The 133,058-nt window shown below is 40.7% G+C and overlaps 4 protein-coding genes across 5 annotated transcripts; 2 read left to right on the top strand and 2 right to left on the bottom strand.

Moving 5' to 3' along the window:
- The first annotated feature begins 10,991 nt into the window (after positions 1-10,991).
- On the top strand, positions 10,992-21,174 carry LOC116050855 (probable G-protein coupled receptor 149). The gene is made up of 5 exons (XM_031301081.2): positions 10,992-12,265; positions 13,734-13,914; positions 14,062-14,564; positions 19,117-19,257; positions 20,175-21,174. The coding sequence occupies exons 1-5, from the start codon at positions 11,297-11,299 to the stop codon at positions 20,685-20,687; spliced, it is 2,307 nt and encodes a 768-aa protein (XP_031156941.1). The 5' UTR covers positions 10,992-11,296; the 3' UTR covers positions 20,688-21,174.
- Positions 21,175-26,143: 4,969 nt separating this feature from the next.
- dhx36 (DEAH (Asp-Glu-Ala-His) box polypeptide 36) lies at positions 26,144-56,394 on the top strand. Its single transcript, XM_031301027.2, has 26 exons — positions 26,144-26,723; positions 27,375-27,532; positions 27,692-27,805; positions 27,982-28,204; positions 28,702-28,740; positions 28,915-29,085; positions 30,321-30,400; positions 36,587-36,661; positions 38,403-38,569; positions 38,685-38,766; positions 38,909-39,049; positions 39,974-40,079; positions 46,364-46,451; positions 47,310-47,365; positions 47,491-47,555; positions 47,993-48,136; positions 48,596-48,713; positions 49,857-49,955; positions 50,391-50,564; positions 50,713-50,799; positions 50,887-50,970; positions 51,897-51,996; positions 52,144-52,234; positions 53,597-53,717; positions 55,547-55,699; positions 55,806-56,394. Exons 1-26 carry the CDS (start codon positions 26,463-26,465, stop codon positions 56,034-56,036), a joined length of 3,228 nt encoding a protein of 1,075 aa, XP_031156887.1. The 5' UTR covers positions 26,144-26,462; the 3' UTR covers positions 56,037-56,394.
- A 443-nt stretch (positions 56,395-56,837) lies between these two features.
- LOC116050817 (rho guanine nucleotide exchange factor 26) lies at positions 56,838-88,626 on the bottom strand. Of its 2 annotated transcripts, XM_036001047.1 has the most exons (16): positions 88,368-88,626; positions 86,242-87,824; positions 84,317-84,368; positions 84,005-84,147; positions 81,363-81,419; positions 80,766-80,926; positions 77,857-78,009; positions 77,534-77,663; positions 76,916-76,990; positions 76,470-76,559; positions 75,301-75,455; positions 70,006-70,215; positions 59,750-59,820; positions 59,002-59,106; positions 58,437-58,591; positions 56,838-58,398 (listed from the first exon to the last, which is right to left on the bottom strand). In XM_036001047.1, the coding sequence occupies exons 2-15, from the start codon at positions 87,724-87,726 to the stop codon at positions 58,449-58,451; spliced, it is 3,030 nt and encodes a 1,009-aa protein (XP_035856940.1). In that variant the 5' UTR covers positions 87,727-87,824; positions 88,368-88,626; the 3' UTR covers positions 56,838-58,398; positions 58,437-58,448. The 2 variants fall into 2 exon arrangements, with proteins under 2 accessions (XP_035856940.1, XP_031156888.1); XM_031301028.2 differs by having other exon boundaries at positions 56,838-58,591.
- A 34,460-nt stretch (positions 88,627-123,086) lies between these two features.
- On the bottom strand, positions 123,087-125,786 carry LOC116050818 (ras-related protein Rap-2b). Its single transcript, XM_031301029.2, has 2 exons — positions 124,832-125,786; positions 123,087-124,197 (listed from the first exon to the last, which is right to left on the bottom strand). Exon 1 carries the CDS (start codon positions 125,434-125,436, stop codon positions 124,885-124,887), a length of 552 nt encoding a protein of 183 aa, XP_031156889.1. The 5' UTR covers positions 125,437-125,786; the 3' UTR covers positions 123,087-124,197; positions 124,832-124,884.
- Between the last annotated feature and the right edge of the window lie 7,272 nt (positions 125,787-133,058).

Here is a 133,058-nt window from a genome sequence, read left to right on the forward strand (position 1 = left end):
ATCAACCGTTCACGTTCCACACACATACGTACTGTATGTGAACGGTGAAACACACAAACTTGTTTTTGTCACTTGGGGACACTGTATTTACTTCATTCTCTGGAGATTTACAATAACCAGTATATTTCTAGTCAAAACCTTTGCCCTAACAAAAAACCAAGCTTTAACCATTATATTTTATGTTTAGTTTACCAAACATTTTGGGAGGTGAGTCTCTGTATTGAGCAGCAAATACTTAGAATACCATACCCACAGTACTAGGAACATTAAATCTATCAAATCCTTCTCCAAATCCATAAAACATTGGCTAGTGACAAATCAAATATATATATATACAGGGCCCAGAATTTTGTGCTACACCCCTGTGTGACACACACACGCACACACACACACACACACATATCTATATAATTCTTTCTGATATGCATTATTTGTGCAGAGATTGCTTTTGTGATTAAGTTCTCAGGGTTTTTCCAATTTCATTTGAAATGCATAAGTGTGACAAATACCTCTTTTCTTTCTGGTTTTTCTGCATCTTACTTCATGTTCACCTGCGTCATTGCTTTTATGATAATCAGTTTACGTAGTTGCTGTCATGAACAAAACCACAATTGAAGAGACATTTCCTGTAACGAGTTACTATCCCTTTCACTTGCCCGCACTTGATTTGCCACGGTGAGTTGGTATCTTTAGGAATCTGCTGATGTGGAAAGGAATGACAAGTGGCTTTGATACCCCGTTTCAAAAACCTCCCATGTAGATCAGATAAACTCATATCACTAAAATAATTGTAATTCTGCTTTGATAAAAAGTCTGACGGACATATTTTTAGAACTCACTAAACACATCAATGAGTGGTAGTCCTGTGCCCTCATCATGTTAATTTTTCTGTCACACATTCTCTTGAAATGTCTTTGTTTCTTCTAACAATTCTCTCCACTGCCCTCTCCTTTCATCTTATGCATAGTAGTACATGTCAAATAAATTTAGATGCCAAGGACAATATATATATATATATATATATATATATATATATATATATATATACAAGATATATTTACTCAGCATTAAGTTTCCATGGCATGTGTAACCCCCCAGCAAGCAATGCAGATATGTGCGGTTGAACCCAGAATATGCATATTTTATTCTATCATATATTTAAAACTGCACTAATGGATGTTTTTAAACATCACATTTTGACTATGTGAAAGGGGTCACCTGAATTGATGAATGCATAGAGAATTATCACCCACACAACTCTACAGAGTGTTTTAGCATCTTTCAGTTTACTGTTTTAGTTCTATGGCTATTCGTCTTTTGGGTTCACTCTCAGCATTCTCATCTCATTTTCAGCCTCAGCAGGCAGCTGTTTCAAGATAAAAAAAAAAAAAAAAAAGCTCTATAAATCCTCTGCATGCTTCCTTCCCAGCACCAGCAGATAGACAAGGTTAGTGACTAGCAGGTAAACATAGTAAAGCATTTAGCAGCTAAAAAGACAGAGGTTGGTGAAGACCAGAACCAAATATTGGGCTTTAAGTTGCCAGAAACATGACTGACAAATATGTCATATATGTTTGCTAACAGATTAGCAATAACAACTTTATAAGGTGATGATATCTCAATATTGTTCTGCTGCCCCCAAGTAGCCAAAAACTCAAATAATGCAACTTTAAAGCCATGTTGTGTAAAATGTCTAAATGTTCTGCTTTGGCGCCCCCCAGTGGTAGGATAAAAAAAAAAGATGCTGTGGCAGACCAGTGCATGTCCGTACCCTTCAGCCCACCCATGGATCCAACCAAAGGAGGACTGAGAGGAATGGGCTGAATGCAACACATAGGATATTGCATCCATTTTCACCATGATTGTCTAATTTTTCTACAAGCAAAAACGTATCCCATTTCAATAATTACAATAGGACACAATAATTACATAATCTACAAGTCCAGTTGACCTGCAGTTGCTGCAGTACTGGAGTATTTCTCTCTCTCTCTCTCTCTCTCTCTCTCTCTCTCTCTCTCTCTCTCTCTCTCTCTCTCTCTCTCTCTCTCTCTCTCACTCACTCACTCACTCACTCACTCACTCACACACACACACACACACACACACACACACACACACACACACACACATTCACAGACACTTTACACACACTGACATACATACCCCTGTCCCTCCAAAGGCCCTCACATGCTAGCAGCTGGAGGTCAAGCTGGTCAAGTTGATTTTCTCATCTTTGATCACAGACTTAGAGTGATAATTTCTCCTGGACTGAGCTCCACTAGTTTTCACAGCCTAGGACAGTAAGTGCTGTTCTCTGTGCTTTGGGTCCCACACTGTACCAGGGACAAGACTGCTATGCTATGAAGAATTTGCCAGTTCCAGTTGCATGCATATGTGTAATCTGTCCCAAATCTGGCGCTGCCATACAGTATTTGTGCTGTAGCCTTAAACCTTCTGAATAGTTCTCTGGCTCTCTAGCTTCCCATAGAACACTTTACGTAAACAACTACATCTGCTCACAAATTAGTGTTCATTTGATTGTTTATTCGTCAATAACAATGTCTGTGCATCTTCTTGTGTGTTGTTGTGTTCATGCATGTGTACGCTGTTCTGAAATCAGAACAAGGAATGCAGTCTGATAGCTCTTGTCTATCAAGGCCACTTAGCATGCCTTCTCCTGAGTGTGTTCCCTTAGCCCGTGGCATCTTTGTGCCAGGCTCAAGTCTGATAAAGCCATATACTGTGTCCCACTACTGTACAATTTGTCTTTGTACACAAATGGCGTGACAAAGATTGGTGTATGTGTGTCTGTGAAAACAGTACTAGACTATCCTAAAAACTGCTTGTGTTTAAAAGTAGGAGTTTTGATATGGTACACACTGTAAATCATTTTTTTAAGTTGTAATTATTTAGGCTATTAATAAATGACTTAATAATGTTTTGTTAGAACAGTTATAAGCCATTAAAAATAACAACTTTTGGGTTGTTAAAAATCCCTTTCACTGATTGGAGTCTCTGGAATGTAATTTATCAATAACAGAAACCACATTTTTTGAAGGATTACCAACATTTATAATAGCATTATTACCAAAAAGAAAAGAACCAAACCTTGTAGTTACTCTATGTATTGTGAAAGGGCCCACATGACTTTCTGACTGTAATCATTTTATTATGAATTTCCTATATATCTTTCCAACTCAACGATGTCAAAAGTGATTACTGTGTTTTCCTTCCCTTCTTTTTCACCCTCCCTGACAAGGAAAGAGGATGGAAGCAAGAGGGCTTGCTACAACTTCCTGATTTCTAAATAACAGCATAGCATAACTATGCGCTACACTATAATTCTTGCCTTTTCAAGTATCACTGATTTTAGAATAAGATAAAAGTTTGTGAAAAATATCTTCAGTTACGCACTTGAGAATACTTAGCTGTTACTTCACACACAGGGTGTTTGTTCTGTTCAAGGTACCAATGAATGATCTCAACACAGGTACTGTTCTTTTGTACCTTTCATATTTGTTCTGTTATCACACTGCATGTTTCAGCAGGTATCTTGGTATGGCATACAACGGTGGGATTTGTCATCCTAATCCTGACACAGGATGGCTGTGACTAAAAGCAGCCACTGCTCAAAATGTAAGGCATGTCTAGATGGATTCCCAAGGCAGTTTTTTTTTTTTTCCACAGAGATCCACCATGAATCCTTGTAATGCTGAGGTATTTGGGTTTGGGCTGTGTGACTACCTACTGTTCTTTGTGACAAACGTCCTTGTGATCAACAGCATTGTCTGTGGTCACCTTTGTGTGGAGTTCTGTTTCCTGTGAGCGGATATCGTACTGTTTCAAGCAATATTTGTCTTAACACTCCAACACAATCTGTCTTCCACCGCTGACATTCCTACACCTCTATTTGGGTTTACACACTCTGTTTCCTCCCCCTCTCTTGTCTCCCTCTCTGTCCTAAATTCTCTGACAGGAAATGTTTTACTCAACTTGACTTTAAACAGTCAGCACAGACACAGACAATGTGTCCATCTCTCCTATTTTCTTTTCAATGCACCAGAGGATGACTGCTATTTGTATTTTCCATCTTCATCATAGTTTCAGCAGTAAGTGACATTGAGCATATGTTGAGTAGTGTAAATTATCCAGAAAATAAGGTTTGAGGCGGCATGAAGGTGAAACACACAGCAGGCTGCACAGAGAGACTTGTTACGGTAACACTAACTACTGAGTGCTGTCAACCTCTCCAATGTATTTTAAATGAGTTCTGGTTGATCTGGAAGCTGCTTTGGTGCTTTATTTAAAGCCACTGCCCTCTAATGTTCTGTGATAAAAGCACATCCAACATCCTCTGTAAGTTGTGAACCCCTGTGGTGAAACACGCTTGTTATTTTTAGTGATGTTCACAAATAAAAAAAAATGTATGCCAGCCAAGTTTTTCAAACTGTTCATCTCTGTCTCCGAAGTGCACTGGATTGGAAAGACCAAGATTGAAAACATAGTTCCCCAAGATACAAATCTGCTGCCAGTTGACTTGCTGGGGAGTTGCAACACTTCCACAGTGTTTTGAAGAGTGCTCTGGTTTGATAGCAGGCCTGCTTGAAAGGTTTTTAAAGGTTTGCCCAGCCGTGCCAGTCAGCAGTGTGTAGATGCCAAGCTAGTGCACATATGTCAGTTCAGGGAAAACGGGCTCAATCCCATATCTGTTTTGTTTTCGATAATGCAGATATTAAGCTTTCAACTTGAAAATGTCTAATGCACAAATGTTTATTTAATGAACATCATAGTTCATAATTTACTTCTCACCACTTTGCCTTTTCATCATTTCAAGCAGATGTCTTTCTCTAAAAAATACATTTGATGTTTGAGTTCAAAAGAGTCAGTTTATTTGAAAAGGAATGGCAAACATATTGCAGGTAACTGAATTCCTTTAACAGTAAGCCATGCCTGCTGCCACTCTCTGTCTGCCTCTTTATGGTTATTGCATCAGAGGAATGAATGAGAGAACAGTCGTGAGATGGGGCCCAGAGGGAAAAATAGGTACTAATGGGACCTTAATGAAAATCTCCAGTCTGCTCATTAATGTTGAAATATACACACATCACCCACAGCACACAGCCAGGGAGGGGAAACAAGATTCAAAGCTTGCACACACAGACACACACACACACACACACACACACACACACACACACACACACACACACACACACACACACACACACATAAAAAAACAGATGTGTTTGTCACATCTCCTCCTTATCCTGCTCTCCTTGTATCTCCTCTCTCTCCCTCTACTTAACGCTGTCTTTTGCTCCAATAACAAGGAAAACAAATAATAGTTTATCATCATCAGTTTCTCTGCATAAACACTCAGACAAGCAACGTAGGTTTGTCTTAATGTTCTCTCTGTAACCATCCAGGTAAATTACTCTGGGCTGCTTGAATTCTTACCAGATCTTTTCTTCTTTTGTGAGTAATTGATTCCATTAAGCCAGGCATGCTGGAGGAATTCATTATGCTGATTAGTGTGGTGGCAGGTTGTTGGGATGGAGGTTTGGAGAGCATGGAGAGAGACGGTCAAAAAACAGAGAGCCAATTAGTCACATTTCTTCACAGTCAGATGCTTTGAGCATTTCTGTCCCTTTAGGACTGTAGCTGTGACCCACCTGAAGCCACACCAGCTCCTCTGTGGTCAGAACTTGCAGAGCGGCACAAGCGTCCTCACATAACACTATCAGGGTTACAATCCTGCAGGAAAGCAGATATGGAAGACAAATACATTGTTGTCTGGCTCTGGTTTTGTTCAGCTTACAGTGGCTTTAGGCAATTCTTTGTTACACCTGCCTCATCCCGAGTGACCCATTATCCAGGATTATGTTTGACTTGTCCATCACATAGGCCAGCTTTTCCACAGAGCAATAGGTCCATCTGGTGGACATATCCAAAACTATGTGTGACCTGGTAATACTTACAGGATATGTTCACAATGTTTCCAGTCTGTCTTAGAACATTAGTCAGGTACAGCCCATATACCCCAAATATTTTTTTCTCGCTGTAATTATTTCTCCTGTTCATACAGGCCCTAAAGAGATCCCTCTCTAATACAATGCAAGTGATCAGGGACCAAATCCACGGTCCTCGTAAAATGTGTTTCAAAGTTTTTCTGAACCTAACATGGGGCTTCAGCAGTCTGACGTAGACAAATCAAGTGAATATCTTCCAGATTGACATTCTTTTTTGTAAGAAATATATTTCTTGTGTTTCTGTCCATCCATTGTGGCTTACCAAGGAAATACCGGCAAGGATAGAGGAAAGACGGAATTGTGAACTAAAAAGACTAATTTACTGTGAGCTACCCACTCATTCAGAATAAAGGTCCTGTGACATGCTGCTTTTTGGATGCTTTTATATAGGCCTTAGTGGTCCCCCAATACTGTATCTGAAGTCTCTTTCCCAGAATTCAGCCTTGGTGCATAATTACAGCCACTACGAGCCAGTCCCACAATGAGCTTTACTTAGGATGTGCCATTTCTGTGACTGTAGCTTTAAATGCTATTGAGGAGGCGGGCCACTTTCTCTGGGTGGGTAAAGCAGAGAAAGGGGAGGTAATATTTCCCCTTATGACGACATAAAGGGAAGATTCCAGATCGGCCCATCTGAGCTTTCATTTTCTCAAAGGCAGAGCAGGATACCCAGAGCTCGGCTTACACCGATCGCCATTTCTAATCACTGGGGGACCATAGGCAGGCTAGGGGAACTCACATTAATGTTAAAAACCTCATAAAGTGAAATTTTCATGCCATGGGACCTTTAACTACTGAGAGAGAACAAAGTTTGAATCACTTTGTGGAACTCTAGTAAGTAACAAGGCTATTCTCTTCACTTTAAACATCAGACGAAGGGATTCTTTTCTCTAATACAGACGATGCTGAGTCATTAATAAATTAGTCACGACAAAAAAAAAAAAATGTTTTCCATGAGTCCTCTATGTTAGCGATTATAACGTTAACTAGCTTGTTTGGTAGCATGTTTAAAAGCTTGTTGGATAGTTGATTAGCTAGCTTGTTAGTTCCACCCAACATGCTTTCACTGGTTACAGAAAATGAGCCGGCTGGCTAGTTATTTAGCCTGCTTACTAGAGGATCAGTTCTCAGTTCAGCATCATCTGCACACATCACAAATACACACATCCTATACAACTGTAACATTTTGGCAGTTGGCATTATTTGTGTCCCCTTCAAAAATTGCTCTTGAGAAATTTGTTGTTTATTGTGCCCCTCAACCCATAATGATAAATTACAAAAACGTATGCACAACAATTCGTATGATATCCTACGAAATACGACAACCACCTGCTGGTCACGTGACGACCGGCTACATGACAGTAAAGTTTAGATTTTACAGTTAAATTTTGCAGAGAAAAGGTGACTGTGAGCCTGGTACTGGTCATCATTAGTCGCCAGTCGGTTCAGAGGCCGTTGCAGTTGAGTTAAAGCAACACTAAAGCACTTTTCCTGCTTCTGTCCCCCTACAGGTTGGAAGCGGAATTGTCCATTACCGCTGTCGTAATGTCTCATTATGTCTGATTTGAACTACAGATCCGCTATCCGATCTGGCAAACTTGCATATGTAATGTAATGGACAATTCCGCTTCCAACCTGTAGGGGGACCGAAGCGGGAAAAGTGCTTTAGTGTTGCTTTAAGCCGACAAAAAGTGACAGTCATGTGACAACGACGAAGGTTTAGGCAGCAAAACAACTAGTAGCAGAGTTTAAGGGTGAGTCATTATGAATTCATAACTATTTATCCCTGTCCTCATTCAGTTTTACTTCTCTCTTTTATGCAAATTTAATCTTCCATTCGGTTTCTGTCTCTGTGTCTTTGTGTCAAGTGCCGCTTCATTAATATTTGATGTGACTTAGGATAATGATGCACTTAGACTCTGTGTGTGTGTGTGTGTGTGTGTGTGTGTGTGTGTGTGTGTGTGTGTGTGTGTGGGAGGGAGTAGGAGGCAGAGACACTCCAGCAGTTCTACAATTTGAAGTTACAAACTGCTGTGCTGAATTAGGATGCACCACCAGAGGCCAGTAAGCAACTGGGTAATGGCGGTGTGTTTTGTGCAGACAACACAGTACATTATTCATGATTTTGAAGGGTATTTATACAACATATCACTGCCATCTATCATTGATTAGCTGCTTCCATTTCATAATCTAGATGAATTGATGCAGACAAAATGAGGTTTCACGTCATAACATTCCCATGGTTTCATTTTCATTTCCGAGCCAATATTACGGATGAATGATTTATTAGATATTGTAAAATGGCTGTTATTCTCAAATTAAACTCTTGCTTCATTAGTTTTAATGTAATTTTGTTTGACTTCAAGAGATTTCATCACATGTTAATTGAAGTAGACCAACCTATGAAAGTAGGTGTTGTAATAAACACCTTTTTCTGTGTTAACTCAAGAACAATATTGGTCATAACAGGCCTCATTTAACAGATTAAATTTACCATAACTCTCCACAGTATAATAATAATGGAAGATTAAGTTTGTGGTTACTAAACAGGTTTGCACAGGATAGACTGCATCATGTGTCAGCAGGCAGGAACATCTGGATGATCATTCTGCAGTTGGAGAAATATGTCTTTGATCTAATTTTGTTCAGTAGAACGTGGATATTAAAGCTAGAAAACATGTGCTGCGGTGTTTCTGTTTCTGCTGTTGACAGGAGATCAATGTCTGGAATTTAAATCAGACAAATCTATTGAATGTCTAGAGGACTCAGATTTCCATTTTTGCATGAGGCATACAGCTATGGCAAAACATGGTAGCTATGGCAAATTTGCCATAACTAACTACATTAAGAGTACATTTTGTGTAATATTTTCATTTTATAACAGGAATGCCAAATCTACTTCACTGTTTATACTATGGGATATATGCTTGTATATCTTATCTAGAGTTAGGTGAGCCCATTATGCATCCATAATGCATGTTCTTTTGTTTTCACAGTGCACATCTAAACTGACACGTTATGCATGAATCTTGATTTTAGTGATAATTGCACATGTATTTTTCAGTGATGTTGTGTCTCTTCCTTTCCATCTCTTCATCTAACTACCTTGATATAACATTTGTTTTCAGTTTGCCCTGCATGAATAGATGATGGGATGTGTTTTGACAGAATGTTAGCTTGTCATATTTTCCAACAGATTCTGTTTAATTACACTTACTCTATTCCTCACCAATGCACTTATCCTATTCCTCACCAATGCACTTGTCGATGAAAGCCTTTACATAGTTACACTCTTACTTTGTGCCATTTCATGCATACATTAATACATCATAATAACGAACACAGTTACACATTCCTTTACAATAAAAACATGCAGTATGCACAAAACACACACACAAAGTAGGTCACCTTGATGTGTGACGCTGAGCTCAGCTGGTGCATCTGTGTGTATGTGTGTGTGTGTGTGTGTGTGTGGGGGGGGGAGTTTATGCACCCTTGTAGATTGTGTTTTTTCCTCTTGTGTTCCTCTCTGGGTCCATGGACCCAGAGAGTCTAGTCATTAGATTGGCTGTAAGTCACTTAGCCCCAACTCTAATGAAATTGCAAGACCTAAAGTCAGATGCACTTACACTCATGTATGCATTCACATCGATATATGTTGCACAAAACTGAAAGAGCTGAGCATCCACAGATACTGTGTAATGATATAATATAGTGAGTGAGAACATGATGGAGGGGTGTAAATAAAACATAACGGGCTGTCATCATGCACATCCATGTTTGCTTTTACATAAAGGGTGCAAGTGTACAAATCTATCACTAGTGATAAACTGAGCACTACACATGGAGAGTTATCTCTATCTTATTTATCTATCTATCTATCTATCTGTCTTATCAAGGGACCGCTGTGAGGATAAATGAACTCATCAACCATCTAAACAAACTGAGGAGTGCTTCAGCCTGAAAATCCTTGAACACTACAGGGATGAATGAGACAAGGACAACACACCAGGGTAAAGGATTCACACACACATAAAGACATGGACACACACACACACACACACACACACACACACACACACACACACACACACACAGGCTACACTTGCACACAAACTAATCTGCCTCTGTCCAGCCACATGGTCACTTATTGTTTAATTGGAGTTTTTCTAGTTGTTTGCATCTACCAAAGTGTTCCCTCTAACCTGCTTTAATGTTGCATCTAATAAAACTATCAGGTGGTTTAATTACAACTTAATCATTCCCTAAATCATCATTTAAAACACATGCCTCTAGTGACAACCAAGGCCAACATGTTAAACAGTGTCCATTTGGATGAGTCAAGCAAGGATAACTTGCTTTTAAAGTACTTCATTGCCATGATCGTGTGTCCTTAGCCCTCTTGTCTCATGAGGGGTGCTCCACTCTAACAGTTTATAACAGGATTAAATGCAGACACATGCACTTACAGTAAACTGGCCTTATTCTGTTTTCAGTGTGGCTCGGAGAGCATCCAGCCATACACAGTCAACCCAGCTCAGTCTCAAATCTTATCTAATTTATGTTTGCCTTCTAATTTTAGCCCTGGCATTTAGTTCCCTGACTACATTAAGCAAAAAAGGTTTTGAAAATGCAACACTGAAAGCCTGTCTGTATGGTCAGTTTGGTTTCCAAATGGAATTAACCACAAATGAATAGGCCCCTTACACACAAACACAAATCTGCATTGGCAGGAAAAAATCGTTTAAAGGTATTTTTTTTCACATTTGTATTCAGTTGTGGGTAAAAGTCCCTCAGAGGGGGTGGGGGTGGGTAGTATTTGGCATGACCCGAGGAGAGGGTCGAGCCAAGCCGCAAATGAAAACGCCGCCTGATGCATCGGACCAATTACAGACAATGTAGTAGTAGGCAGCGTTTGGCCCACCCCCAAATGACCGTGAGAGGAAATGATGATGACGACAGCGCGTAAGTCGGCAACTGGAAACGAGAGGTGCCCTGGTCGCGCGATTTGAACACAAGTGCCTGCCAGGAAGCTCCACATCCAAGGCACCGGGAAGCTTTGATTACGCGTGCGTTCTCTGTTGGAACGGAGAAGGATATTTCCTAATGTCTCTCTCACCATCTACACGGTGTGTTTTTTTTTTTAGAGATGCGACGCAAGTTGTGCCATCCTTACATCTTTGCACCGCGGTAAACTTTACAGGATACTGAGTGCGATTTGACCAATTAAAAGGGCCAAAAGAGACGGAGAAGTTAATTTACTGAAAATGTCCACGACGAACCTTAGCTCTCCGGCGCCCAACCAGAGCTACCTTTCCACCGCCACCTACGAGAAGACAGACCCCTCGGAGGTGAAGAGGCAAATTCGCCTGCTGCTATTCGGCTTGTGCGTAATCATCGCCGCTGCTACCTTTGTCGGAGGTGTGTATTCGCTGCTGTCGCTCATTCGGATGAGGAAAAAAACATCCCTATGTCTCATTGTGGCTTCCATGTCGGTGGACGACCTGCTCAGTGTGGTCCCTCTCTCCTTGTTCATGCTCCTACAGTGGGAGGCAGATGGAGGTGGAGGATCGGGCAGTCTGTGCACTTCATCTGGACTTCTGTACGTGTTCCAGGGTGTTTCTAGCAATATGAAGGCTTGTCTCATAGCAGCCTACACTTTTTATGTCACCAAGAGATTTGGAGTGCTTCAATCTGTCCGTCGGCCCCTAAGAGTGATATGGGCCATTGCCGGTGTGTGGGCGGTCAGCCTTGCCGTCAGTGTGTTACCTTTGTGCGGATGGGGCAGCTTTACGCCGGCCTCTCTCGGGTGTTTCCCAGAGAGCGACAGTTTTTACAGCATGCTGCTTTTTTCTTTATACTCCATGTGTTTCTGCGGCTTGTTATTTTTCTTCATCCCACTCACCTATCAGCTGCTGTGCTCCAGGGAGTCCCAGAGGACTTTACTGTACCCCAGCTATTTGGAGATGGCGAGGGGACTGAGTGGCTCCGTTCCCCTCTGTGATCTTCCTTCCTTTTCCCGGGACAGCATGGACAAAAGTTTCGGTGCCTACAACGAGCTGAGCCCTAGTTCATGCGGGACGGAGCTCAAAGAGAAAGAGGACAGCGGTCTGTCCCCAGTGTCTGTCAGAGGGCAGAGGACTGCTGCTGTCGGGGACACTCCAGTGGTGTTTGCGCAAAAGCGCTTCTCCATGATCCTGGCGGTTGTTCGAGTTATTTTATGGATGCCAATGATGGTAAGCAGCGTGATGCATGCAAATGACAGGATTTGAAGTCAAAAGCAACAACATACAGTAATAAGAAAATGCCCTGCAAACCATGTAATCTAGTAGGTTAAAAATTGATATTGTATTGTTTCGCAAACAAGATGTGCTATGGTTTGTACTTATTTCCAACTTGTTTCCAGTTTTCAGTGTTATATTTTTGGAATATGCCCTATTTTGCACTGACATAAAATCCATGAAACTACAATCCAAACAAGTGGAACTGTCTTATTATATTGGAACAACCTCTCACCTGTTTCAAGAAAAATAAGATTCCAAAACTAAATCTTAAAATAAAATCACTTTAACCTAAACCTCCTGTCTGCCCCAATTGAACTCACTCAATTGTTTCTGTTACTTTGGTGATTTAAGTTCTTAACGTGTAAGATGAGCAGAACTAAGCTCTTTGGGTCAACCAATTATACTACAGACTTGGGTGAAAAATACATGTAATACCTTTCACCCAAAAGAATAATAAAGGAGTACATTGTTTCCCTTTTGGGGGGAAACAAAGAGATGTTCAAGAAGTTTACATGTGGACACAAGTAACAAAATGTGGACTCTTACAGTAAGTCAGAAAAGTTGTACTCTCTTAAAATCCTTTCATGTGATGAAGAAAATACATTAAAATATTCCTCCTGTTTTGTTGGAGACCTATTATGAAACATTGAATGTCCCTCTAGGCAACTTTGGGAATCACTACAGTATTGTATTGAATTCATTAATAATCTGTTATTTTTACAGTTTTGAAAGCATTGATACATCTCATCATGGTTTGTGGTCTCATTCAAATAGTTAAAAACTGACATTTAAAACAACAAGCAGCAATTATTTAGTCACATCCAGTGTCCCATTCAATTAACATTCCTGAAAGGCCTTGAGAACAGTTGTGGCAGGTTTTAGTCAACACCTATAAAGGGCAGCATTCATTGAGTTGCATTGTGAAATACCTTACATGATTGCTACACAGTGAATGCTGCTGTTTCAACATTTGCTTTTGCTCATCACATTTTATTTTTTATTTTATGATAAATGCTGTGCAGCCAGCAGACAATGATGTGCAAACAGAAATGGCATAGCAAACTTGCAACACTGAAAATGACCAAAAGCCCTGGATATTATTAGCACAGACAATGTCACTGATCAGAAAATACAACCTAAAAATTCAAAATGAATTTTATTTCTGTGGGGGTGATTTATTTATTTATTATCTCTAAGAAACACACCTCTTTCCTAAGATGGTTTGTCTCTATTTATCTATTGTGTTTGCATTTAAAGATATATATTTTTGAATACAGAAACAAAAGAAAAGGAAAACGGAAAAAAAAGCCCAATATGGGCTTCATTTTCATTCATGTGTCTCCCCTTCCCACACTTCCTAATGCATATTGAATCACGGACTTCTCAGTGAATTAATTTCCCTCTTCCTCTTCATTCACAGACTTTGGTGCTGGTGCGCCATGCAGTGAATGCCCGCAGCTCATCCCTGGAGACGCTGAGCTTCTTTCTCACTCTGCTTGCCCCTGCGTTCACTCCATTATTCGTGCTGTCTGAGCGCTGGATCCACATGCCATGTGGCTGCTTCATTAACTGCAAACGGGATTCAATGCAGGAACCTTCAGGTAAACCATGAGGTTATACAAACTTACCAGCGATTCACCATCAAGTGTCTTTCTACATTATATACCCCTGAACAAGTTTCCCATTGTGATGTAGACGAAAGGGTTCTAAAGGTGTAATAAAGTGATTCTCAATTACTTTTTTCACAGTGATGAAAAGAAGATTTGAGTTCAGTCTTTCTTTCCAACAAGGCTATGGAGTCTACAAGTTGTCACATGCCGCCATGTCTCATAACAGTCCACCCCTTGAGAAGCCTGCCTATCACAACCTCTTTAACTGTGACTTCACTAATACGCGTCTGGATGCATTAGAAAGTGGCGGGCTCTCCAGCCTGGGGCCTGATTTTGTTTTCAGCACCACCTGCCCTGTGGACAGCTCCTCTCATGCAGACCTTTTGTTGGAAGCGGTGGCCGGTGGAGGAGAGGCACAGGCTGATTGTCTTTCACTCCCTCATGAGAACCACGGAGATGACGACAACTTCTGCTGTGTCCCTTCCATGCCTTCTCATCACCAGGAGCATGATCACAATCTCACTGATACGTCGTCTGTGTTCGAGGGCCCGGAGAGGAGGCTGTCACATGAGGAGTGTCGGAAAATCGAGCTGACAGACTGGGAGTGGTGCAGGAGTAAATCAGAGAGAACACCCAGACAGGTACACGAACGCCCAGAGTCCTCAGTTTATTAGTCTGATGTTGAACCATTGAATTTGTACCTGTCATTCTGTGGTTTATGGCTGGCATTAATTGATTTTCCACACTCACACTGTACTGCTTTGCTAACTTTTCAAACAACTGCTGCATTAGCATGCAACATATGGTGATGCACTCTAGAGAGGATCGTTTAGGAGTGATAATTACTGTTGGATGGATTTTCAATCTCCATATCGGTGTTTACATTTCGTTCAAAGGGAAATTAAATGTGTTCTTATTGCAGGGCACCTTTACTGAGCTACAGAGACACACAGCTGTTGGACTAGGATGCAGTCTTTACATAATCAGGCTTTAGAGAAATGTGTGCCTATTTGTCTGAATGCCTGTCTGACTTTCTGTTTCCTCTCCTCTCCTCTCCTCTCATCTCCTCTCTCTGCATCTTTGTTTGTGTTAAGCATAAATGGATTCGACTAATAGAGCAATTGATCAAGACACTATCAGCAGCATAACAAATGTCAGCCTGTCTTTCAAAACCAAATATTCTTTCATTGCTGCTCCACTCTAAAATCAGGCACAGCTCAGTTCATTGCTTTTAGTCTTGCAGTTTTTGGAGATCAGATCATTCAAGATCAGTATTACAGTAAAAATTAACCACTCATGGTAAGCTCCGTTATGTGTGTTTGTGAATGTTTTTTTGTGCAAGGTGATTCGGTATGCAAATTGAATATAAAAATTAAACACAATCCATTTTTGATTCATGTTTTAGTTACTGTAAATCAAACGCATGCTGTATATCTATGTATCTATAGTGCAGAGTTATCGCTCTGCTAAAACCCAAAGTTGTGCTTATGAATGTATTATTTGCTCTGTAGAAGTCAAAGACTACAAAATGCAAACAATGCAGCTCCAGACAGTTTGCTACAAGCACATGAATCACTTTCCACATCATTTGCCCTTGGTAATACCAGAAGCCTAATTCTCTCTTTGCTTTGTTGGACCCAGTTGAACTGTTAATCAAGGTAAAAACAGTAAGGCCTTAATGATGTATCCTGGCATTGGAGATACCAGACACAGATGAGAGAGCAGCCTCACTTTTCTCCAGAAAAACAGCAGAGCAGCCGCAGGCATTACCTAACATTACCACAGCATAGTAATTGTGACTTTTAGAGCAATGACAGTGTGAGCCTGTTTCAAAACTGGGACATGAACAGACGCAGAAACATGCGCGCATATACTGTATGTGCACACGGACAAACACACTGACTATCTCTGTGTCTTATCCTCTCTGTCTCTGCTCTACTTATAAGTCAGAAATGTTTTCGTTTGAAAATCACCAGAGGGTGAAATATCCATGGAGCATGTATCTAGAGCTTGGCTTTGGCACTCAGTTTGCATCATGTACAAGTCTGAGATGCTAAGGTGTGTGTGTGTGTGTGTGTGTGTGTGTGTGTGTGTGTGTGTGTGTGTGTGTGTGTGTGTGTGCTTGTCCTACTTCTCAGTTCTTAGAAGCAAACTCTGTATATCACGCTTCCTTAGGCTTTATTCATTGATTGTGGGGTCAGTATATAAGTACAGTATACAGTGTGCATGTGCAGTCACACACTGCATACAAAAAAATCAAAGACAAAAAAATAACAAAATTAAGCTACTCAGATCCAGCAACCTTCCCCCTTTCTTAGCTCACAAACACAGACACACACACACACACACACACACACACACACACACACACACAGACTGTATATGCACACAAAGCCAAGCAACACATAAAAGACAAGCCTGACTGTGTTTTGTTCCTTGTTAGCAGGCTAGATGTCATTACCAAGCGTCTGTCCTCCTTACTGTCAGCCCCTTTGGCCTTCAGCATCCACAGGGAAAGGTGGAATTAGAGCTTAAAGACATCTTTACCCTCTCTGTGACTTTATGCTCCCTGCTAGCAAGCACAGAGCTGGGGGTGCATTCACAAGCAAAGATCTCATTCTCATTCATTTCATTCCTTTAATTCATTCATTAAAATATAGGTACGAAAAAAATTTACACAGCCACGACAGAACCTCTGTGAGGCTGTATTCAGGCACAGCGGTGCTTTGAACTTATTGCCAAATTTAACATGCTAACATGCTCACAATGACGATGCTAACATGCTGATGTTTTGTTATAATGTTTACCATGCTTATCACCTTTGTTAGGTGTGTTAGCATGTTAACATTTGGTAATTAGCATTACCTAAACACAAAGTCCAGCTGAGGCTAATGGGAATGTCATTGGTTTTGCAGGTATATGGTCATAAATTAAAATGTTGACCGGATGATAAAAAATGGATATCACCAAAGTTATAACACTTCATCCTGAGGGGAACATGAATGTCTGTACAAAATGTTATACCAATCCATCAAATGCTTGTTGAGACATATTCATAACCCCAAATGTGACCATAACAGTGGCATTAGATGGAAAGTCAATAGATCACCAAAGTCATTACGATTAATTGTTTTTCCATGTTTCCATCACCAAAATTCATCCTTCGGGCAACATGAATGTCTGGAAATATAATGGCAATTCAAAGCCACTCAGCCATGCTGCAAAAGCAATACTTGTAATGCACAATGGAAATCTTTGCAAAAGAATTGCAAAATTAAATGTAATAAAAACAAGTCATGTGAATATACCCAGAATACACACACGCACGCACGCATGCACACACACACACACACACACACACACACACACACATCCATCAATGCACTTTCCACATTGATGGCTTCTGAGCATAACTCAATTGTATTTTCAGCTCAACATGATGGTCTCTCTCTCCCTTTGTGTCTCGCTCCATTCACAATGATGCAAAGACAGTGACAGGAAAACAGTCAGGGAGGACAAGAGATTGACATCCTCTTTGTTTTTATTGTGCGTCATAGTCACCATCAGATCATTACATTGAACTAATCTAAATAATTTAGAGGGTTTAATGAGACCTGCCACAGTCTCTCCACTGTCGAACCGCAGGATGCTTCTCCTTCCCCCTGCCAGCAATATGCATTTTCTCAAACACATCATATTGACAGAGGCTCACTTTAATGTGTGTCGAATTTCACTGAAAACAATATGAAAATATGGCTGAAGAATATGAAATATGATCAAAAATAGCGATATAAATGAGCCCTGTAATTGAAATGATGATGACAAAGTGATAAGAAACCCTGAACAAATTTGATGATTTATGAACAGAAATTGTATTATTCAGATTACATTAGTTGATAAAAATATTCTGATAACAGCTAAAGAGTTGATAGTTAACATGGATATTTTTGCTATGAGTCTGAAAGGTCTGTAGCTTATCAATGAAGCCCTAATTCTTTTTTTTACCAGCAGAGTGTTGTTGACAGGGCTCTTATATGTAAGCCTCATTAACTCTTGGGATAGAAATGGTTAGTCAACACATTCAAATCCCTGCTCTTAACATCATGTACATAATCTAAGCTCAATTAGTAGGTGTGCACGATTCAGAATATGTCAGGATTCGATTCAGTATCGATTTTTAGGCTCAAAATACGATTAAAAATCGATTTTCGATTCAAAAACGATTCTCGATTAAAAAAAAAAACAATTCACAGTATGTAAATGTAGTTCCTTTTCCCATATGATTGCAGTAGACATACAATTTAAAAGAAAAGAAACACAACACATTAAATGTAGTTTGATATTACTGTATATGTCTTCATACAAAAATAAAAACTTTTGCAACTAAAAACTGCAAAGTGCCAAGCTTTGGCCAGCTTTTAAATACATTTAATTCAAGTATAAAATAAAACTGTTAAATAAAAAGAGCTTTTCGTTCAGAGTTCGGTGGGAGTTTAGAGCATCTTTAGTGTTAATCTCTGGGTGATGGCGTACCATGTGAGTTCTCAAGTTTGTGGTGTTTCCAAAATACTTAACTTTCGCTTTGCAAAGCCAGCATATAGCATGATTCCAATCAAGTTCCGTCTCCGTTATAAAAGCCGAAATGTGCCCAAACTCTTGCCTTCAATGAGGATGGAGCAGGTTGAATAATTCTTTCTGTGAGGTTTGCCATTGTTTACGCCGACTAAACTACTTCTGCTGCACTCGTTCTTCTTTTGATTATAACAAGTGCCCAGGCGTCAGTGTGAATTCGACGCAGCGCCATCTATGGGAATGGCAAGCTAAACTCATTTCAGGACAATAGTATACATGCCATTACAAAACAAAAACAAAAAATATATATATGTATGAATCGATTTTTGGAATTCTATGAATCGATTTTGAAACGGTAGAGCTTGAATCGCGATACGAATGTGAATCGATTTTTTTGCACACTCCTATCAATTAGTTTGAACAAAGGGAACAAGATGCAAAAGGACCATTATGCTTTGTACTTCTTGTCAATAACATGATGAGCAGCCAAGATGGAATTTAGTAATATGCATAATAATATTCTCAAGTAATGAGACCTGCCAGGTAAATAGGTAAATAAAGATGTTGTGCTAGATGTTGACTGCACTTTATTTTGCTCTTTTCTTTGGTTTTCCTGTGCAGCGGTCATCAGGTGGTCTGGCAATCCCCCTGTGCGCCTTTCAGGGCACCGTATCTCTGCAATCACCCACTGGAAAGACCCTCTCTCTCTCCACCTATGAGGTCAGCGGTGACGGACTCAAAATCTCCAACAATGCCAAGAAGGTAATAGCCCTCTTTTAATTCTAAGCTTTTCATCAAAGGAATAGTTTGACATTTTTGGGAAATATGCTTATTGCTTTCTTGCTGAGACTAGAGACATGAGGTTTTAAAAGATTTGAAGCAGCAGGAAACAGCTAGCCTGCAAGTTGTGGTTTTTATGAGTTATGTGCTGTAACTTTTTGTTGGCCAGTGGTGCCCGTAAAATCACAACTTGGCAAAGATTAAAGGTGCTGTAGGTAGGATTGGGAAGATCCAGGACTTAGCCAACAAATTTGAACTTTTCAGTCCCTCCCCCTTTTCTGCTAAAGCCCAAAACGTTCTCCTAAGCCCCTCCCCCCACAAGGGAGAATGAATGCGTGTGCATGAGCAGTGATTGACACACAGTTAGATACCCCCCCCTGGCCCTGATTGGTGCATCTGAACAGGGAGCTGTGGATTTTTGCAAATCGCACTACAGGCTGTAGGTGGTGCCAGAGGAGTCAGATTTTTTTTAATTACCTGCTTCATGTAGTTCTACTTGAACATAGGGTCAGTTTCAGCAAATAGGACAGAAAGTTAGTTGTATAAGGCTTACCTACTGCATCTTTAATGGAAGATATAGTTGAGATGATTTTGGAGTAGAGAGAAATTTAATAGCCCTACAACGCGGGGTGATTTGATATGGGATATAGTAAAATAAGACATACTGTATACTATACTAAAGTAAAATAAGACATATACTATGCATCATACAGTGTATTCCAAGATAAAATAGGAAAATACATGAATGATCCCTGTGATGAAAATAACATAAATATTAAATAAGAAGAAAATAAGAAAATATTTTAGTTTCAGAACAAAATGAAACAAAAGTTGAATTACATTGTGACCCCATACTGTCTATGAATAACTTTAATTATAAATTTGCCTCTGCTTCAAAGGTGGAAGTGTATCGCTCCAAATCAGTTGGCCATGAGCCCAGTGCAGACGACCCAGCATCCGGAGGCCAGGCTGGAGACGTGAATGTCAGCAGAGTAGGGATGGGCATGGAGATCGGAATGGAGTTGGGCATGGGAGCTGGGGTTGGTGACACCAACGTCAAGATCCACCTTGAGGTTCTGGAGATATGTGACAACGAGGAGGCCATGGACAGTGTGTCCATCATCTCCAACATCAGCCAGTCCTCCACCCACACCCGCTCGCCGTCGCTGCGTTACTCACGAAGGGAGAACCGCTTTGTCTCCTGCGACCTGGGTGAGACGGCTTCCTACTCTCTGCTCATCCCCAACAGTGGCAACCAAGAGGCAGAGACCATCAATATCACTATACCTGACACTGTGGAGGCTCACCGGCAGAACAGCCGACGGCAGACGCAGGAGAGCTCAGGGTATCGTGAGGAGATACAGCTGCTCAACGAGGCCTACAGAAAGCAAGCTGGGGAGAAGGAAGAGTGACATACAGTACATACAGGGTGACAAGAAGGTCTCTCTTAGGAGGAGGTTGAAGGAGCACTTCTGACGGCAAAGGATGAAAGACAAATTTCCTAATCATTCTATATTTACTTCTTTCTGATCACCACTCTAATAAAACTGAGAGGTGACCCAAATAGAGACTAAAGACCTATAGAATTGTTTGTTTGCCTACGCTTGTACTTCCTCTACAGATAGCATCACAAGAGTACATGTCTGCATAGCACGTAGAGTTAGATGAGCCTGGAAAGGAAGAGAGATGATTGTAAATTGAGGAAAAGGAGAGAGAGAGAGAGAGAGAGAGAGAGAGAGAGAGAGAGAGAGAGAGAGAGAGAGAGAGAGAGAGAGAGAGAGAGAGATATAACGGAAGGGAAAGGTAGGAGAGCGAAAACAGTATTCCAGCAGAGCATCTATATTCCTTGCAAGAGTTTCAACCATATGGCAGCCTGTCACATGTATAAAGTAGATACAGCGAAAGATGCATTCACTTAGAAGTGGAAAAGGAGGACCCCAGGTCTAGTCACAAGCTGCTCCTGTAGACTACGTCACGGGTGACTCAGCTACGAGGGGAGGGGTCACCCGGTCCACGTGTCTGACTCATCCCAGTGTGTGTTGTTGTGCATTTATTTTGTGTGAGAAGTAGCCTTGCCCGTAAGGATGAGGGTATGTATACATATGAGAGTAATTGTTTGTGATGTCAGCTACCAAAAGTATTCACGTGTTTCTGCAAATATGTGTTTTAACTGTGGTGTATTTTCCTTTGCGTCCAGCTGCTATGTGTCCATCATGCATTTACACAATTAATCTTGCTTCTATCAAATGAGAAGGAGGAGGCGAGAGATAGGAAAGGAGAGGCCAAGCATTTGAGGGACAGTGCAATGCATTATTGAAGAAGAGGTCGAGGGGATACTTTTGCAGAGCAGTGTTCTGCCTCATGCACATTTGGTGCAATTTAAATGAGTGACAGTGTGCATATTTTACTATAGTAAGCAGCATATGAATGTACATTTCAGAGCCACTTTGGGGGATCATCTCTCTGCCTGCTCAGTTCACTGCCCATCCAATCACTTTCTGTATTGAATACATGCATAAATTCAGGACTGGAATAAATTTTTCATAGATAGTATTATGTATTTCAGTACTGTTTTTGAATGGTAACATAGACTGTGAACATCTATCAGAAGCATATACATCTTTATTCTCTTTCACAGATAATATATCTGTTACCTATATGTACATTTACATGTACATGTGTGTGTGTATACATTGCAGTAACATAATAAAAATAAGCATTTCAGAGTAACTCTAGAATATATATATATATATATATATATATATATATATATATATATATATATATATATATATATATATATTTATATTTATATTTATATTTATATTTGTTTTACGATGGTGTCTTTTATCTATCAGCGTTTTGGTTGCTTGATCTTCAACAACAACACCGGTACCTTGTGGACTTCATTTGCAGGCTTTTAAATTGTCTTTTAGCGAGTCCACTTCATCAGCTGCAGCATGTTCCATCCTCCTGAAGATTGTTGTCATTAAAGATTCATACCAGAAAACTGCCTCCAACTGGATTGCAATGCATTTCTATGTTGAGTGCTCCCGGGCAACATGTAAAAGAAAATTATCATAATGAATGTATAGTTGTATTTAATGTCAACCATTTTAGCTGTTAATGGTGCCAAAGGTTTTCAGCTGAGCACAGCTTCATCTCCGCAGCCTAACGGAATGGAAGTAATTGGATCATCTGCTTATTCTCACTTCTAAACAGGACAACAGTTCAGCTACTGGTCAACCATTGTGATCAATAAATTGTTATTTGCTTTGTGAGAAATTGGGAGTTGCACATTAGCTGTACAAATGTGTGTTTACTCAGTCATTTTAACCATCTGGACTGATTCGGTAACACACAATCTACTCAAATGGGATCTTTATTACAGAATAAAAGCAAATAAAGTGCATTAGCTACCATCATTGGTTGTTGTGCCCCTTAGATGACAGCAATATGACTAATCCAAGAGCTGCATGATATTTTTTATAATGCTTTTATCATTGTTTGAGCTGACATAAAATCAGTAGTAAAGACATTACATTTTCTTGTGTTTTAGGGAGGTTTCGCAAATTCTGTTTAATCTGTGCAGTTTGTGCAGGCATTTAGAGATGTAGCCTTTGTGGAAGGAGAGTAGAGGTAGAGACTGGAAAGCAAATAGTAGGAAAGCAAAATAATATAAAACATCAACAGCTATTCCTAATGTTTTATCATTTCTCTCTTATTCAAGGACTTCCACCTCCCACTCACAACCTCTGATTATACTGCAGCAATAAGGTGGAGGTAAGCCGGCATCAAAATGTAGCATCAATAGCACTGTTTGAGACCTTGAGAATAAGCCTAAGTTAGAAGAAGGGAAAAAAACAACCAATGTTAAAATGTGATGCTTTATCTGAGGTCTTTTTTAATGATTCATTAGGGTCAGAGATCATTTGTATGCATCACAGGTAGACCCGAGGGTATGAAAACCATGTGTGCAGAAGAATCATACATTCGTAACAGTACTGAGGGGAGTGGGGGGAGGGGGGGCTCAGGGCATACAAAACAAACAATTTTCCCTAGGATCCTTTTCACAACCCCTCCACTACTCAAAGGGCTTTGTCATATTTCTCCTCACACCGCACACATCTCAGCTTCATCCTCAACATGTTCCTTTATTATTTCCTTTCCTATTTGTCACTATTTTCGTGCAATATTTACAATCTGATTCCACCTGGCCCCCTCCCGCTGAGATATTGATTGTGCTCACATACATTATTTCAAAAGTATTTGCAGTCAATCCTAATTCAAACTAGCAAAGTTGAGCTATTCACAGTTTATTTATTTTTATTACTAACTGAGTCCTGCTGAAAGACAATACTGAATATATTTCTATCAAATCTTAAAATTGAAAAACATAGGCAGCTATGGATTTAATGTGAGACAGCTGATGAAACCAAGATCCTCAAGATAGAGGTTGAAGCAAAAAAAATCATATAAACCAGGCTTATTTTTCACACTAAGTGACAATGGTTAATTTCATCCGGAAATGATCTACTTCCACTGTGTCTGTGCGTGGTTGTCTGTGTGGGCAGCTGCATTTCCTTAATTTTAAAAAGGTGATGACACCCTAAATATGGACAGGCACCGCAAATTTTCATTTCAGTTTATATAATGGAACATTTCACATGCTCGAATGTATCATTGCTATGATGACGACAGAACAGGAGAGTGAGTGTGTGAAGAGCAGAAGTTGATTTTAAAGTGGCGATGCATGCTATTTCATGACGCAGAGCTCGAGGGTGCGATGCACTCTCATGGGCATCATGCATACACCCCATAAATGGGGTCGCACCTTTAATTCCTCTTTCGATTTCTTTTGTCTCTGACTTAATGATGTGCTTCATGGCACTAATTTGGTGTTTATATTTGTTCATTTTACAAGACGCATCCAGAAGAGAGAGGAGGGATAGAGGGAGAAGAGGAAAAAACACATATATAACTCAATATTCCAGCTAATTTAAAAACTACAGAATGTTGCGTACAGTCCAATTAGATAATATAAGTGTGAACATTTAAAAACAATCAGCCAGTTAAGCGTGAAGAACAGAAACGAGTAAACAGTGTAATTGCTAACGACCGCAAAATCAAAAATAACAATGCAGAACCAATTATTGATTGAATGGAGTGTTGCCTGCCCACCGTGTTTCACTGACTTTAGTATTGCCATGTTGTTTTCAGATGGTTTATCAAAAACAATAATGCAGTGCCAAAGTTACAACCAGAGGCAGTCTTTTTAATGTCATTAATCCAGCGCATTGTTTGTTTTGCTGTTGTTTATTCAACTTTATTTGAGTAGATCAAATTTTAAAAAAAATCACGTTTTAGAAGGGACTACTGAAAAGCTGCAGACATTTTATGAATATGAGGTTAAGGCTTTGAATCTGCTGATGATATTCATCACAATGCCCACAATACAGCAGAGCCAGAACCCTTAAGGTGATACAGTCTAGAGCAGTCATGGTAGATCTTTTTCATTTGGCTTTAACCTTTAAGGCCCAGACAACAGGTCATTCCCGATGTTCTGTTGAGCTGGGAGCAGGATGACCCGGTTACAGCACAGACTGTCTCTGTCTGCGCATTCATATTCCCTGGTGTGGATTTTCAGAGCTTGAGGACGTGGTTTAAAAAGTAATATAAATGTATCTTTTCCACGAATCATTGCTTCTTCAGTGATTCAAATGTGACTTGCCTAACTATTGATTATTAACATAAGAAGGACAAATAGAAATGTCAGGGGTTAGAGTCTGCATGGGAATGAATAGCCAGTTTCTTTTTTGGTCTGATGATTTGTGTACAGAAGTCAAACAGGCATCACAATACAGCGGCATAATACAATACACGAGATAAACATGCTGATAGAAAATCCATGTTAAATTAGAAGAAAATAAAATAGGAAAATAATACATAATAAATTGGGTGTACTAATTTTCACAATAGGACATCACTTTAAATGCAGGAGATGACTTATAAAAAGCATATTTTAGTAAACAATATTTTGAGACCAAGACTTAATTGTTTACAAGATATTCAACCTTCCGTCCTGCATGAAGAATAAAGACTCTACAAAGCATATGATACATATGACCAATTTTCAGTTTGTTTGTTGGTATGGGGTAAAAAACAAAACAACTAAAGATCTAGCCCAAAAAATGTTTCCCAAAAATATACAGTACCAGTCAAAAGTTTGGACACACTTTCTCATTCAAGTGAGTGTGTCCAAACCTTTGACTGGTACTGGATATGTATATCTTTTGTTGACAGTGATCAATGATGTAAAACCTCTGATTTAAGGACTCGGTATGACTACATCAGTATAGTGTCAACTCTTTTAAAATGGAGATCTTTTACTTTTGAAGGAAAAGGCAATAATAAACATTTAGCTCTAATTTGGATCACGCCTATATCAACTACTGTCCACTTGATAATCACAGCAGCTCTAATGATCTTGTTATTACATTATCTGTCATCGAGGTTTACATTAGTATACATTTTTTTTTAAAGAGTACAAATACAACAACTGAAGCAAAGGATTTGGGACTGTCCTGTTAAAGGCTATTACAGAATATTGCTAATCAAATTATAAATGTTTTATTATTATTATTAAGCCTACAGTAGGCCAATAGACTACAAACAGTCTAAAGTTGTGCTTCTAGATACGCTTTTAATATAGCCATATTTGCTTGTGGGTTATCAAAATGATATGTCTAAGAAAAAAGTACCACCACATCTACTGAAGACTGTACAGAGGATTTTTACCCAAACAATTTTGAGAAAAGTGACTGGAGGGAGGATAACCAATCACAGAGCGCTACGACAATATCATGCCGCAAAACATTCTGACGTCGTTTCTGTGCGACATGTTGGACGGAAACAAGAAAGCCCGAAGTGCTATATTTTGACGAGTGAACCCAGATTTAAATTACACATGTAGCTAGCTATCAAGAATTTCACTGTCAGTAGCTACGTAGGTGTAGCCTCTTATGTTTAATTTAAGTCTCTGGCCCAAAAGTCCATCCAGTACATCTAGCTAAGCAACGTTAGCATTAGCGAGTAGCTAACGTTACTTACTAGTTAACGTAACGTTAACTGATATCCTGACAGCGTCGTAGCATCTGGTGCTACCACCGCTTGTTTCTGACGGCGGCATGAGTTGTGGATATGGCGGTGGAGGAGGGAGAAGAGGCAGAAGAGGAGGTCGAGGGAACCGAGATGGAAGCAGAGAAAGATGGGACAGAGGAGGCGGAGGAGGTTCAAGAGGACACAGCTCCGACTTTGACCAGGACCGAGGTGGTGGAGGGAGAGGCGGACAACGGGACCGTCCTCCTCCACACCTGAAGGGACGAGAGATTGGTCTGTGGTACGCAAGATACGGAGCCGTGAGGAGGAAACAGGCTGACCGCAGATCGGTATGGATTGTGTTTGGTTGTAACGTTATGCTATTGCGCATTGTGTTGAACAGGGCAGGTTGTTAGTGTGAACAGAAGCAGGAGCTTCAGCACAGATAACTAAAATTACAGAGAAGGTGACAGTTCCTTCTTCAATGCGCTTTAACCTCTGCTAGAAAGTAGGTCTGGACTCAGGTGTTAACTGCAAAGAGTGGGGCATAAGGCTGATTTCATTTGGTTCAAAACACAAAGTTCACTGCATGTGCAGAATTGTGCACACTGATCTGTGGGCAAAACCCTGCAGATAGGTGGTATGCCAGCCAGATCCTGACACATCTTGTCTCTTTATCAGTTTAGTGGGTAGACCTAAACAAAGGCACACTTGCATTTGTTGATTTCATTTACTGCTGTTGAATGGGTGACAGAATTTGTTTAAATTTATATAGCACAGAAGTTGCATTAAAAGTAAATGATTGAGCTGTCACTGAAAGGCCAAAATAACTAACACAGATTTCACAGTTTTAGAGGGATTCAGTGGGATTTTTCAATGGGATAAAAAGAAATGTGCTTAAACACTAATAAAAGTGCTTAAAACCAAGCCCTGGAGTCACATTTGGTTTGGCTAACTGCAAGGTTACGGCTGAACTTTCCCCTTTCCATGTCTGTGTGCAGCGGGCAGTGGTCCAGATGGATGAGGCCAGAGAGCAGCACATTACCAAGCTGCTTAACTCTGTGCAAAATGATCAGCCTGGTCCTTGGAGAGACGGCAGGGATGCAAGAGCCTCTACGTCTGACAGCTGGCGGACAGCTGCCAATAGCAGTGGTCATTGGTAAGAACAGCTTGCGTAGCTTTTCCATTTGAGACTTGGAGTGTAATTTCAAGCTTCCAATAAAGAACATGGGAAATCTAGATACGATCAAAGAGTCTGAAGTTATTTTCTCAGCTGTGACTGCTGACACAAGTATGTCTCATCATTTTTTGCATGCAGTTACTTTGATGGGGATGTGTCTGAAGAGGAAAAGCAGAAGATTGAGTTAAAATCTGAGGAAGAGGAGGAAGAAGTTACTCCAGGCCAGAAAAAAGCTACTCACAAATCACAACGGTAACTTTGCAAGCAAATCGGATGCATGCTAAAGAGAGAGAGAGAGAGAGAGATGTGACTTGCTCCAAAAATAAAGTTTAATATTTGATGATACTCTGTGCCACAATGACAGAACTACCAATACTGCCTGGTGATCCCTAAATTGTGAATATTTACACCGTAATGTTTTTGTTTAGTTACTTCTCTCCAGCAGTTGTTAAAGATGAGCCTCCAGAGGCGTGGGATGAAGAAGAGCAGCAGCAGGAGGAGGAGGAGGAGGAGGAGAAAGAGAAACTAAGAAGGGAAGACAAGGACCTGGAGTTCTTATTTCAGGAAGTAGCCAGAAACAGTTCACTGGATGACAGCTTAAAGAGGGATCTGCAGAGCAAGGAATCGGATCCAAAGTACAAAGAAATGCTGGTTAGCATGAAGATTAGTATCAAGTTTAAATACACACACACACACACACACACACACACACACATTCTCTCTCTCTCTCTCTCTCTCTCTCTCTCTCTCTCTCTCTCTCTCTCTCTCACACACACCTACACCTACTTGCCTACAGATTAAAAAAAATGTCCACGGTTGCCTCTGCCGGAGATAACTATATCTCAGTAATTACAGGATTATCATCGTAATATTCGTTATGCAAAAAAATGCTGAATGTTTTTAAAATGAATTTACAGAGCAGGTTAATCACGGTATCACAATATTGTAATGTGTTATTCCATTGAGTCACTAAGGACTTACTGAATTACATAGAATCTGTGATTATCTATGGTTATAAGACTTAAATAAGAAATGTTTCAGTTTGTAAAAACTGTTCCCATGATCACGTTATAAAGTTATGCGGCTGGTCTTCATTTTATTGATTTTATTCAATGTTAACAAATGTTTGCTAATTTCTTTGTCTTCAGAAATTCAGGGAAAAACTACCATCCTATGGGAAAAAAGAGGTACGTTCTTCATTTTTTACTAAGATGAGTTAGTTAACTAGCAAATACGCTCATCCTCTTCACAAATCACATTTCTGCTAGAAGGATTTTTTTCTCTTAAATGTGAAATGCCATCACCCTTTTACTCGTCTTATTAATCCTTCCTCTCACCTGCTTCCATCTTTCCGTCCTCAGGAGCTGGTGCAACTGATCAACTCGAACCGCGTCCTGGTGGTGAGCGGGGAAACGGGGTGCGGAAAGACAACTCAGGTCACCCAGTTCATCCTGGATGACTACATCAACAGAGGCGTGGGCTCAATGTGTCGTGTGGTCTGCACGCAGCCGCGTCGCATCAGCGCCATCTCGGTATGTAATGTCTTTGTGTTGTCGTGTCTGACTTTGTTGGATTGCCTGTTGCTGCATGCATTAGGGCTGCAACTAACGATTATTTTAATAATCGATTAATCTGTCGATTATTTTTTCGATTAATCGATGAATCGGATAAAAAAAACAAAAAAGCATTAATTTACATCAACTCAATACATACTTACATACATACTTGTTGTTTTAGTTAATAGTTGTGTACACAACTTTTGTTCACTTGAAGCTTATTCATTAAATTATTACCATCATTGTAGTAAGTGCGAGTTAAGTTCATTTGTACACCACACTTAAACACAGCTTAAGATGACCAAGTGCTATAAAAGAACTTAAAAATGAAATTAAAAAGTACAACACACACAAATATATTTGTCAACAATAACTGATATGGGACAAAGCACAGAAAATATACATGATGAAAATTAATGGGCCAAAAAAGGCGAGTGAAAAAAAACGTGTCTTTAGTCCTGCTTTACTACTGTTATTAACGAGCTAACGCTAGCTTGTCAAGCTGGATAACGAGTAAACACCACACCAGCACCACTGGAGGGACGTTACGTTCCTCACTTCAAAACGGAACAAAAGTAGGATTGTGTAGTGACTTTACCCTGCTGTTGAACTCCCTTCCTCCTCATCAAGGACTCCAACATGTTTACGTTTTAGGTTCTGAATCATCACCGTGGTGCGCCCGTGCCATGCCGTGTCGCTTTTGCTTATCTTGCAATTAACATGTTTTCGATTTATTTAGTGTGAAATGCTCCCACACCTTGGATGACTTAGGTCGTACTGATTTCTCTGCCTCCGCCATGTGTTTCAGAACAACGTTAAGGGTCTCTCCGGTCTTTCTCCGTATTTCCTCTACCCCCGCTCTGCTCTTTTTTTCTTTTCTTTCGCTCCGCGCTGCTCCGCACGGCTCTGCACGGCACTCAACTCAATTGCTTTTATCTCCGCGACTGAGTGGCGTGTCGCGCGACACAACGAATCGATAATGAAATTCGTTGCCAACTTTTTTAATAATCGAATTTTATCGATTTTATCGATTCGTTGTTTCAGCCCTAGTGTGCATCCTGAAGGGTAGATGTGGTTGCCAATGTGTGTGATATGATGTTTGTGCACTGCATACGTCATTTTCTTGCATCTGTCATGCAAATCAGATGTCTATTTTTTCACGATGCTAATTGTGTTCCTAAAGGTTTTAGTATGGGTGTGCTTCCTCTCAGGTAGCAGAGCGTGTAGCAGCAGAGAGGGCAGAAAGTGTTGGGAATGGAAATTCTTGTGGTTACCAGATTCGCCTGCAGAGGTGAGAAAGTTTCTTCAAACATATGTTGCACTGAAATGAATGTGCTGTGTCTCAGCAATTGGTTTATTGCTTAAGGAACCAACAGAAATGCTCCATTATTTTAAATAACAGGCAAGCATCATGTTTGATTCATTGTCTTTAGAAAAAAAAGCTGATGTACCTATAAATGTATATTTGTTTGTGTGTCCATACATCTGCAATTATTTATGCATGAAGACTGTGGATAGTCTAATTTTCTTTATGAATGGGCAAAATTAAGATCGATAAGGGAAAAATATGAGATGAGTTAATACCACAGGAAATGTTTTTTTTTTTTTCAAAGATTTTTGGGGGGCTTTTCCCTTTATTAAGTAGTGACAGTGGATAGACATGAAAGGGGGAAAGAGATGGGGGATGACACGCAGCAAAGGGCAGCAGGTCGGATTTGAACCCACGCCGCTGCAGGACTCAGCCAACATGGGGCGAACGCTCTTACTGGGTGAGCTAGAGGCCGCCCCTTTTTTTGCTTTTTTTGAAGGACAGGAAATATATTAGATGGGAATTCTCATCTGAGGCCAGGCATGCACATTGAAAGAAATGGATAAAGCTGGGGAGACAGACACTTGAGCGATATGCAGACCGTTACAGGAGATGAGAGGGTGCAGCGATCTAAAGTGAATTATATACAATCGAGTATAAGAGAGAATGGGATGGATGCAGTAAGAGGGGAGGAAAAGAGGCAATCCAGCCGTGATACGAATTGAGACTGAAACAGATGAGAAGTAAAAAGATGGACAGAAAAATGGGGCAAATAACAAGGTGCTCACTGTAAATGTTTTAAATCTTTTAACGTGGTGCTATTATTTTCTTTAGTTGCATCAAGTTACTGCAGTTGTGATTTGTAGGTCTCCTTAACAGAGAAAAACAGTTACTATTGCACTGTTTTGTATCAAAGAACGTTGAGTCTATGCAGTTTAAAAAAAAAAGCTTCTCTTTAAGCTCGCCGCTCTGCTGCCATTGCCCACTGTCATTGTCACCAATGTAGACCATGGGTGTCTCATAGTGGGTATATGCAAAAGCTTAATTTGTATCTCAAGCTTGGTTAAATTTCAATTGATGCACCAGCTCCCCCACATAGCAACTCCTATAAAAAGTACACACTTCTACACTTCTACTTCTACACCTCTTATGTTGGTCTCTCAGTGGGTAATCAACTTCTTAAAAAGCTGAATACAAATAGGCCAGAAGACATTTAATCTAGTCTTTGAAAACTTCAGTTGCATTTGCAGGGAAGCAGTGCATTTGTCTACACAGCTCAATCAGTGCAGACAGTCACGGAATGAAATGGGTTCTCTCTGGGGCTGGTATAGTGCAGCAAATGATGGGGGGTTATTATAAAAATAAAGTAGGAAACTGTTTAGAGTAAATATGATTGATCTGACTCATAATAATCTTACTCAGCTATGAGTTTTCCAAACAGTCACTGTCATGAACAGCCAGAGACAGTGTAGAACCTGTTTGGATGTTTGGAGAACATCACTTTAGAGATTAGATTATTATTATTAGATTAGAGATTAGAGACAGTAGCCCATTTTTAAGCTTCTCTACTCTGAATTTCAGAATGTACTGTATGTCGTTTCACTGATCACTGATAATTATTGTGCTAAATAAACACCTACCTACATGTTTTAGTCTCTTATGAACAAACACAGCCTGAGATTATAAGCCGCAATCCATTCAGTTGTTCCACTATCTACTTAAATGGACTGGACCTTCTTAATATGGGCGAGGTTGGCTTCCCAACCAGGCAAAGCACTCTGCCGCCACGGTATCAGAAATAGGGCAGACGCTCAACAGGGTTTCCACTATGTACACCGCGCACTGCCGCGCCTTCAGCTGTTTATGAAAAGTCATAAAGTCGTAATTACACGACTCTGCAGAGCCGTCTGCTCTACTGAACTCAAGCGATCTGTCATCCGCTCTCTCTCCCCTTTTTAGGGTGAGCAACTGGAACAGTAACAGGACGTCATCACTCGCGAAGTCATGGCAACCAAATAAACAACAGGGCGAGTACTACTTGTCACTCAATCTTAGGCAAAGTGACAAACAGCGACGAAAGCCGCGACATGAAATCTGCACTCACGCGGGTCCCGTGAAATATGACAGCCACAATTTATTGGAAAATAGCATTGTGGACACTGAAGTTGATGAATTTACTGTTTATCAGACCCCAGATGAGACAAGAAGCTAACGTTAGCGAACGCTGCGGTGACTGTCCCTCTGCCTCTGACTCCCGCTGCAGGAGAACGCTGTATTCCTCCGACACGCTCTATTAACGTTACTGTTTTAAAACCGTTTTCCAGGTTAGTGGGGGTGCATACCGCTCAAAACCAACATGAAAAACGTAATGTTCACTCAGCGTTTTGTTTTGTTGTTAAACTGTGTGTAAAATGAGCGGTGAGGTTAAATCACCGGTTTCAGGTAACGGCACCTTAGGGTACCGACTATTTGCTGGATAGTTTCAAGCTAACGGTCGGTAGCTAACATTAGCAGATAAGCCTGTTGACAGCGACGTTATTGTTCATATTTTGGCACAATTTTTCTGGCCGTAGTAGTGGTCATAGTGACTGAAAGTGTGATATGAGCTGCTAAAAAGATACTACACGCTGTTTTCAGGCAACATTAACGTTTTGATTGTTTGGTTTTTATTCCAGTGCATTTTTCGTTAACAGAGACTGAGAGTACATTTTATTTATTGTTTTTGGTTGTTTTGTTCATTTATTGTGGATATTTAAAATATCTTCCAGTCCAAATGTTAAATATTCTTTAGAAATAAAAGTTTATTGAGCTTTGAAAAGGTGTACCTGCATTATTATGCCATTATCATTATATTTGATGAAAACAGTCTCTCAACGACAATTTGTTATTGTGACAGGCCTAGATACGCACCATTAAAGTACAATAACAACTGCAAACCTCCGCCACGTGGTATTGCAGTATAGAAAACTGTACTGTGAGAGTGTGAGGAATAGGGGGTTAATTGAGGCCGAGCAGCTTCTATTTGCCATTTATAATAAATATGCTTAAGTACTAGGGCTGGGACGATATGCTTTTGTCCCGATTCGATTCTCTCACGATACATGGGTGCCGATTCGATTTTTGTATTGCGATTTTCATTTAGTACAATTCTAGAAGTATTGCGATTCGATAGTATTGAGTATTGCGATTTTCTTTAACAAAAACAAAAGTTGAATAGGGACAGATGCTTCGACATAGAGATTTGTTCATCAAATCTCCAATGTACAGCATCACAGCATTTATAGCTATTGCTGGTTTCCAATGCCCTTCCCTATAAGGGCTTTTAAACGGCCATAAAAACAAACATTAAACATTGCCACATTAAAATACATAAAGCACATAAACATACAAGAAGACACACTCATCAATTATGCAATAAAGCCTTTAAAGTGGTTCAGTTGTCAGTGAAATGAAGTGTCGCGTTAGTTCATGCAGGACACGGAAGTCATACACCCGCTGATTGAATTATCATTTCTATCAGTCACACCCTAATCACAGCCCATTCTCACAAGCCCATTTAAATATGACTTTCACTTACTGATGCCTGCTACATCAATGCTGCATCATGCCAGAGTCCTAACATGAGTCAAAAGTTAAAATGGCTTCAATGCTAGGAGAGCATGGCAGGGGGTTCAGGCAATCACAGGATACAAACCTAAGAAACATCTCATGGCAGTGGAAAACAAACTTGAAATGGCCAATGATTTGAGTGATTTTTATTGTAGATTTGATATCCATGGTTTTATAGCTGAACAGGAATTGGTTTATGAAGAAATCAGTAGTATGAAGTGTGGGGACATTGACATTTCTATAGATGATGTTAAGTCTTACTTTAGACACGTTAATCCCAGTAAAGCTAGTGGGCCTGATGGTATTAACAGCAGGACATTAAGGGTGTGTGCAGATCAGTTGGCACAGCCCTTTCAAAGGCTGTTCCAGTTGTCAATAGACACTGGTGTAGTTCCTTGTGTATGGAAAAAATCTTTGATCGTGCCCATACCCAAAAACAATAAACCTAGGGAACTTAATGACCTGCGCCCTGTTGCCCTAACATCCACAGCAATGAAATGTAAAAAAATAATCCTGAAACATCTTTTATGTGAGGTCACACCATCCTTAGACCCAAACCAATTTGCATATTGTGCAGACAGAGGGGTTGAAGATGCACTGCTGACCCTGACAAACAACATATATGAGCACCTTAAACAGGCAAAGAGTCTTGTCAAGATTGTGTTCATAGACTTCAGCACTGCCTTCAAAACAATCCAACCCCACCTGATGGTAAAAAAAACTGGTACACCTCGGGGTTAACCCAAGATTAGTTTTGTGGATTTTTGACTTTTTGACGAACCGTAATCAACAAGCCAAATTTCAACTTGTCTCAATATCAACTTGTGTGTCTCATCGTTAAAAGCCATAAATACAGGGGCACCACAAAGGTGCGTTCTGTCCCCTATTCTATACACCTTATACACCATAACTGCCAAGCAACCTCCTCAGACCACACCTATTTTAAATACGCTGATGATACAGCATTAGTGGGTTTTGTAAAGTCTAATATTGCATCCCTAGAGGGTTTTGAGAGGGAGGTGCAGGGCTTTACTAAATGGTGTACAGATAATTTCCTTGTGGTTAATGCGAAGAAAACAAAGGAGATGACCATAGATTTTAATAAAAAGGGAATTCTAGTTCCACCTTCAACTATAAATGGTGTAGTGGTAGAGCGGGTTACAACATACACATATTTGGGTGTTGAAATAGACAATAAACTGACATTTAATGAATGTGCACAAGTCCAAAACATTACAGAAGAGGATGTTTTTTCTAAGGAAACTCAATAATTTTAGAATAGACAGCTGTATTCTTCAGATGTTTTACAACGCTCTCTTGCAGAGTGTCTTATCATTTGGACTTATTTGTGCCTTTGGTAACATGTATATTAAGGACCAGAAAAAAAACTGCAACGAATAGTCAAAACAGCCAGTAAGATCATTGGAGTTGATCAGGTATCTGTAGCTCAACTGTACAATGACCGTAGTTTAAAAAAGACAGAACAAATTCTAAATGATTCAACCCACCCTCTTCATCAGAATTTTTTAAGAAGCAACAGGTCAAGTGGCCGACTCCTGCGAAGGAAAATTAGGACTACAAGGTACATCAAGTCTTTTGTGCCTACAGCAATTAGACTGCACAATAATAAACTTATAAGTTCTTAGGCATCTTAAACTATGAGCATATTGTATATATCAACACTCAACTTTTAAATACATGCTTGTCATGTTTCCTCAATGTTTTTACTGCCTTGTCTGTCTTGTCCTTGTTTTCCTGTCTTTTAATGTTTTGTATTTATGTTTTTAATGTTATGCTGTAGGCTGTATAACGATGGAGCGTGTATTGGTGACCACATGAATTTCCTACTTGTGGATAATAAAGTTTACCTTGACCTTGATGTCTTCCTCATGTGAAGGGCTCATTGCATGAGTGGAAGCTGATCTCAATTCCAAAATTCGTAAACATGCATGTCTCCTTCAAAAACCTTTTTAATGTGGAATTAATGATGTTCAGTGTGATCTTGTAGTTAATCTATTCCTGACGTCATGAACTGGAAAGTGCAGACCAGTCTATATATTCATTTACTGTGTGTGTACACAAAAAAAGGTCCAACTTGATAGTTTGTGTCCCTTTTTTAAGGTTCACCCCTCCCCCCCCTTCCCTCTCCTCTTTTCCCTCCCTCTCCTCTTTTTCTATTGATATGCCACTTCCTTTTTATTTATGAGTGCAAAAGTGCCTATTTCAACCAATTACATTCCTGTATCGGCAACATTTTATAGCAACATCAATCTCAGCTTTATGTGCACTTCTGTGTACAGGCTGAGCATCAAGATATTGCTGCTATGAAATAATCTTTGAGCAACCAACTTAAAAAAAATAAAGAAAATCAAGTGTGTAGAATCCTGTGGAAAAGGAGGGTGGAAATATATACGAAAGATAATGTAGTCTCAGTCACAGTCACATAGACAAATGTAGGGAAATAATCTGAGACTCATTCTGGTAACCTTTGTCTTCCCTTTATACTTGTCTTAATTTGTGTCATTTTGGAAATGTCAAGTATTTGTTTCTCTTTCTCAGCCGGTTACCACGGAGACAAGGTTCGGTCCTGTACTGTACAACGGGCATTATTCTTCAGTGGCTTCGCTCAGACCCGTAAGTTTCCCCCACCCCCCCAGCCCTGCTTCCTCATCCTCATCACATCTTCTCCAAGCCTTTCCTCTTCTCTGCTTTCCTCCTTTGTGTCTCGCTTCCAGCTGCCCTTCCTCCACTCTCGTATTCCCTCTGTGTCACTCTGTTTTATCCCCATTGATTTGTGGTTGACTCTACTGTCTGTGGATGGAACATTAGTATGGGCCCCCATTCTCATGAAGACACACATACACACACAGCTTCTGTTGACTCATCCCTGCATGCTCATCCTTGCATTCTGAGTGTCCTCAGACAAACCACAGAGACTAAGTGAGGGTGCCAGCTTTTCTTGTTGTCTTGCTTCATGGTCTTTCAGAATTGGCACTACTTTAGTAAGTTATTTTAGGACTACAATCGTCTGACAAAATGCTGCAACTTTTTGGCACGCTGACAGTCTGTATGGACTGCAGCAATGTTCACACTTGTCAGTTTTGGTGTGACTGTAGAAGTCAATTTTAAATGTCCGCGGCCCAAGGCCAGATAACGGCGCGGACTCCAACGCTCGCTGTAACTTCGCATTTACTCTTCTTTTTTGTTCAAAATACAACAAGATTAAAAGTCGTGAAAGAGTGAACACAGAAGTTGAGGGAGTCAGATGAACAAAAAGAGCTTCAATGTGCACGAAAGTAAATCAACACACAGGAAAGCCCGAGCAAGGTCCGGACATATCTTGCTAACGGGTCCTTTGTCTAACATCGCCTGATATCGTTTTAGAAGGAAGACCCTCCTCCTGTGGAATGCTCCAATGATCACCTTCAGAGCATGCGTGTTAATCTTCAATTGGCTATTTTCGAGGTTAAGACCACCTCTTTTGGGATTTTTCCACTAGTCCACTACTACAAGTCATTTAGCTGATCTTGCGTTTCGAGCGCCTACGCTTAAGGCATTTGGGCTTGGTGCCCGCCATATCTTTTTTGTGGCTACAGCGGCGGCCATTCTACTGCGGCTGTAACAATGGTAAGCCATCTGTGGCTGTTTGCAGCTGCACAGCGACAACTGAAGGTGATCCAAGGAGGGAGAAGGTCTCTTCCTTACACAAACTAAAATACATATCATCTTTTATCTAGTATCATATTTGTTGTACACTGTATATTTCCCATAACTCAATTAAAACAGATTTTATCACATTTTCCCACAACATGACTATTTGTCTCCAGCCATCACATTAGTGATGCATTAATGTTTTCAGTCCCACAGACCCTTTTTGACTCATCATTACAGACTACTGCTGTACAGATAAGCACAGAGCCCGTTTCTAGTTTAGATCACAAAGATATCACATATGTCAGACTTACTACAGGGAAAGGTTTATGCAAAATGTATAATGTGTAAAGTTGCGTAAACTTTTTTTACTATGCTAATTATTATCTAATATACCAACTTTATATAGCGAAAGATTAGATGACATCTCTCGAAAAGTGAGGAAAAACGGCATCTAGTTATAGCTCCCGTCTTAAACCAAAGAATGTAAAAATAAATGAAATGTGCATCTACGCTTCATGGTTCAAGAATTATGCAGCAAAATGTGAAAAAAAAGGAACCAATTCGACAATGCAAACTAAAAACATGATCTTCTTGGCAGAGGTATCAAATACAGACATAATAGACACAGAATTGCTATTTTTCACACCAAATAAGGACATACTAAAGACACCTAAAATCAACCACAGATTTAAACCATTTCCCTTGTCTTTTTGTGTGTCAGATTGTTGTCAAGTATCAGCCACCTGGTGTTGGACGAGATCCACGAGAGGAACCTGCAATCGGACGTTTTGCTCGTCATTGTGAAGAACCTACTCAACTTTCGAGACGACCTCAAGATCATCCTCATGAGTGCCACGCTCAACGCAGAGAAGTTTTCTAAATATTTTGGTATGCAGCCCACCAAAAGACATACCAAAGTTTGTTCAGCATCAATCTTGCAGTTTCAATGTTTTGGATATCTCCTCCTTCTCATCTACCCATTTCCCTGTGTTCAAACCTTTAGACAACTGTCAAATAATCCACATCCCTGGTTTGACGTTCCCAGTAAGGGAGTTCTTACTTGAGGACATTGTGGAGATGACCAGGTAGAACAACACTGCTGCCAAACACACACATACAAAGTCACACGCATGCACAGACACAAATAAAAAAAAAAATACAAATGGAACCACTTCACCTCTTTTGTTTGAATGGGGTCTTGTATAAACTGGTTGATGTGTCTGCCAGGTATCGGTCCCAGAATCGTGACCGTCGCCCCTCATGGAAGAAAGGCTTTTGGCAGGGGCGCCACACCAGACCAGAGAAGGAGGAGAAAGAGGCTGAATACAAGGAGAGCTGGCCTAGTTATGCACGGACACTGCAGGACAGGTGAGTTGGTGAGAACAGCAGGGTAGTTAGATTGGTTGATAGATGTGTTGTTTAGGTGGGGAATGGGAAGATTTGGCTTTGGGACATTCACATTTTAAAATGAATAACTCCTTTTCTTTGTGAATTTAAACTTCAAGTTTACCTGAGTATGTTAAAGCTGAATACAGAGCAGAGTGAGTGCTTTGGACCACTTGACCCTTTGTTAGGGTACACACTGATTTATCTGCATTGAAGTGTACCTACGCCTTAAGTTGCTGCAGTGTCTCCTGAAGTGTGAAAAATGGCAGTGTTGTCGCTTATTTGCTCCTCTTCAAACATGTAACTACATGTCAATGTATAGGTAACATGGGCTTTACAAACACTGCAAATACTGTGATTTACTACTGAATCTTTGTGGTGCGGTTTTCCCTCCTGCAACTGCCCCAACATTTTTGAGGGGACCAGCTCCACTTAAGATGTCATCCTCTTCTCCATAACACTCAACAAACATTCTTCTTCATTTAGTACACCTAACTGCAGCGCAGTCCCTTTTTCTTTCCCTTTGTCACCATTATTACTGCTCAGTATCACAAGGTTAATGGAAGAAAATGTAAACATGATTACTTGTAGTGTACTGCACTGTCTGAACATTCATGTTACACTATATATTACTTCCTACACTGTATGCAGTACAGTAAGTCCTTGATGCCCAAGTGTAATTTAGGCTTAAGGGGCAAATTAAGTTTAGGGCCTCTTTATCACTTCATTGCTGTGACTTAAAAAAATGAAGAATTTTCAAGTTTGTCTTCAAACAGTAGTCAGGTGCCCATATGAACATTGAAACTGTTTTTCTTCCTTGTTTGTTCGGGATTGGAGCAATCACTTAAATTGAAATTTGATGTTTACTTATTTATTTATTTATTGTCTGTGTCCCATGTTTTACAGATACTCTGACAACACCATTGAGGCACTGGAGATGTTGGACAACGATGAGAAGATTGACCTGGAGCTGATTGTGGCACTGATTCGCCATATTGTGCTCAATGAGGAGGCGAGTTTAACTTTTTTGGGTCTGGTTTCAGGGCAGCCATCTGAAAGTGGCTTAATTCTGGTGTCTTAAATTATATTTTTGATGAAGTACATTTGCACTTTGTGTGAATGGGATTTCAGGGAGTTTGTTCTGTGGGTCTGAGCAGTCTGAGTGCTTGTGTCATGGAAACCTTTTTTGTAGATTTTAAGATGTGTCTTGGACTTGAAAATCTTCCACCACTGATCATAGACAGGCCAACAGAGCAGTGGTCTATTGGGAAAATGGTTTCAGATCAAATAAAAGTGAATAGCTGACACAGAAACTGACAAAAAAAGAAGAGTACATTACATTTCTAGGTAGAGCAGATGGAAGGAACAGGAGGGCTATCTTCCAAACACTGAGCGACATTAGATCAGAGGAAATAACACACGTCCTGGCAGCAGATCTGTGCTAATGAGTGATTAAACAGATGCTCTCCCAACCATTCCCTTGTTTCTCTTTCCAGTTCTTGTTAAATTTTCTCTTTTTATGTCATTTCAGTGTTCAGTTCAGCCTTTGGTAATGTGGAGTATACTGTCAACTAAGTCAGATCAAACATTTCTCTCTCTTTTTTAATGTTTTACTTTTTCAGTAGACCCAGTCCTACTGTGGCCATATCAGGAGAGTTCGTGCAGCTGTAATGAAAGCAGAGCAAAAACTTTTGAAAAATAGTCGCTATTTCAGTAAATGCAGTCAAATTTGTATTTGCTGCATGTTTCTTGTATTCTTCAACTGTTTGTAGTCAGAGTCGCTTAGGCCAGTGCCAACGTGTGAAAACAGAGCTGCACAATGGAATAGATTTTCACAATCAATACCATTCAGCGTAGCCTTTTTGTCACTATTTAAAAAGAGAACGAAGGGAGGACAACTTAAGAAATGAAGTGCTAGAATTGAAGGAAGAGGGAAAAATGACAAGCGTCTGCTCTAATTTTCCCTGTATTCTTTTTTTTTTTTTCCAAGTGAAGTGGTACTACTTTAACTTATTTGTTAGTTTGTGGCTGTGTAAGACAGAAGAACAGGAAAAAAGCAGACAGGCCCAGAATGAGGAGTGACTAACGCATACAGACAGAATAATTATCCCTTCCCATATAAGCCATATCTCTATCAGTCACGGCCACCCTGAGCCAGGCGACCAGCTGATTCACCGTGGCAATGTCAAAAGGCCGAGAGGGAACTGGCTGATTCGCCGTGACGGCGTTCTGAACCGAGGGTTACGGGCCAAATGCCAGGCTTTGGACTTTGATGATTGGTTAATTATGGTGCAGGAGTCTGTGATTAGACACCTAGGGGGTTGACAGGCATTAATGAACGCCTGGTGTGTGTGTGTGTGTGTGTGTGTGTGTGTGTGTGTGTGTGTGTGTGTTTGTTTTACTATATTCGTGAGGTCCAAAAACCGGGGAATACAGTATACTTGTGGGGTCTGCACAGCCTTGTGGGGCCCAAAATGCTGGACCCCACAAGGTTAAAGGGCTGTTTAAAGGGGTGATAGAATGATTATATAGGGTATTTTACACTGTTCCTTAAGGTCTCCTAATAGGGTATGTAACATTGGTTGGGCTGAAAATTGCCCGAATGCTATTTTATTAGGCCCTTAACTACCCTGTGAATATGGCTCTATTTGGAACAAGCGCTTTTCTTCCGAATATGGTATGCTCTTGAATATTTAGATGAGCTGCACACTGATTGGTTTGAGCGAACCCCATAGAAACACATTGGAGATGAGACAGCAGGTCTCATATTTCAGACACTGCAAAGTTATACATTGTTTGTCGGGCTATTTCGTTATTAAATTCACTTCTGAGACTTTTTTAAGCGAGAAATCAACTATATAAAGCTCAAATATGGGCCGGGCTGTTTTACGAAAACTGATGGCTAATTGCAAATTTGGTAAGACGTGTCGGACTTTAGCTAGGAGCTCCACACAGTCTGACGAGAAAGCGGCAACCTCCATACCCAGTGAAAGTCACCGGTTCCCTGGGTACTGGACTACTGGAATACTCGGGGCTACGCTGAGCTCTGTGGGACTACTTAGCCATCAATTTTCGTAAAACGGCCCATATTTGACTTCTACATAGTTGATTTCTTGCATAAAAAAAGTCTCAGAAGTGAATTTAGTAATTAAATAGCGGACCTCTGGAGATCTGCATGACCTAGCTAGATTCAGAAGACTAAGCTGACCTCAGGTCAGTGGTGTAGCCTATGCAAATTTTGGGGCGTGACAAAGACTAGGAGTTGGGATGCTTACGTCAGCTTCCAGCTTTGTTGAGATTCGCCCGTTTTCAGGCAGCTTCAAAATGTGAGATTTGCAGAGGATAGGGGTATCAATGGGATTTTGAGCTTCTATGTATGTCCTATTTACCCACCGAACTGTCGTTATTCAACTACGACAAGGTAAAATCGGTTTTGAAATCTATCACCCCTTTAAGGGTTAAGACTTGGTTTTAGGATTAGGGTTAGAATTAGGTTATGGTTAGGGTGAGGGTAAGGTTTAAGGTTAGGCATTTAGTTGTGATGGTTAAGGTTAGGGTAAGGGGCTAGGGCAGCCATCGTCAACTGGCGGCCCGCGGGCCAGATCCGGCTCGCCAAAGCTTTATGTCTGGCCCGCAGAATAATCACGAATTCAGAAATGTAAAGAGGAAAAAATGCGTTCTGTTATTTACCATTTCAAGCATTTACAGCAGGTAACATTACACAGGTAGAGCACAAACCCAGCCCCTGTATTTGCATCTCTATTCACATGCCGGGGTTCTGTTCAGCGATGCCTGCGCTCCACACACACAGCTGAGCCGAGATGTGTGTGCGTTAAAACACGCAGTACCTGACTGGGAATGATACAAAGAGGATAACCAATGGCCGCTGGGGCAGATCAACTCTCGCTAGTCTCATTACTGTAAGTAGGCTAGAATAAAACCTTTGTGAGTAAAAAGTCAATACTTATCAATGCACTCACCTGTGTAGACAGGCATAAACATGTAGAAAGCGATATTTCAATCTGCTCTGTCTGCTCAGTCCACTTAGTTTGCCGGGAATCTTGAAATTTGGACAAATTCTTATGAACTTAACTGCTGGCTGAGCGAACCATCCTCTCCGCTGGAGCGGTAAACCTATGGATGTATCATAAGACCAAAACAGATACATGTGGCTACTTAATATGCACGTGAATGACGCTGATGATGCTGGTTGTATTATTTTGCAACAACATCGTTTCATTGCAAATGAGGCATACATGACTAATGCATAGCCTGCTTATCAGTCCGTTCATCATTAAAGCTGGGCTTTTCCACATCAACTTTTCGCTTCAGCCTCTTTGACACTGACATTCTTACCTGACTACAGCCGTTTCTTTCTGCAAGCATTTTCCACCAATCAGGACGCTGCATACTACAACCATGTTTCCTAATCACAGACTTTAACCATCACTCCTCAGTGAACTGCCTCCTAGTCTGAGATATTTTTCTACTTAAAGAGACAGTTTTCACTATGGAGTTTCCATGTATTTTTGGAGTTTGCTCACACTAATACATGTAAAAAAAAAAAAAATAGCATTAATTCAGCAAGAAAGTGAACATTTTGAACAAGAATAGGCGTATTACGTATAAATTCATTTTATTTTCTTTATTTGAAAGTCCGGCCCCCGGAGTGTCTGCTTAGAAAAATTCTGGCCCTTGGAAAAATGTAGTTATTATGTAGTTACATTATGTCAGTGACGGGTCCCCACAAAGATAGTGAAACAAATGTGTGTGTGTGTGCGCTAAATAGTTGGCCAACACTACAGAGCTTACCGTGCTGTTACTTGATTTTTAGTTGGAATTAATCAGAACCTCTTTCTGTACTGCATGTGTGTGAACATGTGGTTCTGTCAGGCTGGAACTCGGCACACTACCTGCATCACTCTCTTCCTCCTCTCTCTTTCACATGCACACACGCACAGACATTAACTCACACATGCAGTCCCATGTGGGTGCCAGTGGTTGAGCACTGGTAATAATAATTTGCTTTAATTAAAAGGCAGGGGTGCTCACGGCCCAGAAGCTACGTTTCATGTCTGTTCTTCATACCCCCTTCATTCCTCAGGAAATAAATAGTCCTTTTTAACGAGTGGGTTATTTTGTACCAGCTTAATATTATCTGGAGTTTTGTTTAAATTTAGGTCTTTGATGTGGCAAAATAGCATTTCCAGAATTTTTTTCCCATTGATGATAACATAAAAGTTGTATTTTGCTTAGTTATATTATTGTTTGGTTGATATCTGTGCCTCTAAAAACATTATTTATCTCTGACATTTTCAGCATGGTGCATACAGCATTGTCTTTAGAAGTTGCTCTGGTTTGCTTTGTACAATCTGATCTGCATGTGAATGTCATAAATTGCAGCTAGGGCTGGGCGATATGGAGAAAATCAAATATCCAAATCAAATAAAATAAATAAAAATAAATTTTTTAAACGATATTTTTGACCAAATACCTCGATATCGATACTGCAACGATATTGTAGCGTTGACTATTGGTGCTTTCACAAAATATTTACACAATAAGATTTTTGATAAATAATCATCAGTAATGTGGATATAATGACTTAGTGGGTAAAGGCAAATAATAGAACAGTTACAACAGTCTGGTAAGTTCAGAAAATGACATCACTTTACTGTAATGCAGCCTCTAAAACCAGGAAAAGACAACACTTATGTCATATTACGATATCCAAAATCTAAGACGATATCTAGTCTCATGTCACGATATCGATATAATATTGCCCAGCTCTAATTGCAGCCCTTATATTTGTTGTCAAAGATTAGGTAACATAACACCTTTGAGCACACCCTGCTTTTGTTTATAACTCATATGATGTGATTCCAGAGCTGAGCATCAAACAATACTACATTTTGAGTACTGGCTGAAATTAGTTTGTAGCAACTGATTACAATCCTGGTTTCAATCCAAGTTCTGTTTACTTATTCTTTAATCAGATATTCCCTACCCTATATTAGGAAATAGGGAAATGTAGCTAATTTAAGAGATTATGTTATTTATGGAAATATCTTAGTGTTAAGACACTCATGCATTGAGAAGTTTGCCATTGTATTAGGAAGGCATTGACAGCTTTATTTATATAGCATATTTCAACAACAAGAAATTCAAAGTGCTTTACATAAAACATTAAAAATCTTTTAAAAACAATTAAGGAGAATATTGAAAACAGCTAAAATAGAATGAGAAAAGTATGAAATACAAGAATAAAAGTAACAATGCTGCAAGAAATGAGCAATTGTTTTTTATTTACTAAAAAAAGGTTTATAGAAAAACATGTTCATATTCCTCAAAAGTAGGTATTGGAAAAAATATTAGTATTGGTACAAAAAATGAGAAATTGTATTGGCACCAGTATCAAAAACTTTCAAATAGTACCCAGCCCTAAATGGTTTTCATTTGCTCTGTTCTATGTATCTCATATGTGTGATATGTATATATCATGTGGATGTCTGCTATAATTAAAAAAAAACTGCAACTAGACTGTTGTAACCAGTCTATGGTTGTTGTAACCAGTCTATGGTTGTTGTAACCAGTCTATGGTTGTTGTAACCAGTCTATGGTTGTTGTAACCAGTCTTGCAAGCTTGATTGATTGTATTATTCTCTGTCCTATTCTTTGCTGCTCCAATAACATAATTGCTCCACATCAATCATTTAAGGTATCCTTACCCATTGTAGCATTATGAGATATTGTTTTCATGTTTGAGGGGATGACATCTACTTTACGTTAAGTGGCCATCTATTCCATTGTCAGACAGCTCAATGTGCAGAGATTTGCACGCACTGGCATACCTCCAACTCTATGAGCCACCACCATCTGCTGTCTTGCTGAAGTTTGTGTGCCTCTGTATTTTCCAGGTGACTAATTGGTTTTCTTTTTTCACTGCTTTGAGAGAGTCTATCCGTGTGGTAATGTGAAGCCGAGGCTATGCTGTTGGGAAGGTGTTGTTGTCATAATGATGTTGGCAGGCAATGTCAGGGCCTATTGTGTGGCTGAATGTGCAGGTTTGAAACTCAGGGCAAGTCATCTCCATGTGCCTCGGCTTAGCTCCACCGAGGACACGGGCACCTTGTTCCCTTGGCTCAGTTGTTGCCGAGGCTCCTCTAGCTAATGGCTTTTTGTTTCCGTTGGCAGTTTGTTTCTTGTCGGGGGTTTTTTTTTTTTCTCCTCTGAAGCCGCGCTGGGTTTTGTGTGTCATTCAACTGCTAAGTGTTGTGTCACGTCTTTGTCTGACAGGAAGGAGCGATCTTGATCTTCCTGCCTGGCTGGGCCGAAATCAGCAGTCTCAATGACCTGCTCACTGCTCAGAAGATGTTCCAATCAGGTATAGCTGCACTAATTGTAAGCTGTAATAATTCCAAATTTTACTGTACAATGAATTGGCTCAGAAATAATTGCGATTAACAATGCAATTGTCTCTTTCAGTCCAGTTTAAAAATATTTATTTATGAATTACTTTTGCAATCAAATTAAAGTTTTGAATGAATCCCAAGATACATCTTTTGGTTATATCACTGTTATGTGACCCAGATAATGTTATAACACAATTATACAGCCTGTGAAGTAAACCACGCCTGTTTATTATCATAAAACGTGTTTTTTTTCTTAAATGAACATAAAACTGACAGTTACCATCAACAGTCATACCCCTTAGGACCTTAGCTAATAATGAATTGATTGCAGTTAGACAAAGAAATGGCGATTATGTAAAAACAATTGCGATTAGACAATTATTTAATAATTGTTACAGGCCTAGCTGCACGCACAGCAACACACACATGTGACATGGAAGTGCATACCAGTGATTTGCAGGTTAATAAAAGGTAGAGGAGAGATCATTATTCACTGAGGGTTGTGCTTTTTTATGATATTAAAGTCCTCCTCCACTCAAACTAGTTTTGCTTATTGTTACTTCACTTGGATGTTTGACCCTAACTTTTTTTAATATTTTGGAAAGAGAAAATTATTAATCGTATGTTTTTCTGTCCATATTAAATAATAATATACTCCTATTTGTTGCCAAAGATTAACAAATAATAATTAGTTGCATTCTCGATGTTTACCAGGATATTTAAGGTTATATTTTTTAACATAATAGTTCAGCCCCACGCACAAACTATTATCTTATGTTGGCAAATGGGGCTTCGTATGAGTTTTTCTTTTGTGTCCTGTTGTGTTTCAGACCGGTTCGTTATCATCCCTTTGCACTCCCTCATGCCAACCGTTAATCAGACGCAGGTCAGCATTCTTCTTTGCCTGTCTCTCTCTGACTGTGTCTGTCTCTGCGTGTCTGCCCATTGTCCTGCTTTACTCCCGCTTCAATATCAGAAAAGTCCAATCTCTTTCTCCCTCACTGTTCTCAGGTGTTCAAAAAGCCTCCACCTGGAATTAGAAAGATTGTGATTGCTACCAATATAGCTGAGACCAGGTATGTGTGTGTGTGTGTGTGTGTGTGTATACAAGTGTAATGCTGTAGGTCCCAGTAATTAATAGAAACAGTGGATTTGGGGATAATTTGCATACATTTCTTTGGTGGAGCACACTGAGTCTCTGTGAGGCAATTTGTTAATGCATTCAAAGAACCTCGTGCACACACAAACTGACCAAATTAAGAAGCTGCCTGCACTCCTCACATCACTCCACTAAATATAGAGTCTAAACCCACCAAAGGGCTACATTTTTATTTTTACTTCAGAATGAATGTGTGTGTGTGTGTGTGTGTGTGTGTGTATGTATGTGAGAGAGTGTCTTTGTTAAGTATTCTTGACAGACTGCTTTGAAGGTTTATTTTCTCTCTGATCTGGTCTTCATTCCAACCTTTTTCTTTCTCTCCCTCTTTTTTTCTCTCTCCACTCTTCCTCACAGCATCACCATAGATGACGTCGTTTACGTGATAGATGGAGGCAAGATTAAGGAGACCCACTTTGACACCAACAACAACATCAGCACTATGACAGCAGAGTGGGTTAGCCTGGCCAATGCCAAACAGAGGAAAGGACGTGCCGGCAGGTGTGTGTGTGTGTGTGTGTGTGCGTGTGTGTGTGTGTGTGTGTGTTTGTCATGGGTATTTGTGGATATCTTCATAACGAGGGCACGGTGTATATTAGTGCCTCTGGGTATGCAATGCTAATCTGGAAGGATTATTTTTCCTTCCAATTTTCTGAGCTCTCTGTCAGTCTTCTCCAGCAGCCCACTCACTTCTTCCTGCCTTCCCATCTGTAATCACTGAGAAAGGCAAAGTGTAGTCGCTCCCAGGTTGTTTCCAGTCTGTGACTCGAGACGTCTGTTCTGTTAGCTAGCTCTGACATCAAAGTGGAGCAAAGCACAATTAGCAGGAGCTGCTTACTGAGTGAAGATTCATCCCACTGATTTCAAATGAAGCATTTGTCACAGGACTGATGTAACACATAACCCCCCCCCCCCCCCTCCCCTCTCTGTCCCACTTTCTTCTTCTGTTCATATATTCAGAGTGTGTCCAGGGCAGTGCTATCATCTGTACAACGGTCTCAGGGCCAGCCTGCTGGATGCCTATCAATTACCTGAAATCATGAGGACACCACTGGAGGAGCTCTGCCTGCAGATCAAGGTTGTGTATGTGGAGAGAAAGAGCGAGACAGACTGACAGAGAGAGACAAATAAGTGTTGGCTGGGCAGTTGAGATGAGGACAAGATTGCTGTGAATGAGTTTTGTGAGTGCAGGGGACGGACGAGGACAGCACTGCTGTTTTTTTGATTTACAGCCTATCCTGACTAATGAGAACTAGGGATGAACATTCTGGGCTGACTCATGCACATAATCGCTCTTTTTCTGGGCCTCGTTCTCTCATCGTCAACAGTCACTTTTTTTATGTTTGGTTGCTCACTATTTTTTTTTTTTTCCTCCTTTTTTTAAATCCTCATACCCATGCTAATGGAACATTAAGCCAAAGTTCACTCAGATCTAGTGTTTTCTATGATTGTTCTCACCAGTGGCTTTATTGGAAATGTGTTTGAGTGTGTGTCTTCTGCTACTTCAGTTGGATGTATTGGAGTGTGTGTGGGTGAGAGGCGGACTAATGCATCAGTCTGTCCTTAATATGAGAGAAACCGTGACAACATGCTAACCATAAGCATAAGCTCTCTAATGCACAAGCACTGCCAACACCAACCTGTTAGTCAGACATAGAAATATGGTTGCTTGCTTACTCTTCAGTTTGTCACAGGTACATGTTTGGTGTATTTAAAAATCTCTTTTTGATTTGAAAGTGAATACATATTTAGAGAATGTGGATTTTCATAGTAAGAAATAACTGGCCTTTAAAAATAAAAATCTGCCTTCCTCTATGGGAATTTAACATAGGGGTATGTATAATTATGGCCCCTGTATTTTAAGGAAGAACATTTATTTATTTACAATACATTATTCATTCACAAAAAATTGGTGTCCTTAAAAGGTTGGATTTTTCCTCATTTTTTTAATTAAGGCATTAAGATTAATTTCCAAAAGATGATTTTTTTATTCCTCTTTTTAGTCAACTTGACCATGGGTATGAATACTTATGAGCAGCACTGTGTATATATATATATATATATATATATATATATATATATATATATATATATACACATCCCACAATCCAGTGTTTGCCACTAATGACAAGCACTGAAATAAAAAGAGAGGAATTTGATTTAAAAATAATACACGCTTTTGCTGATCAATGTGTGATGTGATGTGTGCTGCCCTCTGTAGATACTGAAGCTTGGGTCTATAGCTCAGTTCCTGGAGAAAGCCCTGGACCCTCCAACTGAAAAGGCCGTCAACCTAGCCATCAAGAACCTCATAGACCTGGTAAGAAAGAATAAAGATCATTAAAAAAAATAAAGGACGGAAAAGATGAATTGCTTTTCAAAATAGTTGAGTATTAATTTTCTGCCCATCACGTAATTTTTTTATTGACTTATTGTTTCAGCTTTATTTAACAGTTTTCAGCAGCAGAACTACAATAGCCAATAGGGAAACAGTAGCATTTTAGAAAGAGAGGCTATCTCTTCACCAGAGCATGTGGTTTTAAAGTCTCCTGTCTGGAAGCATTATTTACAAATCTGCTCTGACGGTAGATGTTTCTGAAAGCCTTAAAAAACCTTAATTAACATGCTATGTTAACAAAGGCTATCCATTCCCTGTTTTGTGGCTATCTTTTAAAAAAAAAAACTGTAGATGCTGTAGCTGTAGATGACTAAAGATGTGTGGTTTTGTGACTAACTATATTGTTGTTGTTGTTAGAACGCCCTGGACCGTTCAGAGAATCTGACGGCGCTGGGTTTCCACCTGGCTCGTCTGCCTGTGGAGCCTCACATTGGCAAACTCATCCTGTTTGGAGCTCTGTTGGGCTGCCTCGACCCCGTACTCACCATTGCTGCTTCACTCAGCTTCAAAGACCCTTTCTTCATCCCCCTGGTAGGGCACTGAGTTCACAGACATGAAAGCTTTTGTCGGCAGCGACACACAGACACACTTCAACACATTACTGCACTCTACCTCCCGACTTATTTCATTTTGAAGGAGCTCTTAAAAGAATATTCTTTAATGCATCTGTCTCTCTCAGGGTAAAGAGAAGATGGCAGACATGAGGAGAAAGACCCTGTCCAGAAACTCCAAGAGTGACCACCTCACTATTGTCAACGCCTTCCAGGTAAGACAGCCGACATCTGTCTGTGTTCTTTCATCTCTGTCCGCTGTATAAATTGATCCTTTCCTAATTGATCCATTGATTGACCAGGGCTGGGTGGAAGCGAAACAGCGTGGCGCCAGGTATGAGAGGGAGTACTGCTGGGACAACTTCCTGTCTGCCAATACACTCCAGGTGAGCCAGGCTGATTGTGGGTGCTGTGCTGGCCTCTTTACTGATGTACTTTGAAAATAAAACAACATTACATGTTTAAAGGACAATTCCGGCGCAAAATGAACCTAGGGGTTAATAATATATGTGTACCGAGTCGACCGCTCTCTGGAATATGTTTTCATGCTAATCGAATGTGTATGTAGCTAGAAACAAGCTAGCGCAAACCGCTGATTAGCTTGTAACGCTAGCTTTCGGGGCAGTGGGTAAATCGCTATTTTATACCACTAACAAGGCTCAAAATAGCACCACACTTAAACAGTAGCATAATGAGGGTCCCTACATATAAACCGAAGCATTGATAACTTGGTTAAGTTTACAGACAGTTTATTAAAAAGATAGATTATAAAGACAGTAGCGTTCATGTTTACATGTGGGCGCCATCTTGGAAAACAGTCATGACTAGTCACACGAACACTATGTTTGAGCTATGTTACTGGTTACTGGTAGCACTGCGTTCGTCGTTCGACTGGTCATGACTGTTTTCCAAGATGGCACCTGCATGTAAACATGCTACTGTCTTTATAATCTATCTTTGTAATAAACTGTCTGTACACTTACCAAGTTCTCAATGCTTCGGTTTACATGTAGGGACCCTCGTTATGCTACCGTTGACGTGTGGTGCTATTTTGAGCCTTGTTAGTGGTATAAAATAGCGATTTACCCTCTGCCCCGAAAGCTAGCGTTACAAGCTAATCACAGGTTGCGCTAGCTTGTTTCTAGCTACATACACATTCGATTAGCATGAAAACATATTCGAGAGAACGGTCGCATATGTTATTAACCCCTAGGTTCATTTTGTGCCAGAATTGTCCTTTAAGTTGACTTCTGTCTGAGCAGATGAAGAACATGCAGCCTTCTATGAAGTACTTTGTCCTTTCAACATTCAGATGCTGCACAACATGAAGGGTCAGTTTGCTGAGCATCTAATGCGTACAGGCTTTGTCAGCAGCAGGGACCCCAAAGACCCTACATCTAATGTCAACTCAGGTAACTAAGAGGAGTTTTTTGGCTGCAATTCAGAAAATACAGTTTCTTAGGACTCTTAAAACCAGGCTGTGGCACAGTAATGGAATATCGCATGTAAATGTAACCGTGCTCATTTGTTCTTTCTCTAACTCTCACTTCCTTCCCTAGACAATGAGAAGTTAATCAAGGCGGTAATTGTAGCTGGTCTGTACCCGAAGGTGGCCATGATAAGACCAACTAACAGCAAAAAGAGGCCGGGGTGAGTCTGCCAATTCAAAGAGGGAGATGAACAAAGATAGGCAGGGAAGGGCCTGATAGGGAAGATAGATAAGCACACATTCATTCTTATTGATCTTTAGATAGCCTTCACACTGCAATATCTCATCAGACCTCTCAGGTAAGAGTTCTGTAAGAGCCCTGTGACAATTACCGGAGGCTGTGCAGAAACCATGCTAGGTAAATTGTCAAAAACAGAGGAGCTTTTTGCAGCTGAAGATCAATGCAGTCATCATCAAACTGCCCTCAGGCAGCTGTCATGGGCAACGGCTGTGACCTGTGTGCAATAGACAGACACACACAACAGGGAGACGGACACATACTCTCCCTATAGGGCTGTCACTTTTGTTTGTCTGTCTCAGTGACAGGTTTAGACCCAGTAGTGCAGGGCCATTTATTCTGCATAAGTAATTCTCAACACTTGATGCTAAGCCAGTTTAAAGTTTTCACATCCATCCGCACCACATCTCTGCAGTATTTTAATGGATTCATTGCTCGATGAAGCGCTTGTTGTTTGTTTTGCTGCTAAATCCGACTGCTGTCTGGTACAAGCAGCTTTGTACCCAGCAGTCAGGTTTTGTCCAGCTGACACATAGGAGTTAGAAACACTGCGTTGCTTTCATGTTAGAGATGATTGGCCGACTGCATCTCAACTTTTCTTTGGTACACTCCATGCTAAAATGGCAGGAGGCATTCTTTGGGCATCGTATAAACAAGCCAAAAGCACCTAATGGGTTGTTTAGGACTACTTTCTGATTTATTTTAACAAAATTGGTTCTGGGGATGAGAAATTCACACAATCTGGGCAACATGTGCATACAAAAACACATACATAGTAGGCATGTGTAGATATGAAATCTGTAGAATTATTTGACCAAAATTATACAATACAGTAATATCTGTTATTACTGAAATTGGATGAAAATCTCTGTACAGCATTGAAACATAAAAGAGTACTAGAAAGCTTCTTCAACTTGATCCAATTGACTTTAAACATTCAGGTGTATTGGTTATACACCTGGCATTTGAGGCAATGTATGTTGGGGGCTGAAGACTACAAGTAAAAACAAAAAAAAAATGAAAACAATCTGGAGGGGTGGAGTTAGACAGAAGTGATGTGTAAAATCTGTATGGTTCCCCTTTAATGAATATAAATCTTTTTCCACCTTTTGCAATGGTAAATGTTTCCTCTTCTGTTCTTTCGTCAGTTATCGCGATAATGATGGTAACAAAAACTATGTTTAAACGTTTTAAATGTTTCTTTTTGTCATGCGTTGGGGATGTGAGTTTCTTTTACCAGTATACCTACAGGCAAACACGCACTCTAACATCTTTTCTTTCTCAGGGTCAAGGTGTACACCCAGGCTGATGGAAAGGTGTGCATCCACCCTAAATCAGTCAATGCTGAAGAGACTAAGTTCAACTACACATGGCTCATCTACCACCTCAAGATGAGAACGAGCAGTGTGAGTAGGCGAAGGGACATGGGAACGCATTATGCTGTGGTTCAACACTGCTGTATTAATGCTGTGTGTTTTTACATGTGAGTGTGTGTTGCTGTGTCTCTTTGGTTTTGTATGCGTCCGTCTGAAGGGTGCATGTGAGTGGGAAGAAGGACCAGTGGTTGAAGGTTGTCAGTTGTGCCAAGCCAGCTTTGCACTGAATGAATATTTGATTAAAACACTGCCTTTCAACTCTCTGTCTCTCAAAGGCTGTCGTGCTTCAAAGCTTTCAGACACAATGTAAGAGGTGGGGTGGGGGGGTGGCAAAACAGTCAATACAGCTCCCTGACTGCCGCCCTCTCTCCTCTCCCTCACTCACTTCTCTTACTCCTCCCAGCGAGGATGTGAGAGAGATGCGAGGAAGAGACTGAGGACAGACCATCGCAGCTGCCAAATAAGAAACATTTGGCTCCTTAGCGTCCGTCTTAAGCGACGTCAGTTACTTATGAAGTGCTGCACTGCTGTCTGTCATGTGAAGGTGCTGCAATCACCCAGTGAAATATTTATTACAAAAGTTCACAAGTAACATCGATGTAAATTGCTCTTTCTGTGAATTACATTTAATTTGATCTGAAACACTTTCCTACAAGCTGTGGAAAGATAATAATTCTATAGTTGGCAACATTTTTTAAGATTTTAGCCTATCGTTTATTGTATAAGGCATTGGACGATCGAGGACGAGGGGGAAAGATTTGCGCGTCCCAGGAGGGGAGAGGACGCGAGGAAGCATAAGTTAGTGTAATGAAATGCACCCTTTCCCCCCCCTTTTTTTTGCCCCTCTTTAAACTCCCATTTTCCCTTCCATCTGTCTGTATTTGTTCTTTCTGTGCTGTCTCTTTATGAATGAATGACTGGATGGTAAAAAGACCTTTTATGTCCTCTCTGATTGCTTACTGTGCCTTTTTGTCTCTCAAGTTGCTGCCTTGGTCTTTGCTGCATTTCACCAGTATTATTGCCATCATGCCATGTTTCTTTTCTTGTAGTGTGGTTTTGTGCACAATGCTATGTATTTGTGACCTATTATAAAAGGTATTCTGAGATTGTCAAGGGCATTTGTGTACTGAGAGAGAGAAGGAAGTAGAAGACCAGGGAAAGTGAGGAGGGATGACGTTAAACTTTATCTCCTGTGACGCACTTGCCCCTGGTGGTCCATTACATTACACATTCATGGGGCAAATGCAGTTGTCCCTGCTCTCTTGTTGCTTCTTTTCTCCTCCTTGTTTCCTACCCACTCCCTCCACCTTTCTCTACCTCTCTCCGATGCTAATTTTCAACACTCCTGTCAGTTACCTTCAAAGCTGAAATAGGTTTTGTTTGACCTTAGTCTTTTGCTCATGTAGTCTCCGTAGCTTCTGTGAGTGTGTGCATACAGACCAGTGCATTGCATAGAGTATTACTTCTATTTTCTATCTGAATTTTCAATAATTGTTTTACTTACTTTGTTAATTTGTTTTAAGAAAACTGGTATTTTCCATGGTGGGTTTCCATCAAGCTACTTTACATAAGCAGCTGTCAGTTTAGCACAGGGAGGAAAACGGATGGAAAGAGTGTAACACATTTGCAAGATTCACAGACAGGGCAAGATGACATTTGTCTCAACACGGGAGGCACTGAAACACATTTCAAATTCGCACAGCGTCTCTTCACTAAATGGGACACTTTCAGCTCACACCACAGAGCTGTCTGGCTCGGTGTGTCATAATGATCCCGCTCCCTGTCACTGACTGTGTTATTGGGTTTGGTGTAAAGCTCCTGTCGTTGTGTGTTAGCGACATCTCTCTGCGTGTCCTCAGATCTTCCTGTACGATTGCACTGAGGTGTCCCCGTTCTCACTGCTGTTCTTCGGAGGAGACATCACAATCCAGAAAGACGAGGGCCAGGAGACCATCGCCGTGGACCAGTGGATCGTCTTCAGATCCCCGGCACGCATCGCTCACCTCGTCAAGGTAAGCGAGGGACGCATGCATGCACGCACTCACTCACAACGAAGCTCATGATGAGATACATTTTTTTTTTTTTTTTACTGACCTTTATGTTCTGTCTTTTCTACAGAGTTTAAAGAAAGAGCTGGATTCTCTGCTGGAGGAGAAAGTTCGTAACCCTGCTCCTGTAAACTGGCAAAACCGTCAGTCCAAAGACTGTGCTGTCATCACAGCCATCATAGACCTCATCACCACCCAGGAGAAGCCTACAGGCAGCACTAAAGGCTATGACAGAACGTGGGCGCCTGCCCCTAGAGGACAACACATGCATTTCAATGACGATGACGACGACGATGATTAAAAGTGGCAGGGTTTTTGGCTGGCTATGAAGAGAAGAGCCTTGTTAATAACTGACTGCATCCTTAGACAGAGAGTTAGTTGGGATATTTATGCTAACCAGCTGGCCTTTGCTGGTGCTCCTGAAGGCCAAACCCAGGACGCAAGAATACTGGAAAATGTTATGCACTTGAATGGCTCCCAATATTCTTTTGTTGCCTGTTCTGTCATTATTTAGCAAGGACCAATCCATATTCCAAGACACTGTGGCTATTGTGTTTGTTGTTTAGTCTGTGCATTTCTGGTTTGGATAATTCATGCTCTTATTTTGAAAGCAATGTCACTTAATGGACTGTACAATAAAGAAAAGGATGTACAAAAAAAACTGCCTGGCTTAGGTTCATCTGCCTTACAAGGCTGAAATTTAGGAATTCAAACGTAACCATTACCCTGAAATATTGCTGGCTTTATGATGTGAAACCACAATCTGTTCTATGATGGGAGAACACCATTTGTTTTAGAGCTTTGAGAGAGCAATCACTAAAATCACATATTTGGTTGGAATAAACACCTGCATAGCTGTTAACCTTCAGCAGCACACAGTTGCGTACCCCTGATTTAACAGCCGAGGTCATAAATATCTAGGAAAAGTGCTGCTGGCTGGAGGATTTATGCACATTTCTGATTAATCTGCACTGAATGCCCAAAGAGCACATGGCTAATTTATTGCTCCAAATATTACTGGAGTAATTTTGTTTGGGTCTGTCTAGCAGTGGTCCTCAGGGAAAAGAGATGTCCTATTGATCATTGAGAGAACATGACAAGCTCCAAGCAATTTGGCTTTTATTTATAGTGGCTGATTGAAATATATAAAGTTGACTGAAGAAGTTTCTGCAATATAAATCTGTATTTTGGAAAACATACAAGTCAGGCTGTTTTACATATTTACATGTACACAAATGATTTACAATAGTTACAAGTACAGGAAGTGATTGAAATAAAGATCAATTCATGCTTAGATGTGTGGTAACAGTTACTTTTCCCTGAGTGCAAATGCAAAGCTTCGTCTGCGTACTCGTGTCCTTCCTGCTGGGTGCTCTGCACGCTACCGTCATAGCTCGTTTCATGCAGCTCAACATTTGTGGTTGTCATTTGAGCTGGGGCCAGAGCAGTGGGCTTGATAGATGGGGTTATCACCACCCTCTGACCAAGCCATTCATTTCCTTTGGCCGGGCATGGAAACACTAAAAAGATGACTCACACGGGACAATCGCATTAAAAGCAGGGCTGGGTAGGGCCGCTCTTCTCTTCCGGTCTCACCATCAGCACACACAAATTCATTTCAGCTTGCCTCTGTATACCGGTATAAATCCTAAGGGGGATATTTATATATACACACCTGGCTGGCATCTAGTGTGTGTGATATTTCAGGCTGTCCAAATCACTGTGTGGATGGAGAGAGAAATTGAGTCTGATTGATGGTTGTGACATTAACCGGTTACAAACAGCAAGGTGGAGAACAGATACTTGGCCCTCGTGCTTAACCTGCGGATGATATGAGATTAAACCTCCCAGAGGACTGTAATTCTTCTTATCCAATTCATTAGGAATTATTCTATTTACACAAAGTGCCATGGGCTTCAGACAAACTGCATTCGTGTTTTTCTTGTAAATATAATTGTAATAGTTTTACTTGCCATCAGATGCTTCTGAAACAAGATTTTCTACACTAACCCACACACTGTAAAGAAGCTGCCAATCCCACCGTCTTGCCTTATTATCACTTTCACAATCAACATTTTCATAGTTACATTATTACTGGCAAAGCTCCTAATTACATGGCCTGATTCTCAGTAACAGAGCACACATCAGGCTGCTGTCACACTTTTTGGTCTACTTTACCTCCTATAGTGGTACTGTCATCTCAAGTATTGCATTGCACATCACTTACACTCAAAAAAATATATGAGTATATGTTTGGGAGAGAAATCAGATTTACAAACGTCACTCCACCAATTTATTATGGAGCAGGGTGTTGAAAGCAGTGACTCTGGCAGTGGGTGTGAAGTTTTCCAACCAACCTGCGAATTAGTAAATATGACAGATCCCCCTGTCGAGCCATCCCTCCCACAAGGGCCGATCAGCCATTAAGGAAATCTACGTTTTTGTGCTGCGTTTGTTCTGAACACTCTGCTTCGAAACTCGGACAGTATGCCTGATTTTTAGTGGACACTAAGCAGAAAGCTAAGAATTATGGCTTCATGTTTAATGTTATCCCACTGTAAAGAGTCCATCAGCCTGGTCCACGTAGTCCCTGAAGGCAGGTCACTGAACTCATTTGTCTGGGTTCACTTAAACAGAAAGGTCACTGGTGAGTCAAAGGATCACTACCAGCTGAGAGAAGCCCTCGGTGGTTAAAGCACAGGGCTCATCCTGCTCACACATTAGTCTCCAACCCTTGCAGGCGGTCCATCCTCTGCATGTTGCGCTCGATGGTGGCCTGGCACGTGATTGGTTCGGCACACTCGGCGAGGAACCACCCCCTTTCTCCGTCGCGCAGTCGCTCGCCTTCATACCAGCCTAAGAGGAGAAATTGCATATGACAACTGAAACGTGTTGCGTTTCCTGCGTTTTAGTGTCTCCGTGTCTTTGATGCTCAAAGCTTTCTGTTCTTTAACATGAAAGTCAGTTGCCATGGCCACCAAAAGGGAAATAACCTTCGGGCTTGTGTGTTTAAAGATGTGGTTTTAAACCTACAGTACACAACCAGGTGTAAGGCCTATTATAAGAGACAGATAGGATTTGAAAAGGAGAAGGAGAGAGCGTATAAAAGTGCATGATGAAAGGGTGCAGGTGAAACAGAAAGGCGGAAAATGAGATGAATACTAAAGAGGGAAAGCTATAGAAAGAGCTAGAGAAAAATACAGAGCGATAAAGTCGAGAGAGAGAGAGAGAGAGAGAGAGAGAGAGAACGAGAGCGCTGAACATACCGTCTTCTACAGTCTGCGAGACCAGCACCACATCAGCCACCTGCAGAGACAACTCATCTGGCTGCTTGGCTGTGTAAGTTCTGATCACCTCCACCTGCATGACATCTAAACCAACACATAAAACACAAGTCCATGACTCACTGCAGATCAGTTACACTTTCCTTATTTGAATATATCTGAATTAAAAAGCCAATTGTTTTGAAATCAATCTAAAACAAACTAGTTCGTCTTATGACCACAAGGTGGTGCAGCAGGCTAAAAGGAGAGGTGTGTGTATGTATGTATGTATGTATGTATGTATGTATGTATGTATGTATGTATATATATATATATATATATATATATATGTATATGTATGTATGTATGTATATATATGTGTATGTATATGTGTGTATGTGTGTGTGTGTGTGTGTGTGTGTGCTTGTTTTACTATATTCGTGGGGTCCAAAAACCGGGGAATACAGTATACTTGTGGGGTCTGCATAGCCTTGTGGGGCCCAAAATGCTGGACCCCACAAGGTTAAAGGGCTGTTTGAGGGTTAAGACTTGGTTTTAGTATTAGGGTTAGAATTAGGTTATAGTTAGGGTGAGGGTAAGGGTTAAGGTTAGGCATTTAGTTGTGATGGTTAAGGTTAGGGTAAGGGGCTAGGGAATGCATTATGTCAATGATGGGTCCCCACAAAGATAGTGAAACAAGCGTGTGTGTGTGTGTGTGTGTGTGTGTAAATAAATGTTTGTGGCAACTTACTGGTTCTGTCCTGACTCTTGTTGTTATTGACATTCTGGCCCAGAGCGCTGATCCACCGAGCACGCTCATTCCTACAAGAACACATAACAACACATAAATAAGTTATTATACTGTTTTGACATTAAAAGAGTTCTGGACACTGTGGAGAGTTGTATTAAGTCTTTTGAATGTGTATTACCGATCTTATCCCACAGCTGTTGCATATGCGAACATACACAGATTTAAAGGACGGTCAGAATCGACTTAAACTACGCAACAGCAAATATAAGCAGGCTTGCATGCACACAAGCGAACCGGCAAATAGATAAATTAGTTGCCCAGCAAGTTTTGCCTTCCCTCCCTTCTCCGACCCCTCTCAATGAGAGAACAGAGGTGTGTTTTCAGTCGCAGGGAACTGAGAACAAGCACAAGGCTGATTCCCAGGAGGGAAAAGACCTGCTTCTGCTTTCCCTCTCTCTTGTGTGTTTCTTGGGGGAGGGGGGGGTGGAACTGGGTGGAATCGCACAGGTCAGATTCCACGAAACAATCTCCAATTTCACCTGCTCTCATTTACTACTGAAGGATTTAGAAAGAGCAAGAGAGGGAGCAATAAAAGGGGTTCAGGAAATGAACCAGAGTGGGTACTTGAGGCCCCCTATGACTCAGCACCGTTGGCTTGAATCATGCAGATAAGTACAGACAGAGCGGTATTTGTGTGGACGCTCTTCACAACAACCTCAATAGCTTTGAACAGGCATGTTCCATGAGTCAGAGCTCATTATTGTATTTCCATTGTACACATGCTGCTTTGATCCTTTTCAGGACACATAAGCTGTAAAAACACAGGGTCATGTCATTCTTCCTCAACTAAATGGACTGTATGAAATCACCATAAACCATTATTACAATCACTTCCAATAAAATCATTAAACTCAGAGGCCATCAATGTGCACCCACAATGCAATATTATGACTGATAAAGTGTGACCTTTGGAATCAAACGATATATGTTATTGTCTCAAAGCAATCAACACCTATCAAGTCAACCACCTCTCTTTTTTTACCTTCCAATATGTTCAATTATTTCATGCAATCTTGACACTTGTCTAATAGATGTGAGGCCACTTGTGTCATCACCCAGATTATTAGCTCCCTGAGATCAACAGCTGCCTACAGCATTAAAGGTTCTGAGTTCAAACCCCTGGTGTTGCAAGATGATCAACATATATCTAATCAGGCATTGTGCTGTGGACAACTGCCCTGTGTATTTTAAATGTGTGCCTGAATTAACACACCTGATTCAGTCCAGTTTAGGAAAGGCATGTAGGAGATGGAAAATAAATTACAGGCATCTACTGTATATGTTGTCTAGACAAAAAACTACTTTTTTCGACATACTATACTATGACTTTTTTAAACATTTTTTTCAAAATATTATACCATGACTTTTTATCACTTTTTTCGACATACCATACTATGACTTTTTTCTACATATATTTGACATTTTTATCAATTTTTTCGACATACTATACAATGACTTTTTTTCAACATACTATACTATGGCTTTTTTCGACATACTATACTATGACTATCATTTTTTTCGACATTACTTTTTATGCCTAATTGGTCTAATGTCCAATTCTTGTGTTCCTTGGCCCAAGCAATTCTCTTCTTTTTGTTGATATGAATTAAAACAGTAGTTGAATAGGGCTTTTTACTGTTTATCGCTGTGTACCAACCCTACCTCTGCACAACACAACTGATGGTCTCAAACACATTAAAAAGGCAAGCAATTCCACAAATTAACTCTGACAATGCACAACTGTTAATTGAAAACCATTCCTGGTGACTACCTCATGAAGCTGATTGAGAGAATGCCAAGAGTGTGCAAAGCTGTCATCAAAGCAAAAGGTGGCTACTTTGAAGAATCTAAAATATAAAACATATTCTGGTTTGTGGTTGACTTTTTCCTACTACATAATTCCATTGGTGTTTTTTCATAGTTTGATGTATGATGTATTAATCCACAATGTAGAAAATAATAATAAAAAATAAAAACACTGAATCAGAAGGTGTGTCCAAACTTTTGACTGGTATTGTACTATACTATGACTTTTTGATCACTTTTTTCGACATACTATACTAAGACTTTTTAATCACTTTTTTCGATATACTATAAGGTGATAAGATTATGATTGGAAGACAGAAGGTGGAGTGTTCAAATCTTATATGTTTAAGGAAGTTTTGAGGGTCAAATATAATAATTGAAAGAGACGAATATGCCAAAATCATAAACTCTTCGTCAGGTCAGATAGCATAGAGTAATAAGAGAATGACTGGAAGACAGAAGGTTGAGTGTTCACATCCTGTATGGTGCAAATGGATTCAAGTCCCACATAGGGGTACAGGAATGGAGAATACAAATAGATGAAGAAAAAAAGCTGTGTTACTGTTATTTATGACTTCGTTATCCTTTTTTCAACATGCTATACTATGACTATCACTTTTCAACATATACTATGACTTTTTTCTCACTTTTTTCGACATACTATACAATAACTTTTTCGATATACTATACTATGACTTTTTCTCTCACTTTTTTGGACATAAAATACTATGACTTTATCACTTTTTTTCAAAATACTATATTATGACTTTTTTCACATAATGTATAATGACTTTTTATCACTTTTTTCAACATACTATACTATGACGTTTTTAATCACTTTTTTCAACATACTATAATATTACTTTTTTTAATCACTTTTTTGACATACTATACTATCACTTTTTTCAACATACCATACTATCACTTTTATCACTTTTTTTCGACATAATGACTTTTTTCGACATACTATACTATGACTTTTTTAACACTTTTTTCAACATACCATACTATCACTTTTATCACTTTTTTTCGACATGACTTTTTTCGACATACTATACTATGACTTTTTATCACTTTTTTCAACATAATATACTATGACTTTATCGACATGACTTTTTTTATCCCTTTTTGACATGCAATACTATAACTTATTTATGACTTCTTTATCCCTTTTTCAACATGATATACTATGACTATCACTAGTCACTTTGACATAGACTATGACTTTTTATCACTTTTTTCGACATATGAGATAACTTTTTTTGACATACTATACTATGACTTTTTTGGACATACAATACTATGACTTTATCACTTTTTTCGAAATACTATACTATGACTTTTTTCGACATACTGTACTATGACTTTTTTCAACATACTATACTATGACTTTTAAATCACTTTTTTCGACATACTATCATGTGACTTTTTTATCACTTTTTTCGATATACTATAGTATGACTTTTTATTACTTTTTTCAACATACTATGACTTTTTCCGCTTTTTTTGATATACTATGCTATGACTTTTTTATCACTTCATTCAACATACTATGCTATGACTTTTTACCTCTTTTTTTCGACATACTATACAATGACTATCACTTTTTTCAACAAACTATACTATGACTTTTATATCACTCTTTTCAACATACTATACTATGACCTTTTTATCACTTTATTCAACATACTGTACCATGCTATGACTTTTTTCGCCATACTATACTATGACTTTTTAATCACTTTTTTCGACATTCTATACTATGACTTTTTTCGACATACTGTATTATACTTTGACCTTTTATCACTTTATTCAACATACTATGCTATCACTTTTTTCGTCATACTATACTATGACTTTTTTACAATTGTTCCACCGTACTATACTATGACTTTTAATCACTTTTTTCGACATACTATCATATGACTTTTTCATTACTTTTTTCGACATACTATACTATGACTTATTATCACATTTTTCGACATACTATACTTTGGTGACTGTTTTCACCTTTCTCTATTTGTTGTCATAATGGCTCAGTTAACACCGCTCCAAATTGCACCAGCAAGTAGGAACTGCAAACTCTGACCCAGGTTCGATTCCCGATATGACTTTTTTCGACATACTATACCATGGCCTTTTTCGACACGCTATATTATGGCTTGATATCACTTTTTCCACATTCTATACTATGGCTTTTTTATAACTTTTTTGGACATACTATAGTATGGCTTTTTTATCACTTTTTGTGCCATACTATAGTATGGCTTTTTTTGATTACTTTTTTCCACATACTATAAACTTTTCCACATACTATATTAGGACTTTTTCTTTATAATTTTTTTCCACATTCTATACTATGGCTTTTTTATAACTTTTTTGGACATACTATAGTATGGCTTTTTTATCACTTTTTGTGCCATACTATAGTATGGCTTTTTTTGATTACTTTTTTCCACATACTATAAACTTTTCCACATACTATATTAGGACTTTTTCTTTATAATTTTTTTCCACATACTATGACTATGGCTTTTTTCAGCATACTATAATATGACTTTTTTCTCACTTTTTTCTACATACTATACTATGACTTTTTTGACATACTATACTACGCATTTTTTCTAACTTTTTTTTTACATACTATACTATGGCTTTTTTATCACTTTTTCCGACATACTATACTATGACTTTTTTTCGATATACTATACTATGACTTTTTAATGTCTTTTTTGACATACTATGCTAACTGTTTTCAATATTCTCTATTTGGTGTCACAACGGCTCAGTGGTCAACACCACTCCAAATAGCAACAGCAAGTAGGAACTGCATACTCTGATCCAGGGTGGTTTCCCAGTATGACTTTTTTCGACATACTTTACCATCACTTTTTCGACATACTGTACTATGACTATTTTGACACATTACACTTTTTTCGACATATAATACTATTACTTTTTTATTACTTTTTTCAACATACATAACTATGGCTTTATTACTTTTTTGACCTATACTATTACTTTTTTTCGATACACTATACTGTGACTTTTTTTAATCACTTTTTTCGCCATACTATACAATTACTTTTTATCACTTTTTTTAGACCTATTATATTATGACTTCTTCTTACAACATACTATACTATGATTTTTTTACATACTATACTATGAATTGTTTTATCACTTTATTTAACATACTATACTATGACTTATTTGATATACCATATTATCACTTTTTCATCACTTTTTTCGACGTACTATACTGACTTTTTTTACAACTTTTTTTATATACAATTACTTTTTTTTTTTAACATACTATACTATGTTTTTCATAAATTTTTCCCACAAACTACACTGTGACTTTTTTCGAAAACCATTCCCAATTTTCCAACTAGTCTCACTACTTTAACTTCTTCTTATGCAGTTATTCCAGCAATGCAGTTTAGCTTTGGCAATTTAGCTTTTCAGCATTCACAAGCATTTTCTGCAGGAAATGCATTTTCTAATTTTCACATACTGTTTGTCTAAAATATACCTGTATGCAGGCTATCTAAAACGTTTAGCGCCTGTCTCTTTGAGGCCCCATCCCAAAAAAGTGTTTCTGGGTATCAGCACCTTTCCTCTCAGAGTCTGCACCATCATTGCAGCCGGGGAATGACTTAAACAGCAATGTACGGCACTTTAAACCTATCTACTGTATACTACAGTTGTCACATCACAACCTTACGGAAGTCCTGGCGGCTCGTTTAAAGGCACAGTTTCTGAATAAGGGCTGTGTGCATTCCTCTGTGGATTGACCATTTTAATACTATCACAGTATTTATATAGCACCTTGACATGCTTTATAATCAAACAAGACATACAATCTCATTTTTTACAATATGGGACCTTTAATTTAGCAAGTATTTGGTCTTTAACTGTATGAGTATTGGAGAAACTTTGACCTGATGATGGGATGAGATTGAACACAGAACATGGATGTACGTACCAAATTTCATGGCAATACATCCAATAGTTGTTGAGATATTTTACTCTCACCCCAACTGTGAACCTGCTGGTGGCGCTAGAGTAAAGGGCTTTGATAAAAGGGCCTGGTTACTTCTCTGTACTGAATGCGCAGTTCTTCGAACATCCGAGCTGCTCTGTGGGAACAGCATCTGTTAGTCGTTGCTTTTGACAGCTGGACACATGCCGACAGATTCATGTGCACATACGCAACACACCACCATGACAGGTCGCTTTCTCATGCTTAAACAGCTGAAATACTTAATGTATTCAATATATCGAGCACAGGAGCAAACAGCCAACCACATGTGTTCGAAAGGCACTTCATGGTTATCTGTGAAATGTAAGGCACATACCAAGAGGTTCAGATAAAAAAAACAGCCTTCGATCTGTGACTGTTTGTATGTGTTTACATGCATGCATGTGAATACTGCAAAGGTACAAACAGCAGGTACTTGCCCTCTTCCTTTCTACATGACTACAAGCCTGTGCAGGATCAGTCTATTCAAGAAGTAGAGGTAGCAAAGCACCTTCTGCCTTGAACCATTCATCCCAAGGTGCAAGAGAATGCCAAGAATCATAAATCTATTGTCAAAGGTTGTTGTTTCACCTCTGAAAAGAGAGGCCTCGCTACTGCCCTGTAAAACCTCTTTCTCACAAGCAGATAAAAAGTGATGACAGCCTCTTTCTAACCTGCCTTCCCCTGCCAACTTCAAATCACCACCAGACCACTGTTTTCCATCTTTACCTCTCCTCCTAACCCTTTCCGCTCAGTTCTCTCAATTTGTTTACTCCTCACCAAATCCCTCCCTTGTTTTTACTCAACCACAGGTCAGAACAGTATTTGGGTACAATTCCACTAATCTGACAAAAACATGACATCTCTCTTGCCGCAGTTGACCAGCCAGGGAAACTCCCAGGCAGAGGAAAGATTCCCATCAGCAAGTTTCTCGTTATCATATAAACGACAGCAGACATAGTAAGATAATCAAAAACAATAACATGACCGAAAGCATACGGAGTAAGACAAATTTAAAACAATGCCAAAGTGCAACAGACTACCGTCTCCGTAACCAGTGCTGCCTTGTGTTATAGCTGCATTTCTGACTAATAGAACTGTTTTGCTGCAGACTTCTGTAGCTGCTCTGTTCCATTAATAGAGAAGCACTATTCACCGACTCTGGACAGGACACAACATCAGGGTCATGGGGAAGATGTGCTGACATGTGCAGACCAAACAAAAGGGTACAGAGAAAAATGGAAGAGGACACAGACAGAAAAGAAGAGAATCACAAACGGCACACAGGCGCCCTTGTGCCAGCTCCGATCCAGCTGTCCTGTCTGGATTCCTGACGTATTACGTTACTGCTGCAGTCAAAGATCAGTCCATTGTATGCATGTTTCTTAGACCTCACACAGTGATACACAGACACAGGTATGGCATAAGCATAAAGGGTCAGCAGGTAGAGAACAAATGGAAGTGAAAGCAGAAACTCCCACACTGACCAACATGAGAAGAAGTCCATTTTTACGGTTTCATTTCCACAAAAAAAAAAACACACAGACCCGCCTTTGGTCAGAATGTGTGGAATTTCACATTGTAACCTGACTTGAGTTGCTGTAACATTCAGTGGTAAAGTGAACAATATAGGGAAGTGGATGCAATACAGACACTTTTCCAAGCAAAATAATGCATATACCTGCTCTAACACTGAACACACTTAGCAGAGAAATCATGCACTAAGTAGGCTTGCATTTTGGGCTTTCCTTTCTGAACTGCCTCACTACAAGAACAAATCAGCTGGCTCTCCTATCCTTTTCTATTATTGCAAGTTTCATACGTTTGGGTTTTGGACTGTTTGAATTTTACACCTACAGCTCTGGAAAACTGGGCATGTTTTATACGTTTCTGGCATTTTATTGACACACAATCCATTTATAGTAAAAAACTATGAACAGATTAATATATAATGAAAATATAATCTGTTCATATATATACTGTACGTTAGTTGTAGCCCTGCAAGGATGATATTCCATCAAAATAAGCACTTGAGGACATCATCCTGGCCATTTTGTTATATTTTCTGACATTTTATAGACTTAACGAGTAATGAAAATAATAAGTAGTTTCATCTGTAATGAAAATCATTAGTTGCAGGGCTACTCTCCACTCTTATAGCAATCTAATAGCCTCACTCTCAGCCATACTCCTTATTGTCCTCTCTGCTTCATTTAACTCTGACAGAAGATCAAAATAGGCTGGCCAATGTAACCCCACTTCCACGTGTCATGTTGGGTTAGATCACTAAATTGGGATGAATGGCCGGAGGAAGAGGAAGTTATTCTCTTGTCATCAAAAACAAACAGCAGACACTGGCTGCTGTCTGAAAGATGAGACACAGGACTGTGAAGAAGAGTCGGGGAGAGTGAGCAAACAGGCGGGGAGAAAGATAGTCGTGGGAAACAGCCCACTTAACAATGGGCCGCTGCTAGGCAACAGCTTAAACAATGCCTAGCAACCACTGTAACAATGGATAGTTGCCAGGGATTTCTCTGCTCAGCTCATTCAGTACTACAGTGAGTGGAGCGCTGCAGCCTTTACACTCTTAGCTGATGGCCCCAAACCCTATCAAAGGAGGGAGTCTAGGGGCTTTCCACACACACACACACACACACACACACACACACACACACACACACACACACACACACACACACACACACACACACACACACACACACACACACGACAGAGTGGGCAGTTAGACGAGGAGACCCCTCATGTATACATGGGCAGTACATAAGGCTCAGCGGGCAGTACATTTAAGTCATGTCACAAAGATTCCCTCCTACACAGGCCGATAGCAGTCACACTTAACACTATTACTGCAGACACTTTGTCGGGTTTCACTTAGTAACAGCATGGGGGCTAATACCAGTGGCCCGCTGCTGTGCTATTCGACAAGGAAACTGGTTTAATTTCCAATAAGGAAAAAAAACTTTGCATTGGAGATGTGGTGTGATGTGGTTTAGTGGTTCCCAACCTTGGAGTCACAATAATTACCTGAGTACAAAATAATAAAAAAATAACAATGACACACAACCTTTTATGAGTGGTCACAAGAAGACATAGCCTGGATAAATGGATCACAGGCAAAAAAAAAAAAAAAAAAAAGGTTGGGAACCACTGCAGTAGGTGATGCTAAAGGGTGTTAAAAAATAGCAGTTGCATCTTGCTGCAAATTTGAAGTTGAAAAGATGCATCACATTACTCCACTGTTATCACATTAAGGTGTTTATAATTTAAAATGCCAGCTGTTGCCTCCCATGCACCTGCACCAGAAGGCTTAGTATTACTACCTATCTGTGGAACATTTGGCTGATGCCAAAAAAAGCTAGAAAAATGCTTTAAAAGAGACAGTGTTTTGTACAGTGAAGCTGAAAACCACACCTTCTGTAATGACATTATAGAGGGAGGAATGAGGAGGAACAGGCCCAGTGCATATGAAAACACTGCATAACAAAGCCCTGAACTACAGAAAATAATTACAGTGAAAATTGAGTGTGTACTTGAACATTTGTGTATGTGTGTGCACATGGACTGCAATTCCTTTTCGCTAACTAGAATAAAATAAACCCCGTAGTAAGCCCAATATATGACAGATCCCCTTTGTTTGTGTGGGTTATATAATCTACTCTAAACAACCTCACTTTCACTCAGAGGGGTCTTGTATGAACGTTACCAACATGCACAGGCATGAATATCAAGGAAGCTCAAACCAGCTGACTGTATTTCTAGGTCGGATGTATGAGTAATCACTTACGCTGCACATGCAAAACATGCCAGCTACAACCAGCAGACTTTAAACAAAAAGATTTGCCTTGTCCCAGAATAGATGGTTGGGTTACAAGGCGCTCAGTCAACAAAACAATTATCTAGTACAGCCGGTCTGCGTCAGGACGACTGCAGACAGTACGACTGTATAACAGACTAATAAACTTCCCTTTCCTATGTCACATAAACAACAAGCAGTGAGGCTCAGGTTGTGGCTTGAGAATAGATGTAACAAAATATCCCTGTGACCTGTAATGCTCCAACAAGAGACTACGAAATAGGAGCTTAGGAGAGAGGGATAATGGGATTTTCTTACTTCAAGTTAAAAAGCATATTAGAGCATATAGAGGAAACATAAGGGAATACCAAAATATCAAATCTTATGAGTACCTTGCCCTATTCATATGTATGTAAAAGATCCACGGGTAATATTGTGTCAGAGGAAAAAATTATTCATCACATGCAGATGTCGTAAATCTGTAGATGAAAAGCAAGTGAAACCAAAACTGCAAAATGAAGTGGGACAAAGGTTGCAAAACAAAGCACTCACAGCAACTCCGTCCCCAGGATCATGGGCACCTTTTCACCGGAGTGGTTGCTACGGAAACGCAGACGGAAAAGATGGTTGGCGCCGGCTTGCCGTGAGCTCAGCATGCTGGCGGTGCTTCTGACCGGTGACAGGTTGAGATCCTCGGGCTGGCAGGAACTCACCCAGATCTGGTCCCTCAGAGCGTAGTCGATCACAGTGTAACTGTCCTCGCTGAAAGAGACAGAAAGCTTTAATAACATTTCACTTACTGCACTTTATTCAGGGGCATTATCCTAATTCAGTCAAGTGGGATTTACTTGAGTGTGACAGATGTTTTGGTGATGGAGGCCTTGATGTATGAGACAACAACCTCCATTAAAGTGCTACTGAACAAGCTAGTTAACAAGCGGATTCATATAGAGATAAAACAACAGTTCTAAATATGGAAATGCAAGTCCAACACATACAGACAGAGCTGTACGGTCACATCAGTGTAGTTACTGTATGCATTAAGAAACAGACTTAATGTTATCTTACATACACAAATACATAACCATGCACATATTGTTGTGTCAGTGGAAAACTGATTTGAACCAAATTTGAAAAATTAAGAAATTTAGACCAGTAGATCTTTCATCTTGTAATTTTAAGATAAAACTGTAACTAGGCTCACAGTGAGTTAGATATAAAGATCATGAAGGCAGACTGTCAATACTCTTTTGGCATAAATGTGGATTCAGCTACTTTTTCCCCTTTTTCCAACTTTTCTAAACAACCTTTCAGACACATTAGTAGCTTTTAACAGAAGTTTGTTCCTCATTTTGAATTTTTGGAATAACTTATTTGTGCTTTTTGGGTTCCCAAATGGTTCCTGTTGTAGACTGTTGAAAGCCCCAAATGTAACAATCTGCATTCCTGTTTCTGCCCCCACATGGACATGATTCACCAGTCACCAACTGTAGAATTATTGTCTGTCAGTAACGCATTTCTATCTTATTGCCTAATTAATTTACAGCAAAAGAATTCAGTAATTACAAATGACAAACATGTCAAATAAAGCAAGTGAATAATACTGTTGCAATAATAATAATAACGGAGTGCAAAATATGTGTTAAATACACAATATTAGCTAATTATTGTGTACTCACTACACCATCCACCCACTTCCCCTCACGTTAAATTTAGGCTCATTGTTTTCAGTAGAGATTAGGTTTCATGGTACCTCAGCTATTCAACCCCTGAGAGGATAAAGGCTGTGCAGTTAATCAAATTCACCTGGATTAATAAATCAACTGTCACATTATGGCTCAGATTCTGTGCCAGTCAAAAGTCTCGACATTCAGCTCAGTCTACGTATCCTTACTCTAAGTCAGCTGCCCCCTGGTTTCTTTGGTATATGCCTACATTTCCCATGAGAACCTTAACCTGAGCACGACCCTGTGTCTAGCAGTACACACTGTTAGTTAGAAACATCTGGAGCCGATTGTGAAACATTATACCTCTAATGCGGCACTGAACCTGTAGAAAAAGTCTGTGTTTTCATAGTGCTCTGAAGAACAGGAGCTTGGGTCCAGCTCACATAGGTTTTTATCAACCTGAGACAGCAGCAAAGCTGAGAGGCTTCTGGACAGGAACTAGCTTCTTGTAAACACACAAACTCAAGCATGGGCAAGGGTAGTGGTTAAACAAGATGTAGTGAACAGTGTATCTGTCCATGTCTTACTGTCTCTCTCACACTCACACTCACACACACACACACACACACACACACACACACACACACACACACACACACACACACACACACACACACACCCACACACACACACACCCACACCCACACCCACACCCACACCCACACCTCTGGGGTCTGGTATGAAGATGACTGGTTGAAGAATCCAGTCACGGTCTGGAGGTTATCAACAAGGTTCAACTGTTACCCATCAGCCCCTTGTCCACCAATCAATCAAGTTAAACTCTGTCAACCACAACCAGTTAGACATCTTGGAAGAGGAGAATGAGAGTACTGGGAAAGACGGATCAGAAAAAAAGTAGAAGCCGTGGATGTGAAAGAGAGCACTTCACGCTAAAACTGCATCCAACTGTGACCACAAGCTGCTCTCTGCATCACCACACACGGACCTGGAGTTTCACGGAAGAGTTTGACATTTTGGACAATAAGCTTATTTTCCGTCTTGTCAAGAGTTGGATGAGAAGGTTCATACCATTCTCATATAGCTCATACTCCTATTTCCAATAATCTGTACTAATCTATAGATTTATCACAGTGTATTTCTGTAAAAAGCTTTCATGGGAGTGGCAAACTTTAAATTCATCTATATGTACCACTGGACCACCTTGCACTATGACCCTTAAAATGTGCGTATTAAAATTGGCCAAACAAAAGAACATGCTCTTAATTTATACCGTAAAAATTCAAGGTTGGTTTGTATCGATTTTTGGTCCAATTGTAAGGTATTTTACCCCTTAAAAGCCACTTAAGCCATGCATATAATCAATTGAAAACACCTTTAAATATTACAATCAATGAATTCATCTCCATGTTTACGGTCATTCATTTTCACCTGAAAACATTTCAGAGCGTCAGGTAAACCAAAATCCTAATGATCCCTAATTGAGTTCCTAAAATAAGATGTAGAATACTGTTGGGTATACAGTGTTGGATTATTGCTAAATAGAGGAATGAAGGTGGACATAGTATAAATCTCATATGTCGAAATGTGGGAGAGAGGTGTTAAAAACTGAAATAATAGGGGGAAAATCTACTGTTTGGCCTCCTCACACTACGCTACTTACAAAGAAACAAACACACAACCTTGCTGGAATGAAAATCAATCTGCTGTTAGAGATAGTGCAGGCATCTATTACAGGTCATCACAGCGTTGCCAGCTACCATCTCACAACCAGTTCTTCAACTCAAACTCAAACAAATCCTTGCAGAGATGTTGAGATAGGACTCCAAGTCAAGCATGCATGGACACACACACACACACACACACACACACACACACACACACACACACACACACACACACACACACACACACACACACAAAGTAAGAGCATAATGTTCTGGTGTAAGTGCAGTGGGAGTGTTGAGACTATGGCATAGTCAAACAAACAAAGGGAGGAGAAGAAAAAAACTAGAACAGAAAGTGTTGGAATTGCAGGCACACACACACACACACACACACACACACACACACACACACACACACACACACACGCTACAAGGTCATGACTAACAAAAAGAAAAGGGAAAGAAAAGAAAGAAAAAAAGAAGAGAGAGATGAAAACTCAACCTCAACAATACTGAATGTTTAGCTGATGCCCAGCATCACACAGGAAAAAGGGGGGAAGTGAAGATGAGAGAGGAGCCAGCTGGTGTGGACTCAGTGTTATGTAAGTGTTCCTGTGAGCCAGAGAGCAGCAGATCAAAACTTTCCCCACTGCGTGACAATAGCCCAGTCTGACACGGGCTTGGTTTCCAATAGTCGATTCCATTGTGGATTCAGTTCAAAGTTAATAAAATAGTCAGATTTGAGAGTCTAACGAATCCCTTACAGAGACATTGTCTCATTGGTGTAGCTCGTCTCCTTTTATGATTAGCAAAGGGTAGAAAACAATACCAAATAAGTAAACTAACAAACCCAGAGTTTCAGAAATATGAATTTCAAACTTTGATTTCATGATTAATTTCACAGTTATTTGGCCTCCTAAACATCTGAAAAAAAACTTTCCATCACGGTTCCCCAGAGTCAATGTCTAAAGTCCTCCAATGTCTTGTTTTATCTGATCAACACTCCAAACCCCAACTATATTGGATTTACAGTGATATAAAAAACAGAGAATAGCAGCAAATCCCCACATTGGAGAAATTGGAACTAGAGAATGTTTGGCATTTGTGCCTAAAAAATGACTTCAACTATTAGCAGATTAGCAAAATAGTTGCCAATTAATTTTGTCGATCGACTGATTGTTGCAGCTCAGACCTTTATGACTTAAAATCATAAAAGCTGAACCAATACAGATTTGATAAGAGATTTGAAATAAGATACATTTTCAGTTAAATGCTAACCCCATTGAACCCCAACCAAAGACACCACACTAACCTTTAGGATTCCCACACAACTAATACAGGCTAACACACGTCGTTGTGCTCTCTTTCCTCTAAATATTAAGATATATAGTCCTATAAAACCCCCCCCCCCCCCCACACACACACACACACACACACCTAAGGGAAATAGCCATTACACCATTTTGTCTAGGAGGGTTTGTGACCTGGCTGTGCCTGGCTAGCCCTGTGTACCCCTGGTGTGTTTTTGTTTGAGTAGCGTGCCACAGCAGGGCTCCAGCACTCACCCGCAGTACAAACCAATATTATAACAGCGTCTCCCATTCAAACACACACACACGCACAAAAACACACCGTGATTCCGGAGCACACCCTTCCCCAAATCCCTCTTCCAAACACAGGCCTGACACCACACACTGCTGGAGTCTAGCGGCCTGGATCAGATTCCCAGAAAAATATCACATGGAATGTTTCTTTTCCTTTTTTTTTAAATGATTCTTAGGAATTCTTAGTTTTTGTGAGTAGCGGGACAATCAGTTCCAGACTCAGAGGGAGATGGACGGGAAGGGATTTTTTTTTTGGCAAAAATAGACACACTTGTGAATGCACTGCACACCCACACTACACACACGCAAATGGAAACCACATCATTTCAAGGAAGTCCTCTTTATGACTTGTTTCATGGTGTAGCCTAAAACTAGAGGAAACAGAGGAGGGGAAAGCAGACTCGCTGACATGTTGGAACCTTGACAACATTCCGAAAAACAGGCTCAGATTCATGATGCCAAGTTGCAGCAGGTTCAGGTAACTGCACCTGTTCAGCTTAATAAAGCAGGGGGGCAACGTCCCAGTCTGATTGCACAGTGTCAGTCCCACTGGACTTTTTAAAAATCTTCCTCGCCCCTGCTGATAATGACTTTACCCTGTGACTGTGAAGCATTTGTTTTTGTTTCCTTCCCTTCATTTCAATTGGTTTGCTTTCATTTTAGTATGGACCTCAATAATTGTTTTTCATCTGAACAGGCTAATTTCCCAGAACAAGTTAAAACATGAGGACGGAGAGGACAACATGACACGCCCTGCATTCGGGTACAGGCCAAAAGCGGTTCATACACTCTCCCCCACTGGAAGCCAAGGGCTTATGGTTACACAGACACCCTCAACATGTCAGAACAGGTGAGAAACGAGCAAAGCCTGCACACCGAGGCCACACTCACCTCTTCTTCCTGGTGACGATGAAGACGTCATTGAAGAGGAAGAAATAGACCTGTTGCCGTGACGTCCGCTTGAGGAAGATGCCGTTGTCCTCCACAAACGCAGTCAGCTCTCCTCTTTTTACCATCCACCTGGAGGAGGAGACCAGGGGGAAAGGCTGGAGGGAAAGGAGAAAGAGAATGTGATGAACGTAAAATGGCAATGAATCTAAGGCCACGTACACACGTACCAAAACTATCTTTTTTTTCCTCCGTCTTCCCTAGCATCGTTTCAAGAATATTTGCGTCCAAACGGATCCATTTGTAAATGACTCAACACGTTACTTCATATTCCAGGCCTATTATGTGGCGCTGTTTCTGCTACAGAAATTCACCAAAAACGGAGAAGAAGAGGCGGAGCATGCACATAAAGCTTGCGCGCTGTATACAGACAGTAGAAGAACATGACGAAAATGGCTGGTGCAAGGAAACCAGAATCGTTTGTGTGGACCGATAGTGAAGTCGAACTTGCTGCTGCGACTCACACTCGTCGCGGGATAAGAGGTCGAAGGCTAGAGGTCGAGGGGTGTGGCGATGACATCATCGATACGCAAGTATGCGGCTTCGCCGTCCAAACGAAGACACAAGGGCGGCGTTTTTGAATTTTTTCACCCTGGGACCAGGTTTCAAGAAAGTGCGTCTTCAGGCAGTGCGTTTACAGGATTCGTTTGGACGATCGGCCAAAATGATGCAAAACATGTGCGTTTACACCAAAAAGTGTTTCCGTGTGGATGGCCCCTGAAGTATTTTTAAAATGCATGCAATGCTGGTGCTGTTATGAAATTCCTAAATCAAAATGTGTGTGTGCTCGTGTGAAAAGCTGTCTATGCGGACTGAGCATGTGTTCCCCAGACATCTGTGAATCCCAAATGTGCCAACAGCTATTTCCCACACTACTTCGACACACTTGAGCCTGCCAAGCCTTGTGTGCATTACGTGTATAGATAGCCAAGTGAGTGACGTGGGTGTGTCTGCATGTGTGTGCACGTCTGTGCATGACTGCATTGGCCCATCTTTTTACACACTTAATAAACATTTGCCGAGACAAAGAAAGCAAAATATGAGATATACTATATATATAAAAAAATACTACCCAGGATGCAACAATTTCACGTGTTATGCCACGCTCATACCTTGATCTTAAACTCCAGCTGAGAGTTGATAGTATACATCATCTCTGTTCTCTCCATTGTGCGAGCTCCTTCATTACACTTTCTTACCACCTACACACACACACACACACACACACACACACACACACACACACACACACACACACACACACACACACACACACACACACACAGTTGAAAATGCTGGGCATTCCTTGATCGATGCACTCATATTTATCAAGTACATGAAGTGCTTGCTTTAGCAGAACATTCTTCACTAAAATACAACATTAACTAGCACGTGATTGTCTCCCAGCCTAAACCTAGTCTCCTGTGTCTAAGGCAAGTCTCCCAAAGGCATAACAACATGTAGAAAAATAATATGTATAGATATGCAGTTGGAAATGTATGAAAATGTAGAAACATAAAACCCAAACTGAGGTGTATAACATTTGTGACCCACACACCTTGCTGACTGCTTGTAAAGCCTTCTTGCAGTCTTCATATTGTGCAGAGTCTTTAGGTGTCTTCTGACAAATTGTCTGCAACACAGATAGGCAGGGTTGAAATAATTTGCACTAATATATAACATACAAACACATTCATGCACTAAAACCCACAACAATTCCTTGCACCCATGCACACCACACTATCAAAAGCCTGATTAAATATTGACGGATAAAGAAAGCTGTGGGAAGCAATGAATTGAAACCAAACTTTCTCAGGATCCAAAAGCCTCTAAGTGCACAAGCATAAACCCCTGAGTCCCCAGGGAGACACTGATGGAGGACGGGAGAGAGGGGAAAGAAAGTAGACCAAGGAAGAGGAAGAGAGGGAGGCACAGTAGGGAGAGAATAATGTGGTGCCAAAGGAACCATGAAACTGAAGAAGAAAAAACATTAAAAGGAAGAAAGAGGAAAGGGTGAATCAGTTCATCAGATTATCAAGGAATGATGTAAACTCACACAAGCATCTTTGAGGTTAGAACATATCCCATGTTGAATTTAGTCAGGCCAGTATGAATAAACAAACTATTGTTGCGTAAGAGTCAAAGTCATGCTACTTTATGTCATCGGTGCACTCACATCCATGAGCAGGGGCAGGCGAGTGATCCTCTGCATGGGCAGGATGAGGAAGGAGATCATGGGGAGGTTCCTGCAGTCTGGGTGGCTCTCTATCTTGGTCAGGACCTCCTTAAAAACTGGATTCTTGGACCTGCAAGAGAGGTTGGAGGGAGATTGGGTGTTCAGAAAGAGGATTAACTGATACACAGAGAGAAAGCGGGAAAAAAAATGAGCGGGGAGGAAGAGCAAACTCCCTGGTTCAAAGTGTCACAAGAGTAATGTTGGATCAAAGCCATGAGAGATATGATAAGAACATGCGTTTGTGTGTCTGCTCGGTCACTCACACCAGCCTCTGAAGGGTTCTCTGCTGGTAGACCTCGTTGGAGCAGTACGTGACGAAGGGGTCAAAGTTGGACTGAGCATGCTTGTCAACGATGTCGCTGATGTCATCGATCACGATGTTCTGTTGGTGTCTTTCCTCCAATTCCTTAAAGAACCTGAGTACAGGATTACAGGATGAATAAGGGTTAGTATGTTAGAGACATGGCGACAGCTTGAGTCAGAAGCATCACACCACAAGTCATCCAACACTGGGGAAAATATAGGACACACTGACAGATACAAAGTCAGGAAGCCAACACCTTTCTTCTTAACCGGCTGGAAGATCACAAAAGAGGAACTCCCCCACCTCTTAAAATAGACATAGCCTACCATTAACCATAACACAGAGGCTTTTCCTCTTCCTGAGCTCCACCAGATGGCCGGTTTAACGGCATGTCACATGGCCAACTTCAAGAGAATAAGTGTTTTTGCATGCGCGATCCAAGGTGACAAACAGGAAGCTGTCGCACAGACACAGGACGCTGACCTCAACCCATTGGAGCGAGTTAGAGCTCATCTGCAAAAGCACCTCTGTGCCCGATCCATCCCTACCTACTTCACACACACACACACACACACACACACACACACACACACACACACACACACACACACACACACACACACACACACACACACACACACACACACACACACACACACACACACACACACACACACACACACAGTGCTATAGTATGACTATTACATTTTCGAAGTAAACTCTTACTGTGTCTTCTTGTGTTCTGAATGAAAAAAAATGTAAATGGGAAAAGTATTAAGGGAAATTCACAGATCTAGGTGTATTTTTACCTGTTGATTTGTTTAACTTTTTCACTGATTTTTTAGGTTCAATAATCACAACATCTTTCCAAAGTCAATTAGTAATCGTGTTAAATAATCGTGATTTTAATATTGGCCATAATAATCGTCATTATGATTTTTTTCCATAAATCGAGCAGCCCTGGTGCATTTATGGTAACGAATAAGGTAACACAGCTGCATTTAAAATACTCAAGAGCCTTGAGCTCCACTCACTATCACACACAGTGATGTTTCTTATTTTCTTTGAGAGGTGAAAGTCAAAGCATGACTATGTGTTCCAAGTAAAACATCTTGTTTAACCAGTGCTACAGGCCAATTTATATCTTACGAGCTGCTGTCTAGGGCTGCACGATATGAGGAAAATGTCAAATTGCGATTATTTTGACTGATGTTGCGATTGCGATACGATTCACGAAATTGGAGGGAATGATCCATTTTTTGGATCATCATTCTCATTTTTATTGAAACACAAATAAAAATGTACTATAGTCATGTAGTGTGATTTTTGCATTAATCTGTACCAAACAAAGATTTTTTCTTTTAGTCTGTAGGATAGGATTTGAAGGCCCAGGACGTCTCTGCAGCCCCACAATACTTCATTCAGAATGGTTAGACACATATTTTGCCTTTAACAAATATTGTGACCCGCCCCTACTGCTGTCCCTGCGTCTCCATCCAAGTATTTAAGTGGAGAGGGTATTGCATCGCACTGATGTGTGTGGCCTGTGTATAGGAATGAGAAAGGGGAGATGGGCTGCAGCACATCTGAACACAGGGAGGAATTGTTGAGGAATTTACAGATACCACCATTCATGCAAAGTGGGAACGAGCTGCAAATGTACTAATACTGTCTCTCTGAGGAGGGAGCTGCAATCCTGACATGGAATCCTTGAGCAAATGTCACGACCAATTGCACAAGGGAGGCAGGGTGAATTTACAACCTTAGGCAACAGAAAGACGAGGGCTAGCTTAACCCCATGTAATTTATTAACCCGTATTATGAACACTGGCTTTTAAGAATAACCGAAAACTTGTTAACAGAGTAGGTTCAGTAAAGTTGTGGCTAAGGGAGGGAAAGTGTGAAAATATTGGACTAATTGTGGAGTCTTTAGTCCCTATAGTGGGCTTGGAGGCTGACATCACTGCAGCGCTAACTTCACAGAAAGACACGAGACTGCTGCAATGGTGAACAGTGAATTCAGACCAGCACATAAGGCTGTTATCATAATGAATACTGACCTGATAATAACACATTACACAATTATATCATACAGTAGTTGCAGTTGAGGCCAATCACCGAAACATGGTAACCTAACAAAGAACATATGGGCTCTGAAATTATTTTGTCAATCATTTGTAGAAATAACGGAGCCCCGTACAACACAGTAATTGCTGAGGCAGCACAGTTTATCAGTCTCAACTTTCATGGCCTCTCATGCACGAGTGTTTCGGTGCGTTTATGGGATAATTAGACGTTCATGGTTACCTGGCCATGAATGTCATTAAACAGTCCACACGCATGCACTATAAACCATGATGGACGGGTAGACTCAGAGGGCTCATAGCAGCAAATTTTGGCTATTGCATTTTTTGTACATTTAACCTATATAAAAAAAAAAGCTACATTGTTTTTTTGTTCTTTCACTCAATTTGACCCTTATCATGTGACCACACATACACACAGAAATCCCTTACACAAAACTGAAAACAACTCTAATCGAAGCTAGAGGCTGAAAGAATGGGAACACCATACAGTAAACAGTGTTTACAGACACACCCCACATGGAATGAGTGTGGTCTACCAATGTTTAAATGCTGTTAAATAAGAAAATCATCTAGCTCATTAGCCAAAACCAGAAACCACAAACACTGATGAACAGCCTAAAAATACCAACCAGCATGTAAGAACCAACACTTATCATAAGTCCTCGACACCAAAAAAGATTTACAAATATACTATGAGAGTAGCAAACATGGAAACTCATAGCAATATACATCTGATAATAACTCTGTCTACAAAAGCTACACATTACAACCGTGCACTTACTTTTTGCTAGCCTCACAGACGTCGGTGATGTTAGAGAAGAGGTGGTGGTGTTCGGTCTTGGTCATGGCCTCGCTGAGGTCTGCAGAATTCTTGAACATGCGGATCAGGATCTCCAGACTGTGGAGGTAAGAGTGCTCCGACGAGATCACCTCAAAAATGGCCTATTGAGGGGCATGAGAGAGCAACAGGAACAGGAACAGGAACAGTTTAGTCACTAAATATCCATTATTGACTTTGCGTGCCTCAGTTACTCAGATGGGCTCTGTCATGAATGTGCTTGACATACCTGTGCTCTACAAATCATGTTTGGAATGCTACTGAACCATGCCAATCTAAGCACCAATCCGTCAATCAATTTTAATGTTTCTACTCATCTGTGTCTTGCTTTAAATATATATAATAGTCTATGATGCAGGTTTCCTGCTGAGCTCCTTTAATGGCTTTTTTATTGGTCTGGAGTTCACAGAGACCAAATGGACAGACTTACTCCCCCCAGTACTTGGTAACTCTTAACTTAGCATGCATGTAGCCCAAAATTGGATTTTCCCACTCTGAATTGAACATAAAAAGTATAAAAGTATAAAATATGATTCCTACCTCTTGTCTTTTGCGTTCCTCCTGACTCATCCGGTCAGAAAGACCCCTTTTCTTGACCTAAAGAGAAAACAAAATCAGAATAAAACAACATTTAAAATACAAAGTTATACTTGTTTGACTATGCTGTTTTTTTTTTGTTTTTTTTTTAAGCCAAGGGCCCTTTGCATTTGTAGCACGGGTGTGTAAGTGTGTGTGTGTGTGTGTGTGTGTGTGTGTTTGCATGCCACTCTTGTCCTCATATACAAAGAAAGAAGCACTTTGCATACCACAGTGAATAGAGAGCCAATGAGGTTGTTGTACCAAATGGGAAAAGAAAGTTCTTTACTGAATAAAAAAGTACAAGGCGAGTGTAGAAATAGGACATTTGTTGTAACCAAAAAAAAACTCTTAAAAAGGTAAAATGCCTTTTGGCCGAAAGCATACTATACAGATAAAAGGAAAGTGTATGTGCGTGTTGGTATGTGGCTGGTCCACAGATAGTTGAATAACATTGAAACAAAGCAATCTTTTGGAATGTGTGCTACATAATTAATCACCATTTGGCTTTGTCAACCTGAAGGTATAAGTGAATAAAAAGCATGCCTCCCTCTCATGTCTCACCAGATATTACCAATATGATATGGGGCACATTCACATTTACCAAATCACACATGCAAGCAGGAATCCAGAGAGGCTGTATTTCCCTACTTCCACTAGCTTCTGATCCTGTTTTGGTGTAAAGGCACAAGGAAGTGATACTGCTCTTGGAGGAGCCTTCCTTCTTTATAGTATCTGCCCTGCAGCCCTAAGCAAACACTGAGAACAAACCAACCTGCAGAACAAACACCTCTTGTGGTTCTTTCGTTGTATTTCTTTCACACATATATCTGTTTAATTATTTATTTTGCTCCTACTTTCCTTTCTACCAAACCCTTAACACCATATCAGCAAAACCAGCTATCAATATAAGACTGCAAGGTTTTTATTGTGTGTGTGCAAAACCATGCACATTATCATGCCAACTGAACTTCACCTTGTTTTGCAGTTTCACTGGGTGTGACTGAAACACAATCAATTCGGTCTTATTATTCAAAAGCTAATTGTACGTTTAAATCAGAGCAAATCAAACCAATCTTCAGGCAACATAAGCACCATGGGAGGGAGGAGGTTCTGTAGCTTGTGGGAAGCTGCACCTTCTGAAACTACCGGTGGTAATTCCTAAAAAATGTGAAAATTCTGGGATGTTACATTTCAATAAAACCTTGAATGGCGAGAGCTGCCAGGGGGCCAATAAGAGGAGGGCGGAGCTGAGTAAGAGGAGACTTCTCGGAAATGCAAGAATATCTGGCTAGGCTTCACTGGAACAGGACAATGAACTTAGCATGCCAGCGTTTCCTACTAAATTCGAGGGAGAGTCTATATCGATGATGTTTAATTTACAGGAATTATCCGGTGCCGCCGGAAGATCGGCCGGATGTCCCTTATTTTCGGCCGGATGTCCATCACCTTCCGCTTCCTTTGTGTTGGCATTTTAAACTCTGGTCGTTAATGTGGACTATGTTTAACTGCTCCTCAGATCTCTGCAGGGTAAATCCAGACAGCTAGCTAAACTATCTATCCAATCTGAGTTTTCTGCACGACTAAAACAACTTTTAAACGAGCACGTTCCACCAAAACAAGTTCATTCCCGAGACTATTTTGCAGAGGCACCGCGGCTCCGTCCGGTACTTAGCACCGCCCAAGACGATTGTGATTGGTTTAAAGAAATGCCAATAAACCAGAGCACGTTTTTCTACAATCCCAGAATACTGTGTGGACTAGTAAGACCCTCCTCCGCAGCATTGTGGAGGTAGGTCTGGCAATGCGAGACTACATTCTCAGTAACAGATCCACAGCTGTAAAGCAGCTGCGTTGGAAGAAGACAGTCCTGGTCAGCAGGGTAATGTCGGACTCAGCTCTATTCACCTCCTGTGTCTTGCTGGTATACCCAAGAATAAAAGCAACTCAAGACATTTTCTGAATGTTGTCTACTTTGAATCCAATGTCCCAGTTATTTGAGTGTGCGTGCATATCATTTTCTGCTCAGCAATTTCAGAACTAATCCTAATTGCCTCCATCTATGCCCTCGCCTGTTTTTCCTCCCGTGCTTTTCCTCCTCAACAAGTAAACAAACAGATGGGAATGCCTAAATAGAAAACTAAATTAGCCATTCCGCTCCTCTGTTTTCCTCTATCCATCCGTTAAAATCCCTAACTATATTATGTAATACAGAGCCATCGCACTTCTCTGTAGAGGAAACATTTTAAGCATATTTGCAGTCTGACGATTATGTAGAGTTTGCCAACACACTGGCATTAGGCACAGGAGTGCTTGCAAGAATTCCTGTGGGTCTGGCTGACTGTCTGCCTTCCTCCCTTCCCACCCGAGTCCTAGAAGAAACGCTCCTGCACTCCCTGCTAAACAGAGTGAGGGTGGCAGAAACAGTGGGAGGATGGCAATTGACTGTTGCCAAACTGGATACGATAGCATTCTTCAGAGCACTAGCATTCCAAGACTCCACAGCCACAGCAGTGAGTACATACTGTACGTTCGTCTGTGTACTGGATGTAGAGAACGAGTGAGAAAGATATAAGAAGAAGAACAGAAGCTGTGTTATGTCTGACCACACTGAGCTGGCTCCAGGAGATGCGTATAGGTCTGTACTGCAACACGATGCCGTTATCAGGTTTGTCTTCTCTGGAATCGGCATCCTCATCTGAGTCATTATGTAAGGCCTTCTCCTGATAGTTCTGGTACAGCTCCTCCTCTGGAACACACATTTTTTTTTGATAGAAAGATTCATCGTGTTGGAAGTTTAAAAAAAAAGAAGATGTTTGATTGAGAGAGAGAGAGACAAAGACAAAAAAGAGCAGACACTAATTGAGAAAAATGAAGGGGAAAGGGTAGTGGAAACAAAACAGATGGGGGTTTCTCACCCTCACTGTCAAACGTCCGTTGACTGGTCAAAGCTTTCTTCTTATCTGGACACTGAAATAGAAACGTAACACTTTTGTAATGACTTGGACAAACCCTGAGGGGCCAAGCAAGCAGACACACACACACACACACACACACACACACACACACACACACACACTGCGTTTCACTATCTTTGTGGGGACCTGTCATTGACATAATGCATTCCCTAGCCCCTTACCCTAACCTTAACCATCAAAACTAAATGCCTAACCGTAACCCTTACCCTCACCCTAACCATAACCTAATTCTAACCCTAATCCTAAAACCAAGTCTTAACCCTCAAACAGCCCTTTAAAGTTGTGGGGTCCAGCATTTTGACCCCACAAAGCTACCCGGATCCCACATGTATACTGTATTCACGGTTTTTGGACCCCACGTATATAGTTAAACAAGAACACACACACACACACACACACACACACACACACACACACACACTTTAAATGAAAGGCCTCTGAACCTCTGTCACCTGTCCATGACCTGCCTGTGCCCTTACAGGAGACCTCAACCATTAACCCCCGTCTAATTACGGAGCCCTTGTGTATAAAAGTGTGTATTTGTGGGCATGGTGTCACATTACGTCATGTCTCCCAACAACCACATTTATTGTTTCCTTGTCTGACCTTTTGCTTCTGCTTCTGCTGCTGAGTTTGTCCCACAATACTCAGCCTGTTTTGTCATTTTACAATTTGGACTTCACCCCAATACTAAAAAGTCCATGTTGAAGCTATCTTTGTGCGCAGTCAAATATAAACCCATCAGATGGATTATGATTAACCCTTGTGTTGTCTTTCCGTCGACCATGCAACTTTTTGTTTTTTTGGGTCATAAAATTAAAATCTTTGATGCTTTTCCTGACATTTTTGTCACTTTTTCCAAAGTTTTTGTTGCTGTTTTCCACTTTTTTTAAACATTTTCTTTGCCTTTATTTTTTTAGATGTTTTTGAAGCATTTATAGACCTTTTTCTCAATATTTTCAACGTTCCTATACCATGTTTGTTTTTTCAAATGCAATAAATTTGAATGAAACACCCAAATCGATGAAAATAGTGAACTGATTATTTGTTTTACTTATGAAGAGCATGGTATGAAACCACCCACATTATTATTTTGACAATTTGGTTGAAAGAAACCCATATTTCTGATATAGAAACTTTCAAAATGGGTCAAATTTGACCCGGGGACAACAGGAGGGTTAACCAATACAAGAAATCTTAATCTGTTACAGTAAATGCCAAAGTGTACAGCGTATTTACAGGGCTGTACGTGTGCATTGATAGTTCAGCAACAGGCATTCTCGAGGGATTTGCTTTGCAAATGAATGCTAAAATTGATTTTGGTATTCATTTCTCTAAAACTTGTTGTGTAAAGCCAATCGGGTATGTTAGTAACATATTCAGCAACAGAAACATGTACTAAATAGCAAACTTCAAACCTTAAACCACATTAAGTTTAAAAGTCTTTTAGTTTTCAATCGCTAACGAAAAAGCCATGAAACTAATTTTTATTGGGATGCATCAATCCCACACTGACTCAACAAAAATTAAGTAAATGTATATCTATGTACTTATTTTTTACATTTTGTTTTACCAAGTTAAGAAAAGCAATGTTTAGGTCAAACCTGATGTTGCCTCACACACAGAAGATCCCAGTCACTTTCACACAGTGAAGCATAAAGCTTTTTATTTAAACACTGGTATCGGATAGGTATATTCGCTATCGGCCGATACCCAAAGCCCAGATATTGGCATCGGAGCTGAAAAGTCGAATCTGTGCATCCCTAGCTTTATACGATTACCTCCAAATTGCTCCTACTACCATTTTTTAAAAAATTTTTATGTATTGTGGGAGATTTTAACCCTGTTTTCTTGAATGTACCCACCGTGTTTTTCCCAGTGTTGGTAGGCTTTTTTGTCCCGGGGCTGGCAGGCTTTGAAATCCTGGGGCTGGCCAGTTTGGGTGTCCCAGGACTGGCAATTTTGGGTGTGCCAGGACTCGCAGGCTTGGCAGTTCCAGGGCTAGTGAGACTTACAGTGCCGGGACTTGCTGGACTGATTGGTGAATCTGGCTTATCCTCATCCGGCCATTTGATGACAGACTGTGACAACCAATGGGCCTTGGGATCTACTGATGGGACCTCCAAGTCTACTCCACTCACAACTGCCTTCCTATAGGACGTACTCCTCAGGCCTCTTCTTAGTGTCCCCGGGCTCTCACTTTCCCCATCTGTTCCTTCGATGTGGCCCCCTCCGGTAGAAAAGTAGGTTCCCGTTTCTACCATGCTGAGGGCTTTCAACGCTCGCTTGGAATGATCCAACCCCAGCAGCCCTGTCAAACCTTGAACTTGCGGCTCAGAGGCAGGCGCCTTGCACTGCCGAACATCAGATGCTAAACCCTTGGGAATGAGCTGCTGGGTGCCCATCTTCAGGGCAGCAGGGCTGTGGGTGCTGAGGACGATTGAGGGAGAGGGAGAGATACATGGGGAAAGTGAGGGAGAGGGTGATGTAGAGGAGGTGGAGGAAGAGAAAGAGGCATGCCTGGCGTCCTGTGAGGAGGCAGGCGAGAATAAGGACGGTCTAAGGAGTGCTTGTCCTCTGTCCGCTGGCGACGGGGAGCGTGGGGTCGAGGGGTCTGAGGAGGTAAGGGAAGAGAGGGAGGGGATGCTGGAGGTGGAGCTGTGGGATGGCGTGGGGGTACGCAGGGCTGGAGGAGAGGGACTGGATGCGGACGAAAGAGAGGACAGCTCATGGTGGTTGTATGTGTTGTTGTTGTTGTTGTTAGGAGAGCGTGAGGACAGGACAGGAGAGGAGTTCAGAGGCACAGCTTCAGATGAGGGGGAACTCATCCCAAACGCTTTCTGGTCTTTCTGTGAGATCACACTGAACAGGCTCGGCATGTGTTTCTGGGAGTCCTGGAGATGCTTTTCCTGCCATACTGTCACGCCATTACTGGTTTTCCTCCTGTCACCGTCTCCAGTTCGCACTCTGTTGTCCAGTGAGGTGGATCTGTTATCCTCAGACCTAAATTTGGACAGTGAGAAGAGTCCGTTGGAGAAGTGCCCGATGCTGATGCTTCGGACAACTCTGGATTTCTTGGAGGGTTTGTGCAGAATGTGCTTCAAAACCACAGTGTTCTTGCCCCAAGTTGGGGGTGAGACCACCAGCCTCTCGGCAGGTTGGCTCAAGGTGAAGGAGCACTTGTTGTCTTCCACAGGGAAGTCCGTCGTCATGACACCATTCGCGTGGTAACTGAAGGGTCGCGGTTTGGGGTTGCTTGAGTCCTGTTTTTTCTTAGAATTGTCCGTGCAGCGTTTCCACAGTGGGGTGATGTTTTCATTGGACAGATCCACATCATTGCCGATATCCATGGTGCTAGATTGTCTGTGTCCTCTTCACTATCTGTGTCCACACCTACAGGTCACAGATAGTGCAAACACTGCACCACTGTAGAACACAGATCTCTCCCCTGAGGGTAAACAAAAAAGGAACTCAGTGCAGTGTCCCAATTCCCAAAGCTTACTCATTAACAGGGATGCAGTGCAGATAGGTTACTGGCAGCTAAACTTTGAGAAACACATAAGAGAAAAAGCGCAAAACAGAAGCCAAGCCAGCGAAGACAGCTGAGCTGATAATCCTTTTGTATATGTTCACTGTGGTGAAATGCCCTTATTACAAGCTCAAAGCTGACAGGCTATTGTTAGCTGTGAGCAATCACTGTAATATCCCAAAAGGGAAACAATGGTGCTCGGCAATAGTGAGTTTGGAGACCAACCAAACTATTGTTTATCTCCTTTATCACTTAAAATCAAAATGTAGGCTATTTCTGTGTGTGTGTGTGTGTGTGTGTGTGTGTGTGTGTGTGTGTGTGTGTGTGTGTGTGTGTGTGTGTGTGTGTGTGTAGTAGGCTACAACCATTACATCACTACGCAAACAGGCATGCTACTCTTATTTACTACACAGCAGAGAGATTTTGAGCTGGAAGAAAAAGTTTCCCAGTAGTTTAACTTACCTCTAATCAGCCGATCAGCTGCAGAATGCGCTCATTGTACCTGCGCTGTGGCAAATGCAAACCTTCTTTGGCCGAATAACAACGATTAATTGGCTTAATCCAGCATGGTATCGACACCGAACGAAGTTTGTAGAAACCAAAGTTAGAGCCGCAGAATCTGTGCTCGACTGGAAACGGGTGTGTATGTACGGCAGAGAGCGCGTCTGAAGCGCTGCTCGCTGAGCTGAAGAGTTTCTATGAGCAGCAGGAGGAGGAGGAGGAGGAGGAGGAGGGAGGGGAGCCGAACACAAGTGAGAGGGAACTCCCAAATTCACAGGAACTCACCTCCGCTACTGCTTAAGGCCGTGGTTGTGGTTTAAAGTAATTGGTTGTGAGGCATTTTCATTGAACACATTGTCTTTTTAATAAAGCTGAACAATGAGATAACACAAGAAAAAGCGTGTTGTCTTGTTGTCTTACCACCAAACATGCAACGTGTTGTCCTCCTGGGTCACAAACACTTTTTTGACGTATTTAGTCACTTTTTTCGACGTTTTTGGAGCTTTTTTTTTTGTTGTTGTTACTATCACTAATATTTACACCACTAACACCAACTTATTGCCACTAGTTTTACACTTATTTTTGGAATTCATGATCAATAGACCTCATTTATATGAAATTATGCCTAAATTATGAGTAAAAAAATAAAATTATGAATTATTTTGACTTGTTAACATCAGAGGGATATATGTTGATGGATAATCACAGACTGTCAAAGTTTAGTCACTGTTTTCAAACTTTTTCTATTTTTTTTTTTCTCAAATGCTTTAAAATTGAATTAAACACCCACAATTTAACTGATAATTACTTTTAATTGAGAAGAACGTTGTATGGAACAATCCATGTTATTTTTGGGCAAGTAGGTTGAAAGAAACCCATATTACTGACATTAAAAAATAAAACATTGAAAATGGGTCAAATTTGACCCAAGGACAACAGGAGGGTTAAGAAAAGTCTATTTTAAAACATTATTCAAAGTTTTAAACACACAAATGCTATATTGATATTGAGCTACTAAACTGACCCGTTGCTGTTGTGCGCCATCGTGTGTTTTGTGGCGCAATTACATCATGCCTACAGTGATAATTAGGGATTTACACACAAAGAAAGCACATGCATTTACTGGTTTCACAAAAATGCCCCAAAGTAGTCAACGTGTGAGTGAACTGATAGTCAGCAGGAGTGATGGCAGAGGCAGGAAATCATGACACTCCCCATTGTGTTTGACCCTATAACAAACCACAGCAGCTGTATTCCCAAAATATGTCAATACAGATTTATGGTTAAGTCATGTCTCTATAATAACCTCACCCTGCCTGAGACGTTAAGCTTCTCTCAAATACAATATCCCTTTTTCTGTTTGTTTTGCAGTAACATTTGCAGAGGCTTCTAATAGGCTAAATGTTCTATAAAGATTTATAGCTTTTCATTCCAGCTCCAATAAAACTATGTATGTGTTGTGCAACTTGAAGCTGTGTTCAATTCATGCATGCACCACTGAAGAATTGAGATGGCGAAATACTGTGTGACAAAAGTATTTTCACAATACACCCACACGTATTATATCCCTCTTTCAATCAAATCGAAAACACAAGACACTCACACGGAAACTGCAGAATAGATGCCAACTTTAACAATGTGTTAAACTGATGGTCACTGTCAATAACTGATCAGGCTGACATACTGGATGTTGTATGCCACCATGTGGCTCTTGTGCGCCAGTATTTCCCCCATTTGACCGCTGGGGGGAGCAATTGTCATGTTTACTACTACTCATGAAAGCACAGAGGAAAACATTCTACAAGGTAGGTTATATTTTTAATTTAAGTGCATATTATTCATACACTGGTTACAAGTTTTGCTTTCTATGATTGCATAGCAATGACCGACCAAGAAATATAGGTTACACTTTACTTGAAGGTAACTCCATAAGAGTGACATGACACTGTCATGAACGTGTCATAAACGTTTATAAACAAGTCATAAACGTTTATGACATAACGCTTCTTTTAGTGTCATTCGGTTTTTGTCATGACAAGTTATGGCTAGGGTTAGGGTTAGGGTTAGAGTTCATGTGTCATGACTGTGTCATGTGTTCATGACAGTGTCATGTCACTCTTACGTAGATACCTTCAAGTAAAGTGTTACTGAAATATATTCTCTATTTCCATAATCATCTGTGACTCATTCTTAACAGTAGGCCGATTACGGTTATTTTAGGCAACCATCAAGCAGATGATGTGAAGATAAGATAAGATAAGATTTGTAACTGGCAACATTACCACATCAGCATTTATCAGGGACATTCTAATCCACATCATTATCATAATTAGAATCATTAACTGACACAACAATATTGTCATGCTAGCATTTGTCATACAGACCCCATGTGGTGTGACAAACCTCATTATGTGCTATAGAGGAAGTGCAGCAGCCTATCCTGTTGTATTGTTTAAAAGAGCTATATGTTTCCTCATGTTGTTTGGTTAAAAAAATATGCTTCCTCTGCCATCAGACGAGACACTCGCTCACCTCCGACTGGAAGGCCCAAATGCAAGCCCCCCTGAGCCAGGGAACATCCGCCCAGATGAAGAGTTTTTAAGTGAGACGGTGAATCTCCATGCTGCTGTTCTGTATCTGACCTGCTCTTCGTGGATGGGCATGCTCTTCAAGGATAAGTGGAGTAGAACAATGAAAAAAGGAAGACAGGGAAAATGGTAGAAAATCTAAGGAGCATTGGTATCTTCTCCAATGGACCTTTAAAACAAGGAGAACGTTTAAGTCCATGCAGAGCAGAGCAGAGCAGGCATGCACTCAAAGACTGATACGGCATTAACTTTGTCCGTCTGTGTGAGCTTATGACTCTCTGCTGCAGAACATTTTGGAGCAGCAATGTTAAGTTGAATAGAACTAAAAGACAAAAGCGGTGAAAGTGACAGGATAACCTAACAGGAAAAACTGTGAAAAAATTCATAGGGACATTTGTGATTGCTGTGAAAATGGAGTGGAGGACTGTGTGTTGGAGGGATGAGCTGCTCTGAAAGTGGAAGATAAACCTCAGTGGTCAGGGCAGATGAAGCAGTTTTCTCTTGGAGTTATGTTTCTGGGGAAAAAGACAAAGAGAGGAAAGAAGAAAACACTATCATTGTGAACCCTTTGTTTCCCTCCCACTAACTCAAAACATGCATTTTAGCCATCTACATGTATCTAGTCTACATATCTAAGTGATCTTCAAATGAGTCATCCCAGCTATCTACTGCAGTTATAAACTATCTGCTGACCCTCTATGAATAGATCTTACAGGAAAATGCAGTTCAGTGTTCCCTGCAGGTTTGCTCTCTTTAGGCAGCTGTGCTCCACTGATAAGTGATAACACTCACTAAGTTTATTAAGAGAATACTAAGAAAATGTATGAATTGTTAGCAATGCATTTCTTAAAAGCTGCAAACATTCCAATGTCAAAGCAACAGATGTTACCCAGATCCTTGTTAAAAGAAAAATAAATAAGTAAATGCTCAAAAAATAAAGTTTAAAGAAAAGCTCTCATACAAAATACTCAAATGTGGCTTATAGCCTAAATGTAGTTTATATTTCAGGGACAAAAAGAATACCTTGACATACCAGGTGCCAAGGATTATTGCCTTAGCCTCCATACTTTTGTATTTAAGCTGCTTAACCTGCAGGATTTAACCTCAAGTGTTCTCTGATCTTGTGTGCATGTGCATTACATGGTGTCAGACCCCACTGGAATGATATCTCTGCAGCATTTTGCAAGTGTTACATTATAAAATCTTATTTTAGATACATGGTCTTTTGAGGGTTTGCAATGCTTAAAGGTCCCATGGCATGAAAATTTCACTTTATGAGGTTTTTTAACATTAATGTGAGTTCCCCTAGCCTGCCTATGGTCCCCCAGTGGCTAGAAATGGCGATAGGTGTAAACCAAGCTCTGGGTATCCTGCTCTGCCTTTGAGAAAATGAAAGCTCAGATGGGCTGATCTGGAATCTTCCCTTTATGATGTCATAAGGAGAAAGGTTACCTCCCCTTTCTCTGCTTTGCTCGCCCAGAGAATTTGGCCCACCCATGAGAAATAGAGACACATCATGGCTTGCAAACAAGTGAAGCATGGCAGTTGGTCAAGGCCACACCCCCACCCTCCACCTTGCACTTGTGTGTGTTGTAGTAGTGTTTTGCTATTGAGAACGAGGTAGCATGCTAGCGTTAGCATTAGCGTTAGCATGCGGTTAGCCAGCTCGTTTCGGCTTGTGACGTCACAAGCTGTGCCAATTTTGAACAGCTCACCCAGAGACTAAAGGCAGGACATATTCAGAAACTGTATCTCACTCAAAACAGCATGGATGGATTTTTTTCAAAGTTTGTATGCATGTGGAAGCACCAGAGACACAAAAGAACACCCCAAATCCCAGAAAAAGTGTTTTTTTTCATAATATGGGCACTTTAACACTACCATTGTGATCACTGCTTCACTATCTTTATTATGACTATTATTGCCACCATTCACCACTCCCCCAACTGGTGCCGTCAGACACCGCCTACCAAGAGTCTGGGTCTGTCCGAGGTTTCTTCCTAACAAAAAAAGGGAGTTTTTCCTTGCCACTGTCGCAATAGCTACTGCTAATGCTTGCTCTTGAGGCAACCACTGTAATAGTTGGGGCTTCGTAAAGTACAGAGTTTGGTCTAGACCTACTCTATCTGTAAAGTGTCTTGAGATATCTCTTGTTATGATTTGATACTATAAATAAAATTGAATTGAATTTAAGGGCCCTGACACACCAACCAGATGGGTCGACTGTCGGCAGAAAAGGCAGTCGGACTGATCAGTCGGGTCCCCGAGGTCCAAAAAATGCCTCAGAACACACTGAGGCGACGCCTACTTGAGCGTACGCTCTGCGCGTGCGCGAAGCGTAATACGTCTCCATAGCAGCAGGCGGCTCTGCTCTGTATTGTTTCCATTAACAGTCTGATTATTTCTCAGAAAATGAAAACCGGCAGCTGATTGGACGAACGCGTCACATGGTTCTTTTTTCTCCGGAAATTCACAGCCAGACGTGTTATGGCGGCTTGTTCAGAATACGATCTCATATTGTACTAAAATAGTTCACCGAAACGTGTTTCTGAAAACATTTTAAGCGAGAAATAGGCCATGCAGTTGCTGAATCTGTCTTCATTTCAGATTGACAAAGGTCAGTTTAAAAGATTTTCGTCAGATTTTGAGCGGCTCATCCGCTCCCCATTTCCGGTGAGTCCCAACTGCCCTGTCTCCGACTGAAGATGTCGGGTCGGCCCAAATGAAGGCCGACGGCTCCTCAGACGGCCGACGGCACGGGACACACCGAACAGACTCGAGTCACGGACCTCGCCAGACGGCCCGATGCCCGATTATCGGGCTGGTGTGTCTTCTCTCTAAAGCTACAGACACAGAAATGGCACATCCTAAGGAAAGCTCATTGTGGGATTGGCTCTAGTGGCTGTAATTCTGCACCAAGGCTGAATTTCGGGAAAGAGACTTCAGAAACAGTATTGGGGGACCACTAAGGCCTATATAAAAGCATCCAAAAAGCAGCATGTCACAGGACCTTTAAGGTTAAGATACTTGTTTTCAGAGAAACTTGTTTCAGTTCTTTGCTTGTATAGTCCTCTGATTTCATTCAGATATTTCCAGGAAATGTAATGTGAACACCTGTTTTAGAACTGTTAAAGAGTAATTTCATCCAAATTACAAACACAAACAAACAACAACAAAACTAACCTCTGGTTTTCAAGGGGGGTTTCAAGATATTTGTTTCTGGTATTTCTGCTTCTGCCCCAGTACAAAGAGGATGGATGAAATTACATCGGCAGTGCTCGCAGGACTGACAAAAACACATTTAACGGCCAGAGCCGTAACAGGGTCCTCTGGGGGCAATCTCCAGAACACACCGTTTTCATAGGGGCTATTTCTGTGGGTCAAACAAAAATGTCTTGTCCAAAACATACCTGTGTATTAACAGGTGCAAAGACACTGTGTCTAAAAAGACAGGCTGATGTTCAATTTTTAAATGTAATTTTCCAATGCTGTGAGCACCACACATGAAATCCCATTTATCTCCATGGTATTGGTCTGAAGGCATCTCAATCTCAAGATTGGATATCTCAAAAACACAACTGTCTGCATTACATACCTTAAAGCCCCCCTCCCTCCAGTGTAGTTTGACATATTTATATTTCACATTTGACGTAAGTAATTTCCTGACAATGTTGACTAACCATACTGTTCGCCAAATATTTTTCGACACATAACTTCATTTTGTGCTCAAAGTTAAAAAAAGAAGGTTGTTGCTAAAATGGGAATATGACATATGGCTATAGTAGACAGTGTTGTTGTTGTTTTATCAAGATGCTGTAGCTGCAGTCTAGTTGCTATGGTGATGGATTACGTCCGACTATTATCCACACACTTATTCTCTGTTTGAGAAACGTTAAACAGGAAGTAACACTGGCTGGAGGGGGGGCTTCAAGACCAGTGGTGGAAGAAGTATTCAGATCCTTTACTTCAGTAAAAGTACTAATACCACACTGTAAAAATGCTCTGTTACAAGTAAAAGTCCTGCATTGAAAATGTTATTTAAGTAAAAGTATGTAAGTATCATCAGGAAAATGTACTTCAAGTATTCAAAGTAAAAGTACTTAATGCAGTTTAGAAACTGGAAACGATCCAAACAGTTCTGTCAATTAACTATGCGTTTAATCAACTGATCATTCCAGCTGTAGGCCTATATATTGCTGGGTAGTTTAATTTATAATTAAACATCGTATTTTATTAACTACATGTGGTTTGTGTGCTAAAATCTTAATTTGTAAAGTAACTAGTAACTAAAGATGTCTGATTAATGTAGTGGAGTAAAAAGTACAATATTTCTCTCTGAAATGTAGTGGAGTAGAAGTAGAAAGTGGCATGAAAAGAAAAGTAAAGTACAAGTACCTCAAATTTGTACTTAAGTACAGTACTTGAGTAATTGTACTTAGTTACATTCCACCACTGTTCAAGACTAAACCATGTATCCCTCCTACAGAGTATGCAACAAGGACCACAATTAAACCATTAATGCAAATACATCACGAAAGCTCTTGATGTATGATATACTATCTTTTTAAAGATTATTTTTTGGGCTTGGGAACCCCAACTGCTCAATAAGGAATCAGCGTAAGTACATGGGGCACACACGCTACCAGTTGAGCTATCAGGTATACATGCCACCTAATCAGGATGGACTGTGGTTAGCTCTGGTATTGAACAGCCTTGCATCAGTACCACTCTGGCCCAGAATGTTCTCATCTGATAAATCGAACTGAATCTGTGTTGGATAACATGTCAGCTCTGAGATGAGAGCAAAACACACAGATGGGAAAGATGTTGAAGTCCGAGTTGTGTCTATGAATAGTTTGGACGACTGTGGTGTGTGTTGTCCTGCTGGGAGTGCAAAGCAGTGTAGCATATAATTCAGATAATTCAGTCACAGACAATGGGGATAACAACAGTGTGTGTAGTCTTGGCAGTCAGGAATGCAGGAGTGAGATGATTTGTCATTGTGATGATGGTGTGTCGGAAAAAAAAAAAATCAGTCGAGAGTGAGGCAGGAGAGACAAGAAGTCAAACAGTTTTGTTGGAGAGAAACACTTTGCATTTAAATGTCCACTACCTAAACAAACTATATCAATGTATTCTGGGAACAGAAATTCATAGTTGTATGTCGTTTAATACATTCTCATGTTGAGCGTCGGTTGAGTAGCGCCCCCACTCTCTCTCCTCTGTGCATCATGAGTCACCTGCTTGAGTCCTAAATAGCCAGATATGAACATTAAAGACATTAAAGAGAGAGATATGAGCACAACATGCCTGAGCTTTCTCAGTTTTCTAGCATTTAAAAAAAAAGCCCTATACACACACTGACCTTTTCTCAGCATACCTATCTCTTTCTCTCGCTCCTCTCGCCTCTTTTCTCTCTGACTCACAGCCCATTATACGTCTCCTACTCAGTAGTGCTGTTTTCTCGCTGTCCTTGCCTCCCCTCCCCTAACCCTTCACCGGCACCCACACGTCTCCTCATCCATCCTCTCCGAGAAAAATACAGAGGAAAGCTAACGACTGTAATTACCATAGCTATAAGTTACAACGGCTGAGAAAAAAGTGTGAAACAAATAGGAAGCTGGAGAAGAAGCATGTCTAATACATGTACGGATCACATTATGAATGCATAAGCCATATGCTACAAAACTAAGACAACAGCTCATTATTGTATATGAGTTCACCTCTGTTTAGTGGTAACAACTCTGTGCCCCTTCATGCATATAGCTACCCATAGTATAGGATTAATGCAGCGGGCCAGTCTATGTACACAAGTGCATATGGAACCAACACAGGGGGCATCTGCCACACATACACGTATTTGAACCCAGGCTAATCACCATGGTTACGGGCCTTTTGGTTTGTGCTGATTGGCCGGCGTTATTGCGATGACCCGAAATTGACTCCCCCCCCTGTGGGTTGTTATTGGCGCTTTATCCCGGGATGATGATGTCATTATGTGTGGCATGTTGCAGTATATGTGGCATCGAGACATGCTCTACTGGGCATGGATGGAGGAAACACAATTAGATCAAAGCTGGAGGTGACGGCTGGGTTTGTATAACTTCCTGGAGGTTTAGCTTTCTGACAGAAGAAGAAGAAAGAGACAACCTAAAAGTGCATGGTTCTCGCAGACCTGATATGGTGGCTTATATTTGGATCAGATTTCTTGAGATATTAGCAGGTTGGTGTAGAACTACAGAATTACCCAGCTAACTGACATAATGACAACTGTAACCAGTCGAGGGCATATTTCGAGAGGGAGAGAGAAAGAAAGATAGCGAGACGTTAGTGAGAGAAACATGTGCTGATGCTTTAATTTACACTTCATGATGCTTCATAAATGTTTCCCTTTTGATTTCCCCGAAGCCCAGATATTCTTGTCACGGCATATTGTTGGATTTAATCACAATTAAATTGTCACCAATTACAGATACTTTTTAGTGCATCTTCCAGCCCATCTGGTTCTCAAATAAGGACTGTATTTGCACACAGACAAACATGGTGTCATGAATTTGGTACACATTATGCTACGGCTTCACTGCTCTTAGTGTATTTACTGTACCTGCTTACAGAGTCAATAAACTGCACTCATTGATGAGCTCTGCTCCTGCAATCAACAAAAGAAACCAAGCTTCTGTTCAAAAGCTGTAGGCTTCAAGATAGAAATATAAATGAAGTATAGCCCATTGACTGCCCTATATCGTAGTACAATTAAATGGGAAAAAAAGGATTTCATTCAAATGTCATACTGAGACCCATATAAGCACATAAGCATATACTCTGCTTACACCAAAGAATCAAACTCCAATCGGAAGAGGAGATAGCATCACTTCCTCCCTGTTAACTATGGAGTAGAGTGTGGCAGTGGGAAAATAAAAGTGTGTGTGTGTGTGTGTGTGTGTGTGTGTGTGTGTGTGAGAGAGAAAGGGAGATAGTGACAACCCCATTCAGTTCACACTGTAGTTTCTTCACACTGCTGAGGGACTGAGGGTGTTGTAGAGCTTCACCAAAACTGCAAAGTGAATATTCTTTTATTGGTTCAGTGTGAAAACGTATTAACTGATGAATCCTGATATATCTCTGCAATATTCCCTGAGTAGTTTTCCCTGCAGCTGATGATTCATCATTTTAGGTAAATAGCTGTGGCAACTGAGACCCATTAGCCAATATGTTGGCTGTAATTAGGGATAATTACTTACCTATGGGATTTCCTACAAAACACAAGTCCCAAGGTTTGCACCTCTGTCTGTGTACCAACAGACTTACAGTAGCACTTACCCTGCAGCTTCCGTCTGAGTCATCTGGTGGCTAAAAGTCTCATGTAGGAACAGAAGCAAAGGAAACATTTTTTAGATGGAAGGAGGGAGAAGAAGAAGCTCCTTCTGGTGAGAATCACATCCAAAACCATTCATTTGTGGAAGAGAAAGTGTCAAAAGAGACAGAGGAGAAAGGAATGTAGGTGTATTGTAAAGTGAATAAGTGTGTATGCGTGTGCGTGCGTGCGTGTGTGTGTGTGTGTGTGTGTGTGTGTGTGTGTGTGTGTGTGTGTGTGTGTTTGGAGTGGAGCTTGCCAAACAGCGGCAGCAATTTACCTTCAGAGGATACGAACAAAAGGAGCTCCCATAGTGCAAACACACACAAACACAAACTTGAAACCAGCTGACAGGTAAATCAGAGAACTAATTTTCACGAAATTGCATGATAAGCAATATCTTTGTATTGAAGATAAACATGGAAACAGCTACACATCGCACACAGGCAAACACATACACACACACACACACACACACACACACACACACACACACACACACACACACACACACACACAAAATAGAGAGCCACATCTCTGTCCCTCTGCAATTAAAGCCTTAGTCATACTGCACCAAAGGCTATTTCAGTCCTCTTCCAGGCCAGTGTTTTTTCCCTCTTTCATATTTTTTCCCCCCCCTATTTCTGTCTCTTTTGCTGGGGGACAATGGTGAGTCAAAGTCTATTGATGCTGATCATTATTGATCATTATTAAGGCCAATCTGAACTCACAAAACTGAAGTTGCAGAAGCTGTGAATCTGTGTGAGTGTATTTTAAGCGACAGGCAAAATCGCTCTTTTCATTCCCGCCACAGCACACACACATTTTCAACAAAAAAAAAAAATCATCCAGTTTGACAACTCTTATCTGCTTGACATGAGTAGACAACATGCTCAACACTGACGTCCTTCTAAATCACTTGAATACACAGCCATCTCACACACACACACACACACACACCTCACTGTCCTGTCACTCATCATCATAACACAGAGAGGCTCTCTGAATAGATCCCTCTGCTCCGTCTCTTGTCAGTCTTCCCTCCCACACTTCTCAGCTTGCCGTAGATCCACTCTTCCTGAGCAGCCCAGAATACCGCTGAATGACAGTTCTGCCCAACATGCCACGTCTGCTGCCACTGACAAATTTGGCAGCATCCCTTTTCCTCTTATCTGTTCACATCGTCTTCATCTCAGGCTAAATTCTTGTTCTTGTGTTTTTCAGCTGTTTTTTCATTCCTCAGTCCTCATGTCTGTCAATTTATCATTTTTGTCCAGACATTTTTTTTCTATGAGAGTCTGTGTTGCAAAACAATTGCAAAGTTGCAAAAGTACACATATGTTTTGTCACATAAACCTTGTGACAAAAAGACAAACAGCTGGAGGAGAGACATGACACTCACCACTGTGTCAATGCTTCCCAGGACTTGTGACACATTTTGAAAGCAGCGCAGCAACGGGAATTTTCTCGGTCCTTCTCCAGATGTGATTTTCTGGAAATACCCTGCGGTATGTATTGACACAGCGTATACTCTGAGACTGAGGCAGTGGTATGAATTCACTGTCAGATAATCAAAGTCTGCAGGGTGCTGAAGACAACTACAATAAATGATTTAAGATTGCTTGCCTCCACAAAAACAATGATGTCATCGGGGCATACCGCCTTCCGCAGTGTGACTAAAACGATTGAGGGAAATCTTTTTCCTTTTTCTGGATGAAATTTTAAGTCGCCATGGTGAGGAACAGGTAGAGGTTTTTTTCTTTTTTTAAAGAAGCAATCTTAGCCATGAGTGAACAAAGACACTGCAGCATGACCTCATCTGTGAAAGAAGTGAGCTCATTTCTTAGGACCCATTCACACCATGCAAAAGGGGATCCGGCCATTTTCCGCAGGGTTGTGCGGTGGTGGGAGTGTCACTGAAATGGCCCATTTGTGTGACGTCCTGTTGTGTTTTTTAACCCCCCAAGTAGCACATATACACTTTATTTTTCACAATTATTGTTTTCCTTCAGATCCCTGATTAACTTCCAATATACCTTCCATAACACAGCACATGCCCACGTCTTTTAAAGTCTTCATACCCAGTTTGACATTTTTTTCTGCCTAACAACGCTCCTTCAGAGCCACAGTGGGCATTATACAACTGTTTTCATAGTCATGTGCAGTACTCCCAGCCGGGAAATTGACTATGACATGTGAAATTGGTGAAGAGGCCCTTTGACAAAACCATCATTTTATATTTGACAGCAACAAAAGCAAAATCTATTTATATGAAAATATTGCAAATTATCACATTCATTATCATCTTTGTTCCAGTACTTGTATATGCCTCATCTTGTTGTCAGTCATGTAATGAGTTGTGCCATAATGCAGATGCCTGCTCTTCATCTCAGAACAATGTACAAGCTCTGCTGACTGACACTTTACACGCCCACACAGCAGGAGAGAGCCAGAAACAGGGAAACAGAAAACACATATTTAATCTAGATAGATAGATAGATAGATAGATAGATAGATAGATAGATAGATAGATACATAGATACATAGATGGCTTGTAGCTGTCACGTTGCTCCGTCTTTATTTTTGTACCTTTCTTTCACTCTTTTGCAATACGAGATAAAAATAAAAAGCCTGAGGGTCCAGAGAACTCTAAATCTATTTTCCCTGCACCTACACACTGTGAGTCATCTATCCACACTCAGCTAACCTCTCCTTTACCTCCCTCTCTCCGAGGATGGCACATTGGAACAGAGGCTCCTCTCCTAGACGAGCTGTTTGACTGCGACCCCCCACATACTTCACCATAACACCCTTTCACATCTCAACCACCTGAATTAAAAAAAGAAAAACAGTATGTAAAACAAGCCACATGGTTCATTTTGCCTGCTGTTGCCCCTGGAATGCAGATAGTGATTCAATTCACTCATTTCTAGTGTTACTCCATATTTCTTAGGTAAGCACATGTGGCGCTAAGTGGAACAAACTTTGTGTATAGTTGTTGACACACGCACCATAATGTCCCCCACTTGGTTTGTCTGGATTTGGTTAGCGAGTTGTAATACCATGTCATAGGTGGGGCTTATTTCTTCTGTATAGCTGTGAGTCACAATAATTGTGGTCTGATATTTTGCAATAAATCCATTGGATATCTGGAGCAACACCTGACCTTGTATCCTGGGAATATTCCCACAGCTTTCCCCCAGTCCTTCTAACACTCAGATGCTTCAAGTGTTTGTATTCACTGTGGGACATTAGATGCTATACAAGTGGTTATCTGAGAAAGCCCTGTCATAATGCAATATCAACAAGTCCTCCCAATTAAATGACCAAATACGTAGTTTGTCCATGCCCTCTAGAGCAACGCACAGAAGCGTTTGTCTGATCTGATGCCCTTTTGGCAGGATGATATCTTGTGTTTGTGCTTTCGAAAACCGTCACAAATCACTGTTGAAAAACCTGTTTCATGATGTGACAATGCTCAGGTACAGCTTTAGTTAGGTTTAGGCACAAAAATGACATGGTTAGGTTTAGGGAAACATCAGTGTTTGGCTTTAAATGACTTCACTAAGGTTAGGGGAATTTTTGCGTCTTAGGGTTAGGGGGTTAGGTTTAGGGTTATGTACATGGTTATGGTTATTACAATTGTGGTCATGCTTAAAAAACAAATGTGGACTTTGTCACTCTATAACACCGTCACCTTACTTTCTCCACTGCTCCCCTTAAAAAAAACGCAAATGTGAAATATCATACTTTACGTGTGAAATGTCTAAAAACAAACACGTGCCTATTTATAAATGTATCATGCGTATGTAGTGGATGTAAAGTTATTGTTTTTACATGTGCTCATTAATAATTCACAACACAGCATTTGAACCCAGTGACTTGGATAGGAAACAGAGCTAGGTCAGTGTGTTTGTGGGTCTACGACAAGGCCTCCTTTCATCAGATTACAATAGTGCCAGCTAGTACAGCCGCCCTACTGTCCCGTCTGGTGGCCAAATGGCAGAATGCAGACTGACCTACAGTATGGCTCTTCTCTTTTTATGCTTTTTTTTGGGGGGCAGACACACTTATTCACGCAGAGCACAAGAGCCCACTCAGTCCCATGAGTGAGAAGAGGCATTCATCGAGGGAAAACAGTGAATTTGGGAAACCATTTGGCCAGCGTTTGACAGGAGGGGAGAGGGCAAACGTTCAAACAAGCACCACACACACACGGACATAAACAGCAATGTAGATTTGGAGCCGCACCATTCCACCCTGTTTCAGTTTCCTGTCAACGGCTACAATAGTATCTGCCTGCAAGCTGTGCAACCCAACCCTATCTTATCAACTGCAGGCTCAGACACAGCCACAATACTCAGCAGTGTGTGTGTGTGTGTGTTCTTGTTTAACTATATTAGTGGGGTCCAAAAACCGGGAATACAGTATACTTGTGGGGTCCGGACAGCTTTGTGGGGCCAAAATGCTGGACCCCACAAGTTTAAAGGGCTGTTTGAGGGTTAAGACTTGGTTTTAGGATTAGGGTTAGAATTAGGTTATGGTTAGGGTGAGGGTAAGGGTTAAGGTTAGGCATTTAGTTGTGATGGTTAAGGTTAGGGTAAGGGGCTAGGGAATGCATTATGTCAATGACAGGTCCCCACAAAGATAGTGAGACGCACTATGTGTGTGTGTGTGTGTGTGTGTGTGTGTGTGTGTGTGTGTGTGTGTGTGTGTGTGTGTAAGTTAATGTGTTGGTGTGTGCGCCCCAGGAGGGAAGGGGAATGAATTCACTTCACAGGAATGCACAGCTGAGTCTGGGAGTTTTTACATCAAAACACCGACAGTACTGTATGTTTTTGATAAACGGTTTCTACTTTCTCCTCATTTTTCTATTAACTGTTGTGTTTTGTTGACGTCCTGGTTGTGTTTGCAGTTCTACAGACCCTTTGCATGTGCAAAATAATGATAATAACTGCAAAGTCAACCTTTTTTTTCCTTTCAAATATCTTCTTTGTTCACTTCTGACCTTATATGAAACACACTATGTAGAAAGGTATTAGTTACCACAAACTGGGCTTACACATTTGATGACACTGACAAAAAAAATGAAATAAGCAGAAACACTATGCACCATAAGGAAACATTCCATAATGTTTCAGTTATTAGGGCGTCGCATGAACAAACATGCAACATTCCTTTTAATTGCCATTCACAGTTAAAGTGAAATTGATTTGGGTCAGTTAAAGCCCAGGGACACCTAACTGCTGTTATTGTGGGAGTTGGGCCTGTGGGAGTTAGTGTTTTGAAAATGCTACTACTGTAGGGGAAAATTTGCATCTATTAGAGCTTGGTTAATCTGATTAATTTAAGGCAAAACTCTAAATAATGTTTCTAAGCAATTCTCCTTAAATTAGAAGTCATTTAGTATCATGGTTATAAGAAATATCTGGCTTGCAGTTTTGTCTTTTATAAGCTATTTAAGAATAGCCTACAGCATTAGTTTGTTGTTTGCATTTATTGACATACTCCTTTTCCATTTGGACTGCGATATGATTATTTTCCATGTCCATGCATGTCCTTCTCTGACGCTACAGCTGTTACATTCTTAAGAGAATGTCTCCATCTTGTACTGGCTTGAATACTTGCTCTTCACCGCCTCCAGTTCTCTGGAGCCTGAAAGGCACATTCAGAGCTCTGCACCTTGAGAAACAGTAAACTGCCATTTGCCAACCACTGTACCATCGCCTCATCTTCCTTCTCCGAAATGTTTCGGAGTGTGCACGCCTATCAACAGTTAAATTACACCAAATACTGATACCTGAAGAAAGAATGATGAGATAGTGGCTTAATTAAGGTGAAATGTCAAAACCAAATACACCATATTCTGTTTAAAGCTCTCCAGACTTTTGGAAGAATGTTGTGCACAAGCCTGGAGCCAGACCTGTGCATCACATTACGTACTCTGTAAGTCCTGACATGGAAAACTGCAACAAAACTTTTTTTTTTTTTTTTTTTTATTGCTTGGATCTTTATTGCTTGGTACACTAGTGTTGCCTTTAGGCCAATCATTCAAACAATCATTATTGGATTCAAATTAGCTGAATCGTATGTCTAGTGACAGCAGCTTTTAGGAGTTAAGTACGATATGAGATAAACAAGAGACACCCATTCTCTTACACATGCAAGCACAAGCCAGTGTAAACATACCCTCCCTATTCTTACACAGAACCTGTATCTGTACTAATAATCTGCCTTGTCTGACTTTTCAAGAAGCCTGTGGCTAAATTACACCCCCTATCATGTACTGACTCATCTACTGCTCTCAAAAGATCTCTCACATTGTGCTCCCAAATCCTTAAACTCTTGTCTGGTAAAATAAATATTTCATTATATACAGTACAGGCACCATATTCCCAACCTTTGCACCCAAAGGTTAGTTATCATTTTAGTGATACAAAAACTCAAGCCTAATCTGAAGTGGCAGTCACAGTAAATTGAAGCATATTACAGTATTATGATGTATACCATAATGTAAGCATGTCTGTGGTGGTACATGATACCCGCGAATCACAGTGTAATTATATACTGTACGAAGAGGGAGTGGATGGAGATACAACAGACAAGTGCAGACAGCACCAATTAAATGCTGGTTTAAGTGTGTTGTTGTCATGGTGACTAAACCGGCAGGCCACCTCTGAAATTCTGTTTCATATCAAATGCCGTTGCTTTTGTTCCTGTGCCCATCTCTTCATCCTTCACCTCCCTCTGCGTGTGTCTGTCTCTCACTTCATCCCTGACTGTATGCTTCTGACTGGCTGAAAAACATTCAAAACAGTCCCGATTAACCACCTTCAAACTGCCTCGTCTCCTTCTCCGCCCCTCTCTTTGCATGTCTCTTTCCATTTTTCTTCCAGCTGTGCCCTCATCCATGTTACCTACCACGTTCGACAGTTATCAGACATTGTGGCACAAGATGCAGTGGGGGTGGAAGATTTGTGCCACAGGGGTTTACAATCGGTCTCCCCCCCCCACATTTCTAAAGAAAACACCTTGTTGTTCATTGTGTTCTGAGACACCGAGGTAAATAGTTTTATGTGATCTGTCTAATCGGTGAGAGAGAGAGAGAGAGAGAGAGAGAGAGAGAGAGAGAGAGAGAGAGAGAGAGAGACTGACTAGAGGAGATGCGTGGGAGATTTGGAGTACTTTAATTTCAATGACCTTCCCTTTTCATGCAGTCTGGCTCTGCTGCAAGTCTACGCAGGTATAAAACACAGACAGCCAGTGAGACAGCCGCACAGACAGAAACATGCTAACATCGAGCAGGTTAAGTGGTTTAGCAAGTTTGTACTTCTTGACGACAAATCATTATTTGCATGCTATTTTCAAATGCATGCTGTATTTTATTTATTTATTTTTTTGGATACAAACCCTTCCAGTCATGCATTGCTTCCATTCATTTCTCTAGGAAAATGAATTAGCAGACTGAAAACTGGCTTCAGATGTGTCATCTATCACAGTAAACATTTAAGTCTGTATATATTTTTTTGTCAAAGCAACATTATTGCTGCCTATAAACGCAAGACTTTTAAAATCAATTGCACTTAAAAGAATAATTTTGGTTTATCACAACGTGGGTCTTATTTTCATGGTTTATCAGTTATGATACCATTGTACTCACCAAAGTTATTGATGAGATCTTACAACACAGGAGCAACAACAAGATCTGACAGGGCAAGAAACACGAGAGGTCAGACAATCAGCCAGATTATCTAAACCACTTTATTCAGGGATAAAACAAAATTGAGTAATGGTTAGAACATTAAAGTTGAACCAGGAAAGCGGGCCGTAAACTGTTAAGGATGTTTGCTACGGACAGTTTGGGTAATAATTTGACCTTTCCTTGCCGTTCCCTCTACCAAATAAATGTGGCTTACCTGTCTGATTGTCTATCCAGATGTGCTGAGTCAAGAGCAACTGGACTATAGATTCTTAAAGCAGATTTGCATCTCATCCAAAAGGCTTCCTCTGTTCTGTCTGATTGTCTAACTGCTTCTGATCATTGCCACAACTGATCAGATAGAAATGATGCCCCATCTTTGAACACAACACACACAGTTGTACAAAAAATCCTTTAAGGGACTGTTCGTTATTTATTTCAGGGGCCACCGGAGGAGTTTTGGGATCTTCAGTCAAAATAGACCTGACCCTCCCATCACCAACAATAAATTTTAGATAACCCTCCAAAATGATATGGAAAAAAGGGTTGACCCGCCCTAACAATTTACTGATGCCTTCTGTACTGGTTTGCACTTGGCAAAAACATACAGATAGCCATTGTTTTTTTTACAGCAATGACATATGTGACTAAACCTCTGCATTCTCATCTTACGCATCACACTCCTCTGTTATGGTGGCCATTTCAGTAGATTTACTCATTAACATTGTTGTGGAAACACAATAAGCATAGAAACTAAATGCACACTTCCTGCATTACTGCATTACTTCAAATACTAAGTTACTCATCTAGTAAACTAGTATTCATATGAAATAAAACAATAAAACATTGAGAGCATTCAGCAAAGCACACTGGGTAATAAGAAATTCAACACTGGTTGCTATGGACTCGTCACTAGGCTTCCTCAGTCATTGTATATTTTAGCATAGGTAAAGCTGCCGAAGCTGAACATTATCCAAAACTCCATTTCTCAGACGAGCGTCAATTTGGGAGCTTGCATGCTACCACTCCTTCCTTCTCAAATGCCTTGAAAAGGCTGTCGTTTATATATATATATATATATATATATATATATATATATATATATATATATATATATATAACAGTATAGAACAGTGCTGCTCATAAGTATTCATACCCATGCTAAAGTTGACTAAAAAGAGGAATAAAAAAATCATCTTTTGGAAATTGATCTTAATGCCTTAATTAAAAAAAATGAGGAAAAATCCAACCTTTTAAGAACACCAATTTTTTTGTGAATGAATAATGTATTGTAAATAAATAAATGTTCTTCCTTAAAATACAGGGGCCATAATTATACATACCCCTATGTTAAATTCCCATAGATGCAGGCAGATGTTTATTTTTAAAGGCCAGTTATTTCATGGATACAGGATACTATGCATCCTGATGAAGTTCCCTTGGCCTTTGGAATTAAAATAGCCCCACATCATCACATACCCTTCACCATACCTAGAGACTGGCATGGTTTTATTTCAGTTAGCCTAATAGCTGGTTTGATTTGCATTGATATGGATCTTATCTCAGTTAGCTATTAGGCTAACTGAAATAAAACCATGCCAGTCTCTAGGTATGGTGAAGGGTATGTGATGATGTGGGGCTATTTTAATTCCAAAGGCCAAGGGAACTTCATCAGGATGCATAGTATCCTGGATCCATTAAATAACTGGCCTTTAAAAATAAACATCTGCCTGCAGAGCTACATGGAGCTACATGGATAAATATGCACCAAACAAGCCACTTTGAAATGTTGCTGTTCTCATGAATACAGAAGTTGGGTGACCCTCCCCCCTAGACTAAAAAAAATTGGATGACCCTCCCATCAACAAAGAATAAAAAGACATGAACCTCCCCTATTTTCCTCCGCTGGTCCATTCCATAAATACCGAATGGTCCCTAAATAGATTTTTTCACTAGAGTGACAGAAATTATCACTGTGATGCATCGCACAACTCAAGCAAATGTTTAGAGCCTTGTAATTGATTTTTACACAGAAATGAGTGAAACCAAAGATTGCCTGGGAACTGCAGGCAAAAATAAAGTATACATCCAGACAACAGTGTAGTTTTTCAAAATGGTTAGCTGTATTCTGCTATTGTACAGTAAGCATACATGGTTTGTAGTAAATGGGCTAAAACTTGCAAAGGCCTGGTATCGTCCTTTAAAATGTGTATGCAATAGTTAAAATGTTATAAACATATAGAGCCAGGGAGAGGGAAGTAGAGAAACAGTCAGAAAAGGGAGAGACAGAGCGAGAATGTACTAGCTCTCTGAACCGACAAAGATTGACAAACTTCCATATGGTTGGTGGGAAGAAGATAAGAGTAGACTTCTGCGTTATGGCTCAGGAAAGGCCTGATGACTCAGGTAGGCTGGGGGCAAGTTGCTTCGGAGAACGATGGAAAGCAAGAGATGTAGACAAGTATAGGCAGGCAGGTAGGTAGAAAGCAAATCAGCTGGAGAGGAGGAGGAGGAGGAGGAGGAGGAGGAGGAGGAGGAGGAGGAGAGACTGACAGATGAACACTAGACAGGCCTGTAGGGTATTCTGTAATACAGCAACAGACGTGAAGGTTCAGACTAATTACAATGCACAATCCAAGTACATGATACTGAGGTTGGACAAATTGTGTGGGCCGTGCGTGCGCGTGTGTGTGTGTGTGTGTGTGTGTGTGTGTGTGTGTAGGGGTGGCTCTGCTGCCTTTGCATGCAGGATTTATCCTTGCCCAGCAGGCAGGGTTGTACCATATGGTCCACAGAGTAGATATTCCTAAAACAACACTCACACTCGGACACAAAGACACATAGGCTCACACATGAACACAGACACGTGCACATGAAAAGAAAAAAAAAAAAGTGATGGCGAGAAGAAGAGGAAGAGAGAGACAGAGAGCCATTGGTGAGCGAGACAGAGCCATCTGCCCATCCTGGATTGCTGAGAGCCACCGATCACAAACCAAACAATAATTACACAACAAGCTAACGCTGTGCTGAGTCAAGCAATGAATCAGTTTGCTTACAAATATGCAAAACAATAGGGCTTGAATAAAACCAGGCAGGCGATAAGGCGGAGGGAAAATTAGATAAGAAAATGATAACCCCTCAGACTTTTCTTCATTCACCATGCAGGAAGTTTGAAACACCTCAAAAGATGACAGCATGCCCTCTCAATTCCCCTCACACAGCCGGCCCTCCAGGGGGGGCTGGCTGGAGGTCCACTAAGCCCCTCAGAGCCCATATGGTCTAGAGGCGCTCACACACCCTGAGATGACATGAGAAGGCAAGCCCAGAGGCTGGATCCATAGAGAGGAAGAAGAAACAGGAACAAGGGAACGGGGTTGGGACTTGTGACATGTTATGAGCATTCAGAGATGTGCTCTCATGTGTGACACACTTTAGGAAAGGCGTCATTTGTGTGAGCCCATGAGCATGTGTGTGTTTGGATGGCAATTTGTCTGCGCTTCAAGGCTACCGAGGGGGAAACTAACTACAGGATATGTGACATGGTGTAATGTGTGTGTGTGTGTGTGTGTGTGTGTGTGTGTGTGTGTGTGTGTGCGTTCTGGTTTTACTATATTCGTGGGGTCCAAAAAATGGGAATACAGCATACTTGTGGGGTCTGGACAGCTTTGTGGGGCCAAAATGCTGGACCCCACAACTTTAAAGGGCTGTTTGAGGGTTAAGACTTGGTTTTAGGATTAGGGTTAGAATTAGGTTATGGTTAGGGTGAGGGTAAGGGTTAAGGTTAGGCATTTAGTTGTGATGGTTAAGGTTAGGGTAAGGGGCTAGAGAATGCATTATGTCAATGACGGGTCGCCACAAAGATAGTGCCACACACTATGTGTGTGTGTGTGTGTGTGTATGCGTGTCAGGGTAAATAAATAAAGAGCAATAATGACTCTGTGTCATATGATCCGCCTGCATGATGACACTAATGGCATTAGACTGAATGAGAGACGTGCAGTGTGGCCCCCTCCCGTTCCCGCAAACCCCTGTATTTTCCTCTGTTCCTCTCCTCTGTCATCTGCAGCTTGTCTCCAACACTTTTCCCTCTCTTGCACTCATTTGTTCAATCTGGTTTATTGATTTGTTTTAGATTATTTTAGACAGACTGTTGCTGCTGCGATGATTAGGCTTACCCACCTTCTTAATTGGATGACATCTCATTACAGCTGACAATTCACTCAATACACTCAGCGACAAACGTCCCAGATATCAATCAGTATTATCACGATCGGAGTCAACCTGCAGTTCCAAATTGAAAGAGGATAAAGGGAAGCAATTAAGATACTGAAGATGAGATGCGCCTGTTTAAATAATTATCCTGAGAATTCAAGGGGCTCGGTTGTTTTTGATATGTCTGTTTCTTAGTACCATAGAAGTTCTTTTACATGTGGATAACAGCTTTGAAGACATACTGGATCATGGAATGGCTTGGTGTTTATGGAGTCTTATTAAACTAATACAGAACACTAATTAAAGGAAGTAATTGCCGAGAGTTAGAAGAGAAAATTGATAACATTCACATGTATGTACATAAATATATATAGTATATATAATAAAGACTGGAAACAGGGGAAAACAGCTAGCCTGGCTCCGTCCAAAGAGAACAAAATCTATCTATCAGCACCTCTAAAGCTCAGTTATTATCATGCTATATCTTGTTTGTTTAATCAGTACAAAGACAAAAGTGTACAAACAATAATTCACAGTTTTACAGGGGGGTTGTGTGCTGGACAATTTCTTGGGCACAATGACTTCATGGAGTCTTGTTATCATGTGCCAAGAAATAGTCCAGTACGTGGATTTATACCTTTGGACAGAGTCAAGCTGTGCTTTGTGCTAAGATAAGCAAATTGGCTGCTGGAAGTAGCCTCATATATATCGTGTAGACATGAGAATGGTATCAATCTTCTCATCAAACTCTGGCAAAAAAGTAAAAGAAATATATTGTTTTACGTAAAGGATAAACAGGCTAAAAAAATCAGAAGGTGCAAAATAAACAAAGACTCTTTCAGCAAGCAGCATGTTGACTTTCTGAAACCTGGACAGATGGTCCAACCACAGCTAATAAAGTAAATGAAGAAAAATGTGAGTGAGAGAAGTAAGTGAGGATAGGCTCAGACATGCCCTGGGGGAGGGAGGAAGAGAAGAGTTAAGGGAAAAGGAAAGAGCAGCACAAGGACTGACATTGAGTCACACAGCAGGAAAGGAAGTCTTAGATGGAGACACCCTTCCTTCCTGTCAGCACACTGATCACCAACACTGAACACCATTCAGTGTCACAGCACATGACAACTGTGACAAGTATTGTGGTGGACTGTATTGTGTGTTGTACTTTGTGCAGTTTGTACTCGAAGCTATGTGTTGCCCATAGTAACTTGCTTTAAGACTCTGGCTGTAAATGAAGCCAGTCTGTGTTCAATCTTCTCAGGGAACAGTAGGTTTTTTTCCCACCGTTTGCCTTTGATTTCAGTGCCTGTGATGATGGAAAATTGATCTCCAGGGGCTACATACAGTACTGTATCTATCCTAGTGTTTTCTTTTGGTACAAGCCCGCAGGCAGCAGGATTAAGGCTGATTTATGCTTCTGCGTCGAATCGAAGGCGTACCCCACGCAGACCCCTCTGCGTCGCTGCGAACCCGCCGTAGCTCGACGTGCACCTGCAAAAATTTGTAACTTCGCGTTGAGGCGACGCAGACCACAAGGACTGTGATTGGTCAACTCGTCCTGTGTGTTGATAGTCGGTGTTTCAAGCAGCTTACTGTGGGGAGTAGCAACATGCTAGTTCACTGACATAAGCTTTGCAAATAAACTCAGACATATTTTGGTTACAATTACGGGGTTATCCGTGTCTATACGTCAGTAACGTTTTGAAATTAGCACTTTGCCAGCAAGCAGTACTTTGTGGGCAGTTGTGCTAAAGTTTGCTTGCTAACATAACATAAACTGGCTGTCAGACACCTCACAAATAACCTCAGACTTATTTTCTGGTTACAGTAACTAGGTCAATGGATTTTACTGTGTCTATTTCTCGAAATATGATGAATATTTTAGCACGACAGTCTATGGGGTTTGCCATTCTGAGTACCGTTTCGGTGGTGAGCGGCACAGACGACACCCCCTTGCGTTATGGCGGTGAAATGCACCGCGATGCAAAGCAACCCCAACGCAGAACTCCGAAAGGGTCACAACGCCTTAGCTACGGCATGGAGTTGACGCAGAAGCATAAAACAGCCTTTAGGCCACACTGAAATCTCATCAGCCAGACAGTGAATTTGAGGACAACCATTGATCAGCAAATGACTCTGTAACCAAGCACAGGGTGCCAAAGGCAGAAAGGAGCAGTGAGTTTCAGATGCATGTGCAGCTCCCATCTGTTAACATGCTTTTCAATTATCTTATTGTGCCTGTAGCCCAGCAAGATATTTGCATATGAGCACAAACCGACTGCAAATATCATTTTGACACCTTTAAAAGAAAGGAAGTAAGCAGGACTGGATGTTATATTCACAGGCAGACACTTGCTAAGTTAGCTCACACCACTGAGAGTGTGATCTGTCACAATGGAGGAAATATGCAAATACAATGGTCTCAAATTGGATACCACACACACACCCCTACCATTCCTCCACAATTGTACCCAATATGGCTGGCACTGAGGGACTTGAATTGACCATGAGAGTTATAGCACAGTCATGTCATGTCATCATCTTGGAATATGGCATGAATGCTCCCAAATCGCCTTAACAGGAAGTTGTCCAACATTGCGCGAATGCACTATTAAGCACCAGTTTTTTAACACTACTGGCACTACTGTTTGTGTCTTGTGCTGTATTAGCATGCACACAAGGACCCATGTTTGTGCACGAGCATGCAGGTGACAGTTTCATGCTATTCCAGTGATCAAAAAAGGGTGCCAATGCCAAGAAACATATATATACCCGAGCAAAAGATTCAGAAAAAAATCGCCTTTGCACATTTCATGAGGAAGGAAACACATTTCTCAGGCCTCAAGTATCAACATAATGTGATTTGTAGAAAAGACAAGATAACTCGACAGGGCACCTTTACTGTAAGTATAACTGCACCAACATGCCAGTGCAACATGTTCTCCAATTAATGACAACATTATGACTTACAATTCAAATCTCTATAGGTCTAAAGTATATACTTTAATACTGCAAAGCAAAAGTGCTGTTAACCATAGTGCAGCGGGATCTAGAGCCCAGTGATGTGGGTCAATAGACTGGAGATTCCCACTGTCACAAGAGACTTCCTCTTATATATCCTGTGTGGAGCTTTGGAGGAGGAAGCTCTGAGCTATGAGCAATTTCCTGAGAGCCTAGCCTATTTGAAATTCCCAGAAATTAATTCAATGTAGAGGGTCATATCTGGGGCAACCGCTACATCTACCACATATAATGACAGTTTCTTGTATGATCATAATGCACTTGTGTGTGGGAACAATGCGAACATGCACATGCAGGTATAATTGTATACACACTGTACCGTCAGCACAAAAATATCCCAATGGTTTCGACGAAAATGAAAGAGACCAATGTGTGACTCATGTTGTAATAACCTGGTGTTATGTGTTAACAGTGATATGGCTGCAGAGGTATGCATGTTTGGTTCTGACTACTGCATCGTCAGACTCACTTCCTGCTGCAGAGTGTTGGTGTGTGAGACAGATGGAATTCTGGGTGGGGCTGCTGTGTAATTGTACAAGGTAAACAGTCAGCTGTGCTGCACACTTATCAGGACCATATTTGGAAAATGTTTCCAAAAGGTAAATAAACATGCTCTGACACCGTGGCTGTTAGTTACAGTAAATAAATAATAATAATGAACTGTAAAAAAAAAAAAAAAAAAAAACACATGTAAAAAACAATCTACAAATCAGGTTTTTAACATTCAATTATTTTCTTCTTTAAATTGTGCAACATTACACACTTTCCCATTCCTGCTTGGAATGTGTTCACTAGAATCCAGAAACCCTTGAGACAAAAAAATAGGTCACAAATTCTGAAGAAATAATATTACGTTTTCCATTTCCTTGAAATTAGTTAAGTGTTAAATGTTATCTAAAAAACACAACACTAAAAATAAGAGCCTTTTTGGAGGTTTGTGTTTTTCTTACTGTGTGGATGAGCTGATTTGTTGTATTTGGTAATGTGATGGTTTTAAGAAAGTTATGAACATGACATTTTGGCATTGTCAAGGCCATTATTACCATATGTTGGCTTTAAAATGCGGGATAAATCCTCACTATCCTAGATAAGGACAAATTAAAAACATATATCCTCAGAGCTCACACAAATGAGGCAGTAAGGCATTACACACAAACTTCTTACTATACATGACAACTTTAGCTCTTTTTTTTTTTGTAGCTACTCTCTCCCACAAGGTTCTTTTTCTGCCCCTGGTTGCTCAGGTTATAAAAGAGATGTTGCATAACCCCGCCTCAGGAGAGAAGTCTGATGATGAATCTGGAAAAGGAAGGCCGCAGACGGATAGAGACAGAGGAGGAGTAAATAACTATATAAACACACCTAGACAGTAACATGGTCTCTATCTAAAAAGCTTCAGTTCTTGACCCACCAAGGAAAATGCACACCCTGAACTGAAAAAGCACAATGACATATAGCTAGAAAGGCATAGCAAGCCAAATTGTAAGAAAGAGATGACGGGAATTACAGAATAGACAACAGTCAGAAACTCAGTAGAAGATGGGGGGAAATGATTGCAGAATGAGAAAAAGAAATGGGATTACAAATGGGGGAGGAAGGTCACGGATGTCACAGCATGTTAGTCATAATGCTGACGTTGCCGTAGTGACAGGAGTGCAACGCCAGAGTGGTGGGAGGCAGTCACATGCAGAATCATGCCCTGGAGGAGGATGCCACAAACCCTCTTCTGACCACAGATCTACCAGATGGGGGATGGAAAGGAAAGGAGGGCAGGAAGATGAAGCTGATTGCAAGTTACATGTTGGTGAAAAATTTCAACTCTGTGCGAAGCAGGAAGCAGAATAATGTGGTGAGTGAAGACAGATTTCTTTCACCAGAAGGCCAAAGTTCTGACCCCACTGACATCACGTCATTAACTCCCACCAGGAGCCAGTTGCACCAACTCTTCAAGTAAGAGCTTAGCTATAACTGTGTTTACTAGGTGAAGATTTCCACATCACAAAAAGATTAGAAAGGATTTAAACTCAGTAGCTATTAGGGGTACATGTGAAGATATCCACCCAACTGACAATGCTAACCTTAGCTTGCTAATATATATGTTTAGATTGAAATGTAACATTTGATCTCACAACATTTTACAAAAATAAAACAATATAGCTCAAATTACAAAACTATTGGCCAATAAGCAAATAATGTCAGGTAGGTTAGCATAATCAGGTATCGCTCCCTGACTCTAAACTGCATAAATACAACTAACTCTGAAACACACTTCCCTGAATGTACGCACGTAGCCTATAAAAGATAAAAACAAATGCCTACATTTATAAGAATTGGCTGTTAAGTTTGCCCCCGTTGTCCCCCTGAAACTATTATTTACTAAAGAAGCTATTTACAGCTAGTGATGCTGCAGTGACCTCGTAGAGCTCAACAGTGGCCGCCCACTTTTTGGAACGGCCTTGGTTCCGGAGGTGATTTTCCCCATTCAATTGCTACATTGAGGTTTTAGAAAATGCTTATATAAAGACTTTTAAGCCTGGAACCAAGCCAACCAGCTACAAGACAAATCGTTACTATAAAACATTTGATTCAGAGCAAAAAAAAAACATTTTATGCGCCATGAAAGAACTCATCTTAACCCAGTAAGTTTACAAGAGAGACTTGGAATCACTCTGAGAGTCCTGGCATCCGGTTGCTATCGAGCTCGTTCATGCTTCCTGTTTCCGCTTTGTCGTGCGGCGCTGAAAAAAATAGAGTGGTGCGCATCCTCTGGTCGCGCACTAAAAATCCTGGCGCGCCAGCGAGATCTACGCCATTTTGACGTCACATTGGCAAACGCGAGCTCGGCTGCGACGACTGTAAAACGGCCCTTAGGATTGTGGGTAGTGCAGTACTTCTCTATGACATCGCAACTTGTTTTTCTTAAAACAAGGTTGATTTCATATGGACAGAAGCATAAACCATTGTTTCCCAATCTTGTAGCTCGTGGTAGGTCAACCTTGAATGTTTTAGACAGTATGGCTAATAATGAAAATCGCCATACAAAATTGATTGGATTTTCACTTCCAGAACAACAGTGGTGAGCTCTATTGGATGGAGCGACAGATTAGCTAGTCTTTACTAGCTTAAATATTTTCTTAAGTTTTGAAGATGCAACATGATTTAGTAAACCACTTGTTTGAAACTAGCTAGTAGTTTTTGAGAATGTAGATAGGACTTTACACAAACTCTGGATTTACAAATAGCTGGTACAACCCAACCCAATCCAGAGATGTTGCCAACTGTGCCCTGAGACATCCTTGTGGTGGGGGTGGCAGTGGTAAGGGGTGTGGGTATTATATCACACACAAAAAAAATTCCCAAGGCATTATCACAACCAATAGTTTCAAACTTCTAACTTTACTCTTCTGTGGTTTTTCCCAAACCTTCCAAAATCACATAAATAGCATGGTCGGGTCCAAATGATGTTGTTTCCCCTTCTCTAAATGTGACCTAATGCATCACTTTTAAACATCTGATGTAACCCTATGATCAAACAGGGACACAAGAAAAACTACATGGTAGTTTTCAAGTATTCAAGGCCGTTCACTTGTAAGACCTCTGGCCTGTCATTCAAATGAGAAACCACACCCAAACCTCAGGAGCTACTGTACATCTGAGGCCTGCTGGAGAGCAACAGCCTGACTCAGACTGGAGGTAACAACAGAGATGTTGTTGAATGTCTTAATACCCTATACATGTAATAATCCAGGCAGCTCAAGATGCCAATCACACATTTAATTATACTGACAGAAATCGAGATGAGATGGCACTGTGCTATGCCTCCAAACACTTACTGAACTGATCATTTCCCATCATAATTAAAACACCTATTGCAACTGAGCTCAATTACAAATCAGGTCCTTAAGCATTCCTTGTCCTCACTGACACCAGTGAACAAAAGCTATTTATCCACACAGGGGACGTTGCAAAGTAACTAGTCCTGTCTGGCTGTCTGATTTGGCCTAGTTTCCTTTTCAGATCGAGCACTGGTCTGGTGTGAACCGAGGCAACTGTGCTATGATTATCTAAAGATGGGTATGAAGAGCAGTTTGACTGCATGCCCAGTGGGAACCATCTTGTGACACAGTGGGGCGGTGTCTGGAGGCCTGTTTAGACAAACCCCGCACTCTCTCTTTTTATCCTTTATCTCAGCTGCTTTTTCTCTCTCTCTTCCGCTACCTTTGTGATTGTTGTAGCTCCTTGGTGATATTCCTCTCTTGGCCTCTATCAGAGTTGTAATCAGGAAAAACAAAACAAGGGCAGCTATGACAACAACAAGGAAAAGCAATTTCCAATCAGACACGAAGGGCAACTGCAAGGCCAAAGCCCTGAAATGAACACAGAAATACCACTCCTTGTCACATCCAAACTTTCTCCCTCCATCCATCTTTCTTTCAGTTCAGGCTAAAGACATGTCCAGACATTACAGTTGAAGGAATGACAGGAATGAGTGGAATTGCGGGGCATTCCCACCTTGGCACAGTCTGCTCTGAATGGGAAGGCCACTCCCGGATTTGCAGAGAGCTGAATGAAGAAATGAATGGATAATCAGTCATGACACTTCTTACTCTCAACTGGCCCTTGTTGTGTTTACTCAGTCATACAGTCATACACAATGAGAAATACTAGTTCACACTATCAAGCCCCACACATCTGTACAGAGAAAGACAGCAGCGCTCCAAAACTACTGCAATAGATAACATTCTCCAGCAAATTCTACATATTTGAAGATCTCTCGCAATCCACTGTCAATCTTATGACAAGCTATCACACTTAAAGCCCTGACACACCAACCCAATAATCGTCCGTCGGCACTGTCGACATCTGGCGAGGTCAGTGACTTGAGTCTGTTCGGTGTGTTCCGTGCCGTCGTCCGTCGGCCTTCATTTTGGCCGATTTGACATGTTGAATCGGAGGGTGAGCAGTAGGACTCAATGACCAATCTGATTGGTGGAGTGCTAGCCCGGAAATGACGAGCGGGATGAGCCTGACGAACGCCTCTCAAAATCTGACGAAAATCTTTTAAACTGACCTTTGTCAATCTGAAATGAAGACAGATTCAGCAACTGCATGGCCTATTTCTCGCTTGTTTTCAGAAACACATTTCAGTGAACTATTTCCGTAAAATACGAGATTGTATTCCAAACGAGCCGCCATTATGGTCGGCTGGAGAAGCCAGACCCACGTGACACGTTTGTCATTTTCAGTTTTAATTTTTTGGGCAACAATACAGATTAGTGCCGCCTGCGGTTATGGAGACATATTACGTCTCGCGCGCACGCAGAACGTACGCTCAAGTCGGCGTCGCTTCAGTGTGTTCCGAGGCACTTTTTGGACCTCAGAGAGCCGACTGATCAGTCCGACTGCCTTTTCTGCCAACGGTCGGCCGTCGTGTTGGTGTGTCAGGGCCTTAAAATGCAGTATGGCCAAATATTATGATAATCTAAGTCTCATGGACTAATTAATAACTGGGTAACAAGGAAACTGACAGGTCTAATCTAGATACTGTTCCTGTGATGGGACATGTTACAACAGAGGAGGAGAGTGATCCCTCTGCTGCTTGTATCTCGACAAAGTCTTGGTGTTGGAATGCTGCAGGAATCTAAACTGCAGTGGGGTTAAATGTGCACAACGTGGGTAAACTGCAGTGTGTGTTCATGTGTGAGTGAAAGAGAAAAAAAACAAAGCTCTTTCAGCCTTTAAGGGGAAGACAAACAAGAAGTGAATGGTTATTTCTGTGTTGTTATGGTAATGCTCAACACAAAACGAAATGACTGTGACACAAACTATAAAATTAACAATGCTGCCGCATATCAACTAAATGCAAGCAACTGTCAAGTGTAGTTCTTGTTAAATTGTAAGGGTCGAGTGATGTTATGTGTTAATATAAACAACATGTAGAGAAAGAAAGGCGGATAGAGTCAAATGGATGTCAAAAAGCACACTGCCTTAGACAGATACAGTACATAACAGGCACATCTGCCAAGAAAACGCGAAAACCACACTCTTGAACACAACAGAGCCTCAAAAATAGCATGATGACGCTGAGAGAGAAGGAGAAGTCTATAATTCAGCAAGGAGCCTATATAGTGATTAAGTCCCATGTAAAAAATGCAAACACACACCACCCACTCTCACTGGCTCTTTCGCAACACTTCCTCTCAGAGCAATTGCTACCAACAGCAAAAAAACTGATTTGTGCAGCAAGCAACACACTTAACCCTTATTTGATAATTAAAACAAATGATTGCAACCAAGGAAGGGAAATTATTTATCTAAGGCTGTAAAATCTGCCCCTACAATTCTCTTTACACAGCAGAAATAACTAGCTTTAAAAGAAAAATCACACTTCCTGTCATGAGCAAAGAAAATATGTTTGTGGCAACTCAGAGAAAGATGATCAAACAGACCGACAGCCTCCTCTCCCAACAGTCACCATTGCGCTAGTGACTGAACTCCCATAGGTCACGAGGCCACCCTGAGCAGCCATACCACATCCCAACCCCCCTTAACCATGGCAACCACATCACATGACCATCTCCCATGACCAGCAGCCACTGACAAGCCGGGCCATCTGTAAACCTGAGCGCCACTGATTTCCTGTTGGCTGCAACTAAAACCAATAGATTTAAAAATAGCCTAATTCAATTTCTTAAAATAAAATAATAAAAACGCTCAAATTCAAGTATGCAAAAATGTGGCTGCAACATACTGAAACAGGCTGAAACCAACTAAACTCACAACCACACAGAGACAACGATGGTACTGAGTTGTGCAAATAAAAACAAGGGAAGGAAGTAAGACTTTCACCTTCTTACTCTTTACTCTCCTTTATCTCTTTAGAAAGAGATAGATAAAAAGAAACAGGAACTCAACAGGCCCTCTTTCTCTCCAAAGGGCAAATTCTTCTGCTATCAGATGTTTACACCACAGCAAGAGACAGAAGCTGCGCAGCAGCCGAAGATGGGGGGCGGGGGGGGAAAGAGTACATTTACAGTATCTGTGGCATAGCTGTAATACACCACCACTTTAACTATATTATGTCCCAGGCAGAGTTCAACCTCAGCTCTGTTCATGTCTAATCACACAATCTGTATCAACACCTTGAAGGAATTCGCCTTGACTTTACGTAGATAACACAATTGTAAACTAGCCACGACGTGTGGTGGATGTAAGGAAGATCTGAGACCTGCTATCAACAATCACACAAACACAAAGCACCTCTGCACTAAAAAAAAAACTTTCTTTTCAACTTTAGGGAAAAACAGAGTGTGTGTACATACATGCACATGGTTTTCTACTCACACACAGAAAGACTGTAAAGATTGTTGTATATATACACACAGTAGGGCTGGGCAATAATTCAATATCAACAGTTCAACAGTATTGTGATGGATAAAACATGTTGTGTTATTTAGCAAATTAGCATGTCTAAATTAATGATTTGAAGCTTATTGTAACTTAAGAAATAACATAATTAGGTATTTACATATGAGGAGTTTTGTGAAATATAATGCATAGCACCAGAACACACTGCAATATGCATACATTTGATTATTTTGACATGGGATATGGCATACGTTAACTATATTGTGGTATATATCAATATGGTAAAAAAAGTCTTATTAATAGCAGAGTATTGATTTCAACCATATTGCCCAACTGTAATGCACACCACTGTTCAAACGCACCTGTTGTATGCAATATTCATGCTGAAATGCCCCCTCACACAACCATGCACCCTGACCTCCCCATACCCCACAGTGATATAGTGCAGGCAAAGCCGGGAGAACACATATAATACCATTGCTGACACTGGCTAACAGGCACAGATACCCAGGCCTACACAGTTCCACATAGCAGTCTGAGCCTGTGCAGGACAGTGACAGACAGACACATATGCTCAGACTTCTAAGACACATACAGTACATACCATAACACAACATACAGTGCAGCTTGAAGACCAGTACATATCTACCCTCAGAAACACTGGACTAAAAAGTGAAGTTTGTCTTGTGTTTGTTTACTCTGCGCCCCCCCCCAAGCCATAATGTGGTCGACCAGCCAGCTGGGGCTAGGTAATCCCCGTAGGTAAACAGAAGCAGAGCGGGGCCTGCTCAGTCATACCGGCCTCTCCACATCACCTCACATCACTACACCCACACACTGTACCCAGGCTGAAGCTCTGGGCTCAAACACTACTACACCCACATAGTTAAAAGAGACATTTCTCTGGAGCCGCATAGCTTGGCCTGGCTGTCTATTACTGCATTGTGAGAATGTTGAGTAGATAACAGAGGTTTTCATCTTGATCACATTGTGTTGGGTAATATGGGTAAGGTTCATCAAAGAGGCAGGAATGACATATCTTCTCAGGTACTTTACGATTATCTCGACACAAATTCCTGCTGTGCAGGGGTGTTGCATGTGCTCTGATTACCTGACAATGACCATGTAAACACTGCAACAGACTAGTTACTCATCTCTTTTTCAACTTAGTCATACCATGTACACACCTTGGTCTGGTTTCTTTCAGCTTTTGATTTGACACGTGCATCACAGTGGTCTCATTGTTAACCACACGAAACGTTACGTGTTTTAGAAAAAAAAAGCATGGCTAGGCCGCAGTATAAAAATAAGAAAAAGATTTTTGGGGCAAAACGGCTTTCATTGTACTTTTACTAATACTACTACTTTGTATTTAACTACTGCATGCAATAGAGCTTCCATTAAGGTGCCCAGTTAATTTGTGAACATAAAATTCAACAAACATCACATTTTCCTATTTTTTTTTTGGCATTTCTATTTGACAGGACAGCTTGGACACGAAAGGGGAGAGAGAGGGGGAATGACATGCAGCAAAGGGCCACAGGTCGGAACTGAACCTGCGGCCGCTGCGGCGAGGACCGAGCCTCTGCACATGGGGCGCACGCTCAACCGGGTGAGCTACCCAGGCACCCCACAGTTTCCTATTGTACTCCTATTTCCTGTTAGCCTGTGGGTTATGCGCATCTATCAAACACAAATGTAAGTTTGGGTTTTGGGGAAAGTTACGTTCCTGTAAACTATGCACACAACTGAACATTAACTTTTTGACCTACTGTATTACATTGGGTATTTGTTAGGTATCGACGAATTATCGGCGTGGCAGAGTATTGGAGCCGATATTTGACAATTTGCAGATTACCTGCATTGGTATATAGATATAGACTATTTGACCGTTTAGAAGTTAATCCATTAAAAAGTGCGGTACTTTGGCTCTGTAAGCATTCTGCAACACCTGCAAACTCCAACTGCGAACAAACTGTTAGCAGGTTAAAACTTCAGGAAGCTATTTTTATTTTTATTTATTCAATTGTTTTGACTGTGTATATTATGTTTAAAGTTTCAGTTTCATTAAATAATTGCTTAAAGCATTGAAACTAACTTTTGTGTTGGAGTTTGTAACATTCCACATTGTTAATTTTGACTAAAAGATTTTCATTTTTACTGTACAGTCCAAATATCGGTCTCATTATCTACTAATAATCTGTATCGGTATTGGCCTTAAAAAAGCCAGTATCGGTCGACCCCTAGTATTTGTAGTAATCCCATTATTTCTGTGTATTCAAAATCATACTGAGCTGATGTTTAAGCAATTATACTCTTAAAACTCTAAACTGCTCATGAAAACTTTGTTTAGGATCAGCAAACTGGCAATTAGTCATTGTAGCAACACGTTGAAACAAATAGATCTCAACAAAAGAGAAAACACAGCCTGGTTTCTTTTTAAAAAAAAATGCAATTTGTATTAAAAGTCTTGTTTTTAAAACAGACAGCCCATTCTTAAAGGGCTGGTCTGAAATTAAACTTACAATCAGGTTAGATTTGTCAAGGGTACATCATCACATTTCCTGTTAGAAACAACAAAATAAACATGAACATGATTTGATTTAAGTGGTCTGGAAAGGTAAGCGTTTGGTGTTGTTATCACGTCAAGGGAGATTCCAGTACCTGTGCATTTCAAGAAAATAGGTTTGGCCAGACAAAGCAGACATTACAAAATTAACACCGTAGACTTCAAAAAGGCCAACGTAAAACATACAGAAAACCGCCATTCCATTAACAAAAAGCCTATTGTAGTTTCTTTTCAGCCACCACCCGTACACGATTATCCAGAAGAACAGTTTACTAAATTGTGGACTGCCACGGCGAAGGGTTCTTTTGGTGATAAATGGAGGTTGGCACTAAATCTGAACAGCTGATTTGTTTTGGAAAGGCACTCGACACAAGGGCGATCGGGTCACCGTCCCCATGTCACTTCAGTTAAGGTCCTCTCACACACTGAAGGGAGATGAAGAAAAAAAAGTGGCACTCATGTTTCCTCCACCAGCAGATAAGTGGTGTCAATTTCTTTTGACTTTGGGAAAAAAATATAGGATTTGGAGTGTTGTGGAGCATTGCTCCAAAATAGGTTAGGCAGAGATATCGCCCAGATCTTTACCCACCCCAGACTGTGCAGTTTATTTAACAAAATATACTCCTATCTCTTGGTCTTCTTATACAGAAATATCCATTTATGACGGTCTCTAAGTGTTGCCCTCCGTATCTTTTCCATTGGGGTTTAGTTCCAGCTGTGAGTACAGTTGGAACTGGTGAGGGGGGGGGGATGTTGCTGAAACTCAGGATCTGACAGTGTTGACATCAATGGTGGACACTGATCATGCAGCAAAGATAGGCTACTCCAACCCAGCAGAATTCCTGAAGAGAGGACCCCTCCCTCTGAGTCGCAGTTGCTCCCCTCCTCCTCTCGTCCCCCTGCAGCATTCCTCCCTGTATTTTCCTCCAAGGCCAGGACGAGACACGAAGAAGAGCTCAACAGTAGACACTTGCTGCAACACACTGCCACAAACAAAAGATAAGAAGAGTCATGAGTGAACTGCAACAACCTCTGACAAAAGATGAAGAAAAGAAAAAAGACACTGCTTTTAAAAGGTTCATTCTGGGATGGGCTCTTAAAAAAACAACTTGCTGAGCCCTGAATGTAGGCCATGCAAGAACATTGGAATCTCCCGACTCCTGTTAACCTCATTCTGGAAAATACCATTTGAGCAGTTGTTTAATAACTACAGACTTAACGTTAGGTGTACAGATTTAACCACTAACTTTGTAAACCTAATTAAAAGTCAGCCCTAGGTTGCCCCTCCAGTTCTGCAAATTAGTCAGACACTTCCTCATTCTGCTTAGCAAAGCAATTGACTGCAAGTGGCCTACTGTAAACTGTGAAAACTAACACTGAGCTTTTATGAACGACAACTGACAATAAACTAAATACACTTAAAATGCTATTCTCTAAAGTGAAGCCAAGTTGAGCATACATCCGGTGTATTGCTGTTCACTTCTCCCTTAATATGGACATGTGCTAAGAAAGGATTTCAATAACATGCTTATAATAAGTACTGGTTATATAGTGTCACTTAATAAAACTATTACTAGTGTCAGCTTTACATGTGCAGTGTATGGTGTCATAACTTACCATTGCAAACTTAAAACCGAACAAGGAATAAAACTTTATGGTTGTCCTTTTTCTTAAAGAATGACACAAGACGAACAGCACTGGTCGTCGCCATTTGGTGTTGAGGCATAGTTCATCTGTCGGACAATCTCTGCAAACAGTTCGTCCACCGAGGTTTTATTTTTGGCTGAAGTTTCCATGAACGGGCAGTTCCATTCATCCGCCAGTGCCTTCCCCTCACCGGACGAGACCTCCCTTTCCCCCTCCAGGTCCACTTTATTTCCAACCAGAATCATCGGTACTCTCTCGTACCTTTTCACCCGAATGATCTGGTCCCTCATCGGTTTGATATCCTGGAAGCTTTGCTGGTTCACCAGGCTGTAGACCAGGATGAAACCCTGCCCGTTTTTGATGTACAGGTCTCGCATGGAGGCGAACTGCTCGGTCCCTGCCGTGTCAAGGATCTCCAGGACGGACGGAGAGGAGTCCACCTCTATCTCCTTCCTGTAGAAATCCTCTATCGTGGGGTCGTATTTCTCTATAAAGGAACCCGTCACGAACTGGACGGTCAATGCGGATTTACCGACCCCTCCGGACCCGAGAACCACTACTTTATACTCTCTCATGTCTGTTTATACTCTCTCAAACAGCCGACACTGAAGCTTCCTCTCCGCTGTGAGCCCGCTAGCCGCCCTGCTGGGTTTCAAACCGTTCACCGTTGCGCCTCCGCCAGCAGTTTTTGTACGGTCTCTGGTCGAAGGATATGGGGCGTGGCCGTCAACTATCGCCGTTCAGGGGGTAAATAAGGTTGTTTCGGACCCACGCTCAGCATTTGTAGTGTGGCATGTTGAGTTCCTGACGACAGCCCAGCCGGTTCTTGAGCAAGCTTCCCCCGTTTTCGTTCAAGTAGCCACCGTGCGCCCGTTGCTCTCTTTGGTAGTGTCAAGTCAAACGCAACTAAAACCCTCTCCTTCCTGTGTGAGCTATCAAAATAAAAGTGTCATTGCCTAATGCGTCCTGCAACGTCCATCCAGTTACGGTTTCACTACTTGTTGAATAAAACAATTCACAAACTATTTTGCTAAAATTGGTGTTGATTTGCGTATTTCTGTCGCTTAGTATTATATTATTGTAATAATTACACCATCTTGAAGGCGAGCTATTTATATTTCCCGTACAGATTTTGCTAAGTCTAGCTAACTTGACGCCGTGAGCTCTCTGCGCTTCCTGCCCACTCTCAGCACGCAGTCTGCGTCCCACGTCACTCAATACTCGCCAGTGTTTAGTTAAAGGTGCAGTGCGGCTGTTATCGCAGAGTCAGCGCGGCTGCTACACTCGGTACACACGCTGACACACCTTGGTTTCGACATCACTGAGCTTTGGGCTTCCTACTGCTTGACTCATTCTCACCCAACTTACTGGAAAGGCCTATCTACTGCAATTTGTGCAGTCACCTCATTGCTTCAACTCATCACATGAGTTTCAATATTTCCAAAGACACTAGGCTAAATCAAGATAATTTACAAAAAACATCTAGAATATTTCAACATTTAAGGGGAAAACCAAGAGTTAATATGTGGAAATATGTGGATATACCAGCAAACCTGAATGACAACAAGTTGGCCTACAATGAAGAGGAAGTGACTCACATTATCAATCATGTGAAGCATGACCCCACATATGACGCATTATAAGGCATTTTTCTGGTATGTCCCCACACTCCTGTGCTTTTTTTGTTTTCTTGATGTAGGCCTAACCCAGTACCTAATTCATCTCCATTTGCTTGTTCAGACTTGTACCATTAAGCCTCTTTTCTGTAGTCAGTCAGATCAACATCTGAACTAAACTTAGACCTACTGTACCAGGAAGAAAAGTTGTTCTCTTGGTTGTCTCTCAAACTATTCTGAATATGAAAGTGCCTAAATATACACGACTCATGAATTGTGGTGTAATCTCTAATCCAAATGGAAACCATGTGGTACTAAAATTAATCATTTAAGTCATCACATATAGGCTATGTCTGTTTGTGTATGTGCATGTGGGTGTGTATATATGCTCATCCTTACATGCTCTTGTAACTTGCAAAATAACAACTGTTTCCAATCAATGCCCGTCAGCGCAGCGCTGTGATGATTAAACCACACTCGTGACCTCATCACCTCGAGGGATGGCTGGGAAAACTCTGCTGGATCAATCGAATTTTAATTCATCCGCAAATCACTAACAGCGATACAACACACAGTCATGCAGTGCGGTTAGACCAATCTGTGAATCAGTTTGCATCGTTATGATTGTTGAAGCTCAAATAATGTCATAGGATTTTCCTATACCTACACACAGATGGAAGCAGATGCAAAACAGCTGTAGACATGCAGAGGATTTTGCCACAGTTTTGGATGACAGTAGGTAAAACAAGTGGATTAGTCATGTGGGCTATTTGAGTGCCCTGCACCCAGCCCTTCCCCAAACTCTATTAACAAACAACAAGTCAAAGCCTATATGAAGACAATCAGCGCTCTGCCCCATGGGGAGTGAGGGTAATGTGACCAAGAGCCTTGTGATGTGGATTGTCACAGCTGTGAGAGTGATCACCCTGAATGTAAAACCAGGCCATCCTGTCAGAGTTTATTTTCACACACCACTGATAATTAGATAGACATGGTCACTTTATCAATGAATGGTATGCCAAAACCCCCAGGTGAATTCCCCACAACAAACTAACAAAGAGCTGGATGAAGGTGATGTGTGGTCTTTCACACAGTTGCCATGGAGTTTATGTGGTTAATGAAATTAACCACAATGGACACCAAACAGAAATAGCAGAGGCCTTCAATCACTACTTTGTTGACTGTGCAGCTGAAATCTCACAGAGTTTCCTAGTAGATCAGGACAGAGTGTATCCAGCAACCACAGTAGAACCTGCCTTTACCATAAAAAAAACCCATTACTGAGTCAGGAATCATGAAAATCATTAAGTGACTCAAACCTTCTAAGGCAAAAGATGTGTTTGGGATGGATACGACTATGCTCAAAGACCTTGGCTCAGTTTTAGTTAATCCTATTACACTGATTATTAACCTCTCAATATCAACTGGACAGTTTCCAAACACCTGGAAATCAGCTATTGTCACTCCAATTCTCAAATCTGGTGATTCAAATTCCTTAAGTAATCATAGGCCAATCAGTATTCTCCTGACAGCATCCAAAATTGCTGAGAAATGGGTAGCTGAGCTTTTTTCAATCCAGAAAACAGATCCACCTCTCTCCACCCAATACAGTTTGGCTTTAGAGCCAAACACTCAACAGACACGGCTAGGGTGACCAGACGTCCCGAAAAATTCAGGACAGTCCCGAAATCAAAGCAGTTGTCCCGAATCCCAAATCCTGCCCTAATTGTCCCGAAAATTAGAGCAAAGTCTCAAGAGCAGACTCTCGAGTAGTAGTCGTAGGAGTAGGAGTTTAACTACATGTCCCTCCAGCCACACAGAAATCTAAACCTGTGTTCAGTACTCTCAGACATGACGTGACCCAACCGTTTCTACAGTTGATATCTAAAGCAGCTGGGATGCTCTCTCGGACACTTGAGTTCATGATTTTAATGTTTTTTTTATTTTATTTGTATTTTCGGGTTTACATGGCAGACAGTTGAGTTTCTGAATAAAAATAATAAATAATTTTGGTGGCTTGGTGCGGAGTTTTGAAATTCATGCTAACCTTGTGTTGACTTCGGGTCACATTGACCCGTTTTCAATTTTTGTTTTATATCAGAAAATATGGGACGTAGAAATAAGCGCTGAAAATGTGTAGAAGAAAAATGTAACAATTTAAAACGTTGGAAAAAGCAAAAACAAACTGAAAAAAAGGCGTCAAAAAACGTCGTCAAAAAACGTCGGAAAAAAACGTGTTTTTTTCAAGGTTGACGGGAAGACAACACAAGGGTTAAATGCAGGCAGCCATGAGAAGGAGTGATTGGATTGGATGTTGCTGATGTTAAAGCCCGGTCATTGTGTTTGTTTTATTTGTTTCATAATGACACTTGAGTTCATGATTTTAATGATTTTTGTATTTGTATTTTCGGGTTTACATGACAGACAGTTGAATTCCTGAATAAAAATAATAAATAATTTTGGTGTGAAGTTTTGAAATTCATGTTGACATTCATTCCATCTGTTTGTCCTGAGGTTGAAACCATAATGTACGCAGATGATACTATTTTATTTGTACATGGCAGATCCAAAGCAGACGTTGCAGCTAAACTCACCAGATTAATGGCTCAGGTTGCAATATGGTTACAAGAGTGTTGCCTGCAACTAAATGTCTCTAAAACAATTAGCATGTTCTTTTGCAAAACCAATAGATCCACAAGTGACCCTCACATAATGGTTCAGGGTGAAAAAGTACAGGTTGTGAGTGAATTTAAATATCTTGGGGTGCTAATTGACTTGAACCTCTCCTTTAAGTCACATTTGAAAAAAATCAAGTTAAATATTTCAAATTTTCATACTATCAGAAATCACATGAGGCTGCCAAAATGTTTTTACATTCTATTATTTTCACTCATCTGAATTCTTGCTTGACAAGCTGGTCCCACGCCAACCACAGCACACTGAAACCACTCAAATCACTATACAAACAAGCCATAAAAACGTTAGATAAAAAAACTACGCTCTTCAATCACTGCTTAATTTAAAACAAAATTAAGCAGTGGGAAGACCTAATGAAATATGTAAACGTATGCTTGATATATAAAGTCACTCACAACCTAGCTCCACCGCCACTTGTTGCCTACATCAACAGAAGATCAGATACTGCTCAAGTCACAAGGGGATCCTCAAGAGGAGACTGTGTTATTCCGCTGCAGAAAAGTCCAGTTAGTCAGCCTGGTCCATCAGAGGGTCAAGAGAGTGGAATTCAATCCCAAACCACATCAGACAGTTAAACACATATACGTCTTTTACTAAGCAGCTAAAACACTGGATGGTCAATACATATACATGTCAGCACTAAAATTATTTATAATACATGTATTCTGTTTTGCAAAAGTCAACATATATGAATTTTACTTATTGTTTCCTCCTAGTTTACTACTGCTTTTATTGTTCTTAACAGCTGTGTCTGTCGAGGGCAGTGGACTACAGATGAAAAATAGCCTTTTGGCTAATTCTGGCTTTTTTAACCCATGTAAAATCATGCGTTTTATTAATTTGCACTTTATGAAAGTGTAATTGAAATTCAGGGTTCTGGCGTGACTGTAATTTCCCTGCTTGTGTGCACAAATGTACCTCTCTCTCATACACACAATATTCACATGAACAAAGAGACAGCATTTGCTGGGAGATATTTAAGACTGAATAATGTTAGTAAAAACAGGTTCCAAGTTCCAAGATTTATCTATATTTTCTAAACACATGGATGAGTGCAAGACGGAGAGATTCAGATTTTTTTCAAGTCTGTCTCTTTGAATAATACTCATATGCACATTTACAGATTTATTAGGCCATGCAGCTCAGCAAGGTGTCAAGTGAGACACAAACACATTTTTTTACATTGTAACTTAGATATACATTTCAATAGTCTAATTCAGGATGCTAATGCCTCATATCAGCTTCAGCTGAACTTTGTATTTTTGCATGGAAGAGACTTTCCAAAAAAGTTTGGAATATTTCACTGTAGATATGTGAATATTGTATTAAAATCTTAACCTGTCCTACATTTACTTATCTTTTGGTCGATTCAGTGCAGTGGAAATAAGCTGAAAACACCACACTGACCAATAATTCCCCCACACCACAGCATACGACCCAGATAAGGAGCAACATTATCATGATGTCGTATTTCCGGCAACCTGACGAATATGTTAGTCCATTATTCATTCTCTTTTTAATTCTGTTGTCCACATACTCCTGAGGGAAATATCTGGCTTATTAGCTGCTAAATGCTCCATTATGTTCACTAAATAGTCACTTACTTTGTCTGTCTGGCATTTGCTGCTGAGCAAGTATTGTACAGTGAGTTTTTTGATGAAAACAGCCTGCTCCATCTAAAAGTGACGCTGATGAGAGCAGTAAGACTGAAACAAACATTAAAGCTGGGGGCAAGAAAAGCAAAACAATGAGTTAAAAAAAAACACTCCATAGAGTTGACGGGGTAGCGCTGGTTGATAATTATCTAATTAGCAACATCTACTGTACATACAAATAGTAATTTGAAAATGTTGATTATTGCAACTTAAATGTATTCTACTTTGTACAGATACGACTTTTTTAATCCACATATTTTAGCTTTCCTTGCTACAGCTCCTTTTAACCCTCTACCAAGGGGCCTGGGCTCCTTGCCCCTGACCTAATACCACTTCCATCTCATATCATCACCAGCATGCTCTAATTGAAATAGCCTGAAATAGCCCGAGGACTGCCCCCCTGTGCGATCTATTCAGGAAGAGGTGAACGTCTACAACAACACAATAAGATGTACAGTGACAGGTCTTTAATCCTCACTCCTTGTCCTGTGAGAGTGACAGAAGACTAATTAAAATGTCTGAGACCACTGAGCTAATTAATGACAGAGATAAGGCCCCTCCAATGTTTTCATCCCGCAGGGACTCAGAGGCCTTTCAAACCAGTTTCAAGCTGTAATTTCAAAAGGAAAAAGACTTCTGGCAACATTTGTTTTTACATGGTTTACTGTTTATAGCCCCCTGACCTTGAATTAATTACTATTTTCAAAATGTGTATTTCCATTCATTCTCTATGTGTGTGTTTTGATTTATGAATTATTCAGATAGTGGGAGTGCCCTTTCATCATTTCAGTTGCATCAGAGCACACTGTAAATACAATGCTTTCTGAAGCTATCTTGTGATTGTAGTTCACAGCTATAAAGCCACAATTATGGCCAGAAAGTGGCAGCAATCATACATTAGGGTTTTAAAGTGTTCCACATCACACATACTAACTAAAGCAAAGGCTATGAAGCCTGGGGCTCAGGACCTCCTAAATGGGTGCTGAATCTGAAGGCTCACAAGATGATTACCAAGATGGGAAATTAGAAAACTGCTGCATTAATTCTGTTTATTGTTTCTGACTTTGTCTAGCTAAAAATGTTGGGAACACTGAACTAGAGTTCTGCTTTCTGCAGTGAGACGCTTTGTCCAGTGGAGGGCAGCAGTCTTACATCCAACCTTGTGAGTGCACTGGCATTTCCTGCATGAGTTCAGATGTTCATGGCTCAGGTGAGCACAAGACTCCACACATAGAGTGCTGTGAAATGTGCAGCATTTGTGCCATTTATTTTACATTGAAAATTGGAATCACCCATGGAAAATCTATAGGATGTCGCATATGAAGTAAACACATATGTGATTGTATCTCGATTTTATTGCATAAATATGTAACACAAAGCTTTACAATTCTGAAAGAGACATAAATATAATGCACAAACACAGCAATGAGGGGATTTCCGGTTGACATTTTGCTGGATGAGAATTCAGTATTGTTTAAACTGCAGAATGAAGACAAAAGACTGTTGTCTTGTGCCATTATATTCACCAACAAAGCCAGAACAGTCTGGAGAGAAACTGATAAACATTGTGGCAAACACCTTTTTAACCAAAAAATGTTGAAATGATTAAAAAATGAATTAAAAAAAAAACAGAGAGCAAGAAAATGCATGATGTAAGACAAGACAGAGAGCAGAAAACAGAAAGACAAAGTAGTAAATAAAACAAAACTGGGTGACAGAGATACTGTAGAGAATAGACACAGGGTCTTTCATCCAGCCCACAATGCCAGCCTTTCATGTGTGGAATTTGGCCATCATCAATAATACATACAGTTCTGTCCAGTTCAGTACAGTTGACTGCTGGGGGTTAAAGTTTAGGGTTGAGAGCAAGGGGGTAAGCGAGCATCCGGAAAGTGTACCTCCTATGGGGAGATTCTGAGGCTAACAAGCCATCACCTTCCGCTAGCGTTCCATTGACTCCCATTCATTTTGGCGTCACTTTGACAGTGAATAACTTTACATCTGAAGCGTTTAAAGACTATTTGTCCATTGTTTATTTCTGAAGAAACACAACAATGTATAAAAGGCTCCATTACCTTGTATCTTATGTTATGGCCCCATAGCAGGCCGTTTTTGTAAAAATAGGCTCACGACTGTGTCATAACCACACGACTTTCTGTCGCACAGTAGAAAAATTACCGTATAGTCAGGAGAAGCCCACAGGCAATCGGGGGGGGGACGTGGAGGCAT

The sequence above is a fragment of the Sander lucioperca genome, chromosome 5 (genome assembly GCF_008315115.2).
Source record: "Sander lucioperca isolate FBNREF2018 chromosome 5, SLUC_FBN_1.2, whole genome shotgun sequence".
In the NCBI taxonomy this organism is placed as follows: Eukaryota; Metazoa; Chordata; class Actinopteri; order Perciformes; family Percidae; genus Sander; species Sander lucioperca.

Bases quoted from the DNA above. Each gene is read 5' to 3' on its own strand.
- LOC116050855 (XM_031301081.2), top strand. From the start codon at position 11,297: ATGTCCACGACGAACCTTAGCTCTCCGGCGCCCAACCAGAGCTACCTT. The intron at 12,266-13,733 runs GTAAGCAGCGTG...CTTCATTCACAG, and splicing joins TTTTATGGATGCCAATGATG to ACTTTGGTGCTGGTGCGCCA. The intron at 14,565-19,116 runs GTACACGAACGC...TTTCCTGTGCAG, and splicing joins CAGAGAGAACACCCAGACAG to CGGTCATCAGGTGGTCTGGC.
- dhx36 (XM_031301027.2), top strand. From the start codon at position 26,463: ATGAGTTGTGGATATGGCGGTGGAGGAGGGAGAAGAGGCAGAAGAGGA. The intron at 30,401-36,586 runs GTGAGAAAGTTT...TCTCTTTCTCAG, and splicing joins TACCAGATTCGCCTGCAGAG to CCGGTTACCACGGAGACAAG. The intron at 55,700-55,805 runs GTAAGCGAGGGA...TCTTTTCTACAG, and splicing joins GCATCGCTCACCTCGTCAAG to AGTTTAAAGAAAGAGCTGGA.
- LOC116050817 (XM_036001047.1), bottom strand. From the start codon at position 87,726: ATGGATATCGGCAATGATGTGGATCTGTCCAATGAAAACATCACCCCA. The intron at 84,369-86,241 runs GTGGGTACATTC...TTTCTATTTCAG, and splicing joins CCAACACTGGGAAAAACACG to TGTCCAGATAAGAAGAAAGC. The intron at 81,420-84,004 runs GTCAGACATAAC...TTTTCTCTTTAG, and splicing joins CCTGGAGCCAGCTCAGTGTG to GTCAAGAAAAGGGGTCTTTC.
- LOC116050818 (XM_031301029.2), bottom strand. From the start codon at position 125,436: ATGAGAGAGTATAAAGTAGTGGTTCTCGGGTCCGGAGGGGTCGGTAAA.